This window comes from Haemorhous mexicanus, chromosome 5, assembly GCF_027477595.1.
Source record: "Haemorhous mexicanus isolate bHaeMex1 chromosome 5, bHaeMex1.pri, whole genome shotgun sequence".
NCBI lineage: Eukaryota > Metazoa > Chordata > Aves > Passeriformes > Fringillidae > Haemorhous > Haemorhous mexicanus.
The window spans coordinates 16068484-16175483 of NC_082345.1; the positions used below are offsets into that span (position 1 = coordinate 16068484).

The 107000-nt window shown below is 45.7% G+C and overlaps 5 protein-coding genes across 31 annotated transcripts; 2 read left to right on the forward strand and 3 right to left on the reverse strand.

The window, feature by feature from the left end:
* Nucleotides 1-3700: 3700 nt before the first annotated feature.
* LOC132327183 (NADH-cytochrome b5 reductase 3) lies at nt 3701-27469 on the reverse strand. Of its 2 annotated transcripts, none has more exons than XM_059846087.1 (9): nt 26681-27469; nt 17329-17460; nt 14245-14317; nt 11964-12070; nt 11050-11184; nt 10164-10242; nt 9954-10039; nt 6647-6746; nt 3701-5664 (listed from the first exon to the last, which is right to left on the reverse strand). In XM_059846087.1, the coding sequence occupies exons 2-9, from the start codon at nt 17410-17412 to the stop codon at nt 5492-5494; spliced, it is 837 nt and encodes a 278-aa protein (XP_059702070.1). In that variant the 5' UTR covers nt 17413-17460; nt 26681-27469; the 3' UTR covers nt 3701-5491. The 2 variants fall into 2 exon arrangements, with proteins under 2 accessions (XP_059702070.1, XP_059702069.1); XM_059846086.1 differs by lacking the exon at nt 26681-27469 and adding an exon at nt 20819-20961.
* Nucleotides 24488-34895, forward strand: LOC132327182 (poly(U)-specific endoribonuclease-like). The gene is given in 8 exon segments (XM_059846085.1): nt 24488-24761; nt 29816-29915; nt 31463-31511; nt 31514-31573; nt 33180-33301; nt 33385-33497; nt 33909-34062; nt 34485-34895. Coding segments are annotated over 8 exon segments (933 nt in total). The 5' UTR covers nt 24488-24684; the 3' UTR covers nt 34743-34895.
* A4GALT (alpha 1,4-galactosyltransferase (P blood group)) lies at nt 28197-63474 on the reverse strand. Of its 23 annotated transcripts, none has more exons than XR_009486464.1 (6): nt 63357-63474; nt 63116-63242; nt 53557-53668; nt 42909-43055; nt 35145-39705; nt 28197-30284 (listed from the first exon to the last, which is right to left on the reverse strand). XR_009486464.1 is itself a non-coding variant. In XM_059846083.1 (4 exons), the coding sequence occupies exons 2-4, from the start codon at nt 53623-53625 to the stop codon at nt 38569-38571; spliced, it is 1353 nt and encodes a 450-aa protein (XP_059702066.1). In that variant the 5' UTR covers nt 53626-53668; nt 63116-63300; the 3' UTR covers nt 34896-38568. The 23 variants fall into 23 exon arrangements, 1 of the variants encoding a protein (XP_059702066.1); XR_009486469.1 differs by lacking the exon at nt 63357-63474 and adding an exon at nt 61023-61096 and having other exon boundaries at nt 63116-63301; XR_009486465.1 differs by lacking the exon at nt 63357-63474 and having other exon boundaries at nt 35145-35251; nt 35751-39705; nt 63116-63300.
* Nucleotides 63475-69959: 6485 nt separating this feature from the next.
* On the forward strand, nt 69960-81035 carry LOC132328020 (dynein axonemal intermediate chain 7-like). The gene is given in 7 exon segments (XM_059847809.1): nt 69960-70023; nt 77528-77784; nt 78482-78626; nt 78877-79091; nt 79687-79854; nt 80028-80141; nt 80691-81035. Coding segments are annotated over 7 exon segments (1239 nt in total). The 3' UTR covers nt 80967-81035.
* IRAG2 (inositol 1,4,5-triphosphate receptor associated 2) lies at nt 80975-100050 on the reverse strand. Of its 4 annotated transcripts, none has more exons than XM_059846092.1 (21): nt 99718-99876; nt 97832-97893; nt 96833-96898; nt 95941-96049; nt 94619-94766; nt 93733-93814; nt 89667-89713; nt 89519-89583; nt 87802-87884; nt 87605-87677; nt 86828-86882; nt 86715-86742; nt 86031-86171; nt 85494-85628; nt 84598-84745; nt 83666-83709; nt 82996-83073; nt 82824-82888; nt 82282-82383; nt 82039-82143; nt 80975-81652 (listed from the first exon to the last, which is right to left on the reverse strand). In XM_059846092.1, the coding sequence occupies exons 6-21, from the start codon at nt 93754-93756 to the stop codon at nt 81409-81411; spliced, it is 1437 nt and encodes a 478-aa protein (XP_059702075.1). In that variant the 5' UTR covers nt 93757-93814; nt 94619-94766; nt 95941-96049; nt 96833-96898; nt 97832-97893; nt 99718-99876; the 3' UTR covers nt 80975-81408. The 4 variants fall into 4 exon arrangements, with proteins under 4 accessions (XP_059702075.1, XP_059702074.1, XP_059702071.1 ...); XM_059846091.1 differs by lacking the exon at nt 82996-83073 and adding an exon at nt 89303-89419; XM_059846088.1 differs by lacking the exons at nt 96833-96898; nt 97832-97893 and adding an exon at nt 89303-89419 and having other exon boundaries at nt 95941-96046; nt 99718-100050.
* Between the last annotated feature and the right edge of the window lie 6950 nt (nt 100051-107000).

Consider the following 107000-nt stretch of genomic DNA (forward strand, 5'->3'; position numbering starts at 1 on the left):
GAGAAGTGCCCATGATGAGAAGTTTATCAGAATGAGTAAATACTTGGTTTAAATGCAGCAAAGATGGAGAGAGAGAAAAGATCAAACAATCCATCCCATTTTGCTTTATCCCTAAGGAGCTGAGGGAGCAGCATTCCACACACTCATACAAGTATCTTGCTTGCAGCATGGAATAGAATTGTATTTTAGATTATTTATGCAAGTAATTGTCCTGACTTTCTGCCACCCACTCCCCTCCCCCACTTTTGTTTTGGTGAAAAACTTGTTTCTTGCAGCTGCATCTGGAGTTTCATTCCATTTGATCTTTCTGTTTATCTGCAAGCTCCCACATCATGGGAATGTTTCCCATGGCTATTTACCAAAGCAACTGTAAGAATCCTGTAATAATGACCTTTGATCTCTGACATACACAACACGTGCCTATATATTAGAAACTTCACATTCCTTACCAAACTTGGATACAAAATACAGAAAAATTACCACAGGAGACTCAATACATTGCTTTGTGGTTTTTTTTTTTTAAAGACATTCTAGGAGCAGGCAGTAAATTACTGTAATAAACCACAAGCAAGGCAGCCCTGAAAACTGTTGTGATTCAAAAGGTTCTAAAGCTGGGGGTTCATAAAGGAGCACTGTCATAAAGACCTAAGTGGTCATGAGTAACAGAGAGACAGAAGATAAGAAACAACTCTTTGCTGGCTCCTCCAGCTCCACAAGCAGCAATCCACAAATCAAACAGAAATCTGCAAACTGAACTAGCAGGAGTCCAAAAGAGGACAGGCAGCTCTTCCTGCAACAATTTTCCCAGGAGTCAGCCTGTGTCCATTGCTGCCCCCAGCAAAAGGGGCATCCTGAACACCAGAGGGGCTGGAACACAAATTCCATGGAGAATGAGGTGTGGGCAGCCCAGAGCTGTTCAGAGTGAATCTTTGGAGGCTGATTGGAGCTTGCTGAAACAACACTGAGCTCACCTGGCTTTTTGTTTGATAAGGGATTCATCATCTCTTCAATGATACTAAAAACAGTATCTGATACTGGAACTGCATTTGCAGATTAAAAAAAAAAGTATTCTTTAAATTCTTGAAGACCTGGCAAATCAAATATACATAAAGCCCAAGGGAAGAGGAGGGGCAGACATTGATCTTTCTCTCTGGTGACCAGCGGCAAGACCCAAGGGAATGGAGCTGTGCATATATCTGTAGGGGAAAGGATGAATATTTTGGGGGGAAAATTAGGAACTCTGTAGTGGACAGGTAGTGAAAATTTTGGAGGCAAAACTTGACTCCAAGAGTAGAGAATTAATACTTCCAGGGAAAGATGAGGTGATGAGTAGTGGGGACGTAGGGAAAGTTGTGGGGGCAGACCTTGAGAAAAGCTCCACTAAATAATTACTTTGAAGTAAAAATGAGGGAATCAGTGGTGAAAAAGTAGGAGAATTTTTTCTTTCTAGATTGTGGATAATCAGGGAAAATATTTGGGATAAAGAAATGAAGTGCACGAGGGAAGCTTCATGTTTCCAAGGGAATGCTTTAGGGATGTGCAGTTTCTGAACTGCTCAAGTAAGTCAGGCTCCCACAGAAACCTTCCAAAGATGGAAGGGACAGGGAAGAATATTCCAAGAGTGGTGTGGGAAGTGCTTTCTCCCAGGTCTGGACACCTCTGAGGTTGGAATGACTTGAAAATATTCCTTGTCCCTCTCTTGCTCCCAGCCCAGGACTTAGTTGGTGCTCCCTGAGTGGCTGCAGCTCCCTGGATGTAGAGGGAGGAGGTCTCTGCTGGAGAGTGGGAGAAATGTCCCTGCTGGTTGCTGGGTCCTCAGTGGGCAGAGAACTCTGATCTTGGCAAGATGGGTTTGTGACTATTGAACCAATCCTACCCCCTTTTAAATGAGTTGTTTTAATTAGTCAGCAGCAGGGACCACTTTAAGTCAGCTTTAGTAGAGGTCTTCCCAGATTCCTGAGCCTCATGAGGCAGGAGATTGACCTGGCCTGGGAGCTAAACACTCCTGAGTAATTTTCTGGTAACATCTCCATGTTTGACAGCTGATCCTTGTGCTGAAAGGATCCCTCTTTCTTCCCTTCAGACAATTCCAAGGCTCACTGCTCCCATCTGGGAACAGTCCCCAGTCTGGATCTTCTCATGGAGTATCCCATGGGGTACAAATTTGGCAGTTAATTCTTCTCATCCCTGCCTAGTTTTAATTCCAAAGGATTTGGTGTCTGCCTTACCCAGGTGGAGTCTGGTTCCAGCTCTGTTCTTTCTGCTTCTGCTGCTTTCCATATCCCAGGAATTCCACCAACAGTGACAATGACACCTCCTCCAGGATTCCCTTTGTGGGGTTTGGGAAGAATATAAAAACCTGGGCCCCCAGGGCTTTACTATCAGGAGTTATATCCCTGGATTTGTTCATTTCCTAATATTATCTCTTCCCAACAAAGCACTGGGCACCCAAATAATATAGAAATGGATGTGCTAACCACTGGTTACCCCTTTGGAATGTCAGAGCTTGGAAAAAAGGGCAGCTGGGGCTTTTCCAGGTGGTACCCATGAGGTGTCATTTACCTAAGAGTCCCTTGCCACATCTTCCCCTGTATCCACCAAAAATCCACCTGTTCATTCCCCAGCTGCTTCCTCCCTCTTTTCCTTTATCCAACAGAATTTTAAGAGGTGAATATTCCTCTCTGGAATAGCACCTTTCATTCCAAACCTAATAGCAAACAAATAATTTCCTCTGATCTTCATTATTAGGATTTCACCAAGAGCTGGTGGATGGAAAATGATCCTCTCCTGCTCCCTGCTGGATTCCTGGAGCAGGGATTCTTTCCCCCTTCCCCTGTCCCCTTTCAGGCTTTGTTCCACAGCTTTTGCTCCAATCCTTGGATCCCTTCTTCTCTCCAGGAGCTCCCAGCAGTTCCACACCCTCTTTTCTCCCATCCTGATGATTTCTCCAGGAATAGATCTGTGCATTTCAACTCCCTTTGCTTTCCTCCAACAATTCCCACCAATCCAGACCTAAAGCTGACACAAGGAGTGCTTGGTGCCCACAAATCCAAATCCAGACCTTGCCATCCCTAAACCAGCAACTCCAAACACACAATCCTGGAAAATTTGCATTAATTCAAACCTAACATTTAGGGCACACCAAATACTTCAAAATGCCCTAGAAACATCCTCTTGCCTTCACCTCCCAGGGGTTTCTGCTTTGAACTCCCATGGATTTGGGGATCAAGGGATTTCCCTGCAAAAACCTGTGCAGTGCACACTGGAATGCCTGATCCTGTGAATCCAAGGAGCATTAAAAGCTTAGTCCAACCTGGGCCACCATAAATTTTTGCCAAATATCCCCCAAACCCGTGGGATAACAGAACCCTCTGGTACTGCATTTTTAGTGTGGAAAGCTAGGAATTACCTTATTATCCTACCTCCTTTTTAATGAGATGTATCATGTATGAGTCATCAGCAGGGACCACTTTTAGCCAGTTTTAGTTAAGTTTCACAGATTTCTTGTTGTTTTGATCATGAAGTCACCAAAACCTTAAGTTTGTTAAATCAAACCTGAAAATTTTAAATGAACAAATCCTGAGGGAACTGGGGATTGGCTATCTTGGATCTTATGGCCCTTCAAGGACATGTTAGATTTACCCACTGATTTCAGTGCCAAGGGAAACTCCAAGTTAAGAACAGTCAAAATATGAACCAGTTCTCATGAAACTCAACTTTTCAAAACTTTATTCAGGATAAAAAAGGATGAGAATAACCTTGGCAAATACAATAAAGAAAAAAATCTATGCATATCCCACAGTGATACAGACCAGCAGCAAGACCACTTCTCTCATATTTCTGCTTTTTGCCTTCCAAGAAAGGGACTAAAACTTGAAAAATTGAGTAGTATTTCAACTTTGGAGCATAGTATTAAAGAACAAGTTTCAGAAACACATCAAAAATTCAAGACTTGAGGCAAATGTCAAATTAATAAAATTAATAACAGTATTATCTAGTTGAGGTTCCTTAAATTAACTGCAGTATCTTTGCTTTTTAATTCTTGCTGAAAAATGAACCTTTTAAATACAGAGTACCCACCTGTTGTAGTGGCACAAAAGAAAACACAGTGAGCTATAACCTCTAATCCCTACCCAGTCTTTAAAAATTGCTATTGTACATTGACACCTGTAGCTACCTCAGCACCCACAGTACTTCATACATTACTAAATACCCTTCCAGTCACTCTGATGTCATCACCAGAACAAGATTTTTAGTTTCCTAGGACACCTCTAACCTCAGCAGCATCTCTGCTGGTCAGAAGCAGAAGGCTGGGCACGCAAGATGCCTGCAGTGTCCTAAAAATTAGGTAAAAGGCTGCTGTAAAAAAAGGATATTAAAAAATAAGAATTGAAGCTGTAGGAAACAGTTTTAGACTCTGTGAGACACTTGAATTTGCTGTCAGTTTGGTGATTTAAGGCTGTTCCCATGCATCCTTCCCAAGCAAACCCTGGGGAGCTTTGCCTGATTGAGACATGGAGGTGATGGGGTGCTACTGCACCCATAGCAGGGCTGCCTGCCAAAACCCCCTGGCAATGAAACCTGGGCTCCCTTCAGCCCAAATCCACCTCTGGGAAACAATTAACAAGAAAATCTCATGTAGTTTTCACCCAGCATTTTCTTTCACTGCACAGGACATGCAGAAGAACTGTTTTTGTACTCCTATGCCATCGCCCAGTACTTAGGAGTAAATACAAAATTAAGAATTTTTTTTCAGTATCCCACACATTATCAAGCAAAAAATTCAAAGTACTTGTGGAACAGTACCCAAAGCCACCTTCTGTAGTTTCTTTCATTGCCCAGGGATGAGAACTGTGACCAGATGGAAAAGTGTTTGCATTTAAGAGAGGCTATTCCAAAATACAAAGGAAACCAATTTTTATCACTGCCTACCTCTTTGTTTTGATTACGAGGCAGCTGCAACACCTCCAGCCATAAGTGTTCATTGGCATCCTTCAACTCAACAAGCATCTTTAAACTGATGTTGCAAAGGTTATGGATACAAGGCAAACACTCCTGGCCCTCAGAGCTCTGTAAGGATTACAGTTTGGCATAAGCAAGGTTAATAATCCAACACTTGTCATTGTTTTTATAGTTCATACTGAATAAAATCCTGGGAATGCACAGTGTTAGGAAGTAGGATATTACTGCCACTTTATTACAACACTAAGAAAAAGCATAAGTGAGTGTGTGCTGCCCTGAGCAGCTGCACTGTCCTCCCTGGACATGGAGCACACAACACAGAGCACGAGGCATCACCACCTCTCCACACACTGGTTTAGCACAGTTACGTGTCTTACTTGCTGAGAGTCTGAAAATATGAAGCATTTTTAATGTAAATATATTTTCCCAGCACTGTGCATCAGCCATCTCTGTAACTTTGTCCTGTTCCCCATTAAATGCCTTTTTTTTTCCTTCCCTTCTACACAAGATCCCTGAATAACAGTCGTGTTTAGAAGGAGAACCTCATGTCCTTGGCATAGCCCAGTTTGTCCAGGTTGGGAATGCAAGCATACTGGATCATTGGAGGAGGTCCACACATGAGGATCAGAACATCATTCTGAGGTGGGGGCAGGTGATCTCTGATCATCTCTTGGTTCACAAACCCTTGGCTGTAATCCCAATCTGTTAAAAGAAAATGAAAGTAGGGGAGGGGAATGAGGTAAAAAGGAGGAAAAGAGAGATACAAGTCACTTTAGAAAGGAGAAATCCTGCTGATGAAGTTGTTCCCTGTTGGAACACTTACAGTGAGAGTCAGTTTTACTGGGATTCAGGTTAACCATCACATCCCCAGCCCTGGATAGAGAACAAACTTGTCCTGCTGCTGACCAGTTTTGGTCAGGCTTCACATACGACAGTGAAAGTCTGCAGAACAGTCTTGAGGAGGTCCAAGGAGGAACTTTTATCCCAACTTTTATCCAACTCACGATTTCCCCAAAGAAGGAATGGCAATCAGAAATTCCAGGAGAATACCAATTGCAGTGGATAACACAACAGAAACAGAGCCTTTCCTCAATGTACCAGAGGTGTATTCTTGGTCACAAGGAAGAGGAGGCATATATGGCTTCTCCTTCTCTGCCCCAAACTCCCACTGAATACGAGTGTGAATCTATCCTGACGTGGGTGGGCATGACAAGGAATGGTAAGGAAGGAAAGCACAGGGAATGACTGTTTAGCCTTCTCTTCCTCAAGCCTGTTCAGCAAGCTCGGGCAGGGATCTGTGCCCATGAGCTCCACAGTGCCTCTGGCACTGCAGCTGCCTCAGAGCAGACTCCAAACACAAGGATAACACATTGTATTTATGTCTGTGGGGAAGAAGAAAAGAAGGTCAGCCTCCACAGGAGACAATGGTAAATCTGCAGGTGTAGCCATGGAAGGAACAGTGCACTGCCACTGGCCTGAGGTGAGCTTTGGAAACACTTCTCTGCTTGCACCAGAGCCCCTGTGCATCCCTGCGTGGAGAATGATGCTACTCAGACATTCGCTAAGCAATGAATTCACTAAGAAATGGATCATGAAGCTCAGAACTACACCCATGACATGCATGTCTCCTGTAAAGCACATTAATGCTCCTGAGTTTCACAGGAAGTGGCACTCCAGGTCTTACTTTCAGGCGCCGTGTCCAGCGTGTACCAGCACTTGAAGCGAGCGGGATTCTGCGCCTGGATCTCATCGAGCTCAGAACGTAACAGGATATCCTTCTCAGTCTGCAGGACAGGAAAACAGTGATCACACCCTGCATGTGAGTGCAGCCCTCACATGGCCACAGAGCAGCAGCTACTGCACAGCCCTGAGAGATGGAAGAGATGATTCAACTCCATTTTAAAGGCTGAAGAGGCCAAACCCAAGTTATTCCCATGCCTTGCCAGTGGCAGAGCTAATAGAAGGCTCCTAACTTTCCCAAATCCTGACCATGCAATGCCTTCCCTCTAAAAATAAAGCAGAACCATCAGAGAATCAGAAAAATAAAGCCCCTTTAGCATTATCACATCATAATGCTATCACATCATAAAACTAATCATGACTGCACAGAAATATCTCCCTACCTCTTCATACTCTGCCTTTCAGACAGGGAAATGCCAGGTTTTTTCACCTTTGTCAATTCAAGTATCATCAGCACTGCCATATGGAGACTGCTTGTGGAATGATCAACCAAAAGGGTATCAAGCTCTGGTTGGGACAATAAACATTACTCAGGGTATCACGTTTGGCTCCTACCTGATGCAGCATCACTGAAGGCCAAAAGAAAGCCTTATTTCCCTAAGAGCAGCTGCAGTCTGGGCAGGAAGGAAAAGGGCAGGGACTGAAAGTGCTGCCATCCCCTGCAGCCATAGTAATTTGGCACAGAGGTCACCACTAAGTCCTCAACTGTGGGGATAAGGAGGAATGTGCCGAGCTATTCCAGAGAAGGTGCTATTCCTGGATCTGCAGCTGTGGGTGCTCCAGAAAAGCTCCTACTGGCTCTGGCCAACTTAAAGTGTGCCAGCCAGAAGCACACTAGGAGCCCATGTACATTGTTTTAAACACTTTAAAGTATTTTTAATAACTGCTCCCTATTTGTGGAGTTACTGGTACAAGACTCTTTAAAGCCAGGGACTGATGTTTCCATAGGTAACAGGGAAGGAACTGTTCCCAGGCTCTCCCTCCCAGCTGCAGTGGGCTTCCCACGCTACTAAAGCAGCTCCAGCCCTGTGTTAACCATTCTGAATCATTCCCAGCAAATCCTGGCCCTCCTGCCCTGATACCACTGCACTTTATGCCAAATCCAAGGGCTCCAGCCAGCAGCAGAGAGCACTGGCAGGGCTCCTCAGAACAGGGAATCTCAGCACTTGGATCATAGCTCCTGGGCAGAAGAACCTCAGGCTATAACTCAGGTATCAGAGAACTGCCTGGGTTGGAAGGGACCTTAAAGCCCATCTAACTTCAGCAATACCAGTCAAGCAAAGCCCAAAAAAAGGCTACCAGTCTTCATCAAAAATCCAAAGACAGGACAAATTTTGGGACCCTACCCTCTTGTGACTTGGGGGTGGGGGCTGGCATGCATTTCTACAAATGCAAGTCTTCTATAAGTCCCTGCAAAAACTGTCAAGCCACAGGTACAGCCGATCCAAGTGCACCAGAAGACACGAAAAAAAGAGCAAACAAACAACTGAAGGACAGCTAAAACAAGAGACTGTTTTATAAGTTTGCACTAGTTAAAATTGTTTAAAAAAGTTTTGCACAGAAAAATTCTCTAAGTTATCGTTATTGAGTCAAAAAGCTGTTAACCTACCTCTATGTTCAAATCAAATATAGCCAAAAATTTGAGGCTTGCCTAAGAAATCACTTCACCAAAGTTAAGATGATTAGAACCAAATTTAAAAATTACTGGCATAAATACAAATTGTCAACAAAGGTAAAACTTTTTCAGTTCGTATTACCTTCTCCTCTTTCTTTTTAGATGTATAGAAAGGGTGAGATGTAGGAATGTGCCCTTTGTCCCCTCAAAAAGGAAAGAAGCCCAGAAATTTTTTTCCTCGATTAGGTGAAAAAGGCATCACATAGGCCCAGGAGACTTCACCTCAAACTTAAGGATAGCTAATTGGATAGAAGCCAAAAAGTCCTGCCTAAGCAATTTACTTTAGGAAAAGGAGTGATCTAAGAAACTAATTGCTCCTGTGAGGTGTTTTACTGAGAGCAAAAACGTCTAGCACCTAGCTCGGTTTTTTCCCCTGTTTGTTGTTTTGCCTTTTATAAAACATTTTGTTTCCAACACTGCAACAGAAGCCATCCTGCTGATTTTTATGCCTCCAAAGGTAGCTAAGCTATTTCAGGTGTGCTGTATACCTCTGAGAGCTTATTAGACATAGCTCGAAGAAACTACTCTATCACCCATCCAGTTCCACCCCCCCCCCCAGGCTGCTCATCTGCCTGGCCTTGGACACTGTCAGGGATCCAGGGGCAGCCACAGCTTCTCTGAGCAACCTGTGCCAGGGCCTCACAGGGAACAATTTCTTCCTCATATCCAATCTAAACCTCCTCTCTGTCAGTGTGAAGCCATTGCCCCTTGTCCTGTCACTCCAGGTCCTTGTCAAGAGTCCCTCTCCATCTTTCTTGCAGGCATAAATATGGTACAAATGAATGAGCACACACTGAATATGAGAAGAAAAATAGGAGAGCCTAAGGAAGCTAAAAACCACAAGCATGAAGTGAAGCTCACCACAAATAATTACTCAATCCAAACACAAATATTAATTAGAGGGAGAAATTAAAAAGCAGAAAGAGTCACAGCAGAAGAACATCAGGCCAAGAAGGGGTACTGCCCAGCAGCACACCAACGCATTTGGGTTTTGCTAGAAATCTCTCTTGCAAGGATTCCATGGATGAGAGCTTCCCTCTGGCCAGCATGCAGGATGCCACACCTCAAGGAGCAAGAGAAGCAGTGAAAAACTGACAGAAGGGCTGGAAATAAAAGCAGACAGCCAAGAAGAATCATAGCTCTGTAACTGAGGGAGCTGCTGGAGACCACAGTTAGTTTTAGCCTCACCCAAGATGTCCTCAGAAAGATTCCACAGACAAACACTACTGCAAAGCTGGGGAGTTGAAATTGGAGGAGACGAATGTCCACCCCTTCCATGTTTCCACTAAGAAAGACAGCTCTGAAAGTCTGCCCAAAACATTAACAACTTGCACAAAGGAATGCAGGGCTTTAACATTCATAAACTGGATTAGAAACAGAGCACTGAGTCACAGGAAGGCAAACATTAGCAATCCTTTCTGCAGTAATGCTAAACCTTCGATTCATTACAGTACTTTTATATGGGAGGCTTTCAACACTTCACTTCTCCCCTCAGGGTTTGTATCTCTGATTTCACTTGCTGAGTGGAGTCCTGCTAGCTAAGTAAAACACTGCAAACAGAAAAGGACAGAATTACCTGATTAGCAAACAGCAGCTGGCAAATGGTGGGGTCATCTTTGTCCTTTATGATTGCTCGAATGATCTGCAGCATAGGTGTTATCCCTGGGGGAGAGAAGCAGGTCAGTGATGTGAGGATGAGGAGTAAAAGAAGGGACAAGTGGGAAAATGTAAGCAAATGCATCTAGCAGCTGTCAGAAACCACAGATGAATCCTTACAAATACCTACCAGTCCCCCCTGCAATCATCCCCACGTATTTTACTGTCTTGGTAACTGGTTCAGCTTTCTTTTCTGGCCGAATAGCAAACTTGCCTGGAGAGAGAAAGATGAAAAACACTGAAGCAAGCAGGAAACACCTCCTATTATCCCTTTCCAGCACATTCTGCTAAATTAACTTCATTTCAGCCCTGCCACCCTTCCTTCCCAGTGAACAGAAAAGGTAAAGGTGCCCTGAAAGGTGATTTTAAGACATGAGGCGGTACCATAAGACACTGACATGGGTTATGACTTATCCCTGATCACAGCCTACATACACACCACCTGTATTTCAATTTGCTCACATCCCACACCCCCAGTGACATTCTGGACACAGTTCTACACTAAGGAATTGATCAGAGAGTTTATTTCCCCTGAGCAGATTAATTTAAAGAAAAACATAAAATATGCAGCATGTTTTATTATATTTCTCTTTTTGAGACAAACACAACAGAGAGTCTGAAACTCCCCAAAGTGTTGGGCTGTATTCACAGCTCTCTTCATCCAGAATAACATGAATGCTACATACAAAGCTCTGGAAAATCACGTGTCAGAGTTCTGCTTTACACAAAACTACCAGAAGGTTTTTGTGACACATTTGGGACTGCATTATACTAAGAGAAGATATTTTACATTGACATAAAAGCAATGCCTACTCAAAGTTCATTTTTACTTGAGAAATTAGCAGTGGACAGTGCAAGTACCCAGTGTTTTTGTCAGTGTATAAACTGTGCCTATATAAGTATGGAAAAACCCCAATCCCTCACTTGAGAACAGCATCAATAAAAAGCACTTCTACAATACTAAGACATTTTCCCTGTACTGTTTACTCTGGGTAAATTCTATATTCCAAACCAGCCTTGCCTTTTCCTTTGTACACAAGGAGGCCACTTGGTCCTCTGAAGTCAATGGTGTCCCCTATTTTCAGGCTGTCCAAGTATTGAGACATTTTTCCCCCATCAGGAAACTTGGGATGGACACCTCTGAAGTAGACCTGTTAAAAACAATAACAAAGCAACTCATTCTCACAGCTCAGAGAAGAGTGTTTCTCCTTCAAATTTTTATGTAGAAATACTCCTCATGTGAAGAACACAATTACTCCATAAAGAATTGCAATGTCTGACTGACAAAAGATCAAAAGGCCACTCCTGCCCCAAATTTTGGGCAGAGACCAGTGATTTCTCCACTGTAATTCTGCAACACAGAAAATACTAATAATAATCAAAACAATTTACACCCAAGTTTAAAAGGGGTTAGAAAAATAAAGAAAAAACCCAAAACACTGTGATTCCAAAGAACAAAATTCTAAGAGGAAATCCAGTGCAGATATTAATATTTTGAATTCCTAACAGCTTTAAATGATAGGTATGTAGCTACCAAGAGATAAAACAAAAGTGCATTATCACAAAAGTTAAAATCACATTCTTACCAATTAAATCAATCGATCCCCTGCCTGGATCAGTAATGATAATGATCATCACTCTCAGTGATCATAACGACCAAATTTCATTAGCTTCAGAAGCAGCTAACCTCAGGCAAGGTTAATTCCTTGTTCCAGAAGGATTAAAAAGCATATGAACATCTGCAGGTCTACACAGAGGGTGGAAATGATGCAGCATCTCACGAGACACCCTCACCAAAGAAGTGCCTGCAGAATGTTGACTGTAGGTACTGGCACATTCAAGAGAAGCCAGCACACCAAACTTCACATAAAGGCACTATAAAGGTGGTTCAGAAGTTGCCCAGCCTGGGAACACAGCATGACATTCTCACCTTGACAACAAGATCCACAAAGCCCTTGTCATCATCACTGGAAACTGGAGTATAAGGTCTGACAACCAGAGCTCCATCAATCCGTGCAGACAGGTAGATGTGCTGCCCTGTTGCAGGGAAAAAAAACCCAAAACTAATTTTCTTTCAAAAGATTTTTCTTTCTGTGGTTGTGCTGAAATGCAGCCTCAAAGCTCTAACTACCTTATTTTGGGGCATCACTTCTTCCTTTCCTATTTTCCTGCCACACCTTGCCAGAGTTGTTAGCCATGCACAGACCTACCTGGAAGGACAGACAACTCCACTGCTAATTCTGTGTGTCAATCATACCTTCATGCACTTACATTTACCAAAGCCTGAACTGTACCCCAGATCTTTTAAAAGATGGGATTTGTCTCTCCTGTACAGGCAAATAAAAGGGACACAGGAGGGGAGAACTGCCAAATCACACACATCTTTATTAATGCATTAGCTGTAAACTGCCACAGTTTAGTTAAAACTGAGTTTGTAACTGTTCTTGCTTTGACCACAGATCCCTCACATCCTCCAGGAGCTCTCCAGCTGCCTTTGCTGAGGCTGCCTAGACACAAAGCACTTTTCTAACCCTGCTATTCCTCCAGCTTAATATGTGAATGCAGCAACCACGTTTCCATCTGTCACACATCCTCTGAGCTCTCTACAACAGTTTCTCTTCTCAATATCTACATATTTTTTTCTGAAAAAAGCAAGAAAATAACTTCTACGGAAGGTTTTCCTATAAATTTCCACTATTCTGAAGATACCTAAGTGAAGGTTACCCAGGAGGGGAAGGAGAGGTTTTGAATTTTGGGGTTTTTTTTCATCATTAGGTCAACAGAACAAAGCATCTCCAATGATGGCACAGATCCTCTGCCTGTTATGGGAACACAGCAGAGGGGATTTTACCAAGAACTGGTTTGCAAATTATCATAATGACCATATTACAATAGCCCCAGAAGCAGCTGACCCTTCAGGAATGCTTAATTCCTTACTTCAGAAGGATTACGAAATGCTAGGTGAGGGAAGATGTGCTACCTGGTGACCTGGGGAATGAGCCACCATAACTCACCTGAAACTGTACATGGACATCTTATTCCAGTAACCCTCCCAGCAAAGCCTACAGACATCCTGCTAGGGCACATCTGGAGGGAGCTGCAGCAGGGAGCTCCTGTTCCTTCTCTAGGGCCGAAGTGGCTGCAGGCACAAACCACAGAGCCCTGATGACCCCTGCAGACTGCCAGCCTGGACAGTGGGGCTGCTGCTGGGGCACACCTCACAAGAACTGATACAAAGGAGAAAAGGTGCCCCTCCCAGGGAGAAAATGTGTCTTATGCCCTCACCTGTTAGAGCTTTACTCCACCCTGACAGTGGACAGGGTCTGCATGGGGCCACATACAACCCTCTCCCTCAGAATGAAGCTTTCAGTGGTTTTGGTGATAAAAGGCGAAAGCTGGTTCTGGACCAAACAGCATCAGACACCCAACTGCAGCTCTGCTGCTCCCAGCTGCTTTTCCATCTTCTGCAGCTTTCAGCTCTCTCTGAAAGTCTCACCCTGCAAACCACTCCTCAATGTCCATTTTGGGCAAGCCAGGGAAAGGAGCTTTGCTTTCATGGCTACTAAAAGATCATTTTTAACACCCCAAAGATGGAACTTAACACCTGGAAAAGGTGCTGACAACAACCACAAAGCACAGGAGCCATGGATCACTCCAGCAGCTTGTTAAAGCAGAAGTCCTATTAAACACAAGTCACAATTAAATGCTCTTTATACAAGCAGGAGGAAACAACGGCACTAAGCTGTTGTGGAAGGCACCACACCACGTGGCAGGGCCTTTGGAAACAGCTACCCCTGGGTGATTCACAAGTTCCATGAAATTCAGAAGTGAGTAGATCATCTGGTAAACTACATGTATTAGAGGAGAAGTGGATGAGAGTGGTGCCTCAGGGCACAGAACGGGACTGCAGGGATTCAGCCCCACAGGAATAACACATGCTGGAAAGCTGAGACTGGAAAAGTACAAGTGAAGACCTGTGTTTGTTTCTCCACTCTCCACAGAAACAAGCAGGATGTTCACTCATATACACTGCATTTCAGAGCCTGCAGATTACTCACAGCATGAGGATAATCTTGCAGAGCTCTCAGTAACAGCTCCAGCCACGTGAGCGGTATTCCAAATACAATACATAGGGGAAAGTAAACAAACCACAAAATCTCTAATAATGTAATTAATGCAAGCAACACTTGGATTAATCATAGGAAGCATACCTAGAGGAAGACCCAGGATGTGCTCCATGGAAGGGAGAGCAAATCGAAATCTCCTTGTGTCATGACTAACTTCCTGAAAAAGGAAAATCAGAACAGTCAGCTCTGCTGGGATTTAATGTTTGTGATTTCACTTCTAAAACAAGACAAGTCTGGCAGACCACAGGATTAAGAATTTATGATACTTAATGATACCTGTGTGCAGATTAAGACTGAGTGATAACTTCCCAAATATTATGGACATTTACACTGCCTTCTGTGAGAAGGCCACAAGATATAAATTAATTAGTTCTTCAATTCTCATTTCAAATTTAAATATGCAGGAGTTCAAGGCCAAAGTATTCTGATTTTCATCTCTCAAAATCAGATGAATTAACCATTTCAATGGAAGTAGCAACCTGGTTTCTTTTGCTATGGTAAGGTCCTTAAAGTATTTTCCCAGTAAAAACTGAACTAATTCATAAATGAAATTGAAAAGAGCACTGTGTTTAGATATGAACAACATTATGACAATATATCCAGTCCTGCTGGGATAATTATTCTAGTCTTTACTGAGAAAGTCACACCTTTCATAAAATTTTGGCAATCAGTATCTGAACACTATTTCTTATATTATGTAAATTTTATGTTTCAAAAATCAGGTCCTATTCATAGGAATGAAAAACAGAGCAAAAAAAAAAAAAAGACAGAAACATCATACAGCCTAATGCCTCATCCAGTGACTTTCTGTTTTTAAGGGTTTTGTAACCCTTATTTTGTTTGCTTGGTTTTAAAGTAACCAATAGAGACAAATTTGTTCCTCACAGTTTGTCTCATCTTCCCTTGCTATGGTCATACTGATGAAATTTTCCGCACAGTACCTCATTTTAAGGCAAGTCCTGAAGGAAGAAGGGAATTCATTGGCAGTCTCAAAAGGGCTTCTCTGTACTTATGTCTATTCAGGAGCAGTAACTGCCACTGAAAATTCCTTTAGAAAGACAACTAATGTGGACTTAACACTGCTGCTGTTTCTGTATGCAAATTTCAGCACTGTATGGAAATCACTGGCTTTTGCCAATAATGCTGCATTTTTATTATGCTGTCTTTAACAGTGTACAGAAAGCACAAAACTCTGAATTCCCACTTAATCACCTCACCAATTAAAGTCCAGAAAGTTTAGCTGAAGGTGAATAACACAAGTATTTTGGTGCATCATGAGGCAATTGTGAGAAACTAAGTGGCTCAGGGAATCCCCAACACCAAGATCAGCATGCCCGTGCCTCTCTCTGTAACACAATCAGGACACCGAGCCTGTCACCCTGCAAGGTGTCATCAAGGCTGGCTTACAGACAGCCTTGGATCAGGATGCACTTCCAGCACAAGGTCACTCCCCTAAGCACCTGCAAGCCCTTGGCCACACACTTCTGTCTCAAGCTGCAGTGCCAAGGAGTCTTCTACCCTTGCCAAATGCAAAGCTGAAGAACAGTTTTTGCAGGCTGGTGCTTTGCAGAAGCCACTGAAAGGCAACAAATTAATTATGCACACCATTATAAAACCAACCAGCCAAACTGAAGTTGTTGACTTTTTTAAGGCATGGACTAAATTAGCACACCTAACTATATTATAAAAGATATTTCCTATCCTATGCACCAGGAAGCAGCCTCAAGATTCCCATTTCTCTGTTCAAGAGACAGGTGTGGCAGACTCAATTTGGACACATCACACAATCATAGAAGGATCTGGGTGGAAGGGACATTAAAGATCACCTTGTTTCATTCCCCTGCCATGGGCAGGGACACCTTCCACTATCCCAGGTTGCTTGGAGCCCCATCCAACCTGGTCTTGGACACTGCCAGGGATGGGGCAGCCACAGCTTCTCTGGGCACCCTGTGCCAGGGCTTCACCATCCTCACAGGGAACAATTTCTTCCTTATATTGAATCTAAACCCGCTCTCTGTCAGTGTGAAGCCATTCCCCCCTGTCCTGTCACTCCAGGCCCTTGTCAAGAGTCTCTCTCCATCTTTCCTGTGGGCTCCCTTCATGCACTGGAAAGCCACAATGAGGTCACCCCAAAGCCTTCTCTTCTCCAGGCTGAACAAACCCAATTCCCTCAGCCTTTCCTGACCTCATGAGAAGTAGGGAGTCTATAATAACAGTGTGGTTGCAGCACACCTGGGAAACAAATTCAGCAGTGCAGCCCAGCCCAAGCCACAGGGAAGCTCTCACTTCCCACAAACCTAGGATTCAAAATGACAGGGCTTTTTTTTTTTTTTTGTTTCCTTTGACAGAACCAGTCAAAGCCAAGCTATCAGTGAACCCTCTAAACCCCAAACAAAGCTCTGTTCCAGTCCAAAGTATTCTGATAAATTTCTCAATAGCTCATAGCCTTAAAAAGTCAACACTAAAAATATCCTCAGGTGTGACTTTACACCTGAGAAGCCAAGATATCTCTCATGCTTTTGATAGTGGGTTTATCCAATAGAAACCTAGACTTTTCAACTTTGGTGGCTTTGGCTCACTTCCCACAAGCTTAGTTAACAATTTCTGATGGCAAGACCAACCCCTGAAAGCATCGTGACCTTCCTCTGGTATCCCACTTGAGCAAGCATTTAATTTGGTACCAGGAGGCTTTACTTTTAACAGAGAGTAGAGAAGCTGAGACAGCTTGGGTGCTGTCAGGACTGCATGACTTAAACACCTTTCTTCCTGGAAAACATTACAGTATATCAATCCAGTAACAGGAACCAGCATCAACATAGTTCAGGCAGCTGCTGTTGAATGCCACTGACCATGAAAAAGCTGCCTGCTCTGCCTGACAGTAGGACTTGTGTCCCTTAGCCCAGTCAGTGGTGCACAGTTTGTGAATTTCTGCTGACACACATCACTGTGAGTTTGATCATTTCCAAGCAGCATTCTCCACTCTAAGCTGTTTGGAAACAAGATCCTTGCAGAACTGCAAGTTACACCACACAAAGAGCATTTATAAAGAAGTCCTTCCCACAAGACAAAAGTTTCCACCCTGTTGGGACATCACCCAAGGCTTCAGAAGTTGTAAGCATTTCACAGCACCCACAGAGAGGTCATGCTCAGCACTGCATGTGCACCTACCTCCTTATCAATCAGCCTCAGTGCATACTTCACATCTGGGTCCTTGAGGGTAATTGCAGGCTGGGGATTCCTGAAGAGCCTCATGAAGGTGGTGTAGATCAGCCATATTGGGTATGTCACAACCTGACGCAACTGCAGCAGCACAGAAGCAGCGTTAGACAGGGGTGCAGAATGAGTTATTTGGGTGAGAGGGAATAGGTACTATGCCATGGCACTCCAACCACCAAAAAGAATGTGTTTATTTGAGGAGGAAGAGGAAGTATTAATAAAAAAAAAAATCCCAAACCCACATATTTGCTTTATGAAGACCTAGCATCACTCCTGTGTTGAGGCCTTGCACACCAGCACAGGGCTGCCCCGCTGGCAGCTGGACACAAAGTGAGGCAGTCACAACTCCATATCCCCAGATGCCCTGACAGGGAGGCCAAATCCCCACCTCCAGCAGGCACATAGACACATGTATCACATGTGTCCAAACACACACAAAATATCCTGAGTTGAGAGGGGCCCATCACGATCATCTAGTCCAACCCCACACAGGACACCGCAACAATCCCTGAGAACTCTGTCCAACTGTCCAAATGTTCCTTGCGCTCTGTCAGGCTTGGGGGTGTGACCATTCCTGGGAGAGTTCCAGTGCCCCACCACCCTTTGGGGGAATGACCTTTTCCTAATATCCAGCCTAAACCTGTGGCAGACCACACTGATCAACACAGCCAGACACACACAAACAGCTCCGATGGGCTCATCCTGCTCCCATCCCCACCGATCGGAATGAAGGTCCATGAGTGGGAATTCCATACACACACACCTGTACCATGTGCATGCCCCAGCAGCTGGCTTTGCCCTGGCAGACTGTGCCCACTCTCCAGGGTCCCCAGCTGCTGCCATCTGGACACAGAGACCTGTGAAGGGGTCTGTTGCACAGACCCCTTCACAGGCCACCCCACAATTTGGGGTCTCGCACTTGAGCACAGACCCCCTTCTCTCCCTGGCAGCTGAGCAGGGCTTTGCCAGCCATGCCACGCTGCTGCTGCGTGCTGGCACCATGCACACACCCTCCAGCTCAGAGTTTGGGTGCATTTCCACGACCACAGACCTGTGCATGCAGAGTGGCACCCCTTCCCTAGGAAAGCAGCTAAGCTACAGGACACAGCCAAGGGACAGCCCTTCTTGTGCCTTTCCCCACCTCTAAAGCCCTATAAGACAGGAACAGGTTATGCTCTGACACCACACCACCCTCTTCACTTTGGGGCAGGAGAATAAACTGCACAACTACTTATAAAAATCCTCTGTGACTCAGTAATTTATTATTCAGCACTTCAACAGAAGAGAGGGGAAAAGCATGACTATAGCAAAAACAGAAAAAATGAGCTCAAAGTTCTGCCTGCTCAGCTTTCACTTTCATTTATTTTAAAGGGACCTGAACAATATTTTAGAATGGCATTTGTGCAACTGCGGCAGTCCCTCAGGAGGCTACAAAAACTTCTTACATTATTAATAATAAAACTGTGGGACAGCATAAATTCTTTTTTCTTAAAGTGTGGCTGTGAAGGTTTAAAATGTATCATCACTGTGTACAGCCCGAGGGCACAACATGCCATACACATGCTGCACTTTTCACTTTTATTTGGGAACACTGAAATAGCTCCATACAGGTTGTTTCTGAAAAAGCTGAAGTTTAGAGGAAAATTACTCCTTAACTCTCATAGATCCATCAGATTACTGCAGCTCTGGGAAGAAATTTTGCTATTGAGTCACAAGAAAGGGCAGAGGGAGGGAAGTTGTTCAAGGTGACAGAGCAGCAAGTAATCTGCTTAATGAGAAATTAACATGTGAATGAGGTCTGGAGGCAATAGCAAGCTGACTTTGCAACAGGTGTTTCAAATGAGACATTAGTAAGTTAAAACAATTTCATTTCCAAATGTGGCTATCTCAAATGAACAAAAAACCAGAGCTGCTGTTGTCAGGCAATGAGAAATAATTTTAACACAGCGCTAACATCGTGGAAAGCAATTTGTTATTCATGGTCAATCAGTGCAAAAGTCTCATGAGATTTGGCCTGAAAAGACACAGCACACCCCCTAATTCAGAAAGCTATTTTAGTCCCTATTTATCGCCAGGCCCTATTTATCGCTATTTTTCGCCAGGTGTGCAGAAAAAAGGGGAAGAACTGAAAGCTGCATGATTACAAAAAGCCATGCTTGCTAAGAAAAACATTCTCTGGGTTAAAAGTGGCCTATATACTCTCACCACAGGGCAGACCAAGATATAAATGAAGATAACTGCACAGCATCAGGTCTCCAGCAGCAGAGAGCAACAGGCTGACCACAAGGCCTGGGAATCACTAAATGGGGACCTTGTGACTCATCATTCCCAGCTGCACAAATCTTTGCGAACAGACAAGGCAGAATTAGTAAGAGAGCAGGAATTTTTATTAATGGAAAAAGGGCTCTGTGTGATAACAAAGAGAAAAGCCATGGAGAGTGCAGTGCCGGGGTGTGGTGAGCACAGCACAGTCCAACACACAGGCTTGCAGCTCGACACCCCAGCACTGCCCTGCCCTACAAACACACAAACCAAACCCTGCCTTGGCATGAGACACACTGTACCTTCGGCCTCAAACACTTTGGTTCTAAAGTAATGGCAGCTAAGAGATTTTTCTCATCTGTTTCAGAAATCAACGAGAGGATAACGGGTTTTCTTCACTTCTGCAGCTTTAGCCTCATCTCCCCTGCTCAATGCACCTTATGAGCAGCTGCACCCAAACGAGCACATGCTGAATCCAGCTCCACCCAGCCCTCTCACAAACCCGAAGAAACGGGTGTCTGAGCACCGGAGCAAAGAACTGTAACAGGCAGCTGAGCAAAGAGGGTAGCGATGCGTGCAGAGCTGACAGCGCTGCAGACCCGCTGCTCAGCAAGCACGCTCATAGACAGAATCGGGGATGGTTGTGTTGGGAGCGACCTTAAAGATCATCTCGTTCCAACAGCGTAGGCAGGGACACCTTCCACTATCCCAGACTGCTCAGAGCCCCATCCAGCCTGGCCTTGGACACTGCCAAGGATGGGGCAGCCACAACTCCGGGTAATCAGTGTCAGGGCCTCACCACGCTCACAGGGAAGAATTTCTTCTTCACAGCCACTCGAAACCTATAGTCTGAAATTATCTCGACGGGGAAAACACCACAAGCGTTCAGAGCCCCCAACAATAACAACAGTAACAATAACGAGAACAGATAACCGCAGAGCTGGGAGGGCAAAACGTCCGGCCAGGCAGCCGGCACAGGCACAACACCGCCCGGGGCGCGGCAGCCGCGGGACGGCCCCGGAGCCTCCGCAGCGCCGCGGTGGCACCGCGGGGCTCCCGGCACCGCGCGGTCCCCGGACAGCGGGGACACCCCGGGACACCGCCCCGCCCCGGAGCGCTGCGGGCGGGGCCGGGGCTGCGCAGGAAGGGACCCCGCTCCCGGCCGCCCCTCTGCACTCACCACGCTGAGCTGTGCCCCCATCGCTGCCCCAACACACGGCGGGCACCGCCCCACTCGGCGATGATGCGCGCCAGGCCTACTCCGCCCCGTGACGACATACACAGTGCAGTCCCCGCCCCGCCCCGTGACGTCACACACCGCGATCAACTACGCGTGTCTCGCCCCGCCCCGTGACGTCACACATCGAGTTGGGCTGAGCACCGCCCAGTCCCGTGGCGTCACACCCCGCCCCGCCCCGTCCCGTCATGCCCGCAGGGCTGGGCCGGAGCTGTGGGAGGGTTGCGCGTTCCGAGCGCACGGCTGCGCTTCGTTTCCTTGGCTCACCAATCACAGACTGCCGTGGGTTTGAGGTGTTGCCAATTTCATCCAGTTCCAATCACACCTGCCATTATCCCAGCTTGCTCAGAGCCCCATCTGGTCTTGCACACTTCCAGGGATCCAGGGGCAGCCATAGCTTCTCTGGGCACCTGTGCCAGGGCCTCACCACCCTCACAGGGAACAATTTCTGCCCAATATCCAATCTAAACCTGCTCTCTGTCAGTGTAAAGCCATTGTCCCTTGTCCTGTCACTCCAGGCCCTTGTCAAGAGTCTCTCTCCATCTTTCCTGTGGGCTCCCTTCAGGCACTGCAAGGCCACAATGAGGTCACCCCACAACTTCTCCAGGCTAAACAATCCCAGTTATATTAGCTTTAAGGATTAATTAATGAGAATGTTTATCCAAAAAACACTGGAACTGAGCTGTGCAATAAGATACTGTTTCAACCAGGCTCCTTTAAATTTTGGTTTACACCAATGTGTGAAAATTAGTGACTAATAGCCACATGTATCTTTGTGTCTATGCTAAACAGGAAGCACTTCAAATCTCTTCAATTAATATGTCTTCACATACTATGTTTTCACAATATGCTTCAATGATTCCTAGACAGTTTCTCCTTACAAAATCAAGAAAGGTGTATGCTTGGCAGTCCTAAAAACAAAATAATAAAAAAAAGTCTTTCCTTATCCCCTAGGCTCACACAGAGGTGCAGAGCCCCTCTGTGCCCAAGCAGATATTTTCTTTCATCCTCGTGGTTTGCTGAGTGTGCAGCTGGCTCATCTGGCTGTGAGAACATAAGTCTATCATGATTAACTTATTAAACTTGGGAATTAGCACTGGGAAGTGAAAGAATATTAACAGACCAACCTAATGCTAAGAAGGTTGTGTCTCAATCCAGGTATGCACATTTAGCTGCAGGGGTGGATATTTATTCCTGCTTTTTCTATTACAAGAGCATGCCTGGCTCTTTAATCCTGATAATTTTCTCTTTCAGGATGACAGCTGCTGCACCAGAAATTCTGCAGTAAGTGCAGGGATTGTAACACCACTGGTTACATAAAAGGACTCCAGAACTGAGAGGGTGAGGCTTAGGAAAAGGGAGATAACTGAGACAGGCACAGGGATCCTGGAGTTTGTTGGGAAAAAATCTGGCAGGAGAGACTCCAACTTGAATATTTAAGGAAGAGTGGAGACCTCAGTGTACCCATGCTTTGCTCTGACCTCACTGGCTTCCAACTGACCAGCCCAGGCTGTCTCCACTGCCTTTCTGTGTGGGTCAGCTTGTGGGGACTTGGCAGTAATAGCCAAAGCTCCCACGGGAATGTCCAGCATCGTCAGTGTCTGATAAACTTTCCTCTTTCTGTGCAGAATGTGACCAAAGGTCCGCTCTGCCTTTTCCTGGGAAAGGACTGAGCGTGCTGTAGATCTGCAGGGTGCTTGTTCCAGCTGGCAGCTTTTACTCAGTCTCCTTGAGAGCCTATCCAGCCCAAATGTGCCCTTTGTGCTGATGTGAGCCCTGCCTGCTTTGGTCTGGAAGCCTGTAAAACTCAGTGCTCTCACTCACACCTCTCTAGATTAACCAAAGAGGTTTAAATAACTCTTTCTCTCCCCAGGGAAGTGTGAGAACCAGACTAGAGGTGACAAACCAACACCTATTCATTGGCCACTTTGGCTGAAAAAGTAAAATATTTAGGCCAGAAATGCACAGATGCCTGCATGCTTTAGAAACATGTTTTATTCCCAGGATCTCCTTGATCCTTTATGTTGGCAAAGGTCAGCATCTGATGCTTGAGGCGGTGGTTTTGTCAGGCAGAACTTCTTCTAGAAGTTCTTTGCCCTCCTTTGGAAATGCTGGCTGTGTGGGAGTGAGACAGCACCAAACACTCTCCCCATTCCCTTGGGACAGAAAAAGAGGAACAGAGCACAGAGGCTGCCTTGCCTCAACTCTTGCACAAAACCCATGTCCGCTGTCCTGTGCAATGGCTTTGACAAAGCACTGGCTGGGCTGTGCTGCAGAGGAAGCCAATATAATAACACCCATGTGGATACCAAGGCTGCTCTCTGCACACTCTCTTCTTCTGCATTAGACCTGGGAATGACCCAGATTCTGTACTGATCTAATTTGCCTTTGATCAGTTTAGTTTCTGTCAGCAAACACACTCTTTCATTCTTCTCAAGATCTCTGCAGTTTTCTTATATCAGTGTCCAAATCAAAACCAGAAATTTTCAAAGACATACAAGTATACAGTTGGTTGTGAAATCGCTGGTGATGCTGTTGAGCTGTAATTTTATTAAAGATTTACTTAAACCATTGAGTCCAGTGATGATGCTGCTTGTAAGTGAAAATTTCCTGGGCTCCCATCTGGGCTCTTTCTCCTAATGTGAGTAAAGAAGTTGCATTTTTTTAATAGACAGAATATGCCCACTGGCTTTTGTATTTTAAATGAAAGCACAGAAGAAGAGTTCCTGCATTCAGTTGATAAACTGGTGCAGTTGACAAATCCAGGGCACTGGATTTTTGTCATTTACCATGTTTACCCTGAACTGCAATAAATACTAACCAAGGATGGTAAAGAAAATTTCTGTTGAAATTAAGGATATTCAGTTTTGAGATACTTTAATTTCCCCTACCAGTGTCATAAGGAAGCTTCACTTCTAAGTGTTTTAAGTGGGCCGCATGTCTTGTTCCCGATGCAGTCTTGTGTGTCTTCACCACCAGGGGCTTTATTTGGCCCTAAATTGACTCTTTGAAGGGGTTCATGGACCAGAGGTGCAGAACCACTTCTATGAGTGGTAGCTAGCATCAAGCCATTCTGGCTTCTCTATATACATATACCTAGTTTAGACCTAAAGCTATGCTTTTCAGAAATTAATTATGATGATGAAGAAGATGTCACAAGTACCAACCAAACAACAATAAGCTTTAAACCATCTGAAGGTTGATTAAGACACATCATAAATGCAAGCTTCCCAGGACAGGCATCAGCACCTGCCACCACTTGCTTCCAGTGGCACATGCAAAGTTCTGCAAAGTTCTGTTTCTAAAACATTTCCTGCTTGTATCACCTCCTAATATTCACAAGATCACACATAGCAGTTTCAGCTGTAAATAGAGATGCATTTGTTGGGTTTTTTTCCTTCACCACCTTAGATTTTTTTAAATCTCAGATTAATTATCATCTTCCCTTCTACTGTCAAATAATAACTGGATACAGAATAACAGGACTAGAATGTCCCATCCATTTCAAGGCTTTCAGACTTGCACTGCTTCTTTCTGGGCTAAAACTTATTCCAGAGACATAAAATCCATTTGGCAAATAATCCATGATGCAAGATAAATTGAGGCAGGATCCCGCTACAGGTGCCTCTGACTTCCTGGTGTGAGTGTTCCTGAACTGAGAGCAGTGTGAGTTGTGGTGTTGTCCTCAGACTCTTGTGGGAACTGGCACCTCCTGCCTCTCCTGTGCCTTCCTGCCAGGCTGAGTGACAGTCCTCAGCAAGCAAGAGGAGTGGAAGGGGAGCACAGCTCGAGCCTTGGACTGTGGGAGGATGGCTGAGTTCTGGCTGCCTTCTCCCTGCTCAGAGTATTTCCCAAGAGAAAAACTTCTTCCCAGCATGACAAGTGGGTAAGAGACCATCATACTAATTCTCCTCTAACAGGCAGGGTAGGCGGGGTGGGATATATTTTTCTGTAAAAGGGTGAATATTACATGACATGCAGCACAGCAAGAGCCCTCTTCCTCTTTCTGTTCTGTTTTACTGACTCACTACTGTGTAAAACATTGGTGAGGCTACTGAACCACTAGATTAAAATAATGTTAAATCAGATTAAATATAAAAAACAGCTAAAATATAGCTAAAACCAACTTAAATATAGCTGGTAATTCAGAATCAGTTCTTCAAACATCAGCTGCCTGCCCAGGACCTTGAGAGTTTGTTCCACTCTCATGTTTGCCCCTTGACATTGCCTTTTCCTTTCCACATACAAAAACTGCCTTATGTATCTTTTGATATTTTAAATACCAGCTTTACGGGGGGGGGGGGGGGGGGGGGAATCACTGGACTCAAATAGAAGACGTAGCTATTGGCACAAGATGAAAATCTAGAGAATTGTTTCTATCTTGTTAGCCATAAAAGCTGTTGCATGTATTTCACAATATTTGAACCAAGTTTTTTAAATTATTTGATACTTCTTGTAAATGGCTGCTCATCAGGTGTTCCAAATCCCTTTCTTCTCTATATAAAGGTTAAAGGCTGTATAAAATTGCATATTGTTGAAAGGATCTCTGAAAGTAAATTTACTTTGGAGAAGGTGCTCAATCAGACCTTATTTGCAGGGCTTCATGTGACCCATTTGCAATACCTGTTCTTCTAGCTCTAACACTGTTGACTTGCTCACATTATTTGCCATTGACCTTTAATTCTTTTCATGTCTTGAATAATTTCTGATTTATAGCAATAACATCTTCTTCTTGGAGCATTGTTTTGGGTAGAATGAAGACTAAAATGGAGATGTTAGATTCTTTGGCTCTAAACACACTGCTGGTGCATCGAGCAAAAAGCCTCTCCCGGGTTTTCTCAGCTCTTAAAAGTGCAGACTGAGTGTTGTTTCCTGGGGTGGTGCTTTGCTCATGTAAGCACATCCAAGCAAGGCTCCAGCTGGACAAAATCCAATTGGCTACAATTCTTGCACAGAAAAAATTAATTCTGTGTGCAAGCATAAATCTAGCAGCTCAGAGCTTTCACACAGGGAAAGGACTGAGAACTGATGATAAAAATCTCTGGTTTGAGTCACCCATGCCATTGTGTTGAAAACCAGGGAGAAAATATGCAATACCGTTTTCCAGGACAACCTTACCTACATGCTGGTGTGTCATGGATTTGCATGAAGGTGTTGGGCATCTTCTCATTTAAACTGCCTCACCTTGCATGTGTAAGCTAAGTTTATGGCCCTTTTTAAAGAGATACTGTCCAGAAAGAGTTTTACAAGATGACTGTATAAGTTGCTAGACAAGTTTTTTGCTTTGGCAAGGGTATATGTTTTTAGTCTTCAGCTACAGCATAAACAGGTGCTCTCTCTGTTTGGAAACTAAAGGAGAGGAAAAAGGAGAGGAAAAGTCCATGATGATATTGTGGTAACACCTAGAAGAGATAAAGGACAGTAAAGGCTTTTACCTTGTAAAATTTAGTGATTTCAGTTTTGGGACAAGTCTCCTGAATGGAGAAATACATTTAGGAAAAGTATACTTATTGAACAAGAATGAGGATTAAAATCTGTAGGTACACTCTTATTGCTACCCTCTCCTAAGTAGACTCCTTGAGCTCATGATATTTCATAATATTTCAAAGGAGGAAAGGTCAAACTATGCTTTATAAACACAGGACAAATCTGCTAAGAGCAGACTGAGAGCAAGTGGGTATTAAAGAGATGATAGATCTCTCCTAGATAGGTGACTGTTATCAAAATATACACATACTGAAAGATCTGAGGAACAAAAATATTATAATAAAACCCAAATGACACCCTCCCTAATGTTCCACATACCCTGGATGTTCAGCAGGCAGCAGACTCCTCTTCACCAGCAGTAGTTCCTTCCAAAGTAAAATCTCTATTAAACATAATATGATGGTTCTCAAACAGGATAAACTGATACAGAGGAGCAGACAGCAGGAGGGTCCAGAATGCAGTACAAAAGTGATCCAATAAAATTAGGGCAGTCCAAGGTAAAGGCTTAAAGTTTGAAAAACATCTCCAGTACTGTTCTGTGAGCTCACCAGTCCTGTCCCTGGGCCTTCAGCTGAGCTGCTGAAGTGAGCAATTTTCTGTTTGGTGTTGGTTTGTAGGCTCTTTCAAGAAGGGCTTGCTCTTTGTAAGACTCCAGAAAGAATATGGAAGCATGGCAGGAAATAAATAAAACTGCTGCTGTTGGTGGCTGCTGAGTCAGCTCCCTGGGACATCAAGCAAGGGCCTCATTTGTTGACAATGCCCCACTGACTGCACAAGCAGAGCCTGGGTTTTGGGCAAAGGCTGAATGAAGCTCCTCTGTGACCGCCTCCTTCTTCTCCACTGTGAGATCCATGCAAATACCTGTTCCTAGCACAACTCTTCCTTCACATTCCTGTTTAACCCTGGCAACGAACATGTCCTTTAGCTCCTACACACTAGATTTTTAAATCTTTTTCCTTTCTTCAGGTATTGACACGTGTTCAAGCCCAGTTAAAAATTCAATTGATCTTTTAGATTTCCCATCCACAGCTATCCCAAAGTACCAGAGAACTGGAGGGAAAATGGATTGTGCCTCCAGCGTGGCTCAGGAACGCAGCAACTCAGATCCACAGCTGCAGGCAGGCTGAGGTGTGGCAGCTGCCGTAGTTATGGTTATCTGCCCTGCCCTTGTGCCTTTGCCACGAGCTTTGTTTGCTCTTCCTGCTAGAGAGCACGGAATTTGCCATTAGTGCTGATTAGTGTTATGTCTTCTCCTTCTGTTCTGCCCAGGAAAGCGAGTTATCTCTATCCTGGGCAGAACAGAAGGAGAAGATATAACACTAATCAGAGGTTCAGAGCTGGGCTGTGCCTTTTTTCAGTCTGGGAAAACCAGCTGTTAAAATCACAGCAGGTTGCTCCAAGAGCTTTTTGAAAGAAATACCAATTGTTGACAGATTTCTGTACTTTTCTTCTTTTCTGAAAAACATCTCTTGTGGAAGAGAATTCAAAATTATCAAGCAGTTCTTCCCTTGTCTTTGATGCATGTGTTGGTTTGTAACTGATTGATTCCACTGTCAGTTAATTAAAGATTAATCCAACCTCTCTTTTTCTCCACTCTGTTGTCCTAATCCCCTCTTAGTGTGGACATAAGGTACTTGAAACTGGAGCTACCTCTGGGTGCTTCATCACAATAACAACCTGTCACGGTTTGACATTGGCCAAATACCAGGCACCCACAAGAATCATTCCCTCACCCTCTCCTACCACAACTAGGCAGAGGAGAGAAAAAAAATGAACAAAGGGTTCATGAGTTGAGATAAGGACCATGAGAAAACACTCCAAGGCTAAAACAGGCTCAACTTAAAAGTACAAAGTGAATTTATTACCAACAGAGTCAGAGGAAGATAATGAGAAGCAAAATAAGCCAGTAAAACACATTTTTTCCCCAAGCCCCTCCCTCCTTCCACCAACAGTGCAGGGAGACAGGGCATGGGGGTTTTTGGTTAGTTCATCACCCAAGACCTTCTGCTGCTGCTCAGGAAGAGGAGTCTTTCCCCTGTGAGACTGTGGTGTTCCTTCTCACCAGTTCTCGATGAACTCCTCCAGTGTGGGTCCAAATCTCACAAGCAGCAGTTCTCCCAAAACTGCTGCACAGTGAGTCCCTCCCATGGCAGACAGTCCTCCCAAAACTGCTGCAATGTGGGTCTCTCTTTCCATGGGGTGCAGTCCTCCAAAGACAGACTGTTCCAGCTTAGGATCAAGGGCCCCCTCTTTCCAGCGGGTATTCCACTGGATCATGGCCTCCTCCAGGTGCCTGCTCCAGCATGGCAACCTCCCCCATGGATGTGGATGGATCTCTGCATCCCCTGTGGATCCCTGTGGGCTGCAGGGGCACAGATGCTTCATCATGATCTCACCATGGCCTGCAGAGGAACCTTGGCTCTGGTGCCTGGGTGCATCTCCTCGCCTGCTTCTGCACTGGCCTTGGTGTCACCATCTTGTTTCCCGCACATATTCTCAGTTCCTCCTCTTCTCTGGCTAGGAATAGAACTGTGCCAAATTTGTGCTGATTTTCTTCTTAGATCTGTTATGACAGAGGCCTCACCATCACCTCTAACTGGCCCAGCCTTGGCCAGCAGCATGTCCTTCTTCAGAGCCACTGGGGATTGGCTCTGCTGGACACAGTGGAAGCTCCCAGCAGCTTCTCACAGAAGCCACCTCTGTGCCCCCCCAGCTACCAAAAACCAGGCCATGCAAAAACAATGCACAACCCTACCTAAATTTTGTTGACAGACGAATGGACAGACTTCTGAAAACTGAACACTATTATGCAGGACAAGACTCCATTAAAAATTAGGGAAGGAGAAGCTTGGGTAGGTATGTGCATCACAGATCAGTGCATGAGGGATTTTTATTGTATGCAGACATGGCATTTAAAGCCTTACTTACCCTTTGTCACCACTACCTTTATGCTAGGATAATACCATGGCAAAGGAAAACATTCTGTGAGGAATCTTGATTGAAGGAAGAAGGGAAGAGTTTATAAGATTGCTGTGAGAAAAGCATCATAGGGAGAATTTTTTGCTTCCTGTTCTGTTGGCAGTGTTGCTGCATGGTGGGAACAATCTCCTGCTTGCCTCTGGTTGCACAGAATCCTTGGGAATGAAACACCACCATCTTCTTTTTTGTTTCATTGCATGGAAAACCACAGGAACTTATCAACAAGAACTTTGTTGTCTGACAGTCTAAGGGAAGACTCAAGTTTCCTTACAAGTTACCTGCATTCTTTAAAAAGGAATGTGGACCATAAGTATTGTGGTTTTTACAAGAAGGTGTGGGGAGAAAGAGAAACTTGATGCCAGGCTGATATCCAGAACATGGAGAGGCATTAGAAGACTCTGCAAGTGACTTGCAGAAATAACAGCACGTGCCTTTTTTTGTGCCTTACATGCATTCTTCTGTATTTCTTGGCAGGAAGGCCCCAAATTGTGAACTTTCTAAGCTTTTCAGTGAGATGTGGGATGCAGATGTTCATCGCCTTAGGCCTGGGAAAGACTACACAATTGATGTGCAGGTAACCAATTGCCAAGTCAGGATTAAGGGCAGGTGGTGCTGCAGGAAAAGGTGCCTGCAAAAGGGCCTTTTGCTTAAAAAGTTGCCTATGCTTTGTCATGTCCAGTGGGAAAAGCATCCCTTAGGAGAGGGAATGGTACAAAGAACACAAATGGTTCACACTTACCTGGACCTTGGTTACAAGTGGAGTCTTTCAGATGTTTGTCTTGGGTCCTGTAATATTTCATCTCTCTATCTGTGAGCTGGAGAAGGAACAACTAGTGTGCAACCCTTCCAGTTTTGCAGATGACAGCAAACTGTGGTGATGAAGTTGGTATGCTCAGGTGCGGGGCTTCTCTTCCACTGGACATAGGGAGGCTGGAGGAATATGCTAAGGAAGGAACATCATGAAATTCAACAAAGACAAAGGAACAGGATGCTCAGAGAAGCTGTGAAATCTCCATCTTTGGAGGCTTTCAAGACCCCAAAAGATGACACCCTGAGAAATAGTCTGAATTCAGTGTTAACCACACTTTGAGCAGCACTAGAGATGTTCTGCTCCACCCTGTGTGTTTCAGTGTGTGAATGACAGCTTGTGTGTGTGGTGTGGGTGACTTGCAAGGATGGAGAAAGGGAGATAGGTCCCAAGTCATTCTAGGGGAATAAGGGAGGAATTTGAGAAATTCCTGGGTTTCTCAAATTTCCTGGTATCTTTGTATCTCTGGGAGAGAAGGGAGTAGCAGAGAGGGGTGGGTGAAGATTTCAGGACTGTTGCTTCCAGTCCCGGGTAAATGTGAAGAAGGAGTGAGAGATTTCATAAGCAGCCATTTCACTCCTTACTAGCTCAGTGCAGTGCAAACATGACCGTGTGTTTTGGCCACAAACTGCAACAGGCCAGAATATTCACAATCCAGTTTTGTACTCACACAAGAACTCACTTTATTCTGATGTTACTTAAATACTTCATTCCAATGGTGCTTCATATTATAACAGATAATTTCCTGTTGCTGATAAACTCAAAATAGTGGTACCTACTTCAAGCCAAAATGTGTGTGGGGAAAAATTCTCCTATATGGTTTCTCCATTTGTCAGAATAAGGCTCTAGTACCTCTTGTCTGTGTTAACAAGCTACTACTCATCTTCTATCTTCTTTCCTTGAGAGAGCTCTTTGTGGAATAGAAATTTGAAAATTATCAGGAAAGCCTCCTTAAAATTGCAGACACAGAAGGTACCCAAATCTCCTTTTTACTTATTTGTGGTGGGAGGGAGCCCTTGCTCTACATTACTTCTGTTTCTGATTTATATAGTATAATAGCTGGTTACTGAGCAGAACTGAACTATGGGCCATTACAATCATCTCTGAGGAATCAGAAATTTCAGGCTCTTAGAGATGTCAGAGATTGTCTTTTTTTTATGCTGGCAGTTCTGTAATATTGTCTCTCATTTAATAGGAAGACAATTCATAGCAAAGAATCCTGATGGCATTATGGGGTTTGGTTTGATTATCACAAAGGCACCACTGTCTCCTCTAAGGACATCTTACTCCTTGTTTTCCTCCATTTTTGCTAGGGAAAAGCAGGTCCAGCACAGCAAGGGGACAGTGCTGTCCAGGACAACGCACCAGACATCTGTTTCACAATTTATGCGAAGAACGCCTGAGGAGCATAAAAACTTTTGCAAGTGAGACCTGTTCTTTTTGTTAATGGTAGATGCGATATAAAAAAATCTGTGCTGTATTTAACATGTTTGCCTAAAATATAACATTGTATATAATTTGGGTGGTGGTGAGGATCATCAGACTGCAGGTCATTTGAAGGGAGTTTTTGTAACAGTTGCTTGGAGATTATCTGAACCTGAGCCTCAGGAGGAACATCCTCTTGTGCCCCAGGCAAAATCTGAATTCTCTGGCTCTTCCACTACAAAGTAAAAGGGATGAGACGCTTACCAGCTCGAGAAGTGGCCCAAGGGAATCTCACAGGGTTCAACAATACCAAGTGTTGGTGCTACACCTGGGTCAGAACAGCCCCTGGGATCAATCCAGGCTGGGGCTGAGCACAGGGAGCAGCCCTGGCAGAAGCACTTGGGGGTGCTGTGGGTGAGAGCTGGCCCTGCCCCAACACAGAGCCCCCCTGTGCTGGGCTGCACCGGGAGCCCCAGGGCAGCAGGGCAGGGGGGATTCTGCCCCTCTGCCCCACCTTGCTGAGCCCCCCCTGCAGGGCTGCATCCAGCCCTGGACCCAGCACAGGAAGGGCAGGGAGCTGCTGGAGCCAGGCCAGAGCAGAGACACCAAGGGAATCAGAGGGATGGAGCAGCTCTGCTGGGAGGAAAGGCTGAGGGAATTGGGATTGTTCAGCCTGGAGAGGAGAGGGCTTTGGGGTGACCTCATTGTGGCCTTGCAGTGCCTGCAGGGAGCCCACAGGAAAGATGGAGAGAGACTCTTGACAAGGGCCTGGAGTGACAGGACAAGGGAGAATGGCTTCACACTGACAGAGGGGAGGTTAAGATTAGAATTTAGAAAAAATTCTTTCCTATGAGGGCAGTTGGCACATAATGGTGAGCAGTTTGTCCAGAGCAGCTGTGGTTGCCCCATCCCTGGCAGTGTCCAAGGCTAGGCTGGATGGGGCTCTGAGCAACCTGGGATAGTGGAAGGTGTCCCTGCCCATGGCAGGGGGTTTGAACTGGATGATCTTTAAGATTTCTTCCAACACAATCCATTCTATGATTCTATGCATTCAAAAAGACACCAAATTCATCTTTGCTCCCTTACTCACAACTTTCAAGCCCTTTCAGATAGTAAGAGATCCACAGCTAGGTCTTGCATTTCTGTTGGGGGCTATACCTCAGCCATGTCTATGAATGTTTCCTTCCTTAATTTTTCTCAAGCTCAAGACATCTGATATGGGTTTATGCTCTATTATTCCTCTACTGAAATAATGCCCACAAAACCTTGTGCTAGCATAGCTCAAGGTCCTAAGCTTGTGTCTATAACTGTGGTGGGCAGATGTGGTTTGTTTTGGCAGGTCATTATTACTTCAGCACTTGGCTCCATAACGAAGCTCAGTAGCTGTTTATCTTTGAAAGCATCTATAAAAAGTACAGCAGTGATCTGGCCTTGAGTCACCTTGAGGCCTACACTTAACAGTATACCTGAGAGTAGAATCTGACATATAAAGGAATGGCTTTCTCTAAGGGTTGTCAAGACATATTCTATGGTGACTTTTTATGACGGCACTCTATTGTCTGGATCAGGCATATGAGCAGACTGAAAGTTTCTCTTCTTCTGCAGCCTTTATTTCCTTATCGGACAACTATGAGACATCAACTGGTGTAGCAGAAGTAGTGACTCCAGAAGAAATAGTTGAAAACAACTGTTTCCTTAATGCTATCTTAGCAACAGAAGTCATGAGAGTGAGTAACACAGATCTTTTTTGTCACTGAAAACACTGATTAAAAAGTAAACTGTATATGTATCTTGGTTTTCTACCCTTCAGCTAGCTCATGACTATCTGCTGAAAAAAAACCTAGCAAGGCCAAACCTTGCTGATTTCAAACATCAGCTTTATGAAATCTGGTTCCAGCTCTATGCCAGGAAAGAAGGAGACAGGTATGTTTGATGGGAGTGGGCACTGATAATCTCTGTGCTATTCTGATTTAGGTAAATGTAAGCCCGAGTTCCATCTGCTACACATAGAACTGGAAGACAGCTTCAGAATAGCTTCAGCATGACAGAGAATGGGTTTAGATTGGATATGAGGAAGAAATTCTTCTCTGTGAGGATGGTGAGGCCCTGGCACAGGTTGTCCAGAGAAGCTGTGGTTGCCCCATACCTGGAAGTGTCCAAGGCCAGGCTGGATGGGGCTCTGAGCAACCTGGGATAGTGGAAGGTGTCCCTGCCCATGGCAGGGGGTTGGAATGAGATGGCCTTTAACGTCCCTTCCAAACCAAACCATTCTACATCTCTATGAAACACATAAAATACCTATATATTATTGTGTCTTTTTTTCTTCTTCATTAGACCTGATTCTTGTGGTTTTGAACATGTTTTTGTTGGAGAGACAAGGCATGGTAAAGAGATCTTAGGTTTGCACAACTGGGTGCAATTTTACCTTCAGGAAAAGAGCAACCAGATTGATTAAAAGGGATACGTAGCTCGGAAGAACAAAACCAGGGTAAGAACAAGCCTTTGGGGGCCTTTGCAAGTAAAACAAATGGATTCAGAAATAAAAGTTGTGATGAAACAAGTGTAATAATGCAATCATAGGCTCAGGGTTTTGAACAGCAATAAGTATATACAGTACATAACTGTGTATAAGATTGAACAATGACATGTCTTCCAGCTTCATTTTTTGCAAAATCTATTTTAAAAAGTAGTGCTGGTATTTACAGAATTGCAACACTGCTGAGGCTTAGTTGGGATAAATGGTCATGTATGCTCCAGAGATCAGGGAAAAGATTGTGCCCAGCTATAGCACCCAGGCACACCAAGGATGACTAAATCTTACAAAGCTCTCAAAAATCTGGAATCAGAAATTCTATTTGTCCAGTCACAGCTGTGTTGAACATTATTCTGTTGTTTCATTTATGCTTTCAGCCTGATAGAGATGACCAAGTTTTGAGCATCCAGTTCAGCTGGAAGGGCTCAGTCAAGCCAGTTGGAAGCACCTTTATTGGTGTCAGCCCGGAGTTTGAATTTGCCCTTTACACAGTCATTTTCCTGCTGTCTGAAGAAAGAGTCACACGTGAAACAGTGAAGATAAATGAGTGTGAGCTACAGATGGTTGTCTGGCGCCATGGGCACCACATTGGAACAGCATATCCAGTACTGCTCAGCACCACTAGTGAAGATTAGTGGAGTGAGCAGAAAACTTCCTTTTTTTAAATTGAGGGAAAGGAGGAGTGGTGGAGACAGGAGGAGTGGATGGGGGGTAGACAGGACGAGACAGCAAAGTTAATATGGTATTTTATAAAATTAATTTCAAGTAAAAATTGATGACTCCGTCTCTTTTGGTCTGCAGTGGAATGTTTAATCAGTAGTGTGCTGTGACACTCAGAAACCATGAAACATACTCCTGCTCACATTAAATTTACATCAAAATTACGTCAGTCTTCCCTTTGGCATGATAGCACTGTACTTTTCAGCAAATAATGGCATTTAGGAAAAGGTTCTATTAAAACTGATACACGAATTTCTCTCAGTTTTTAGTCACTGCATATCTAAAAAAGCAATAACTACACATTGCTTACACTTTACCTTCCAGACAGAGGCTTTGATTTGGCACAGGCAGAACTCCAGGATGTTTTAATCTCTTCTCATTCCATAAGAGGTTAATTTCAAGTGCATTATTACAATACAATGACCTGGACACACAGGGAACACATTTAGGTGAGGAGATGTTCATCAGATCCACAGTAGGCCGTAAAATATTCTTTCTTTAACACAATTTTCATATACTCCCTATGTATTCCTGAAACACCTGGATGTCAACTTCATGCTACAGGTACTAAGAGGGCTGACTCAGAAAGATCCCTCCCTCCTTGATTTGTTGCTTGTCAACAGAGAGGATCATATGATCCTCTTGAGTGGAGATAGGTGGCTGTCTTGGCCACAGCGGTGATGAACCCATCGAGTTTAAAATATCTGGTGACAGGAGGAAAAGTGCCAACAAAACTTCAACCCTGGACATGGGAGGAAGCGACTTCAGGCTGCTCAGGGAACCAGTAAGTAAAGTCCCCTGGTGTAGTGGTTTTGGTTCATCAATTTCAGATTTTTGAAATCTTGAATTTGATATTTTGAGAAAAAAATTGAGGGTGTTTTTTTCTCAAAATTTGAGATTTTGAGATTTGAGAACCAACACACCTGGGAAAATGCTTTTGAAAGTCCTGGGGTCCATCAGGGCTGTGGCCACCTTTTAAGCACCAGCTCCTCAGGGCACAGGAACAGGCAATTCCTAGAAATTGGAAATCAAGCAGATGAGGCAGAAGGCCACCTTGGCTGAACAGGAATCTTCTTTTGGAAATAAGGTAAAAAAGGAAGGGGTATGCCCAGTGGAAGCAAAGTCAGGTGATGTGGAAGGAATATGGAGATGCTGCTTACCACTGTAGGGGGAGAACTTGTGTGGCCAAAGCTCCACTGCAGGTGAAGCCATCAGAAATGTGGGGGACAATAGAAAGAGGGTTTAAAAATACATAAATGGCAAAAGGCAGTGCTGAAATGACATCAGCCCATTACAGGATGAGGATGGTCACCTCACAAACAGGGCCATGGAGAAGGTAGAGATGTTTAATGCTTTCTTTGCCTCTGTCTTCAACACTGATGATGGATTAAGGAGGTCCCAGCACCCTGAGCTGGAGGACTGTGACTATGAGAATGATAAACTCTGAGTTAACCCTGAAGGTGTGAGGGATCTGCTGCTCCAGCTGGATCCCTATAGGTCTATGGGGTATGACAGGATTAATGTGAGAATAAAGAGCTGGCTGATATCATCATGAGGCATCTCTTGATAATTTTTGAACAGTCTTGAGAATTTGGAGAGGTCCCAGTATTCAAAGGGCAAGAAGGATGACCCTGGAAGCTACAGGCCTGTCAATCTCACTCCAGTGCCTGCTAAAATTATGGAGATGATGATCATTATTCTGGGAGGTACTGAAAAACACCTGAAGGACAACACAGTCATTGGTCAGAGCCAGCACATCATGAGAGGAAAGTCCTGCTTTCCAAAACTAATTTCTTTTTATGCTAAAGTAACCCACCCAGTTGATAAAAAAACATCAGTAGGTGTAATCTTTTTGGATTTCAGTAAAGCTTTGGATATTATCTATCTCAGCGTGCAGCCCACAGCTAGATAAACACATCGTGTGATGGCTGAGCAACTTGCTTATGGGTCAAGCACAAAGAATGACAGTATCTGGGTGGCAGCAGACTGGCAGCCTATCACTTCTGGGGTTCCACATGGTGCTCTCTTAGGCCCCATTCTCTTAAAAATCCTCATAAAAAGCTTGAATGCAGGACAGAAAGGCATACTAAGTAAGCTTGCAGATGATAGAAAACTGGAAGGAGCTGTTGACTACCTCAAGGGTGAAGAGGCTCTGCAGAGAGCCCTGGACAAATGACAGGGCTGGGCAATCACCAATTGTGTGACGTTAACAAAGGCAAGGGCTGGATTCTGCACCTGGGATATGACAGCCCTGGATGTACAGACAGACTGGGAATGAGAGGCTGGAGAGCAGTGTTGTGGAAAGGGACCTGGGGATTTGTAAAGCTGATCTCTCGGGGTCTTTCGGGTCCAATCTGGCTAGCTTTGGATCCTGGCCCCTCACAGCAATACAAGGACAAAAGTGAAAGACTTGAGGCGCTCTTCTCCTAGGGACCAAAAATCCCACAGCTTTATTGTGGAATTACTCCAGGGGGTCCAAGGGAGGTCAAGATGACCAGAGGAAAAAAGAGACTGACTGTGTGAAAAGGGGGGATTTTAAACCCAGGGGAAGGGGGGCAGAGAAGAGGGAACACAGCCAATGGGATATCAGGGATGGGAGGGTGAGGGGAGGGAGTAACCTGGGAAGAGACCACCAGCAGAGCTTGGGGAGGGAAAGACCATGTGATATAAGAGGGGAATCCCATGATACTATTCAGTGCAAAATACCAACCCAGTGCAAAACAACAACTAAATAAACTATTTAGTGCAATACAATAGGGGTTGATGGCCAGTTGGACATGAGCCAGTAGTGCCCTTGCAGCCAGGAGGGACAGCCCTGTCCTGGGGCACTCGGCCTAGCATCGCTGGCCAGGCTCTGGGCTGGGGCGGCCTCACCTTGAATATTATGTGTGGATTTGGGTGCCACAATAAAAGAAAGATCTAAAGCTGTTTGAGTGTCCAAAGTACGGTTTTGGAGATGGTGAAGGGCTTGGAAGTGAAGCCACACACGGAGCAGCTGAGGGCACTTGGTCTGTTCAGCTGGAGAAGAGCAGACTGAGGTCAGAGCTCACAGCAGCTCTGCAGCTTCCTCAAAAGGGGAAGAGGAAGGGCAGGCCCTGATCGCTGCTCTGCGTGACCAGGGACAGGAACCGAGGGCATGGCTGGAGCTGTGTCAGGGGAGGGTCAGGGTGGATATCAGGAAAAGGTTCTTCCCCCAGACAGTGGCAAGACACTGAACAGGATCCCCAGGGGGGGCTCAGGGCCCCAATGATGACGCTCTCATTCGCAGGACAAGATTGTTGGAGTGTCCTGTCCACAGGCAGGGCCAGGGGTTGGACCCAAGATGGCTGCAGGTCCCTTCCAACAAAGAATATTCTGTGAAAATTTCAAATGCCACAGAGAGCAAGCCAAGGTCCCTACAGCTCTTGAATCATCACAAGGGGCTGCTCAGGCTGGGATTCACAGGAGGAGCCACTGGAGAACACCAAGACAGGACCAGCTGAGGGATGCTGATGAATGGGTTCAGCCTTCCCTGCAGCAACAGGTCTCGTGAAGGACAGCAAGAGAGGCTGAAGTCAGGTTCTGCTGTAAATTTGAAACACAAAGGATCTGAGGCAGAAATGTCAGGAATATCAGGTATAAAACCACCAAGCTGTCACACGGAACACCTGCTCGGGGGTCTAGAAACCAACTCTGGGAAAGGTCAAAGGCACTCGGTTTCCTTCAGCCTGGGGAATATCTCTGCAGCCAAGGGCCCCCAGGTCACACTGCACGCCTTGACAACTCTTCAGAGTCCTGTTTCATCTTTGTGTAGGTGGCAGGGCAGAACTGGGAATAGAGCTGAGCCAGGAGAGCCTGGGAGGGGATCTCTAACTTGGTCTCATGGCTCAGTTTGTTCCATATGTGCACTGCATAGGTGCTCTTAAGGAGCTCCTGAAGCTCCAAGGCAGTGACTGCCTCAAACAACTTCTTCCAGTTCTGCCAGGGAATAGGATAAACAACTTCTCGGGAAAGAGCACTCACACCTTTGCAGCTCATGCTCTTGATAGTCTCAAGGGAGCACCACTTCTTGAAGACGCGAGTTAGGAGCCCTGGGCCCTGGTGCCCCCAGACCCAGCCATTGTAATTCTGCACAAAGTCCTGCATGCAAAGCTCCATGAACTTGTGCTTGGCCTTAAAGGACAGAAAGGCCCCATTCAGTTCACTGTCATCCTGAATGCCGAGGGCATTGGTGAGGTTCTGTAAGTTCTTAAGCACAATGAAGTCTGTATCCAGGTAGATGCCACCAAATTTCCACATGAGGACAATTCGGCAGGCGTCAGAGAGGACATGTAAAAAATGAGGCTCCTGTTGCCGCTGAGGCTGCAGGAACCACTGTGCCAGAGGTGTTCCAGAAAAGAGCTCTGTCAAGTCCAGGGGCTGGATTTCCACATTGGGGAAGCAGCTCAGCAAGGAGAAAGCCCAGTGTTTGGGCAAGGAGGCGTTCCCTTTGGCCAAGCCTTTCATGAGCACCACGACCCGTGACGTGGGGTGTGACCTGGCTGCTGACTCCACAGAGCACAAGAACAGGTAACTTGGGGAAGTTTGCTCCGAGGTCTCCACAAAAAACACGTTTCCTGCGGAAGGAGAGGGCCCACCAGCAGTGATGAGGGGAGAAGGCACATGGTGAGCACAGCCGATCTCAGCAGACAAGCTGTAGGTGGGGCCGTGGCTCTTTGGGTCCTCCTCAATGCCCCAGTACAACTTGATGTAGGCAAAGGATACGAACACAAAGATGAGGATAAACAGGGCACAGGGCTTGTGGCTCAGCACCACCCTGGTCAGCTTTAGGAGGCAGCTGGGCATCCTGAGCATTCTTTCTCCAGCCAGAGCCTGCTCTCCTGAGACAGCCATCATGATCTGAAGGGAAGGAAAGAAGAGGAAAAACCTGACAGATGAGGCAGCTGAGTATGAGCCTTCCTTCACAGGTGTGTCCCACCTTCATAGCAATGCACAACAAACTCTTGGAACACCATTAGAGAACTCATCTGTCACCCTCTAAAACTCCAGGTCACTGTCAACAGGAGACATGAGACACGTACTCAAAGCCTGGCAGGAGGAGATAGCAGTGTTCTTTATGACCATCCCTGGGGCCCTTTCAACAGTCATTGTGTGGAACTGCTGTCCACTGACAGCTGGATATCATGAGGGGAGTTGTTCTCTCCTGATACACAACGTGTCCTTCCCCCAAACCAAACACAAGCCTCAGTCTTCCAGTAGTTGAGCCGGCAGTTGCTGCCTTTCCAAACCAACCACCTGCCTCTGCAGAGAGCCTGGCCCATTGTTCATGGCAGCGTAGCCTGGCAGGACGGATGGAGGGTGGGAAAGGAATGGATGCAGGGGAGCTCAGGAGGCAGATGCAGACAATAAGGTCAAGAACTGCCTTTGTAAAGGGAGTTCCAAGGCTGCTTCCCAACCCTGCACAGGCCACACTGGCTCTGCCCTGCTCAGTTCTCCCAGTGGATCCTGCTTGTGGACAGGCAATCCCTCTGCTCTCCTGCCCTTCATTCCTTGCTTCTTCTGGCAAAAGGGAGGGATGGAGTGGAAGAGATTTTTAACAAGGCAGCAACAAACAGATAAGTCAGTCTAGCTCCATCCTCAGCGTTAGCACCAGCATTGCTGCCCTTACCTCTCCTTAAATCAAGGGGCAGCAGAAGCAGCACCTCCTGTGCCCGCCACTGGGCCCCAAAGGTCAGCGGGCAAGAGCACATGAAGAAGCAGTGAGGAGAAAGATTGTGGCTTTTAGGACCATTGGAAATGGCCTCAAGTCATGTTGTGCCAAGGGAGGTTAGAGTGGACATTACTCAGAATTTTACTCCCTGGAAGAGTTACCAGGCATTGGCACAGGCTGTCCAAGAAAGCAGTGGAGCCACTGTCCCTGGAGGTATTTAACAGATACGTAGCACTGTGGCACTTAGGACCGGGGTTAAGTGGTGGGCTTGGCAGAGTGGGCTTTGGGGTTGGACCCAGGCACTCAAAGGTCTCTTCCAACCTAAAGGATTCCATCATTTCTCCTGCCTCCCTGAGCTCCATCTCCAAATCCCTACCCTCCAGGACAGAAAGGTTCCGGAAACGGGAAAAGCTTTAATCCAGCAGCTGTAACCAAAGTGGCAGAGAACACAACAGAGCACTCAGGTGGCACAGTCCCATTTGTCATTGCTCATTGATCACTGTGCCTGGGTCACATACAGAGCTTCCCCTGTGGCCAGAAACAACTTGTCAGCCATACTGGGAGCCAACCAAATGTCAGAGCATGGAGCCACCACTCTGCACCAGGCACAGGGGGACAGAGGAGAGGCAGCCAATACACAAATGATCAGCTCTGGATCCCCAGAAAGTTTCTCCTCCCACACAGAAATGCCACCATGTGCTGCCAGTGCTACAGGCAGTCCAAGCCAGCCCACCCTGCCATTTAGACCCCCCTTTACATTCCCCACCCTCCACACACCACAGCTGCGTTAATCCTGTAAAAAAGGTTTTGCTTTGCAAGCATAGGAAGAGAAAGCGGTAGAGGCTTGGGTAGAAGTTCCTGTGCAGTAAAGCGGCAGGAAAGCGCCACGTTAACCTAACAACAACCAAGGTTCTAGCTTATCGGCACGTTTTGAGCAAAGGACCGAGGTTAACTACCGTCACATCTCTATAAAGTTAGAAATACATTTCTGCTTTTGGAGCAGACAGGGCAAGGGTTTCAAGACTGCAATAGCCCGTGCAATTCTTTTATAAAACAAATACAGGAAGCCTGGCTCTATCTCTTCCTCGAAAAACACATGGGCCATTGCAAAGAAATTGCAAATTCTACTCACCTGTTGCTGCTTACAAGACACCACAGAATTCACTGCTTAGCTGGAGAAGAGTTTTAAGAGGTTGGTGTCACTGAGAGCGCCTATAAATATATGTTCTGGCACTTCCTCCTTCTGAAAAGAAACGGCAAGAGAAAAAATCTGAATACATGGAAAAACACAATAGATGAAGGATGTGACATCACTCCAGTGAGTAGCTCATAAAAAGGATGTACGTAGCACGGCAAAGAAGCCGTCTAACTATAAGGTAATCATGAAAAAAAAGGAGGAAATTCAGACCTCATTATCACTACACTATAAATTTTAGGCAGTGGCAATAAAACTTTTGGTTTTGTTTTCTCCTCCTTAGCTAAAATTTCCCAGCTCTCAGGCCGCTGCTGGGGCTGCCACGATGACTGAACTGAGCCTTCCATAGAGCCACCTGCTGCCACCCCAAGCCCTAAGTACAGGATGCCCCCTTGCAAACACACTCTTTTAACCAAATACTTAACTCGTTCATTAGGGAGTACTCCTGCATATGCCAGGGACCTCTCAGAAGGACTTTGCCATGCTCAGGTGCCCCTCATTCTGTGACAGTTCCCCCTTGCTTCCACGATCAAGGGTGGCTGACCTTCCTTTGCATGAGACATGCTGGCACATTGATAAAATCCCTCCTTTATCAGTACAGCCCCTAAATACAGGGTTTACTGCAGTTCCTCCTCAGCTGCTTGAAACAAATATTGCTCTGCAGTGTCCCAGGCTGCTCTCCTCTCTCTAAATCCTTCCATGCATGGCAGCACCATGGATGGACTCATGACAACTCTTGTCCCAACACAGGGACTCCACAACCACTCTGGGCTACCTGATCCAGTATTTCACCACCTTTCCTTTCATTCTAACTAGCCACACTTCAAGGTGTGCCCATTGTGTCTCCTACCATCTCTGCATTGAACAGAGGAGAGTCTCACTTGTGTCCTTTACCCACCCACCTTCAGCCTTCACCACACCCTGAACACACAGCCCAGCCTGCTCTAGTCCCAGAAAAGTCGGCAGAGCTCTCCCAGCCTCTTCTCGTGCACCGTGTGCTCCAGTCCCCTTCTCGCCTTAGTGGCTGTTGCCGGATTTCCTCCAGTACGGACACGCCTCCCTCATCCTGGGATTCCAGAACCAGCCCTCCAGGTGTGTCTCACCAGTGCTGAGTGGTGGGCAAGGAATTGCATTAGGGGCAGATGGATGACCCCACATCATCCACTGCCTACAACCTCAGTGACGTCTTCAACTTACCAGGGGTCTGCTGGAATCCCAGCAGCAGGCAAGAGACACTCCAGGAGGTTCCTGGAGCATGTGGAAGAGAACTTGCTGACACGGGTGGCAGGCGAGCCCACCAGGGGAGGTGTCCCAGGGAATCTGCTGCTTGCAAACAGAGGAGCACTGCGGGGAGAGGAGGTTGCCAGAGACCATCTTGGGTACAGTGATCATGACACGATTCGATTTCAGTTCTCGGTGAAGGGAGGGAAGAAGGAGGAAGGAGGTCAGTAAAACCATTACCTTGGATGTGTGGAGAACAGGCTTTGGTCTGTTCAGACCAGAGGTTGAGAGAATCCCTTGGGAGGCAGTCCTGAGGGGCCAGGGAGCCCAGGAAGGTGGAGGTTCCTCAGGAAGGAGGTCATAGAGGTGGAGCAGGAGCCCCTTGCAATGTGCCGGAAGCTGGTTCAGGGAAGGCTAGCCTGGATGAACAGCAAGCTTCCACTGGGACTCAGGGAAGAACAGAGAGCTTAGCAGCTCTAGAAGAAAGGTCAGGCAACTCAGGAAAACTACAAGGATGTCACAAAGTTAATCAGAGAGAAAACTAGAAAGGTAAAAGTCCAGCTAGAAGTCAATCTGGCCACCAGCATAAAAGTTAAGAAAAAATGCTTTTCCAAGCGCATTAATAACAAAAAGAGGCCAAGGAGATTCTCCATCCTTTATTGCATGCTGGGGTGGGAACATGACCTCCAGGGATGAGGGAGAGGCTGTGGTACTCAATGCCTTCTTGACCTCAGCCTTTAACCGAAAGCCCAGTTACCCTCTGCATATCCAGCCCTCTGAGCCAGAAGACAGAAACAGGGAGCAGAACAAAGTCCCCACACTGCAGGAGGAAGTTGTTGGTGAGCTGCTGTGCTGCCCAGACATGCACAAGTCTAGGCAGATGCCATCCTTCTGCTGGGAGCTGGTGAAGCAGCCCACAAAGCTCCACTCTCCATCGTTTATCAGGAGACCTGGTGAACTGGAGAGCTCCTGGGTGACTGGAGCATAGCCAATGTGACACCCCTCTATGAGAAGGCTTGGAAGGACAACTGGGGGAACCAGAGGCCTGTCATACCTCGGAGCCTGGGAAGGGTATGGAACAGATTACCTGGAGTGCAATGACACCATGTATGCTGCACCACTGGGGCATCAGGCCCAGCCAGCACAAATTCAAGCAGGTCCTGCTTGACTGACCCAACCTCCTTCTGTGAACACCCAGTGGATGGGGAAAGGCTGTGGATGTTGTGTACCCAGGCCTTCTAAAGCCTTTGATCACTGCTCCCACAGCACTCTCCTGGAGAGCGTTGTCCTTGCAGCCCACAGATTTAACAGGTTGCCAGTTTGCTGGGAATAAAGTGCCTGCATGGCGGGGCCCAGAGAGTGGTGGTGGAATTAATCCAGCGGGCAGTGGGTCACTGGTGCTGTGTCCCAGGGCCCACTGTCAGAGCCAGTCCCGTTTCATATCCTTGAGGTTGAACAGGATCTCGAGTGCCAGGTACTACCCCTGGGTCACAGCAACCCCCAGCAGCTCCAGGCTGGGGAAGAGTGGCTGGGAAGTGCCCAGCAGGAAAGGGCCGGGGCCTGCCGGTCCATAGTGCATGCCCAGGTGGGCAAGAAGGCCAATGGCTGCTGGGCTGGGTCAGCAGTGGTGTGGCCAGCAGGACCTGGGCAGTGACTGTCCCCCTGCTGTGGGCACTGGGGAGGCCTCGCCCCAAGGGCTGTGTCCAGTTCTGGGCCTGGCACTGCAAGATGGACATGGAGGGGCTGGAGTGTGTCCAGAGGGGGGAACGGAGCTGGGCAAGGGGCTGGAGCACAAGTCTGATGAGGAGTGGCTGAGGGAGCTGGGGGTGTTTAACCTGGAGGAAAAGGAGGCTCAGGGGAGCCCTATTGCTCTCCACACCTCCTTGACAGGAGGGTGCAGCCAGCTGGGGGTCAGGCTCTGCTCCCAGGGAACAAGGCACAGGATGAGGGCAAATCAATAGAATGGTCTGGGTTGGAAGGAACGCTAAAGATTATCTTGTTCCACCCCTCCTGCCATGGACAGGGACACCTTCCACTATCCCAGGCTGCTTGGAGTCCCATCCAACCTGGTCTTGGACACTTCCAGGGACCCAGGGGCAGCCACAGATGCTATGGGTACCCTGTGCCAGAGCCTCACCACCCTCACAGGGAAGAATTTCTCCCTCATATCCAACCTAAAGCTGCTCTCTGTCAGTGTGAAGCCATTCTCCCTTGTCCTGTCACTGCAGGCCCTTGTCAAGAGTCTCTCAGCAATATTCCTTTAAGCTCCCTTCAGGAAGTGAAGGACCACGATCACATCACTCCAAAGCCTCTCTTCTCCAGGCAGAACACACTCCCACTTCCCTCAGCCTTTCCTCCCAGCAAAGCTGCTCCATCCCTTTGATCCCCTTGGTTTCCCAGCTCTGCACTGGCTCCAGCAGCTCCCTGTCCTTCCTGTGCTAGGATCCCAGAGCTGGATGCAGCACTCTGTGCACCATGGTAGGTTCAGCTTGGATACGAGGAAAAATTTCAGAGTGCCTGAGCACTGTGTGCCACAGGCTCCCCAGGGAAGCGGTGGAGTCAGTATCCCTGAAAGTGCAAGTGCTCTAAAAAATGGCACACATGGCACTCTGGGATACAGGCTTGTGCGTATGGTGATACTGAATTGAAGGCTGGACTCCCTGATCTTGGAGGTCTTTTCCAACCTTCATGTGCTTCTGAGTTTTTATTTTTGTCCCTTTCTTTTTATTTTGACACTGCTTGGAGTCCTGCAACCAGTCCTTCTGTTGATGTGGACAGGTCGTCCTCTGGATTTCCACACTGGGCTCAACATTCCAATGAAAGGGATGTAATCCTCCTCACAGCACTGCAGAAACAGGAAATGCAGAGCCCCTTCAGGGTGTGACAATTGCTGCTGAGATGTTGGTCTCCACAAGAACTACTTCAGCTGAGTAAGGATATTCATAATCTCTGCTCCTCAAAGAACTGATTTTGTCTAGTTGTTTTCCTGAGGTGTCCCAGACAAGTCATCCCTCTGCTATGGAATCAGAAACTGTAGGAAGCATCATTTGACCTTTTCTCACTTCAGAAGTTTACAACAACTTCACAGTGAGCCACACAGGGATCCAAACATTTTCCTGCTTCCTAAAGCAAATTTCATATACTCTTCATGTATTTCCCCACATGTTAATAATCTTTGCCAGCCAGGGAATTCTGACCTGAGCCCCAGCAAGCTGTGACTTTTGGCACTGCCTGGCAGTGATTCACAAAATCAGAAATGTTACAGAGAGCAAGCCAAGGGTCCCTACAGCTCTTGAATCATCACAAGGGGCTGCTCAGGCTGGGATTCACAGGAGGAGCCACTGGAGAACACCAAGACAGGACCAGCTGAGGGATGCTGATGAATGGGTTCAGCCTTCCCTGCAGCAACAGGTCTCGTGAAGGACAGCAAGAGAGGCTGAAGTCAGGTTCTGCTGTAAATTTGAAACACAAAGGATCTGAGGCAGAAATGTCAGGAATATCAGGTATAAAACCACCAAGCTGTCACACGGAACACCTGCTCGGGGGTCTAGAAACCAACTCTGGGAAAGGTCAAAGGCACTCGGTTTCCTTCAGCCTGGGGAATATCTCTGCAGCCAAGGGCCCCCAGGTCACACTGCACGCCTTGACAACTCTTCAGAGTCCTGTTTCATCTTTGTGTAGGTGGCAGGGCAGAACTGGGAATAGAGCTGAGCCAGGAGAGCCTGGGAGGGGATCTCTAACTTGGTCTCATGGCTCAGTTTGTTCCATATGTGCACTGCATAGGTGCTCTTAAGGAGCTCCTGAAGCTCCAAGGCAGTGACTGCCTCAAACAACTTCTTCCAGTTCTGCCAGGGAATAGGATAAACAACTTCTCGGGAAAGAGCACTCACACCTTTGCAGCTCATGCTCTTGATAGTCTCAAGGGAGCACCACTTCTTGAAGACGCGAGTTAGGAGCCCTGGGCCCTGGTGCCCCCAGACCCAGCCATTGTAATTCTGCACAAAGTCCTGCATGCAAAGCTCCATGAACTTGTGCTTGGCCTTAAAGGACAGAAAGGCCCCATTCAGTTCACTGTCATCCTGAATGCCGAGGGCATTGGTGAGGTTCTGTAAGTTCTTAAGCACAATGAAGTCTGTATCCAGGTAGATGCCACCAAATTTCCACATGAGGACAATTCGGCAGGCGTCAGAGAGGACAGGTAAAAAATGAGGTTCCCAGTGCCGCAAGGGCCATAAGTACCACCTTTTCAGAGGCGTTCCAGAAAAGAGCTCTGTCAAGTCCAGAGGCTGGATTTCCACATTGGGGAAGCAGCTCAGCAAGGAGAAAGCCCAGTGTTTGGGCAAGGAGGCGTTCCCTTTGGCCAAGCCTTTCATGAGCACCACGACCCGTGACGTGGGGTGTGACCTGGCTGCTGACTCCACAGAGCATGAGAACAGGTAACTTGGGGAAGTTTGCTCTGAGGTCTCCACAAAAAACACGTTTCCTGCGGAAGGAGAGGGCCCACCAGCAGTGATGAGGGGAGAAGGCACATGGTGAGCACAGCCGATCTCAGCAGACAAGCTGTAGGTGGGGCCGTGGCTCTTTGGGTCCTCCTCAATGCCCCAGTACAACTTGATGTAGGCAAAGGATACGAACACAAAGATGAGGATAAACAGGGCACAGGGCTTGTGGCTCAGCACCACCCTGGTCAGCTTTAGGAGGCAGCTGGGCATCCTGAGCATTCTCTCTCTCCAGCCACAGCTTGGTCTCCTGAGACAGCCTGAAGGGAAGGAAAGAAAAAAAACTGACAGATGAGGCAGCAGAGTATGAGTCTTCCTTCGCAAGTGTTTGTGTCCCACCTTCAAAGCAGTGCACAACAAACTCTGGGAATACCATTAGAGAGAGAACTCATCTCTCACGCTTTAGAACTTGCTGTCATTTTGAACGTGAGACAGATATACAAAAAATTCCTGGAGGAGGAAACCAAACAAGCCGCGAACAGTACAGAGAACTCTGCTGGCACAGTCGCATTTGTCATTTCTCTCTTGATCACCGTGCCTGGGTCACATATGGAACTTCTCATGTGCCCAGAAAATGGCTTCTTAGATGCACTGGGTGGTATCCTAATGCAAGGCACAGGGACTTAGGGCACAGAGGAGAGGCAGCCAATACACAAATGATCAGCTCTGGATCCCCAGAAAGTTTCTCCTCCCACACAGAAATGCCACCATGTGCTGCCAGTGCTACAGGCAGTCCAAGCCTGTAGCACTGGCAGCACAGGTGCCATTTAGAGACCCGTTTAGAGACCCCTTTACATTCCCCACCCTCCACACACCACAGCTGGGTTAACCCTATAAATAAGTTTTTAAACTGCAGAAGGCAAAGTGGCACAGACTAGGTGGGACAGATGCAGTGCTGTAGAGAAGGCACAAAACTCACCTGTCCTGCTTTCAAGAGACCACAGAACTCCCTGCTCAGGTGAAAGGATTTTGAAGAAATTAATGTCTGTAAGGATGACTACAACTCTATGGTCAGTCACTTGCTTTTTATGAAAAGGAACATGAAGGAAAAAAAGGCAAGGATGTGACATCATTCATCTGTTATGAGTAGCTGATACAAAGGTCACAAAGATGCACCATGAACAAATAAGTTAGTTAAAAAGTAATATTAAGAAAAGGTGGAAATTGAAACCTCACTGTTTCTACACTTTGAGCTTTAGACTGGTGGGAAAATGGCTTGTTTTGTTTTCTCCTCCTTGGCTAAGAATTCCCAGCTCTCAGGCCGCTGCTGGGGCTGCCACGATGACTGAACTGAGCCTTCCATAGAGCCGCCTGCTGCCACCCCAAGCCCTAAGTACAGGATGCCCCCTTGCAAACACACTCTTTTAACCAAATACTTAACTCGTTCATTAGGGAGTACTCCTGCATATGCCAGGGACCTCTCAGAAGGACTTTGCCATGCTCAGGTGCCCCTCATTCTGTGACAGTTCCCCCTTGCTTCCACGATCAAGGGTGGCTGACCTTCCCTTGCATGAGACATGCTGGCACATTGATAAAATCCCTCCTTTATCAGTACAGCCCCTAAATACAGGGTTTACTGCAGTTCCTCCTCAGCTGCTTGAAACAAATATTGCTCTGCAGTGTCCCAGGCTGCTCTCCTCTCTCTAAATCCTTCCATGCATGGCAGCACCATGGATGGACTCATGACAACTCTTGTCCCAACACAGGGACTCCACAACCACTCTGGGCTACCTGATCCAGTATTTCACCACCTTTCCTTTCATTCTAACTAGCCACACTTCAAGGTGTGCCCATTGTGTCTCCTACCATCTCTGCATTGAACAGAGGAGAGTCTCACTTGTGTCCTTTACCCACCCACCTTCAGCCTTCACCACACCCTGAACACACAGCCCAGCCTGCTCTAGTCCCAGAAAAGTCGGCAGAGCTCTCCCAGCCTCTTCTCGTGCACCGTGTGCTCCAGTCCCCTTCTCGCCTTAGTGGCTGTTGCCGGATTTGCTCCAGTATGGACACGCCTCCCTCATCCTGGGATTCCAGAACCAGCCCTCCAGGTGTGTCTCACCAGTGCTGAGTGGTGGGCAAGGATCACCCCCCATGACCTTGCAGGCCATGCTCCACAGGCTGTGAGGACATCTCCTGGCTCCTTGTCAGCTTGGTAGTCCAGGGGCCCTTTTCTGCCTAGGTTCTTTCCATCAAAATGCTGCCTATAATTTTCATGGCCTTGCTTATTAAATTTAAAAGCCAAGTTAACCAATACAGGGTTTGAAATATGCAAACAAAAACGTGTCCAAAGAAAAACTGCAAAATGCAAAGAGACACTTCACTGCACAATGTAAAACCTAATATAAAAAAAACATCAAGGATTCCTTGTTTGAAGCACAAAAGCGATAAAACAAAGGAACTAGAGACAGGGCTGCCACCACTGATTATCTTGTAACTTCACCATGCAAAGACTGCCACCAGTCTGCTGGTGATGGATCTGCACATGCTCATGCCTCCTTTTAGTCCACCCTGCCCTGAGGAAAGTGATTTCCTGCCCTACATGACTAACAGTGCTTCACTGATATTTCCTTGATAGGAAAATCCCAGACAGCAAAAAAAGGAAACAATCCAAACTAGATGATAATTGAATGACTGATGGTACAACATGCATTGTGCATGAAGCCAGTTTACATGAAGCCAAGAAAGCATCCTGCATTCCTGTAATCCTCAACTTTTCAAATTGTAACAGCAGATATTTAGAAGTCCCTGCAACCCGGCAAATCATTCCTAATAAGAAAAAAAACTTCATTACTGAGTGATATTCTTATAAAACATCATATGATCTACATGACAGTTGAAATAGACAAATTCTTCCATAACAAGAGGAAGAAATTAACTGTAAACATTCTTTAAGGGCATGCATTTGTGATGTCAGAGAACACAATGTTACATTCTCACTTTGCACTGAAAGCAATTAGGATTATTTTTACATAATTACGTTAGAACTGTGTAATTCTCAGAGTATGAGTTCTGCAGTTCTCAAAACCTCCAGGTCTAAATCTTACTATAGCAAGTAAAAAACCAAGTGTTTTAGCCAGACGTGATCAGATGATTACAGGAAAACTACAGTTGTCCATATTGTAGAAGTGCAAGTGTTGTTTCAAAAACAGAATATAAATGGAGAATCTCAATAAGGACTTCACTATTGTTTCCCTTCTAGGATTTAATTGATACAGCTTATACCTAGGTAATTAAGAGATTTAGCCTATGAAGCTGGATAGGCCTGCAAATTAACAGAAAATTACAGGAAAGAGGGTGCAAAGAGATGATCTAACTAGTAGCAAATATATGTGTATCTATAGTTACAATATACTATTAACTAAAATGGATTTGCAGTGTAATTCTTTGTTGTACCTCAGAACATGCAGAGAAACTGGTTAGAGATGGTTTTGCATCTTGGGCAAGATGCTTTGGTTGATCCCAACATTTTCAAGCAATAGCTGGGCCCTCTTGTGGCCAAGTCAACTGTCATTCCTGCAGTTCCGGGCACTAAAAATATCCTTCTGGACTTAGGGAAAGTATTGCTGGGGTAGCAAAACAGGGAGTGGCAGCTCTTGCAGCAAGGGACCCAGCACTGGAGGAGTCTAGCCTGGGGCTGGCTGGAGGATCTGGTAGAGATCAGCCAGAATTTGTCATGAACATCCAGTCTTCATAGGCTAAATGAAAGTACACTGTGGTATAGCTTCACTTCTTTCTTTATTTTATTAATGCTAGTTCTTGTGTATTTTTATCGAGATTTTAACTACTTTATGGCATTAAACTATAAAAGCTATGTTTAAATGTACACCCAGCACAAACACAGCAACAGAGCTTTGATTAGCCTTGGAAAAAGTGTTTGTGCCAGCCCCTGTTGTCTTCAGGGGAATGAAATAAATACCCTTGTGATTAGTAATGTCCTTTCAAGCAAATGTGTAGACATAGGAACTGCAAAACACCTGAGAGGGTGTTTGTAAATTTACTACAAATTTGGTCGCAAAAAGCAGAGAGGAGGGGGAAAAGTGCAGCAAACCTTTGCATACCTGGGTAGCTGCTAAGAGTCTGGAACAATAAATATCATCCATCACGAGCAGCCTGATACAAGTATTTTGGGGACCCACCAGGAAAGAGCTGGAGATCTCAATTTTCTCCATATTTTCATTACTAATGAGAGTAGAAGAGGGGAGATTTGACAATAACAGCATTCAGTAGGTAACTAATCAGGCTGCTAGGCATGGAAACATAGAGTGATGCCAAACAGGGATGCATCCACCAGCAAATTCCCCTAGTACTTAGGGGAATTAGTTTTTAGCATTTTACTGACAGCTTTAGAGCTCCTCCTCCTGAACCCAGAGAGGATGGCAGACCAAGCACCTGTGAATGTTTGAGATAAGAGGAGAGCAAATCTTGTAAATGTAGTATATTAGACCAATAAAATACTGCTGCTGAAGGCAGAGGACATTTAAGGCACCTGTCTCTTAACTGCATCTTCTGTATTTATCATGACTTCAGCTTTTCAGAATGAACCCTGCAATATCAATTCACTTAGAGTGGGTTTAGAACTATGTTTTCTCCTGAAATAAAAGAAAGAAGTGTACACACCCTCTAGTATAGCTATAATGAAGTGCTGGATGGACACTCTGTGGGATAAGATGCCATAAAAGCAAGCCAGAGCAAAGAGTCAGAGAATGAGATTAACAACCTTCTACAAAAAAAGAAAAAACCAACCAGACTGTGGGAAGAAGTGATAGGGCAGTTGTGATAGCTGCTGATTCCCAGATAGATCACTGTACACAAAGCAGCCACAGATATGATGGCATCTCACTGAAGCTGTCCAGAAAAAGTATCTACAGGCTCTGTTATTTGAAACAGAGAGTATCAATGATGTACCTAAGCTAAGGCCACAAACAGAAAATCAGATAGTCAGACATGGCAACATTATTACATTTCATCAGCCTTCCTGAATACAATAAGCAGTAGCCTGAGATGAAGGGAAAATGGTCAGTACTGCTGTTACACTTAGACAATCAGAAATTGGTAGGATCAGGTTTGTTAAGCAGGACCTGCCTCTGATGAATGTGTGCTGGCTGGGCGTGGCCCCTGGGTGGTCACACTCAGTATGATCTGTTCCACAGCCTTCCTTGGTATCGAGGCCAGGCTCATGGGCTTGTGGCTCTCCAGATCCTCCTTTCAGCCTTCTTGTAGATGGGTGTCACATTGGCTAACCTTAAGTCTTCTGGGACTTCCCCAGCTAACCAGGGCTGCCAGTACATGATGGAGAACAGCTCCACAAGCTTCTCCACCAGCTCCCTCAGTCCCCTTGAGTGGATCCCACCTGGCCCCACAGATTGTGCAATTTTAAGTGGAACAGCAGGTCACTGTTTCCTCCTGGATTGCAGGGGTGTTATCCTGTCCCTATCTCCCAGCTCAGGGGGCTGATAATCAGGGCTGACACCCTGATAATAACTGGTCTTCCAGTTAAAGACTGAAGCAAAGAAAGCATCAAGTACCTCAGCCTTTTCCTCATCCTTGGTGGCAATGCAATGAAGGATGGAGAGTTACATGTAATAAAGGATGGAGAGTCTCCTTGGCTCTCTGTTATTAATGTATTTGGATTAAAAAAAAAAAAAGTGCTATCTTTTTTTGGCATATGCCAAATTAAATTCTAGCTGGGCCTTTGGCCTTTCTGACTTTCTCCCTGCATAACCTAATGACACCCTTGTAATCTTCCTGAATCATTTGTCCCTTCTTCCAAGCTGGTAAATATATTTTTTTCCTCTTGAGTTCAATCAAAAGCTCCCTGTTCCATCCAGGCCAGTTTTCTTCCCTGTTGGCTTGTCTTTTGGCACATTGGGCTGGCCTGTTCCTGTGCCTTTCAGATGTTGTTCTTGGAGAATGTCCAGTGTCCCTCAGGACTGCCTCAACCCTGAGCAGGACAAAGTCTGGAAATCCAAGGTAGAAGTTTTGTGACTCCATTCCATACTTCTTCAAGAACTGAAAACTCTCATTTCAAGACTACTATGCCCAAGACAGACTCCAACCACCACACCTCCCACCAGCCCTTCTCTGTTCACAAACAGCAGGGCCCAGCATCCCCAAGTTCCTCTTACCTGTAGCCAGATGCAGAAATTAATTCTGGGTTGTTTCAAAGTGATCTCTGAACTCCCTTCCAATCTCATTCCCTACCAACCTTCAGCCGCTCTAGCAAGCTTCACGTTCCTTCTGCAACAGGAAAAAATAATAATAATATTGGTAGCTTTACTATATTTGGAAATTGTTTTCAAACACTGTTTTCTATAGTCTCACGGTGTTGCCATATTTAACTTGCCAGACTTCATGTGCCTAATTCATTTTCCCTCTGGTGATAGGTGCCATTTTGAAGAGTGCTTTATACTTCTCATACCTCTGCCAGCATACTACAGGATTCTGTTTGGCTTCATCATTATACACAAATTTAAATGTCAAGATCTCAGCTTGGGCTGTAATAGCAAGGTGCAGCTGAGTGACTTCCTTCTACAGTTCTCTCTACTGGACTCTGCCTGTTCATCTGATTTCCAGGAATGGTTATAAAGCAAAAACCAGAGACCATGAGCCAAGTGAACAAGGGAATGGTCACAATCACTTGAGAGAGATAACCCTGAAGTACCTATGAAAGACTAAAGGGGGTGATGTTCATAAATGGCATATCCAAACAGAGCATGGGGAGAGCTTTGCTTCCCCTCTTCTCTCCTGCTGAGGACACACCAGTCCTATGCAGAGCTCAGTCCCCAGCACGTATCACATTAAGACAGGTAACAGCACTTTCCCACAAGAATCTACTTTGCACTGTGGCCTTCCAAGACTGCACATTTTGGGAGGAGGGAGATAAAACAAAGAGGAGAATAAAAAGGGGGAAAAGAGCCCTATGGAGCATTGCTCCTTACTGTGTGTCCTGGATGTCCCCAACACAAGAGCTCCTGGCACAGGAGAGCTCTCAGGCAGCACAGAGAAAATAATCATCCTTCAGTCACTTCCCAGGAAACTGGATCCAGAATTACCTTCCTGATCCTTCCATGCTCCTCTTCTGCTGCACTGGCCAGTTCTGCATCTCCAGCCCCACCCCTGGCTTCCCTCTTGAGGTACAGCACCTGTATACCAGCTAACCTTCATGATCCCAAGGACAGCAGACATGGCATGAAATAAGCTGTATAAACACACGTTTCATTGAAGGGCATCATCATCAGTGTGGCAACGCTTTTCTCAGAAGTGCTTGGCTCTTAATAAAGCTAAAACCCCAGAAATATTTCACAAGGAATATATTCTTTGAAGAAAAATATTAAAAAGTTGTCTGAAAGTTGCAGAACTCTACTTTAATCCCTGTTTGTCTTTTGGTAAAAGTTTGCAAAATTTAAAAGAAATAAAATCAATATAATTATACAGTAAAAACAGAAGTTCTGTCAGACAAACCAGAAATGTGCATAATGTAATAGAGAACTATATTATGCCTCCTAAAGAAAGATATGGGTCAGCTTAATAACAGAATTTTCCATTCTGGATTAATTGCTCTTCAGATGAAAACGAGACAAACACTCTCTGCAGAATTTTTTTTTTTCCTCTCTCATTTTCTTTCCCCCTCTATTGAACAAAAGCCTTATTGTTCTATGACTTTTCCAAGACACCTTCAGCCTCTCAGACTGGCCATTTTGGAATGTTTCTACACTACCTGACACATCACCTGGCCAGCAGCCCAGGGAGCAGCCACCTCCTGGTCAGCTGCCCTTCCCTCCAGACCCTCTGTTTTCCTTGGGACTCTGAAAGGGTAACACACACTTTCTGTCCATACAGCTGCAAGAAAGAGCAAGACCCCACCATCCTGTCCCTAACAGCTTCCACCCTTTCTTAAAAACGTTCAAGCAGAGGCAGAGTGTGCTGCTCTGACCAGCTGTGGTTTTGGCGTGCAATGGGCTGGGTTTGTCTAGTTTGGAGCTTGTTGGAACCAGCTGGAATCATGGCCCCTTTCCACACAGGTGAGCCCTGCAGCCCCTGGCTCCCCAAACCCTGCCAGTTCTGCCTCATACAGAGTACTTTGCAGTGTTCAAATAGAGAGAAGTCCCTAGGGTTTTTTTTTCTTCCTGTAAGGATGAAACTTAGATTTGAATGTTGGATTACCAGCTGGTGAGCTGCTCTTCACTACCTAGTGCAAACAAAACTGGTTAAAAAAGAAATTAGGTGGTCAGGATTACTGACTTACTGAACTACTCATATATTTATTTATTTCCCTTCCCTTTGTGGTAACACAGATTTCCAAAAATTACCCATCCAATTCTTTAGAAATTCTTTAAAGAAGGAAGATGAATGATTCCAAGTGTCATGACATCATTTACCAACTTGAATGCAAAGGACTTGCCAATAATTTATTGATGGCTTCCCATCCCATATTTTATTATTTGCTTAAACCTGTCAAGAGCTTATGCCAGGCAGCTCTTTAGCATGTACCAAAGGGCTCTCTACCAGTTAAACAGGAAGATAGGGACATCCCAGCACTGCCACACACCTGTGAAGACTTCCCAGAAAGCAGAGCTTTGTGTCACAACTAAACCAGCCTAAGGAGAAGTTGCCAACAAAGGGGAGATTACCTCAGTAATCTGAGGCAGAAAACTTTGCCTACAAAATAAATATGAAGCTTTCCTGAGCATTTGGTTTCCACAGAACAGCTTGACTGAAGCACAGCTCTGAGGGAGAGTAGTTAAGAGCACTGCCTCTCCTTCAGCACTTCTTCCTCACAAACAGCAAGGAAATAGCGATGATCTGGTTTGGTTTTTTTAAAAGACTCTCCACAGCTTAACAGGAAAGATAGAAGTATCTTAAGCAGTAAATAGGTGCAGCTGGTTCCAACAGTTTTTTCAGCAAAAGTGGTGAAAGCAGCAGGGAAACCACAGGGTACTTTGGGGCACTGCAAACACCCCTGAACCCAGAGAAAAAGCTCCATTTCTTCCCATCATGTCTGATGAAGCCTCATAAGAAGCTACCCAACAGTTGATGGTGATGCACCCCTAAAGTTCCACTCTGCAGTTTCAGTGGAGGAAATAAAGCAAGCGGAAAGACCTCCAGCCCAGGAATGACTGCCATGCCAATGTAAACACGCAGCTGTGTTTGCCTGAAATTCACTCCTGTTTTTTACCTTAGCGATGCATTGTGACTGCCTAAAAAGTAAAGCAAACATTAATAAATTTCCTGGTCCTGTCAGAAAGAGGTGCTTTAGGACTTAGCTGGGACAACACAGAGATGACTTGGGAACAAAGAGGTATCAGAGCAGCCAGAGACAAGAGTCAGGTCCTCCCTCACTGAAACCAGGCTGTGCTTCCCACGGGCCCAGGGACAGACCTGTTGAGTGCTTTTCCTGTGGCACACAGAGCAAGGAACAAACTTGTTTATTTTTTTATAGTCCTTTTCGTGTGGCACTTGCTGTGCAGGACTGTGTGCCACATCCCAGCAGCAATCCCAACAGGCACAAAGCAGCTCTCACTCTGCCAGAGTCCCATCCTGTTCCAGCCCTAACTGTTGGTTACCCACAGCTGCAGCAATGTGCTGTTGGCTCAGCAAGGCACAGAACATCCACCCCAGAGTTTCCAGAGGCAGATAGGGCTGCAACCCACTCCAGGTGATATAAGACAAGTTTAGAGCATTTCAACACAGGTCAGGTGAAACACTGGGTTTAAATGCTTTGTTAAATATGGTCCTTGATATTGAGTCCAGGATATTTTCCCAGATTAACATTAGAAAAGATCCAGAGTAGTTTTGCTGCTGCTTCATGGAGAAAGTCAAATCCATTATTCCACTCCTACCTGCCAACAGGTTTCGCCCTTGCTTTTGTTTTTCCCAGGAGGCCAAGATTTTTTCTTTTTAAAGCTTTTCCTTTAAAAGCCAATGGAAACATTAAATCACAAGAAAATAAACAAAATCTTAAAAGCTCAAACTAGAATCAAAGCACAATTGTCAAGGTAGACTTTTAAATAACATTTGGTACACCAAAATTAAACATGCTAATCTTGGATCTAGAGCTAAAGCAATTTAGAAATAACCAGTGGGCGTAATCCCCAACAAATACATTTGGTGTTAAGGCACCCTTAAGTGAAATTAAATAAAAAAAAAAAAAGGCTGCTGAAAGTTTACCTAAATCAGCTCCCAGTTACTGTGTTTCAGAGCAGCTAGAGAGAGGCATTTTCTTCCTTTTGAGCACAATGGAAAATTCAAGATTGCAAAGCTTTCATCAAGAACAAATTAGAAAAAACCCTCCTAAAACTACGCAGTGCACAAATTGTCAAAGTAAACCATGTGGGTTCTTTCCTTCCAAAGACCAGACAAAAATGCCCTGCACTGCACCTTCTGCTTCTACCCCTTCCTCTTTCCAGTCCAACATGTTTACCACGAGCAGAAACTCTGAATTGCTGCCCCGGGCTGTGGAGAGCTGTGGTCCAGGCTGTTCTCTAGGAATACTTGGAATGAGGCAGTGTGCAGCAGAGAGATGGGCTCAGGACTCATGCTTGGATCTGTGCTTCTCTGCTCCTGTCCCAGTGCTGCAGACTGCCTGGGAGTAGCTGCAGGTCAGCTTGTGTGAACCCATTGCCACAATCACAGCTTAAGGGGGAATCACAGGGCCTTTCCCAAGGCTGCACCATGCACTGTCCTTACAGTCAGATGCCCTGACTTTTTACACAGCCAGCAGCTAAGATGTAGTTGCCTGCTCATTGAGGAATACCCAAACATATGGAACATGGAATGCCAATATTGATAGCCTGATACCAACACATATGGAACGCCAAGAGCTAATGTAATTGGTTCTGTTCACTACTGCACACTCCAAAAGAATATCCCCTTTGCACTTAGCTCAAACAGGGCATATCAGGATCACTGGTGACCTCCCTGAATGCATCCTTTAAAAATTCCATACTGTTTGTGCTCCACGTGGCACTTACACAGAGAATTCACCTGCCTGATCAAGAGCAGAGGTTTCTAACAATGAAATTGTGACTGCCTGCTCAAATGAACACAGGGCTAAACTACTGGAGGGAACAGCTGGAGCTGTACCAGGGCAGGGTTAGGGTGGATTTTGGGGAAAAGTTCTTCACTCAGAGGGTGCTGTGGCACTGAACAGTCTGCCCAGGGATTTGGTCACAGCACAAGCCTGAGAGAGTTCAAGGAGCATTTGGACAATGCTCTCAACCCAGGGTGGGATTGTTGGGATGTCCAGTCCAGGGCCAGGGGTTGGACTCAATGATCCTTGTGGGCTCCCTCCAACTCAGCTTATTCTGTGATTCTACTAAAACAGAGGGCTGGCAGGGAAGCATCATTTCTGCCCTGCAGCTTTCCCAAAGCCCTCCAGGGAGCTGTGCAGGTATGAGCTGCCCCCCTCCCTGGGGCCAGGCCACCAAGGTGTGGGGCAGCAGGACCCTCTGGTGACATCTGCTCCTCACTATTCAGGGATACCTGGGATTACCCAAAAAGCCCCAGGAAGATTAATTTCCTTAACTTTACAAAATGCTGTTGCTAGTCTTTCTTAAGACCACTTGTTGAAATGCAAGATTCTGCATGTCCTTGCAAGGATCTCATATGATCTTGACTGTTTCTTAAGTGAAGGTTCATAAGCACAAACAAAACACCATGGCTTGATACCTTCCTCAGATTTCTGTGCCTATTTCATGAATGGAGAGGTAAGATTTACTTGTACCAGACAGACACAACAACAGAACAGCAAAGGCCCAGCAGCAGATACTGCATAGCCAGCCAGCCCTCCTTGCTGCAGAACACAACATGCCTGTGATGTGGGACCTGTGACCTGCCTCCCAGCTCAAAAAGGCCTGCAGCAACCTGAAGCCCACCCCTTATTTTCTTTTTTCTGGACCTTCATCCACCCCCTTCAGGATGGGCTGTGGCCCCCTCACTTCCTCATGGCAGTTGCATAATTCCCCAAGACTATTCTGCTCAACACCTTCCTCCCCACGCTGCCACAGTTCTTGAGCCCAGCACAGGAGACAGTGGGGAACAGCAGCTATTGAAGGATGGCTTCAGGAATCAGAGGTGACCACTAACCCACAAACCCTGAGCTCTGAGGCAGGACAGAAGATGGAATTGCACAACAGGGGAGAAAGCTCTGGTATCTTACTTTCTACCCAAAGAACACAGGAGAATAATTCTCAGCACCCTGTCAAGAAAAGTTTCCCAACACCTTTTTTTGTAGACCATTTTTTGGGTCTTCTTTAACTGAAAGGAGCAGCTTTGTACCTCACAGCTTTTAGTTTTCAGAAAGCAACTACATAAACCCCTCATCAATACTTAAAATGAAAGGGATGGTAGAATTTGGCTGTGTAAAGCTGCTGGAAAGTGCAAAGAGACAAAAGGACAGATGCGAGCAGTGGGCGAGCTGGGAAACTGATACAGCTCCATGACACCAACAGCTTCAAAACAGTAGTTTCCTGTTACTGTGTTTCTGTAGGAAGCCATGCAGGCTCTTGTGAGCTGGGGTATAAAATTTATGACTAAACACTGTCTTAACCCTCACAGCTCAAGAGACTACTGGCACATGGCTGGAAAATGAGCTGCCCTTTGGTGGCACATCTGAGGAGACCATACGAACACAGAAGCCGGAACTCCACCTGATCAGGAAGTGAGAAAATTCTGTTAATTCAGTGTCACCGTTAACTGCAAGGAAAGATGGTCTAACAGCAGACTACACATGGATTTAGGGGACCTCTGTTTATTTTGCTGCTCTGGAACAGATTTCTTACAGACCAAGGAGCAGGTCACTTAGAACTGAAGCAGGAAGTGTCACCTCTGATATGAAATTATACTGAAGTCAATGTCTACATTTCGTTCAAAATCTCAGGGGCTGTTTTTTTGTCTCACAACTTACCTCCTGTGAGTATTGAGGAAGTATTTTCCTATCTGACAGCACAATTGCAAGGCTGAACTTATTAAAGATTGGGAGACATTAACCTTGCATAGACAGGAGGTGCTATGCAATTGTACAAAAAAAGGGTGTGAACATTTTCCTTTCTAGAAGAAAAATCTAAATAAACATGACTTAATCCTTCGCTGACAGGGGAGTGGTTGGTTCACAATACCATAATCTGAAATTTCTCTAGACCTCATTTAAACTGTTGGGTGGAGTTTCCAACCCCAGTTTAAGATTAATAATTAAAGTCAGTGAACACAGGAAAAAATTAGTTACAAGAAGTGAGTTGGTAGGGTATCACCTGTTTCCCAGTGAAAACACCACTCAAAAGAAGATCCTGTGAATCAGTTCCGGAACCTGAACAACCCAGCAACTTGAGGTGTTTTAGTGTTAATTTGATCAGGAGTAAAACACAGCCCAGTGATGAGAGCAGAGAAAGGAACCACAAAACCAGAAGACACGGTCCAAGTTTTTGACAAACCTGAATAATAGCACTGCTTTGTGATTTAGTGGGGGGCTGCCAGTGGAGACAAGAGGGGTGACCCAGTCTCTCCGGCCATCACATACTGTAACTTGGTCCAAACCACCAGGGCACTGACAGCAAGGCACATCCAGCACATGGGTACCCTGCTCCTCTGGTCTCACCTCTACACAGGGAACAGGCACACCTGCATGGCTCCTCATGGTGACTGTGACTGGCACAAAGGCTTCTCTCTATACTAGAGACCAAACAAAATGAAAGCAAGATGGAAGAATTACTCATAAGCACCTTGTGCCAAAATATCTGCTGATGACAAAGCCAAGGTAGGGCTGATTGCTGCTAAAGGAAGTGGCCACACTCCCTCCCTCCTCAAGCTCTTCCTTGGTGCTCCTCTGAACCTGCTGTGACCAGCCTTGCTAAAGCTAAAGCAGCAAAGGCTGCTTCTGCTGAAGGTTTGAATGCTCTCCCTTGTGGCACAGACACAAATATTGGTACAAAAAGATTCTATGGCCATCCAGGAGGCTGCATCCTTCTGGTATCACTAAACTTCAGTGCATGGTAAATTGGCAAAATGATGCCCCTGAACAGGAAAAACTTCATTAAAGCCACATTAAAAAAAAAAAAACAAAAAACTTCATTAGAGCCATAGAGCTTGGATAGAGAGAGCAAATGCCTCCAGAGTCAGCAGAAATCCCATTGGAAGGAAACCTTGGGGCACAGAGAGAGCTGCTCCCTGAACTGCACACCCAAAGCTAAACCTGGCAGGCAGACTGCTTCTCACTCAACTCCACACACTCCTGCCTTCAAGGGTAATGGCCATTCGTGTCTTGCCAAACAGGGCACATGAACAAGAGAAGGGCATTCACATGTGCCTCACCAGTCAGTGTTTCCTCCTACAAAACCACTGACTCGAGATGCTGCTGGGATTGCTACAAAACCCAAACAGAGGGATATTTGAGTTTCTTGAGATTTCCTCCTCTAGCTTCTGTTGCAACAAACCCCGTGGATAACAGTGCAAAACCACCGGTTTCTTCAGAGTTAAGAAACATCCAGTCTATTCTGAGAAACCTCTCACGCATTAGAAGGCAACATGTTCATTTAACCAGGATGGTTCATTTTTAGCCAAAGCTTCTAAACTTGTCTTCTTTCAGCGGCATTAATAGTTTTAGGTTACTACAGTTACAAGAGTTCTGTATATTTTTTTTACGCCTCTTTAGTAAGTGCTCTCTTCTCCCTCTCCTACAGTACTATTGTGAATCTCCATCTTTCTTAGTCAGACCTTACCCGTGTCCAGACTCCGACGTTTTCCAGAGCACGTCGGGAGCACGGCAGCCAACTGCACCCTCCCGCTCACCAGTTCTGATGTCTTTCCACCCTCTCAGCCAAGCCAGACCTCTTAGTCACCGCTGGCAGAGCGGAATTCCGCTTTTCTTCCGCCCGGCTGACCCCTTCCTCTTCGTCCTCCCAGACCTTCCAGCGTCCCGCCAGTGCTCCTGGGGCAGGATGGAGCCCCTGCAGCACAGGCGGGCACGGCGTGCGAGCTGCCGGCCTCACTCCCCCCTTCGCCACTGCCCCCGACAGCGCTGCCCGCGCCACACGAACCTCACAGAGGTGTCGGAAACCCGAGAGGGGCTGCCCTGAACACCGCACGGCCGAAACGCCGCCGTCCCTCCGGGAGGGAGGGCTGAGAGCTGCCCCGCAGAGCCCCGGCGGCCGCACGGAGGCGGCCCGGCACTGCCGGGGTCCCAGTGCCCCTCCGGCAGCGCGGCCGCTCCGATCCGCGCTTCCCCCGTGCAAAACCGCCCCCTTCCCTGAGCGGGACACGAGGGACGAGCCGCCCAGGCCCGGTCCAGCCGAGCCTCGCAACCCCGGGCTCACCTCGCCGAGAGCACGGCTCCGTCCCGCAGCCCCGCCGCCAGCGCCGCCCCCGCCGCCGGACGGGACCGAGATGTCCCTCCCGGGGCCGCCCCTCACTTAGGGTCGGGTCGGGTCAGGTCAGGTCGGGTCGGGGAGACCCCTCGGGAGGGACCCATCCCCTCCCCGAGCGCCGGAGCGGCGGCGGCGCCCCGCGGAAGGGCTCCACCCCTGGCGCTGCCGCTTTCGGCCGGGGGCTCTGGGACTTTTAATTCCCACTGTACTACTTAAAATTGTCCTAAGGATTTTTTTCCTCCCCACCTCTCTCTCTCCTTTCTCACTTCCAGGAGTTTGTGCTCTACCCCGCAGCCGGGTAACCCGAGCCGTCCCAGCGCAGTTGTACCTGTGTTGTCTCGCTCGAGTGGCGATGCGTGGCAGGGTGACCCGCCCTGGCAAGAGACATCCCGACATCAGAAGACGCTAATTACGGACTGGAGGAGGAGCAGGGGACAGGCGGAAGCTTCCCACACCTGTTGATGCCAAGGGAGATCATCGACAAAGAGGACGCGAGTCACTAAAGATGGGAAACTGAAAATTGTAGTTAAAAAAAAAAAAAAAAAAAAAAAAAAAAGCGTAGCCCGTACCTGAGCTGCTGACGTGTTGCAAAGCAAGTTTCAAACGTACCCTCAAGCAGGAGGAACTTTTCTGTTAAATTCCTGCCAATGATTGCTTAACAAGTTCTTAATGAGCGTGAACAAAGAATGGAAACTTCGGCTTTCATTTAGAAGAGTACCGTTGACTGCTAGGCTGCTGTAGGGTGGAGCAAATTGCATTGGAAGGTCACGAGATTTTGTGAAGCAGGTTAGGTGATATAATCATGAATGGTTTAGACAGAGATATTCCTACCTGGAGCAAGAGTTGAGCACGAGTTCTTTAGAGATGCCTTCCAGCCCCGTGTTTGATTCCCACGATATTTACGTGTTATTAAGGTGTTACAAGTGTTGTACCTGCGACAAACCCTTCCACCACAGAAATACTCACATTGCTGCAAACAAAACCGCTTTATCCGCAATCAAGTAATCTGAAATTGCATCTTCCCACCAATAATGCGTTATTTATTTTATCAGAACAGGTATTAATCACATTTTAAGTTAAAAGAGTTTTCAAGACATTTTTGTGCAACTGAACAGAATTTAAATTAATGAGAGAGTTGCTGCTACTGAAGGGGTCAGTGCTCACTCTCCTTGGAGCATCCTGCTTGGATGCCATTCCTTGCCTGGTCCCTGGGTGAGAGCAGCCCTCGGATGCAGAGGGAGGCAGGATGGGGTTTGTGAAGCCCATGGGAGCATTCAGGAGCCGGCAGCTGGATTGTGGGGGGCTCGTAGGGCAAGCAGAGTGTCTGCAGCACTACCACACGCAGACACCCCGTGGGAAGCTGACAAAGTCGGGAAGGAGGGTCTGGTGGCTAGACCTCTCTCCATAAGAGTTCCAGATCCAGCATTTATGTCCCCTGGGGCCACTACAGCAGGGATGGTAAAATCTAGTTTCTGGACATGGAGATGTATCCAATAGCAGTATTCAGATCACCCGTGTGCCTCCGGGCTGTTTTACCATCAGTTCCTGAAGCTTGAAGCGGGGGCAGTACTCCAAGGATGCCATCCACACCACTCACAGGTCTGGGCTGGGATATGTGGAGTCTCAGGGAGCCCCACGTAGGGGCGTGGGAAGCAAATAATCTACCCCAAGTCCCCGTGGAGAGCATAACAAGGTGTAAATCACTCTCCCAAAGCACCCGGCAGAGCAGTAGCATCATCACCTCTGAGCTAGTTCTACAGCTGCAAATCGCCTGAATAAAAGTTTTCAAGCTTTTGGTCCGGTTTTGGTCTGATGAGCAGTTTCCTATTGTCACCTGTCAGGCGGTGAGGCGACTCCCGTGTGACCTGGGAGGGGAAAGCCGCTGGGGAGGGGTTGCTGCGACAATACAGACGGCTCGTCCTCGTCCCTGCCTCAAATAAGCCAGTGAGCTGCTGGCCAGGGCTGAGCCCTGCCGCTGGAGAGAGCTCCCACCGGATTCACTCCTGTGAAAGCAGCGGAGTCACGGCACGGCTCTCCCAGGCCGGCACAAGTGAAGGCTCGGGGAAGGTGGGAAGGGAGAAGGGCACGGCGTGGTCGGCATCCAGCGATCCTGCCGCAGGAGAGAGGGGCACGGCAGGGCGGGGGGGGACATGCCAAGGGCTGCCTGCATACCGCTCAGGGGGATGGAAGGAAGGCAGGCAGGCAGCAGGATCCCCCACATATTACACGCGCTTGAGCCCTCGCAGGATCAGTCTCCCAGATGTTTTACGTACCATTTCCTTAGAGGACAGGTTAGCCCAGACGGTCACAGAGCTGCACATTTACCAGTGTGGTGAATGGGTATAACCAAGGGCACGATCTTGCCCTTGGGGCTGTTTGTTCCTGCCTGGGGGCAGTCTCCTGCAGGCACAGGGTTCTGGTGCAGCACTGCTGCTGCCTCTCCATCCGCAGCTCCTTACGGTGTCATGTCAGGGACCAGCTCGTCCTGGGGTGCTGCAGGTGATGACTGTGTCTGAGCTGAAGGACACTCACACCTCCTCTCCTCCCTCACGCTTTTCTGCCTCAGCTGCTGTCTTGCGGTCTCTTGAGACTTTGCTTTTAGCCAAACAAAAATTTTCCCTCCCTTTGGAAAAGCAGATCAAACCCTCTTGTGACGCTGCCAGCAGCCCTTGTCTGGTGTTCTCCTGCCATGAGCCAGATTGCAGACTGAGACCCTTAAAACACCTACAGTTTTTGTGCTCTGGTATTCCCAATCAGCCTCAATGGGATTGACACTGGAGTGTGTTCCCATTCCCATTTTTTTTTGATCAAGTTTCTATGAGAGGAAAGAAGAATAAAACCAGTGAATGGCTTTGCTCACAGACACTCACACCTTGGAATGAAGTTCCTGAGCCTCTAATAAGAGCTTTTTTTTAAAAAAAAATGAAGTTGGCAGAAACAGAGAAATCCTTTTAGAGTCATTAGGACATTATAATATTTATTGATCAGTATGCACCAACCCTGGTTTATGCACTCTGATACATTTTGCCAGTCAAGTCAAGCGTGATAATAAACATCATGTCCAGCAAGTGGATTAATAATGGAGATGTGATGTGAGAGACATTGGAGCACTGAGGGAAATTAGAACAGCGTGGTACCTTCAGAGAGAAGGCAGGATGGCTGTTACATAATTTAAACCCAAAGTGAGGTGTTCTACCACAGACAAAAGGCCAGCAGCCCCCTGCTCTGCACAATAATGGCCTAGCAGGTCTCTGCTTCAGCTTTCTCCCCATTCCAAGAATCCCTAAGGGCAGGTCCCCTGTAACGACACCTGGCAGCAGGGAGACCTGGAAATATTTGAGTACATGGAAATGAAGTACTTGTTGGTCCCTTTCTGTAGGAGCAAAAGCTTTCCCTGGCCCAAGCCCAAAGTTAGAGAGTACTGAATTAATCATCACCACCAAATTGGTTGGATCATATTGTAAAGTGTCATGCTGATTGTATAAAATAATTTTAATTTCTATCACATTTAAATACATTTAACCATATTCAAAATTCAAATGCCATTTCAAAAGGAGTATTTGTTTTGAGTTGGAGGGAAAATGTTTGCATAGAAAATGTCAATTTTGTAAAATTTTTATGTATTTTTAATTCACCCCACTATATTTCCTTTTAGTTTCAATACTCATTAAAAGTCACTTCTTCCTGCCAGAACCCCAGTTTGAAAGATACCAGAAAGCCCTGAATCACTGGAAAAATCCTAAAGTAACTCCACCAATTACATCAATGGACAAATTTCATAGCTTCTAATAAGAACTCCGACCTGTAACGCTGTGGTAAGAGCCGCCAGTTCCCATCAATCCGGTGGTTCTGATTCGGGTGCCGAGATCAAGTTGCAAACGCCCAGCGTTTGACTGCCCCCACCCCTCTGCTTACATTTACTTGTGAACATTTGTTTCTTGTCAGACTGATATTACCATTCACAGCTATAAAGTGAAGTTTTCCTGAAGGAAGGGAAGTAACTGCAGCATTTCCCAGATCTGGTGCAGCATGGGACAAAATGGTCTGTGCTTCACACTTAACCCACCGTGGGGTGTGGAGGTAAATAAGGCAGCAAGGACACCCTAAACCCAACTGGCCACTGTGTTCTGCATAAATAAAGGTCATTTAAACCCTTTTTTTTCTCCTTTGGTCCTTAAGGATATTTACCATATTACAGCAGTTCATGACTCTTCAGATGTGAATCACTCTTTACTCAGAGGCCATTTGGAAGTAAAATACATTTAGGACTATAAACAGATGTGAAAGTCCATTTTCAGAAAACATTCCTGGCTCATTATTGACGCAGGGCTGCTCTTTCAAGGTGCTAATGCAAGAAAGAAGATGGTCTACTCTGAGTGCTGGAGTTTTGCGGAGTTGGACATTTTCATTTAAATGTTTCCTCTTGAAGAAGGTGAAGTATTTTGATATGAAACCTGTACCAGTTTGAAAGCAAAGTGAGTGTCGGAGATTGAAAGGCAATGTGTGTATTCTATTGCCATCTGTTAGAGGTGTGGCAGTTATCTTCTGTTAATTGGGCAGTTTTCTTTATCTCTTCCACAAACGAATCCTCTCTCCAGGAGATCTTCTGTTAATGGGCCGTTGAGTGTCGTATCATAACTGATAAAATTACACCATCCCATTGGGAGATGCTCCGCCCAAAGAGAAGAGCCAAGCTTTCCTAACTGGATATAATCTAGATTTTGGGACATCAGGACAGCCTTTCCCACTGGATTCGCAGGGGAAGACCAGGCCCATCTACACCACCACTGGATCTTCAGAGGAAGACTACACCCTTCTACAGCATCACTGCTCCAACAGAACCACACCTGTCACTGCAGGAGCACTGCAGCCACCATTTAATGGGGCTGCTACCAACATCCTGACCAACAGGATGTCAGGTTGTATTCTGATCCTGTCAGTGTTGTTTTGTATGGCTGCATTATTTATTTTATTTTATTTTCTTCTCTATTAAAGAATTGTTATCCCTGCTCCCATATCTTTGCCTGAGAGCCCCCTTAATTTCAAAATTATAACAATTCAGAGGGAGGGGGTTTACCTAGCATTCACCTGTCTTTTCAAACCAAGACAGTGTGGCTGTCTGAGATTTCTGAGCCACTAAAACTGGCTTGTGAACAAGCAAAAATCCTCAGGTAGAGGAATAGGCATGGGTACTCGTATTGAGTGCTCGTCAGCCGGATCACAGCAATCATTTAACCAAGGTTTTTTCTGACTTTGTCTTGCAAGGGCTTTCGTGTTTGTCTGGCTGAATTCCAGCAGACCTGTCTGGTTTTCCTGTTGGTGGCATCCCTCCTTAGTCCCGCTTAGGTCAGCGCTGGTCTGGCTGGGCAGAGCTCCAGCCTCTGGAGCCAGAGGCCAGAGCCCAAATCTCAAGGATTAGCAAATGCTTAAGCACTGACCTTGCCAGGTGCTGGAGGTGCTTTATGAGCCAAAACTCCCACAACACTTATGCAAAGCAAAAACTACTCATCCCCAGGGAAATTTATTGCGCTGTGGGATGGGGCATGAGAGCAGGATCAACAAATCCACCAAAACACCAGGGGAAAACAGGTCCATGGAAGATTTTTCACTCCCCCTGAGACAACCAATGCCAGCACACAGCACTTACCGAGTTTAGAGTGAGTATTTAACTGGTGAAATAGAGTCCTTTTGTTCACACTCAGAACTGCCGATGTTTACTGAGGTTTTCCGAGTTTCCACCAGGCTGTGGGTGGCTGAGTTAATTACGGAACATTTTCAGCAGTTCATCCTCTCCTTAAAGCTTAATGGTCTTTCAATAGCCCCACGTCCTTGCCGGGCATTGTGTCAGGTTAAATGTTGCTTGATTTCCATGTGAAAAGCAGAATTGGTAGCACGGGTGTAATATTTGCCTGTTACCTCTAATCATTCATCCTTAGCCACCCCTGGACTGATAAGGAAGGAGGAGCGGGCAGGAAAACCGGAGCGGTTTTCCTTAGTAGCCATGGAGTCGGTAAACACGGCTCTCAGGCCTGACCAGTGTGTAAGGCACCGGTGTGTTCACCTGCCAGCAGGCAGGGCTGCCTTAAGCCCACAGGAGGAGGGAAAACACCTTTGCCTACAGCAGCAGGGTAGATTTGGGATTAATCCCACTGCTGTGACTGGGAGGTGCAGACAGCGAAGACAGGTGCTTCGTTTTCCCGGCTGAAGAGCCTGGAGCAGGTGCAGCCTTCGGGCTGGTGGAGGAGACTCCTGCTGAGGGGACCCGTGGCTGTGCCCTGCCCTGTGACACTGCAGTGACCATATTTTCCCTGAAGATGCTCAGAGCTTGCCCACTGCTCCTCCGAGAGCTGCAACAGTCGGTAGCCTCCATCAGAGCTGCACAGTTTTGCTTTCCCTGGCTCCAGAGAGAAAATAACAGCCAATCTGGAGGAGGTGAACCAAAATAAAATGAAGCTAAAATTAAGTGAAGCTAAAGGTAGCAGAGCTGTGCACTGTGGTAGTGGTGTTTTGCGGGTGGTCAGCGGGACAGGCCGCTCTCGTGAGTGTCATGCGCAGGTGAAGTCCAGAGGATATTCCCCAAGCTGTGGTTTCCATTTCCAGGGGAAGCACAGAAACTCACACCCTCTCCAGGTTTCCATCAAAAGACTCTAAGGTGGCAAATCCCAGGATGAGCAGGGGCCACAGCTCCGATTTTGTCTCTGGTGCAGCACCTGGCCCTGGGAGCAGCGACAGTGGGGCTGTCCCTGCAGTGTATCAGTACTGACAGCCCGGATCTCCTGCCTGGAGCCATCCCTTGCTGAGGGCAGAGTCCCTGAGCCAGCCTCTTTCCAGCCCTTGTACTCCCTGAGTAAAGGCACCTAAAAAAGGCAGCTTCAGCTCCTTCCAGAGTGGCTGAGCTGGGAATACTCCCGGTGTGGATAGCAGGTAGCTGCAGTGTGGCCAGGCTGGTCTCTCTCAATGCATCCTCCCTGTCCTCCCTGCCCCCTAAACATTTCCAGGGCCGCTCTTCTCCAACCACAAATACCACTGGCATGTTCAAAGCCTCTCCTGTGTTTTACAGCCCTTCTGCTCTGTTCAGCTCCAGGGCCAGTGCTGTGGCCAGGCACTGCTTGCTGCCCAGGGCTGGTGCTCCTGCCCAGAGCATGGCCACCCCACAGCTCCCACAGCTGGAAATGGCCCTGCCAGCACCCCTGGGGAGGAAGAACCATCCAAAAACCACGGTGCTGCTACGGCACGGTAACCACGAGAGCACTGGGATAAAAAATGGCACAGAGACCTGCAGGGGAGCGAGGCTTTGCCGAGGGCAGGGCGCAGGGTCTGGAAGCAGCTGCTCTCACACACAGGTTACCTGCTGCCAGCCTCTTCTGTTTGCCCTGCAGGGAGCTGCAGAACCCTGGGAAGCAGCTCCCAAAAGAGCAGGGAATTAAAGCAAACAGGAGCTGACCTGGGGCAGCCTCTCAACGTACAAGGCTGTGAACCATGACAGCTCCAAAGGAGCTTCCCAGTGGTCTCCCTGGAGTGGCTGCCGGCATGTCAGGAGCAGGAGCCAGTGCTCTCAGCTGTCACGGTCACTAAGCCCAGAGGTGCCCTTACATGCTCCACTAATCTGTAAAAATAACAGTGAAGACCCCTCCTGCCCTCCTGGAGTCTTGAGGATACCTGAGACATTTCAGGCACAGGGGCATCTTTAGTTCCCAGCTGTTAGCTTCCAAATTTTGGACATTAAGGATTTCTCTCAGGCTCCAATGGCTCCATGCTGGATGCAGGTTTGTGTCCCAGCTGGAGGTCTAGAGGTGTGATCTCAGCCACCCAGAGGCATTTACTTGTTTCCCCCTATTGGCTCACCTTCTGTTTTTTTTCCCCAATAAATCAATCAATAGGATTATTACAGTACAAAAGAATATATGTTTGGATTTGCAAGACGTATTTGGATAATCTGGCCAGGGTTTGGCCTGTGTGCCCTGAGTCCCTGTGGTTAGCACAAAGCTGCTGCACACCTGTACAGTGCACCTGGCTAACTCTGCTTGTTCTTTTTCACTCCAGAACCCAGCACTCCTCCCTGCTCCAACAGGATTCTGTGGGGTAACACCACCCACAGGAGTCTGCACAGGGAGTTGATCCAGTTGCTCTGTACCTGCTGACTCCTGCAAGAGCATCTCCTCAGCATCCCTGTGTGTCCAGAGGGTATCCCAGGTGCAGGGACAGGACATCTCACTGCACACATCTTGGTCCTGCACAGGACACTGCCCCTCAGCCCTTCCTAGAGCTCCCAGCTCTGCAGCTGCAGCTGTCTCCTCTGTACTACCCTGCAGGAATGTCACAGGGCTCCTGGGGAATGAAGCCTAGGAATTCCATGGCACGCCCCAGGTGATCCTGCCTGTCCTTCCACAGGAGGGAGATCACTTCAGCTGCACAACTTAATGGCAGCTAATCATGGCATGGTCCACTGGCTGCCTGGTCAGGCTGCCCCTTCCAAAGGCCTTGGAAAAATACAGGGTGTTTGGAACAGCAGTGGTGACTTCAAATGCCTACCTTGCACAGCTCTTTGTGGCAAAACAAGTATGAAAAATTAAAAAAAAACAAAAATAACCCTAACATAATAAGGAACAGCAGCAAAGTTTTCAACTTCTTAATCCTCAAATCCCTCCCCCACTTAAAAGAAAAAGCATTTATTGTGAAGAAAAATTAAGGAAAGGCTGAGGGGCAAAAAAGTAGAAAAGCAAAGCCACTGATTCCAGTGTGCCCGAGAGTTTTTTTTGCAGGATGTGGATTTTAAAGGGGTGCTGTGTTTCAACCTGAGAATCACAACAAAATGCAGGGAATTTACTCTTGCTGCTTTTTCCTGAGAGCCCGGAGAGACAGGGAATTATTTTGAGGTCACTTGCACAATGATGTGTGGGTCTGCAGATCCCATTTTCTTCCCTGTCCAAATGATGCCAGGGGATCACCTCACCCAGGACTATGAGACCATCTGGAAAATATCATCTAGTGCATTATTCCCTGTGCCAAAGGGATATTTATAGATAAAGTAAATAATGTTGTCACAATCCAAACAAATAAGGAGAGGCTGCAAGGCAGTGGAGTGTCTCCTCCCCCACCTCTGTGCATGGCTTTGTCCCAGGAGGGGCCAGCTGGGATCTTTTAAGTCCCTTCCAACCCAAATCATTCCATGATTCCATGATCCTTCCAAATTCAGCCAGTTTTGGAAAGCAGGTGGGAGCCGTTGAACCAGTCCTTCACAGGACCAGGCTCCCTCTAAGTCCTTTGTCCAAATCTGCTCCATAAAACCATGTAATTGCTCAAAAGGCTGTATATTTTTGACACAAAATAGGGTCATTTCAAAGGAGTTTTTCACAAGAAGTGAAATTCTTTTCCTCAGCTGAGCAGTTCAGGTTATTATTCACTGTTTGGATCTAACCCACTGAACAAAATACTGCCGTTGCCTTTAGAAAGAAAAATCCATTGAGCAAGTTCAGGCCAGCTCTCATTACAGGCTTCCTATATTTATTAATGGAAAATTAAATATTCTCTTTAGATAGGCAGTTAGGTGCATATTTGTGTCTCCAAAGTGGTTTCAGGTTCTCAGTTGTTAAACTAATGGATATAATTCCCTTTGCAGCACTACCTAGTGTGGCTCCATGTTATTATGGTCACGGAAATGAAATGAAGAGCACATGTCTGACCTTTCCCAGCTCAGGTCTGTCTTCCCAAAGGAAGTGTGTAGAATACCAACCATCTGGTTTATCTTGTATTTCCTTCCCATTGGAGGTTTATCTCATCATTCCCAGGAGTGTAGGAAATCCTGTTTCAACACAGCCTCTTCTTGTCCACTGGACCTGTGCTGGAATCACAGAACAGAATATTCCCAGCTGGAAGGGACCCATATGGATCAACAAGTCCTGTTGAGGGAGGGAAGTATTGGGTTTGGGGCCCTTGGGATGTGGCCCTTTGCAAATGATAGAGAAACAGTGATGAATGCCATGCTGGGGAACATAAAGCAGGTAGCAGAGAGGAGAGGTGGGAGAAATGCTCCCTGACAGTTTTGAAGTTTAAGCAGGCATCAGAGTTCTGTAATATGGATGACCTCATGTTTGTGTTTTAGTTTGGGGTATTCTGTGCCCTGTATTTTGTACTGCTCTTCTAGAGTAGAGCTGTGGCATTCACATTCCCTGAACATGATTCCTTAGCCCAGGATTTTTCTCCTGGGGAGCTGAAAGGCAGCGAGAAGCCTCAGAAAAAAGAAAAACAATTCATATTTCATTTGCTTCTCCTGTGTTCTGCTCATGTGAAATGTGTTTAGAGATTGTTTACCCAAAAGTGATTGCCTGATTAGACTTTGTGTGAGTTGTTTTAACTCATTGGCCAGTTAGGGCCAGGCTGTGTCAGAAATCTGGAAAGAGTAATGAGTTTTCATTATTATCTTTTTAGCATTCAGTAAGTATCTTTTCTATATTTAGTAGAGCATAGCATAGCATAGCATAGCATAGCATAGCATAGCATAGCATAGCGTAGCATAGCATAGCATAGCATTCTTTAATATAATAAAGTATAATAAAGTAATAAATTAGCCTTCTGATAAGATAGAGTCAAATGCATCATTCTCTCTCCTCATCAGGATTGCCTGCTTCTACAATATAGTAAAAGTACCTTCACCTGGAGAATTAACAAAATAGCTGTTATTACCTCATCTTCTAAAACCAGGCCTGCATCTTTCATGTGCTTTGGGCTGGCTGTTCAGATGCAGCAGTTTGTGGACTGAAAGTAGGAGGATGTTGGAATTGAGAAGAAAGGATTTACCCCTTGGTGTTCAGTTGACTGCAGTTAGGGAGAGGAGAAGCGGTTTTGAGCGATTCCAGTGCCTGACCAGCGCACAAAGCCAGCCCATATCCCTGGGATCCACATTCCATTCTGCTGTAGTTAGGTGTCAGATTCAAGGAGCTGGAGTCTTTCTTCTGTTTGGCAAACACTGGACTTTCCATAGGAACATCCAGCACCTTGTAGTTCTGCTGGGTGACTAAATGACAGAAGATTCTTTCTGCAGGTTCTTGTATGAAGTTCCATCTTCTCCTTCTCTGCAAATGAACTTGGTCCAGGCTCAATGTATGGATGCAGGAGGATGCAGGGGAGCAGGGAAGAGCTGTTGCTGAGTGTGTTCAGTGCTTGTCCTGATGTTGTCTCCTTCAAAAGAGAGCCTCAAATCAGATTCCACCACTTCCAGGATGTGCTTGGCACAAATTCAAGCATTTTGCTGTCTGCTCAGAATGCAGAAGTTTTTTCTCTTCTCTGTCTTGCAGTCCTGAAATGGAGTGCCTTCCCTACAGCCAGCATGGAACACACATGTAGGTCCAGTCATCATTCTCCTAGGGAACCAGGGTGTGGTCAAGGCATTTGTGTGCTGCGGTCTCGCAGCCTTGCCAGCTTTTGGGCCCTGGAGTCTCTTTCCACATTCTCCAAATGGATGGAAAAGTGAAAACTCATGTATTTTGATGATGATTAAGCACAGCTTTCTGATGCTACGTAAATAATTTTGATACTTCATCTATGAGTTACAGGCATTTGTAAAAACTTCAGCCTTTGTTTCCAGCAATCCTATCCATCTGAAAGCATGTGCATTTCTAAACAGGTCTTCTGTATGGAAGCTACATTAAAAATTAAAAGTAGTGCATTCTGCCTTATCTAGTCTGTTTTTTCCCTACAAGTTCTTCAAAACAGGTAACAAAAATGGTTTAGTTCTATTCAGTCAAGTTTAGTCCGATTTTTAAAATCCTATTGCAGAGCTTCAATGTTTCAGGCTGCATGTATGGGATCAAGAAATACTTTATTAGACAGGAGTGCTTTTTGGAACTTCAGTCATTGGAATGTTCTTCTCAGTCCTAGCTTTTAACAGCTTGTTTCTATGAAACGTAAACTTCTACCACTGGGATTTAGCATGCTTAGTTTGTTCAGCATAAGAACCATAGGTACCAGCTCAGTCAATAAACAACTCTTTTTCACTGTAACTTTTTCCACCTTCTTGAATCTTACTGCATTTTACTCTTTAATTCCAGGTAATTCTTCTTTTTAAACAAGCAAGCAAACAAACACAAAACAGGCAAAACTGCATTTCCTTGTGGGGCACATTTGGAATGTATCCATGTTATCAGAGTTGTAGGAGTGACTCAGTTTCTGCAGAAGAAAAGATGCAGCTTTTGCCTCAAGATCACATGGATTTACTTGAATGGTGCAGAGTAGATTTTCTTTCTGAATCCCTCTAAAAAAAAAAATCACATGCTGTCTTGTGAAGCTGGATTAGCCCAGACTGAGACACCAGGCTGCAGTTCACAGGATGGCCATAATACACAGGAATCACCAGGGTGTGTTTCACAGCTGGAGCAGTCTTTATCTTTCCTTCTTCCTTCTTCTCTCCTTTTTCCTTTGTCCTGCACCATGATGGTATTTCTTTGTCCATATCACTGTCCTTTTGTCTGTACCTGTCTGCATCTGCTGCTCAGTCCTTCTCCCTCACTGTACTCTTCTCTTTATAACCCTCTGTCCTGCTGCCCATCCCTCTCTTTCTCCATTCCTCTGCTGCACCTTCCCCCCATACCCACCTGCCGTGGTCATTTTCTCTCTCTGTCCTTGCTTCCCTCTGTCTCTGTATCTCTCTGTCCTTCCTGCGTGTTTACCACTCTGTCTTTTTATTTGTCCTTCTCGTGTTCCTTTTTATTCCCTTGTTAGGAAAATTAATCCACAAAACCAGAGATTTATGTCCAAAAAGGAGACAGAGGAGTCCTTTTTTGGCTTTATTTGAATAAAGGGAGAGGCCATGGGGCATTCCCCTGGGATCTCTCAAATTTTTGGAGGATGCAGCCTCCTTTTTATCCTAATTTCCCGGCCACGTTTTCCCTTCTCTCTTTCCCCACTGGCTGAGGTACTTGAGAGGTACAGACTTCCCAAAACACCTGGTACTGAATATTTCCCCTGATATGGAATTTAAGGGTTTTTCTTCCTCATTGTTTCTTTCATCTTTCAATGACTAATTTCATTTATCAGCAAACCTAAAGTTTATTTGTAAAAGCAAATATCTTTTTCCATTCATCAATCAGTGGAATCCTTCCCATTGTTTATTTTATCTCCCAGTGCTAGTTTTATCTACCGCAGACCCACAGCTTGTTTGTAAAGACAAATCCGCTATTCCTCTCACCCTGTTGCTCTGTCCTGCTCCCTGTGCCATTGTTTTTCAATGGATCCTTCTGTCCTGTTCCCTGTCCCTATTCTTTTTTAACCCCTCTCCATCGTGCTGCCCATCCCAGTAGTTTGTATTTCATCTCCATTCCACACCCTGTTCTTCCTTTTCTTCCTGTGTCCTGCCTGCTCCCACTCCCGGTTTGTCTGTCCCTGGTGCTCCCATCGCGCTGCTGGATGGGTCTGTGAGGGCAGGTGGGGATCCCGGGGTTCCAGCCCGGCGGGGGCAGCAGCAGCAGGGACGGGAGGAGGCAGCTCCAGCAGCTCCAGCTGCTACCCGAGAGTGGGAAGGGAGTGGGATTGACGGCTGCAGCCTGGGCACGCTGCCCTGGGCCGGCCACCAGCCTGGGACAGTGACACTGTGCTCCAAGGTCCCCTCCAACCCAGGCCACTCCATGATCCATGGAAACGCTGCAATATCTCCATGTGAATGGAGCAAAGTTGATAAATATAGGGATGTTTTGATAACACTTGGGTTTTGTTGACATTTCTATTAATGATTGTTGAATCATGTGGGGAGATAACAGGACAGATAGGAAAATGCAGTTTGTCCCCACACTTATTTTTATTTATTATTTATGCTTGTGGGCATGTTTATCATGTTTCTATAGCTATGTGTACTATTAAACATATGTTAATGGGTGAGACACACAGTCTTTATGAATCTGCCTGGCTCTGGGGAGATTTACTTCCTCAGAAAATGATGATTCCAATGCATATCATGGTAGGCATTGGTGTAGTGTGGGGTGGTGCTGAGTATTACCTGAATAAGTGCTTAAAGTGAGATACCTGGTCTTGCACCTTGTTAAAAGGGGGCCTAATTCTAGGAAATACAACTGTTTGTCTGTCCCACATAAGTTGCAAATTTCTCCAGTGTTGTGGTGTCATTCTTTGGTTTAAAAGGAGCAAGTTTTCTTGTAGTACTGACTTGAACAAAACAACTGCAATATACTGACATGATTTGGCTCCACTTTACAGCATTTTAGAGTTGCCATTTTTTGATTTGGTCTCACTCTCTCAGAGCAAATTTCCTAACAATTACAGTAGATGTTTTTACAGTATTGAACACTTTTTTCTTGAATCCTGTCAACAGTAACTTCTCTCCTCCTGTACCATCCCTTGTGATGATTTATGGGCCAGTTTGGCTTTTCTAGAGAAAATATTTATAGCCATTTTTGTACACAGTTTTTCTGCCTTTTACTAACATTTTCCAATTAATTAAACCTTAAATTTATTATTTTATATGATATACATGTATTTCTTTTTTTTCTATGCATAATTATCTGAAATTTGTATTTCATGTTAAATCCCTCTTGCTTCTCATAATTATGGTATGTTTTTCAGCTTCAGCCCATGACCTTTTGGTGCCTTACTTTTATTTATTTTGACATATTATGTTATTTGCCTCATTTCTTTTCCTATCAATACAATCTTACTAAACCTGCCCAGAATCTACTGCATTATTGTCCTTGTGAAATTCTTCTGTGGGTAACGATGGACTCATTTTGTCAGTAAGACCTTATTCCCACTTCCAGCGCAGGGAAAACCTCGGCACAGGGCAATGTCGGGGAGTTTGGGCACCCACTGAACTCCTGCTGTCTGCTGAACTTTCCAGAAGAGGAGGCCCTGCTGCAGGAGGAGCCAGGAGGCAGAGAAGAGGCACCACAAGTTGTGGATTTGGAGCAGCTGGTGCCCGTGGGGGGTGTGTACCACATCTCTGCCTTGCAGCTGCCACCCCAGGCCCAGGACGTCGGGAACTGGACCATGGTGGAGGTGAGGGAGGACAGGGATCAGTCCTGGTGCCCCTGAGGAGCTGCTCCTGAGCTTTGTCACTGCTGTCACATGCACTGCACACGAATTCCTGACAGCAAACTAACCAGGCAAGGTTTGCAAATCATTTTTTCACGTGTGAAAGGTGGAGGCACAGTGGTACCAAAAACCACTGCTGGTTCAGCTCCAGGCTCTTCAGGCTGGCTGAGGGTTGTGGGCACTGGGTTCTGGTTTCCTCTAGCACTGACCGACCCCACAGATGGCACTGTGAGGCTGGAAACCTTTAATAAGCAAAACTCCCAAAAAGCCAAACCCAGAGGGCAGGACTGTGGGCAGGGGAAGAGGCCCAGGATGTTCATTCCCAGCCCCTGCGACCTCTCCTTCCCTCTGGCACTGTGGGGACGGTGGAATTACAGCTGCTTTTGCCTCCCCTGCTCCTGCTGTCTGAGGCTGGGGATCCGTGAGGAATGGCTGTGGCCCTGCTGTGCCCTGCCCTGAGGGTGCCTTCAGCAGCACAGGAAGGGCCCAAGGCCTCGTGGTAGCTGCTCTTCCACTGCCTCCAAAGCTGGACTTGGAAATGTGCAGTATTGGCAAGCCATTTTAAATGGGGGTTAAAAAGCAGTGGTTAGATGAACTCAAAGGAAAAAACCCTGCATTTTCTGATAAACCCTTTATCTGTCCTTTTCCTCTCTTGCCAAAGCTGCTGGATGTTGGATTAGAGGTGTATCCATATTCCCCAGGACAGGCTGAAGATGGCACACGGGAAGCAGTGTAGATAACCCTGGGGCTCCCTGATAATGTGATTTATTTTAAAGTGCCTGTGGTAGCCCGATGGGATCCTGCAGGTATGAACTTAAGACATAAATTTGTTTCAAATTTGAATAGTGGAATTTATACCTGAGTTGGACTGTTGTTACAATCCAGCTGTAAAGATAAGGGCGAGTGTGGAGCCCAGAAATAGTTTGGGGGTGGCAATATTAATAAAAAAAAAACAACTAAAAATCCCCAAATCAATTATTACTTTTTTGGTTTTGTTTTACTTCAACATTACTGCTAGAAGCATTCCATGTACATCTTTCCATCCTCTTTTTTTAGGCCAGTGGTGGAGAACTGATGGCATCAGCAAGATAACCTATGAAGCAGAAGAAAAGAGCATCACCTTTAGTATGGGTGACTTTCATACAGTAGCCCTTCTTCAGGATGCTCACCTGAACCTGCCCTATCAGGCCTGGGAATTGCATCCTGCTGGTGTGGATGAAGGACTCTTCACAGTTACTGCAGTCTTTGCAACCATTCAGACACAAATTAAGGTACTGTCAATTTTTAAATCAAACATTTGCAGTTAAAAACCCCCATAATTATTACAGTGTCCCTGATTAAGAATTTGGGATGCTTCTACAAGAGCAATTTGAATCTCTCTTCCTTTCCAAGAACTGCACTGGCTATTTAATTTCAGTTGTTTACTATAAGAAATAGTACATTTCACATAGCAGAAATGTGCATTTGCTCTGTAAAGTTTCAGTCAGTCCTTGCTGCTGGTTTTGCCTTGCTGTATTCAATCTTGTTCCACCTGTTAGAGAGCTGAAAAGTGTTTCTCTCTCCTCCCAGCTCTAACAAGAGAAATACAGGGAGTTCCAGCAGCCTACTACTAACGCTCCTTGTTATCAAAGTTCAAGCTACTCATGATTACCCATCTGTTCATTGGTGTATAAATCAGTACACCAGTGTCATTTCTGATTCCTACACTAGGCTGGCTTTCTTCAGCATCTATAAATGAAAGGTCACAGCCCAGAGTAGCAGATGATGTGGGTAATGCCCAGCATAGCAAAAATATCAATATTTGAAGCCTAAACCAGAAAGGAGCTTCCATGACCAGTAAGTTACTTTCACTGGTTTGTACAACAGGATAATCAGTGTATGTTGTCTTCAGTAGTGGTGGAAGAGGAGGAGGTGCTTTCCCACATCACAGGAAAATGGATGAGTCCTTTTGCCCTCAGAGCAGCTTTGAAAAGAGCTGGAGTGAACATTTTCCCAGCAGAGTACTCTCCCAAGTATGTCCCTGTGCCCAGGAAGGTGAGTGCCAGAGAGGTTCCTGGTGGTTTTTCCCTGTTTTTCACTCAGGTCACCCTTTCCTGCACTGGGAGCTGCTGTGCTGCCAGCTGAGGCAGGGACTGAGTAAAGCAGGCTCTGGCACTGCTGTGACACAGGGAACAGAGATTTGTCTGATTTGTACTTGTGCACTGCAGGCTGCCCTGGCAGAAGTGAAGGCCTATGAACAGATGGCTCTGCTTGCAGCTGCTTTTGCTTTTGCTCACAGCAAGTGGAATGGAGAAGCAGGGCCAGAGCAAGTTGTGTTCAAGGTTTGTGGAGTCCCAGACTTCCAGGGCAGACCAGCACTGACTCCTTCCCCAGTCAGAAACAATTAACTCACCCGTGGTGGCTTCAGCCCCCACCTCAGTTCAGTGTCATAGACTGGGGGACACGAGTCCCAGCAACAGGGACTCTAAGGAAAAGTCACCAAGGGAGGCTTTAGCCAGAGCTGGGGTGACAGAGCTTCATGCTCTTCAGAGGCCCCTTGAAAATCAGCTATCTGCTGTGCCAGCTTTTTAGAAAACAGCTGGGACTTTCTTCCTGCCTGTAGGGTTTTCTTTTGCTCCCTGTTGCAAAAGAGGGAATGAGCCACCTCTCTGCTGGTTTGTCTCCACCTGTGAGCTAATACATGGTTAAAACTTCTCCCAGCCAGACAAACACTCCCACGTGTGGCTGAAGAAAGGTAGCACACCCCACTGTGAAAGCTGCAGTGGCTTTCCCACTCTCAGGTTAAGTAAGTTCATGTGACACACAAATATTGGAATTTGTACTCTGACAATAGCACAGGCTTCACCTCAGTGCATTTCTTCCTGCAATAGGTGAGTGAACATCTCACTGCAGGTTCTGCCAAAGGCAACCACTGGTATCTTCTGATGTTCAATGGTGAGAAAGTGCAACACCTCAAGCTCACTGAAACCAGTGAAGCTTTTTCAGAAAAGCTGGAAGATGAGTCTGAATTTCACTCCACACTCTACCATATGGTCAAGGATTCTGCCAGCAACAAAGCCATGGATAAAGTGGAAAGAGCTGGCTTCCTGTTCATTGATTCTGTGTATCAGCTGCTCCTTGCTACCAGAGTCTTAGCATACTCTTAGACACTGCATGCTTTCCTTCAAAACTTTATTATCAAAAGCTTTCAATAAAGTTACATTTCAAGTCTTAAATCCTTTTCTATTCAAAACATTGAAACAGGTTCTAAAATGCAAACATTTTATCTTTGTTCAAGCAAAATAAATTCTTTATTCAATTGTGGCTAGACCACCTAGACACGTTTATTGTTAGCTACCTTCAAAATTGCTGTTCTTTTGTGAACCTCAGTAGAGCTGAGACCCTTTTAGCTACTTTTAAAGATGACTTTTGTCAGAATGGGAAAAATTTTTTTTTTTTTCAAGTCATGCTTTAAAGAAAAAACTTCATCTCCTCCCCCAAAATACCCACAACCCCACAAAACAAATCCAGACAAGTAACCTTAAATAAGGCCAGCTTCAGCTCCTGTCCTGCACAGCGTGGCAGGGAGCCCTGGCAGTAGAGCCAGGGTTATACTGGGGGAGGGCCGTGGTGCTGCAGTCCTGTGTAGGGCCACAGCAGCTGCTGCAGCAACCTCCAGGAGTCCCCAGTGCCCACAGGGGCTGCATCTGCTGGCCTCTGCAGGGACAGCCCCATCAGGAAACTGGTGAGAGCAGCCAGCAGGACCAGGATAGACACGGACACCCAGAGGGTTTTGTTGGCGTTGCAAAAAGAAGCCTTCAAGTGGGACGCCCACGCTGATATCGAATTGTACCTGGGCAGGGTAGGAAAGCACAGAGCCCTTCAGGGTTTCCCCAAAATGTGCAACTCTTCCCACCCCACCCCAAAAACCCTTGCAGCAAACCAGATCCCACAAACATCAAGAGTGACAGGTTGTTACTGTTTTGGGAGCTGTGCAGGGGGAGCTTCTGTTCTGAGTTTAAAATACAGTCAAGGAAGCAAATCCTTGATAAGCTGGCCCAGTTCACCCATCCACCCAGGCTCTCTCACACCAGTTCTGAAGAGGATTCACAAAAGCTGCCTTGCAAGAGAAGCAAGAAATCTTGCTCATAGAAAGCACTGAAAGTCCTAGCCTTTTGTTTGAACCCTCTTCCCATGTGCACCTCCCAAACACAGCTTTAACTTGTGAAAGAAACTTACATTGACTCCAGGGTCCGTTTGGATTGGTATTTTCCTTTTTCAGAGACACTTTCCTTCCTAGTTGGTTGTTCCTGTACTTCAGCAGGTGATTCCAACTGCTCATTCCTGTAAACAAGAATCAGCAGCTCCAAAGCTTTGCCAAATTCACAACAGCCTGGCTTTATAGCCCTGACCAGGTGGTGAATTACAAGCTCATTAAAAACTAAACCAGCACACCTGGGAGGAGGCTGCTGCTGAACTTACTTGGTTTCAAAAGGCTCCTCTTCATACTCTGCCCAGGAATAGGTGCTGAGGAACCTTTGCAGCGAAGGACGCTTCTCATTCTGCTTCACCCCTAGCCTGCCCCTGCCATGTGTTAAACACATTTGTCTGATTTTCCTCAGCAGATAGAGAGCAGAAAATCAGAAATTTAGCAACAGCTTACTCATTTGGTTAACCACAGACAATTAACTTACAAATTTAATTGCTTGAAATTAGGACCATTCAAAAAAACCCCAAATGAAATCAAACAAAACTACAGATCCATCCACTGTAGATATTTAGATTTCACATTTTAGTTCTAAAGCAAGAAAGTTGTGGGAATTTTCTTTAGAGCTTTCAATGCTCAATAAATAAAGAGGGTGTGCTCATAAAGCTAACTTACCTATTATAGCACATAAAACTAATGTGAAAGGTACAGCCTAAACATTAGGGTACCCTAAGACGCTCCATAAACTGCTTACTGCAGGCACAGTTAGAGTTGAAAAATATTTTCCCCATTCAAAGACAAGCCCAGGTGACTTTACCAACTGCTTGATCTCCTGCTGAATCTGTCACTCCGTTCATCCCCATCAGGTTCATGGAACTGGGCCTGGAGGAGCAATTGCCACATTTACTGCACTGGCATTCTGATGCTTCATCCCAGCCAGTTTTGGGGAGGTGAAGCACCTCTGCATCCCTCCAGCAGCCCCTACTTACCAGTGGCACCCCAATCCCTGCATTCCCAACACTCCTGGGCACTGTTGCAATGCTAACTCTCCTCAGGGCTGACGAGGGCTACACAAATAAGAGGCATTACTGGCTCTTAGCAAGGCACAACTGGGTTACCCACTGAGCACACAAAATACCATCTGGTTTGTACAGGCTATATTCAAAAAAGAGGTGCTGACACTTAGTGTGAAGTGACACACAAACAATCCAATCTCAAGGGCAGATCAAATCAGATCTTTCAAGCAGCATCTTTCCACAGTAAGTTCTTTCTGCCCACCTGAGTGAGGCTGGCTGCACAGCTTCCAGCTAAATACCAACATTGAAGGTAACTAAATTCTCCTAACCTTGTTCACAGGAATTCCTACACTCAGTTTGAACTGCTCCCAAATTTTTGTGCTAAACCCTCCTTTAATTCCAAGAGAACACGCATGAACAATATTTCTTAACCAGTGAGTGAGAGCCCAACCATTTTATTTTCATCTTCTAAGGGGAACCACTTAGAAGGTTGGTGGGGTGCCTGAAAAGTAGATCCTCATGTTTGAGGACACCAGCCCATATTTGTGACAGAAAAGCATCAAGTCAAGCATGTAGCAGAGCACCAGCACATAAAGCAAAGAAAAACACAAACACACTTAAAATTTGTTGTAAGGACCATTACCTTAAAGTTAAAAGGACCTGGCAGCTTCTTATTTATAGATTCATCTGTGAAGAGATCAGACATCAGAGCTTTACAGGAGGAGCTTGCTGCTTACGGGAGTGCAGCAAGTTTAATTTGCAGCTTAAGGTCTGACTTTCTGGAGTGTTTTTTTTTTTAAGCAAAGCACTGTGAGAAGGCAGAAATGAGGTCTCCGGACAAAGCTTCGTATTCCATTAAATAAGTTCATAACATTCACACATTACCCATCCTCTGCAAGCATCAACTTCTGTCACTATTATCAAATATATTCTATTATTGAGGTAGTGTCCTGTTACAGGACTGTCTTTCACAGTCAGGACTGTAATACAAAAGGCTCCTGCAAGGATTTTATGGTGTGGAACACTTCCCTTTTGATGTTTAAAAAACACATCCTATTTTTCAGAAGAATTAATACTTCCGTGGTAAAGCTACAAGTGAACAGCACTGGCTGCAAACCTGGTTGCTTGGAAGGGGAAATTGAGGCCCCCTGCACTTAAGGGGTTTGTAATTCCGGTGTAGAAAAGGACAAGGTGCACGCTGTAGAGAGGAGCCAAAGCTCAGCTACCTAGAAATAGCTACTGTGAACAAGCTCCTAAACTTACTGCTCACAAGGAATAAGATTATCACCAGCACATGCCATGCACTTTGCTGAAAGCCAGGACATCCCCGTGTAGTTGCAGTGGTCCCACACACACCCTGAGATCCATGATAGTTTAGGTACAAGTTTAATTTCAGAGAGCTGCTTTTAATAGTCCTAATAAATGGCTAAAAATAGTCCCCATTTTTAGAAGGGGAGGGCAAAACACCCATATAATTCTGTCACCTAAGATGTGAAGGGATTATATTACTAATCTGCAGCTGTAAGGGTTTGTCTGGCAGGTGCTAGCAAGGGGAAAGAGGCTTTTCCTGGTTACCTCTCTCTCCAAGGGAGCTGAAGGACCTCTCGTTCTGGAGCAGGACCTGCTTGAGCTCCTCGAGCTCGGCGTGCTCTTTGGCGTACATGCGCTTCAGATTCTCCACGTGCTGGATCATCACCTCCACAGCCTTGCTCACCCGGCTCTCCTGAGGGAGCAGGGAAAGCAGCAGCTTTCAGGAATTGCCTCATGTTTGGAGATTTCCCCCTCCAGCATCTGCTCTCCTCTGCTATCTCACTTTTATCATCCCTTTCAAAGCTTCATTACAACCCCTGTCCTGGCACATGGTACACAGGTTTCATTTCTCTGGGCATCACTCTTGTTGTAAAATAAATCAGTCCATCTTCAGTTTTCCAAGCTCTTACAACTCATCATCATCACTTCCTCTGACCTACAGTCTCAGCTGCCACCATGCATTTGCTGGTATTGCCAAGTCAAATTTTCGTGCTGCTCTGGGGTATTATACACAACTACACCTAACATTTGAGCAGGACTTTGTAATTTTCCATAGATTTGGCTGATTAGCTGCCCTTTTCATAAGGCACAGAACCACTTTGCAGCATCATTTGCCATTGTTACCACATTGCAGCAGTGAGATGTACAAAATACCAAGCAAAGTCTTTATTGTTTGGGTTTTTTCCAACCAGAACCTTATTTCTGCTGTGGTATTTTGCACATCTAGTGCAGCATAGCTGCTCTCAGTGCCTGGGATTCCTTATAAGAACACAGAAAAAAGAGAAGGCCAGGACTAAGCTGTCCTGACCAGTCTACGCTACACACATCAGATTCCCAAATGCAATCCTGTAACCGTAAGCCCAGCAAGAAGATGTGGCTATCCCCTTTGCAGCCAGAAGCTTTTAACTTTGTACAAAGTACTTTTAGGTGGAAAGCATTACCTGATTAATAGCTCCCAACATCTCTGCTCTGCTGGCAACTCGAGCTGCATATTGGCTAAGGAACTGCAGGCTTTTCTGCAGCTTCTTAATGATCTCCTGTGCCTGGTTATCTTCTTCACACAAAGGAACTAATGCCTAAGAGCACACATTGGTAAGAAAACTGGTGTGAATTATTTAACAGAGAACAAAGGGTTGAGCTGACAACACTGAGGAGCTGCATTCAGGCCCACATCAACATCCTTAATCAGTGCAACTTGGATAGAGAGCTACAGTGGGCAGAGACCAGAGCATAAAAGCAGCTGAAGCAGGGGGCAGATGTTTGTGCAACAGAAAAATTCCCTGCTGCCTGAGCACACGATGCACTTGGATCAAGGTTACCCTTCATAATCTCTCCTATTTCAACTGCATTGTTCCAGAACTTCATTCATATTTGCTCATCATGTATCCTGTGCACCACCCCGCCTTAAAAAAAGCTGTTTTAAGAGACACTCACACATGCTTATCCCATCCACCCTACCAGACCTGGCCAATACTGACCTCTAACATATTCACAGCATTTGTGATCTCCTTTTTCAAGTTTTCTTCAGCCAGGTCTCGGGACCTCTCTTCAAGCTTCACTCTTTTGTCCAAGGTAAACAAGTCACACTTAAAACCTAAAGACAGCCTCAGAAATTCAGCCTGTTGCGGGAGAAAAGATTTCAGAGGAATCCAAGTGATGCAGAAGTTTAAGTAGATTTGGACACTGATATGACATTTGGGGCTATACCCTGTGACCAAAGTTTAGGCAAGATACAGAAAAATAAGTGAACATGACCCATTTCCTTAAAGCAGGTCTTCCCATCTGTAGTGATGGTGGAAACGTTCTGCAGCCAGAAGAGGTGACATCCTGGCAGCACACTGTGCCATCTGTGCCTTTTGACAAAACTCTCTTAAATCAGCACATTCTGCCTGGGAGGAGGTCACAGCTATGTTCCTTCAAGCTTGCAAACAAATGTCACAGTAGTGACAAGTCTTTGTTCAATTTTACAGATTTCCACCTTTCTCCATTCCATCTCTTGCAAAAATTTCCATTAGGCTTGGAAAGAGATTTCAGAAGTTAGCCTACAGAAATACATCCAGTTAAACTGGATCACTCTTTTACATTGGAGGAGATATTAATCAGAGTTTATCTACAAGATCTGATATCTGAAATACTTCAGGATACAAGCAGCTGAGACTTACCTCTACTTCCTTCTCATTTGGAGAGTCACTGTAGGAGAAGAAAAAGAACCATGGAACAGACTGTGGCTTTAAATTCATACCTGCAGGAGATCTCTGAAAGTCAAAACACTTACGGCTCATTTTGCTTGGTTTTATCTCCTTTAATGCCACCTGCAGTGGGTGAACTCCCTGAGAAGAGAAAAACCCCCATTTTCAGACCAAAGTGAAAAAATAGCCTCCCCAAACCAACCTGCAAGAGACTTTTAAGCTTCCACAGAAGCCCCAGTTCAAGATCTCCAGTGTTAAGCTCTCACCACTGAAAAGAACTTGTGGTTCTATTCATTGTGAGGCACCACAGCACTGCCACCTGTACAAAGCCCCAAAAGTCAGTTGTTCAGGGCACTTCAGCTGGCATCTTATTAGCACAGAAATGGTTAATTGAAGGTTGTTGCTTCAGGATGTTATGCAATTTACTACCTCACCAGCTTTTAGTGATCTCCAAAGGCAAAAGAGGAGGTGATTTGAAAAGTAGGTATGTCTAAGGAAAAACAACATCCTGCTCCTCTATATCATGGATAGCACAGAAATGCTTCTTTTACAAATCTTTGAGGAGAGCAGGAGTGCCAAAAGTGTTTCAAACATCCCAACTCCTTTGCAGCTAAGAATTCTCCTCCTGTCTAGGGGAATGTGGAGCTGGTTAGATCAGTATCTGCAGAAATCAGAGCAGCAGATTTTGCAAGACACCACTGTTCTCCTCTTCATTTTGATCTCCAACTGCAGGTACCAGGCCCTCAAACAAAAGCCTCTGATCACTCTTGGTGTGGGACAAGCAGCTCCCTGCACCTGTCTACACAGCTCTGGACTCAGCTTGTGCTCCAGTAGCATGAAGGTGTTCAGCAAAACCCCCTTACCTTTCCTGCTGGGAACCACAGCTGGAGCTTCCTCACTCCGCTCTTTATTATTTTTCTTTTCCTGGTCCACTTCCTAAGGGCACATCAGAGCAGTTAGAGCAAGGGAGCAACCACACCACCCCTGGAGGGGCCTCTCCCCTCCTTTGTCACTGCTCAGCCAACCCAGCTGGGCTTTTCACTGTCACCAGCACTCTTACCTGGTCTTGTTTCAAAACATTTTGAAACACAGGCTTGTGTTCTTCCATGTCCAGGGAGGATTCCCTCTTGATCTGACTTGATCCTATGGAAAACATTCCCAAATCTAAAGGTAGCAATTAATAAAACACACCCAGCTTCTAACACCCACCATTTTAGCCATGGGCCAAATCGAGCCAAAAACCTGCATCAAATGCCATGAAAGACCACTGAGAAAAAGAGGAGGCAGCAAAGAATGCCATAAAGACACATAGGAAGTAGTATGATAACTATGATTGGAAAAAAATCCCCATAAGAAGTGTTATATGTCTACAGCTGAGAATATAATGTACTTCCTGTAGTTAAAGATGCAGGAGTTACAGTAATATTCCCTTGGATAAATAAAATTTATTATTTCACTACCAGTATGGAGATTTTTTTGTTTGGTAGGTTTGCTGTTTAGGAGGCAGCTTTTTATTAATATTTATACCTTGAAAAGCATCTAGAATATTTTTTTTCTCCTCTGTTTATGCAGTACACACAGCTGTGAGCCAAAGAAATGGCACAGGAAAAAAGAAAAAAAAAGAAAAGAAAAATTCAGCTTCAGGTTTGAAGGCTGCAAGGGGAGATTTATCAGTTCTAATAATAGGAACACTTTCTTTTCAGAGATGTGCAACAGATAGCTGAATTCTCAGACTTAAAAGCTATTGGGACTTCTTTAAATTTGTTCTGCATATCTGCTTCCTCTTAGCTAAAGGCACCTGGATCACATATGAAAATAACAGTAGAGGGAAATTAGTAGAAAGAAAATACTTTTAAATGAAGGGACAGAATTAGATTTCAGGAAGATAGTACTGAGGAAACAAACAAAACCAAACAAGAAACTGTAGTCTTATATTGAGGTAAAGATTAAAAAAATATTGCAAACAAGCATGCACAGGTATTCTGTGCTGCTTATTCAGATCAGCTTCACAAAAGCAGCTTAAATACAGTGTGTACAGATGCCCCAGTTTTGGTTTGGTTTTATAGTTTTTCAGTGGAAGAAAACCATCCGAGCTGGTAAGAATCTGGTGGGTGTTTATGGCTCTAGCAAAGACAGAACAATACTCAAATACCTCTACCCTCATCTCTCCTCTCGACCCATCCCAGCTTCTTGTGCAACAGCCTTGAAAGAGAGGAAAGTGGCACTGTTGAACTAACTGTTTAAACCCATAAAAGCATGTTTTCTCTTGTCAAAATGATCTGGGATTTTGTACCCACTCACTGTTTTGCCAGCTGAGCAAGCCCCAAGGTCTCACCAAGTTGTTTCATGCTCCCTTGCCTGCAGTGCTGTAGTAAGAGGGGTAAAAAACTTTATTCCTACTCAGCTTCACAGATGTTTGAGAGGACTGGCAGGTGAAAACACTTGCAAAAATAGAAATTCTCATGCTGTTGCTCTTACTCAGCTTCCTCACTTCAAAGATGTGCTGGAAGCAAACCATTTCCTTAGTGGGTGAGCAGCAGGCAGTGCAGCAGCCACTGTACCTGCCACAGGAGCAGCTGGCTCCTTATTGCTGTGTGTCTCCATTGCCATGGATGTTGGCACATCTTCCCCTCTCTCATGTAAGCCCTTGGATGATCTTTCCTCCATAACAAGGCAGTCTGCAACACCAGACAGCAGAAAGCACAGCTTTCTTTGTTCAGTAAGCACACAGACTTGGGCACATCCAGGACTCCCAGTGCCCCAGCTTGAGGACTCACCCAGTAGCGGTGCTGTGCCTTCCACTGAGGATGCAAGAGCTTCTTGGGCTGATGTTAAGTGATCACTGCCAAAACAAAACCCTTTCAGATACTTATCCACAGGACACAGATCTTAATAAAGGCTTTTAAATCCTGCACAAGACCTGACCTGGATGTGATCAGCGTGGCTGGTGGTGTTGTCTCCTCATGGTCGATCTTCAGAGAGAGAGAGAGAAAAGAGTGAGTATCAGAAGGTTAATGCCAGTATAAAACTTTCATGTCAAAACTTTATCTTCTCCAGCTGTGCCTAAACTATTCCAGCAGTGTAAAAATATGAAGCCACAGGGGCTAGCTTCTTAGCCGGTCCCCATAGGGTCAGAGCACCCCAGGCATGTAGTCTTAAGGCCGGATACCTCAGCCCTTCGGGGGTTGAGTTTCTGAGCCCGAACTACTGCACAGCCGCAGCCATCTTAGCAAGCTCAGTGATTGTCAGCTCTTAGTGATATCGGCTCTTTTATGGTTTCAGCTCTATAGCTTGCCAGGGGCTTTGGCTGGTCATGGCTTTCAGGAAAGCAGACGAGAGAAAGACGGAAGGCTGGCATCAGAGTGTTCCACGATGGTTTATTCTGAGGGTTTTGCTAAGGGTCCGAATGCAGCTCTTCTAACAAAACGGGCCAAGACAGCCCCTTTTATAGGGTTAGGTGGGCTTGGAAAGTGACCAATTGTAAGGGTTAGGGAAACTAGCCTATGGGGTCACAGAGAGATAAGCAGGCCTGGAGTTCCAGAGTGAAGACTTCTGGTTCAATTCCTATGACTCAGCATATTCTTATCTCTAAGTATTCCTGCATGGGGCCGTAGCTGGCCCTCTGCCTGCTACACAGCAGTAAAGAACTAGCTGTTAAGTTCACAGATTTGCCCACTAGTCTAAAGCCATCTCAGGAAAGTCATACTCAGATGTGTTTTGGTTCCTGACTCTGTGGTTGGCTCCTAACTTGCATCTTCAATGACCAACAAAGGTGTTGGTGCACCACCACTGCTCCATCTTAATTCTGTGCATCAGGAGAGATCCATTTTCAGGGTCTGGTACCCAAAACCTACAAATGAGGTGCACAGAGCTTCACTTGGCTGTAGAGATCAGGCTCATTAGGTAAATAAAATTGCCAATAGTCACAGCATGAGCAAGCAGATGGTTCAGAACACTGTGTGCTGTGTTGTACATCAGCATTATATGTAACAATTACCCAGCCCCTTCAGAGGCCTCAAGCCTCCCTGGTGTGCAAGCAGCAGAGGAACAAAGCAATTAAAAGCTGGCAGTTTTGCTCATGTTCCTCTAGTTGCCACAGTGTGGCTTTGGATCTGAGCCCTATCGCATCACAGACAAAACCAATATCCTCTTGAGGCTTTGAATTTCGAGGGAGGTGCTATTTGTGCAATATCCCTCTTCTGCATTTCACCCTGGAAAGCTCCAGCTCACTCATTCAGTTGTTGGGTTGTTCTCTCTTTATGGGTGAAAAATACAGGGGGGGAACTGATGAGGTTTAAAGGGTTAAGCTGGTAATGACTTGTACTGAATTACACCCACCGTTGAAGAAAAGTGCTGAACAGAAAACAAAACCAGCCCAAACCCACTCCTCTCTCCAAGAAGAGAAGGAAGAAGGATGAACAGCTCCCTGCACAGCAAGCACCCAAGAGCACTACTGAAGTGTGTGTGGAGAAACAACAGAAAAACCACATCAGCAAGTGATTGCCTGTGTTCTGGTATCCTTCCTACCCCCCTCAAATGCCCTCAGAGGACACAGGAAACCCAGCAAATGAGAACAGAAGGTATCCAGGGGCCCTGGTCACTCCTAAGAGTGACCAACTGCTCCCAGCATTAGGAAGTGCCTTTTCCCTCCTCCCTGCCCTGTCAGAGCTGGGCTGCTCTTGCACAGCCCTGGCCCTGCCAGGTGGATGCTTCCCCTAATGCAAATTCAGGCTATTTTTATTATTAGTATTTGAATTCTCTCATAAGTTGAGGAAGTGCAGCAATACATTTGCCTTGTTCAGGCCATTGGCTGCAGAAGTACTGGGGAGGGAGAATACCATCATGTTAGAAAGAAAATAAATCTAAAGGGCTTTTAAAACTAACAGCTCCCAAGCAAACAGAAAAGCCCTTGCATCACCTAGAACTGAAATTACACGTTATGCTACATTATCTATACCTGCCCAGATGGGCACATGGTCAGCGATTTATGTTTGCAATGAAGGAAAACCCTCAATTCAGTTTTTTTAAAACCCTAAGCTAGCTGCCAGGACTGTACACTCCCATGGATTCCACAAAGGAGAAAAAAAAATCCCAATTAAAAAGAAACACCACATTCTAGATTTCTTAATAAAATAGAATCACACAATGGTTTGGGCTGGAAGGGACTTTAAAAGATCAAAGTTCCAACCACTGATGTCCAAGGGACATCTTCCAGTATCCCAGGTTGCTCAGACCAACATCCAATCTAGCCTTGGGCGCTTCCAGGGGTGAGACAGCCACAGCTTCTCAGGGCACCCTGTGCCAGGGCCTCACCACCCTCACCATAAAATCTGTTGGCACAGAATGTTGGAGAATGGCACAGTCTTTTAATGAGGAAGAACAGCCAAAGAAGATCCTGAAGCCCATCCCTAATAATTTTTCCCACCCCCATCCCTCTGATTAACATAATAATCCAAGGTTTCTCTAGCTCAGCCCATGAATTCTGGCCACACTCTTATACAACTCCTCCCAAACAATAATTAACATTTGGAGGACCTGTCTGGTTTTCAGGCTGTGATATGACTTCCATATTTATAAAGACGAACAAGAACAAAAAGCCCAAGTTTCTCTTGGCTTTCAAGTGCTCCTTTATTAAGTAGCCCCTGAACTTCTATGGTAACAATGATTTGATACAAATAATTTGAGTTAGTTACAAGCTGATCTGCTCAAGTACATCTGCAGCTTCAGAGTAATAAAACTCCAAAGAAAACTAGAGAGGATTTTGTACTTAACAAGGATAAGCAACATTTCCTACATGCCAGTGTTTAGAACAGAACCTGGGCACAGCCCATTTACCTTTTCTCTGGGGCAAATTTTAACATTTTCATTTTCCCCCTTCAGAACATTCATGTGCAAAGCTTAGACTAAAAAGTGATAGCAATGACAGAAAAAGACATTTGTGAGCCCAGCTGGAATTACAGAAAGCCCACAGCAACAAAGCACAGATGTTTCACACACCTTTGCAGAGCTGTGACTTTCCAGAAGGACTGGAACCCTTGAGAGAATCCTCTTTAAGGGCACTTAGTAGCAGCACAAACTGGGAGTTCTTCACCTGCTCCACCCCAGTGTGCTGAAACCAGAGTCCCCAGCACTCTTACTTTCTACCCACACTGCTCTTTCTGCTTTGATTTAGCACTACAACCAGACCATCCTGTACTCACAGGTACCACACACCAGGCAGGATCACCCTGAGGCTAGCTGCTCTTTGGTCCCAAAAGGTTATTTCCAGGTTCACAGAAACCACTGATCAATATTCTTCCACCATCCCCACCAATACAGGAGTTTGTGAAGCTCATTGGGAGCCCTGTGTGGTGGAGCTGAGGTCTAGACTTCAATAGTGAGGACTGAGGAACAGCTTAGGTATGCTGAGCTGCAGTTTCTCTTGCTGCTGCCACAAGGAAGCTGCAGCTCAAGCTGTGGATGCAGGATTCAGGGCAGCAGTGAAGGCATAGCTGAGTACACCAGCTGAAGGAAAGCTCCCTTACAGCAAAGATGGCATTTTTCATCTGTTACATGGTGCCTGTGGGAGGAAGTGCAAAGAAAGGCAGTACTCCCAACTGAAGCATCCTGTGGCTCCTTGCAGGTGGAGAAAAGGAGCGAAAACACTCAGTTCTTCCCTGGCAGAACCAATTGTTATTGCAGAACCAGCACCGTCTCCAGCCTTGAAACCACATTTAAAACACTCTACAGCTAAAAGTATGACCCAGTTTTTGGGTCTTGATGTTTAAGACCCAAAGCATCAAGACATTTAGTTTTATAACCAAGGCATTACAGAAACATGTCCAAACAGAAGGGAACACCCCCCCACAGCACCCTGCTGACTGGTGCCAGCTCCGTCCACTGTGGAGCAGTGCTGATTTATGGCTGAGCCATCTGCACCTGGGCCTGAGCAAGGCACAAAATGCTCGAGCCTGTTCAAAACCACATCTTGGGCATCAGAGCCAGCACTCACCTCAGCAAGTGAAGAGTCCATCATTGTAATGGAAACAGGAAGGTCTGCATCAGTGTAGTCATCAGCAGAGCATATTTTCCACCTGGCAACACAGGCTTTATTTGCATATTGCCCAAACAACAGAGATAGAGTGCCCATTTTCCTTAAGCACATAACAACTGAACTCTCCACTCTGTGCAGTCAGTCAGCTGGTCTCTTAGGGAAGGAAAAATTCATCACCAACATCAATCCCTACTCCCCCAAACAGCAAGAACCACCACCAATCCTTTTCCCAACCTCCTCCACACTGCACTATTCTACAGAAAACCAGTAGCAAAAGCTTTGAGAGCTGCTGAGTCTCTTGCTGCAGACTGCCTGCTTCTGCACCTTCAGGAACATCCTCATCTTTTAAAATATTCACTGCAATTCACTTCAGCTTTCATAATCTCAAGCAGTTCAATCTCTATTTTAAAGACCTTAGGAGGCAGCTTGATAGGCAAGGATCTCAGAATTCCTGCTCTAAGCTCTGCAAAAGAAGAAAAGTGACTCCTCAAAGCCAATAGGATTGTGGCACCTAATGGGAACACCAATTGTTAAATTGGTGTTAATTGTTAAATCAGAGTTAAACATGGAAGATAGACAAGAATGCCTAAATCATGTCTCAATTCTCCAGCATGAAACAGAAACCCCATCAGGGTATTTGGCTGGTTACCAGCAGTTCCAGTAAAGAATTCTGGTAGCCGTGAATAGAAGCACAGTGCTGCCCTGGATCCCCATGGGCTGATCACCAGGTGTCCGGTATTCCCTCTAAGGGATCGCCCTGCAGCTGAACCCAGAACATGGAATCTGCTAGACCCTGTTGACTCTTCCCCCCCTTTACCCCCAAAAGGTTATAACATCACCTTACCTGCAGTCTGCTGATGTCACATCTGAGCTGGACACGTGTCCCACATCATACCTCTCCAAGGTGCAGCTGCCAGAGCTCTGCCTGCAAGGTTGGTCCCAGCTGTGCCCAGGAGGGTTATTTGGGCAGGAGGTCTCCAAGCTCAGAGCATCTGGTAAGAAGGACAAGCATGAAGAGAGATGGTCCTTGGCAAAGTTGGACTTAGTTACAAGTCAATTTTTTTGGCTAACTCTAAAATAATCGAGAAGTAGACCAACCAAGCAGAGATTTTTAATAAGGCAGCTTCTGTCTTGGTAAGAAGGGCTTTGGTTGTGTGGCCTCAACTTGTTCTGTAGATGGGGAGTTTGATAAACTGAAGCAACCCTCTCAGAGTAACAGAATGCTCTGATTGAGAGCACATGTAGCAAAGAAAGATTTGTTTCCATTCCAATCAATAATGCCTGGAATTTCACTTGAACATGTATAGTCTGTGTGAGAAGAGCCTCTGTGTGGTACCAGCTCACTGCTGAGAGAAATGCTTGTGTGTGAAATCCCAAAGGCAGCACCCTGCAACTCTGCAGCCCTGCAATGCATGACTGTCAGTGGCTGCTTTTAATCCTCGTAAGGCTTGAGAGTTGCAGGGAAGTTCAAACAACTCAGGAGTGCAGAAAAAAAGCAACAAGTACAATCTGCTGGCAAAGGTGGGGTGGTTCAGCCTGGAGAAGAGAAGGCTGAGTGGACACTGACACAGGCTGCCCCAAGCAGCTGTGGCTGCTCCATCCCTGGAAGTGTCCAAGGCCAGGCTGGATGGGGCTCTGAGCAGCCTGGGCTAGTGGAAGATGTCCCTGCCCATGGCAGGGGGATGGAATTAGCTGATCTTTAAAGTCCCTCCCCAAACCATTCTCTCACGCTATGATTTTATTCTCAGTAGCTCTGTTACTGCTCAGGTTGCTAAACCAGGACTGCCCTCAGCTCAGCAGCCAAGGAGCAGGACATCCCAGGATGTGGCTGTCAGAGGGAATGGGAAGAACAGAACTCACACCCTCTGGGTCCAGATTGGCAAGCATCCTTGTCAGGAATATACTTGGATGTATGATTTATATCAATAGTTCCTGAAGATTTTGGGAACAGTCTGTCAGGTTGACAGACAGCCACCTCTTCAAGCCTTTCACTGCAAGCACTGTAATCATAGTTCAGATTCCTGGATTACATGCAGAAATAGGTTAAAGCCCACAACAGATTTTCCACACTCCAGCAGCACATTCAGCACTACTGAGACTGTTCTGTCAATTCTTTCTATATTTCAGGTGAAAGACAGAGAAATGCCCAACACTACCAGGTCTTACCTAGAAGAGGGGAGTTGTGCCAGTGTAAAGCACCCGAGGGCAGTGCCCAGGGAAAGTCAGAGCATGAGGTGGGTCCTTCATTCCATGGTCTTTTGGAGCAATGGATCTGCTAATTGAAAAAATAAGAAGTGCTGCTGTTCCACCACACTGAATACATTAATGCCACCAACTCCCCCCACACAGGCATCTGCATAATGTAACACCAACAGTTACACAAATACATCTTCTGTGGCTTTTTTGTCTAGAAAAGCAGAAGAGCTCATATTTTTAATGGGCACAACAGTTACAGGAAGAGGCAGGAAGGCAGGATAATGAAACTTTACACTTGCAACAAAATATGTTGGTTCAAGCTAGGTCTGGAAATAAATCCTACAAAACCAGGCAAGATGATCCTGAGAGAAGAACCAAAGTAGCCACTCAAATCCTGTGAAGGGAGTAAAAAGAAAATAATCCAAAACACACTATTTCAGCCAAACCAAGAAGTGTCATTTAAAGATGGCGTCTGAGAAAACTTCTGAAACAACAGGTGCAGAGCTGTTTTGGACCTAATGCTGCTTCAACAATGAAAACCAGAAAAGAAATTTGAAGAAGTGCCATCTTTAGACTCTGATCCTTCTCAAAAAGCAATTTATCACATTGTGTGCTGTGCTTCAGAGGCAGTGGGAACCCAGCCTTGCAATAAAGTTTGAAATATGTTTTTCTACACATGTAAACACCTGCATGCACTACACAGATATTGATCACAAATAATTTTTAATAAATGCTTAACTCAAAGTTTCTCACAAGGAACGTTATTTATTTTTCTGAGGTGATGAAGGGAAATCCCCCCCACCAAATAAACCCAGCATCCCATTTTAAGAGGCTCAGCAATGATCACAGCAAGCACACTTACCTTCCCTTTTACATGTTCAGCTAATGTGGGCAGCAGAGCGTAGTCAGAATCTAACTCTGCACAGCACTGTTGTAATAGAGAGAGAGTTTAAGCCAGGCAGGCAAGGGAGAAAAGAAACCCAACCAAAAAAAAAAAAAAAAAAAGAGAAGGAGCACGACACCACTGATTCTGAGCAAAACGCAACTTTATCTTTCCAACTAAACTACTTGCCGCTACCAGTTGCAAAACTGCAACTGCAAAATGCTGCAGCTGTTTCCCCTTGCTACTTTCAGCCTTTAATTCTGCAGACCCTTACGTACAAGTATAAGTTTTATTCATGTGCAGATGGCCCAGCTTTGACTCTGCTCCTCTGATGCCCCTGTCACAGCCTAGGGGACATTTCAGGACCTTCTGTTTGCTGTTAACTACCTTGTTGGTCTGTGCTGAATCCAGAGGGCTTAGGTCCTGAGCTATAGCATTCCTTACTAGAGCCAGTTGGGAAAAGTCTCTCCACAATGTTTCCCCCTCCATCCCCTCCCAAAGTTGAAGCAAGTAATTTTATTCAAAGCAAAGCACTCCAGAGTTATGTAATTTCCAATGTATTTCTCCACAGAGGGCCACAAAGTTAAAAACTGTTTCACTGCCTATTCCAGTGTCTGGATACTGAAAAGAACCTTACATTATGAGATTTTAAACATTTGTTTTCAAGCCTGTCTGCAGAGTGGGACAAAAATCACACCAGTGCATCAGGGATGGCTTCCCTCAGCCCCTTTTGACACAATCACAACAACTGCTCACAGTGAAGACCAACACCACACCTGTAAGTCCTGACACATTTCTCCCAGAAGGCTGATAAGGAAAATAATGTGCAGATTTGTACATACAGCTTATGTACATATTAGGAAAGAAGATACCAGGTGCTGCCTAATTGTTTGCAGCTGGTCTCAGCTGTGTTGTCCTTCCACCAGAGCCCTTCATGTGCAAGCCCACCTTTCCTGCTCCCAGCAAAGGGCACCATACCTGGCACAGCAATTCACAGAGACGCCTCTGAAGCAGTTCCCATCTCAGGGCATTAGCAGTTGCTATGAAGAGACATTTACAAGTCTAACAGGGCTCCTAACAACTTGATAACAAGTAATCCAATGTTACAGCAGCTCTAACTACTCCTTAACAGAATTTATTGTAGTTTGCATTAGTCTGGTTAAGCCTGCAACAGCTTTTTCTCAGGAAAGAGAAAACACTGGACATCTTCACCTGCAAATCAAGGGCAATGCTTCCCCACATCATTACTGCTAGGATGCCACAGTTCCCTGTGCAAACAGATCCTTCACTTACAGCTTGGGGGAAGAGAAATATTTGTCCTTTCCACCTGACATCCTGTACAGAAGTTGTAAAGTCCATGGGCTTTGCATTTAGAAGCATTTTCCCCCTTACCATACAGATGGGAGGAAGTAGGGGGTTGAAATGGGTAGGTGGGGGAGGAGACCATAGCCCAGCCCTTCAGTCAGAAGAGGCACCAGACCTGTCTGCCTTTCTAAAGGAACCAATATAAAGTATTTTTATTCTTTTCTTCAGTGCCAGCCTTGTTTGTCAGCCCTGTTCTTCATTATGCTTTGCAAAGTCTTGACACCCCTGCCTGTTTATTTATCTACAAAAAGACTTCTGTAAAGTAACTGGAGTAATTTAAAGCTAAGATCCTAGCCATTTTCAGGGTGGTGGTGGTTCTTTGGGGATTGACTTTTTTTTTGGGGTGGGGGTGTGTTGGTTTAGTCACAGTGGCACCAGTTTTACATATCTGGGTTTCTCTCTTGATCTGCTCAAGCTCACTTTGCAGGAGAGCTTCATCTATTCAGAGATGGAAAATGACAAACTATTTCCACTGTCATGCCTCTTGCTAAGGGCAAAATAAAGCAGCTGCATGGTTTGTGGGAAGCACGAAAACAACATAAGAACCCATACACACAAACAGCACCCAACACCAAAACACTGGTCAGAGGCAGGCAAGCACAGTTTGGGGCTGTTTCTGCCACATCAGTGCAAACTTGTGCCTTAGAGCTAAAGCAAAGGGTCCCAGGGAGGTTTTCTGGTGAGACAAACAGTGGTTTACATGGAGTTGTTTGCAATGCACACATATTTGTTGAGCATATATGGTAACTGTGTGCCTGAGGGCAAAACATTCAAAGGGCTTAAATCAGTCAAATCCCTTTTCTCTAAGAAAGTGATCAGACTGCAAGGTTAGGAAAGAAAAAGGCCATGTGTTCTGGATTCAGACCTCTGCATTATTTAATTGCCCAGGTTATTGAGGTGCTGATGTCAGGAAGTGAGTAAGAAAGAGGCAATAGGAAGTTTCCATGGCACTGTGGCAGAAGTTGCACGTGTACAAGGCAATGACAGGATTGCTTTCCACTGAAGAGAGCAGCCTAACACCACGCAGCTAGTCAAAAACACAGAGCAAGCACAGCCAGCACACAGAGCACAGAACGTACAAAAACGTCTGTCTGGTTCAGGAAGCTTAAGAAAGAGGGATGGCTTTGTTAGGTATAAAGTGGGGAACAGCACTTTTGGTAAAGGAGTACCTGTGCCATCTGTGGAATTACTAATCCCCCCCTCCTAGGACTGGGGCTTTTGTTGGGAGCTTCTGAAGCTTTGGTGGATCCCAACACCCACTCCTTAGGATCCCACCTGCTTCTCAGCTCAGATGGCGGCAGATCTCTTCAAGGAGAAGGAAAAGTAGAAAAAAAAAGGGGGGGGGGGGGGGGGTGAAATCCAAAACAACAAGCAAGACTCCACAGAGCATTTTACTGGATGACCTGCAGATCAGTCCTATTTTCCCTTGATGTAGCTAAACCCTGAAGTACTTGCCCATGCAAAAAGTGAATGCTGGCACATTGCCAGAAGTTACTCACTTTTGTGGTCTTCCACCTTCTCCTGAAGCAATTGGCAAGTGCTTGCTAAAGCAGCATTCACATCCCTGAGCTTCTGCTTCTCAGAAATGGCTTCCTCCAACTTGCTCTTCAAGGATGCTGCTTCTTCACAAGCAGAGTGAAATGCTTCAACTTGATCCTTCGCCTAAGCACAAAACAATATTTAGGGAAAAAAGAAAAGAATAAAAAAATATAAAATAAAGCAGCCTGGCTAGCTCAAGAAGGCTCTACAGTTCATGTAAATGAAACCAAACTGCATCTGTTCTTTCTCAGGAAGTGATAAAGCTCCCTCTGAACTTCTGCATTTTTACGTTGGGGTGGACTGTGTATGGAAGCTATTTTTGGGTGCTTTTTTTTCCCCCTCTTTTCTCTTTTTTTTTAAGCCACCACAAATATGCAATGCTGCCTCTTTCATCAGCAAACTGTTGTCACCACCCCCTCAAATTTTACTTCCTCTGCTGGTTCCACTTTTGCAGGGAGGCACACCATTCGAACACACAATTCCCTTCCCCAGGGCAGCCACGCATTGGCAGCGGCCCTTGACATCTCTTGCTGCCCCACCAAGGGGGAATTGGGCTGCCCCTTACATGCTTGCTGGCATCCTCCAGCTGCTTGGTGGTTTTTCGCAGCTCTAAACACAGGGCTTCTGCCTGGCCAGCAATTTCTTCTCGTAGCTGTTTGGCAGTTTCTATCTCGTGCTGGCTGCGGAGCGAGAGAGAGCACAAACCACAACCCATTAATGACATTTCAGAGCAGGCTGCCCTGGGAGGTGACACACACTGGCTGCTGGGACAGGCACCTAAAGTCAGCTGTTACACACTGCAGCTCCCTGGGATCCAGCACCAGGGAATCAGACACTTATTTTTCTAATAGCAGGAAGGGGATGAAGGCTTTCTGTAACATTTCTGGGTACCACAGGGGAATCACCAGAGAACTGTCAAGAAGCAAGATCTCAGTGGGGCAAGCTTTTGCACTTTGGATAACAGAATGTGTTTCCTCAGGGTTTGGGAGAAATAGTGATTACATATAGAGGCAGTCATTCTAGAAAAAGATACCCAGGAGCTATTACTGCTTCATTGGATTGATTTCTTCACGTTTGAGAGAGAACTTCATTTGACAGCAAGCAGATGCCATCAGAACTGGTGCTAAAGAGGATGGCTTTCAATAAAACCCTTCTTTTCCACTGCAGAAACCCTTGCCCATTTCCTCTCTAACTCACCTCAGGGTTTTGTGGGTGGTTTTTTTTTTTGGTTGTTGTTGATGCTTTCATCGCAATTTTGATACAGAGACAGCTTTAAGAAACGAAGCCATCAGTATTCTTATCAGCTCTTTTCCAGATGGAGGGAGGGCATGTAATAGGTGGTTCAGTGGAAGGTAAGTCAGGCAAAAGTATGGTACAACTGCTCTGCATCAGCTCTCAGGGCTGCCAAGGCCTAGGAATATCCCAAATCCAGGGATGGGGCTTGGAGCAACCTGGGATAGTGGAAGGGGACCCTGCCCATGGCAGGGGCTTGGAACTGGATGATCTTTAAGGTCCTTTCCAGCCTAGGCCATTTTATGATCCTATTTCTCAGATCACAACCCATAGGAGGAGTCATATGCAAAAAAAGTTACATTTTCATATTTAATGACAATTTATTGAAGCTACACCCTTGGGAAATTGAGATATTGTCTTCCCTGAGCCTAGCAACTGTATCCCAAAGCAAAAATACCTTCAGACAGATATTTAACAGCTCTCCTGCTTCACACAAACCCAGAGGGTTTTTTGAGGGCTGCACCTGCTCAATAGGCAGTGCTCTTGTGCTTTAACTTCTCAGTCTGTGGTCTCCCTGGTGTTCTCAAAGACACCTTCAAGGCTGTACATCAGTTCACTCACAAACCTTAACTCCCACACAGTGTAGACCTTGTGCTAAAACCAGATCCACTCTCTAAAACAGAAGACCATTTCCTCTGCAAAAAAAGAAATCTTGAGAATTCAGTAGACTTTGTTCCACTAAAAAACCCACCCCAAAATAAGATACTAAACAGCTAAGCAACCAGAAAAAAACCCCAAAACCAAATCAAACCAAAAAAACCCACCAACCCAAAACCCAGCCTCCCCCCTCAAAAAAGACACAGATTCTTTGAAGGAGTACCTAGCAGAGAGCTCTTTCCTTAGGTGAAGTTGTTCTGTCTTGGTTCTCCTCAGGTTGCCTGCCACTCGAATAAAATCCTTGTCTAAGGACTCATTGCATTTTTCCAAAAGCTGGAGTTTCTGGGTCCAAAGATGTCTTTTTTCTCCTAGTTCTTGCTTGAGGGCCTGTGGAATTTTGAAGTTGCCATGTGGTTAGAGGAGGAGCAGAGCCAGAGCCTTAATTTACATGGTGAGAATTGAGTTCCCTGCTCCACCAATTAATATCATCACCTACATCCCACACTATCAGAGTAAAGATAAAACTCCACCAGCAAGGTGCCCAGATACAGCAACAAAACCCATAGCTCTTAAGAGGAAGTGTTAATAAAGATCATCTTGCAGGAAGCTCTGAATTTGATAATTTAGGCTCCTGCAGCCCTTTCCTCAAAGTACAGCTGAGTCCATTGGTACCAAATTGAGTTGATATTGCAGCAAAATTAATGAAATAACCAACAACCAATAAAACCTGTTTGCCATACATGCTTAGCAGGTGAGCTGTGCCAGAGATGACCCCCACCATGAAGGCTTTTAGATTTACCTCTGGTTTTTAGGAGGGAAAAGGGTAAAAATTAGATGTTAGGTAAGACTGAACTCTATTTCTCTGAACAGTGACTTGCAGTATAAAGTCCTGAGAAGAATAATTCAGTGCTCTCTCTGACCTTTCTCAACTGAACACGTGAAAGAGTATCCTCAGCTTTTAAAGAATGCTTAATGAGAGTCAAACAGAGGTCAGGAAAGAATGAAGTTTAAATTCCTGGGATTTTGCAGCAATTCCAAGGGGAAAACATCAATCTTACAAATACAGGCCACATTAACTGCTTGCAAGTTGGAGTCTGATGCTCAAGAGCTTCAAATAAAAAAAAAACAAAACACATCAAGTATTATGCTTTAAAAAAAAAAAAAAAAAAAAAAGGTGGTTTTTGCTGATAGGGCACCTAGGATGACATGGGATGTGACCATGTGCAACTGCCCACATCCTGAGGGTCTGTACCACAGCCAAGGCAGGCAGCTCTCACTCGTACAAATACCATGATTGACACTTAAGGGGTATAGGCTTATCATAGCACATGTACCAGCCTTATCTCCCAGTAGAAGGGTGAAAAAGATTGTGCTGTCACTATAGATGGTTAGATATATGTAATATGCACACTTCAAGTTGGCTTTATGTCTAATATCCTTTAAAATGTTTTTGAAAACATTAAACCCCAGCAAAACATGTCCATAACAGATTTCACAGGATATGGTGGGCAAGGCTTCTAGTGAGAGCTTTTGTTAACCAGCTAATTAAATCTTGGACCATGCACTTTCCCTGAGGCTGGAAGCAGCTACTTTGAATCTCTCTCCCTTTTTTTTTTTTTTTTTTTGGATCTACCAGTGTTCAGTTGCATGCACAAAATTTCACACATACCTGGCTTGTTCATTCTAGGTAAAGATAATTTTTGACATGAAGTCACTTCTCATCCCCTGTGGGACCCTAAAGGATGAGACCTTTTATTTTTAAAGTATTTTTTTCTTTCTTGATCCTCTGTTAACTCAGTTTCCAAATACATCACTCTTTAGGAGTCAGAATAGGATTCATTGGCCACAATCAACTCCAACCCCCACACCAAAAGTTTTTTAGCTTCACATGTTTAACAGGAATATGATCCCAATGGGAATGTAACTTGAGAAGCATTTTTCAGCTCTGACAGCTTTGCAGGAGGAGGTTTCCAGTCAAGATCAAAAAGCTATAGCAATTCATGAGCCAGCAGAGTTTACCCAAAGTCACATCTGGGTGAAGAGAGTGAGACGATTGCACCTCCTCTAAGGAGAAGAAGGTTTCAGGATTTAGATGAAGAAAACTGATAAAAAACCTGGCTCCAGGACTGGATGGCCCCCAGTGATTGCTCCAGCCCTGCCCAGGAAGGCAGAAGAGGCCCAGCTACATCATTCTGTAGCACTAGAAGAAAAAAGAAGAACAGCTTTCTCCCCAAAGAAGCAACAACCTCATGCAGCATATCCCGTGGTGGCACCTGCTGTCACCCAAGGGAGAGGAACTGTGGGGTTTGACATCCAGTAGGGAGCTGGAAAACAGCATTTATGTACAGCTTGGGGTTGTTGGGGCATTCCTAACAACAGACCAGCAGAAAGGAGCAGGTTAGAGAAAAAGTCACATCCAATAAGATGCATGGAAATTTCAGAAATTGTGCTGTTGCAGGGGAGAGGAGGAGGGAACAAAGTGCCTGTTTTGTCCACAGGCACTTGGCACTACATAGGGAAGATATTTTTCCCAGTACCTTGAGCAAAAGTCTGTGCTTGCAAGCCTCACCAGAGGTATGAGGAGTAGGAGAAATACATTATACAAGATTAAGTTGTAAAACAAGGTTTTGTTGAAATTTTTCCTGTGGCATATACCCAGTAAAAACAGAACTCTTCACCTTTTACAACAAAATAAGCCCAATGGATGTTTTGATTTGGAAATTTGGTTATAAAGCCTCCTTTGCTTTTTGACTTGGTTCATCTTCCCTTTCTTTCAAGCAGAATTTTAACTAAGGGAGCTCTTGCACAAAACAAGCCAGGAAGAGCATAGCACATAAGTGAACAGCAATCATCCTATTCCTCCTCAAAAAAACCCAGTAAAGAAGATATTTTTCTCCATGCAGCCACCTTTGAGTCAGAGATGGACTCTGATCTCCAGTAATAAACACACACAGCATGCAAGATACCCACCTGAAGTTTTTGCACAGCCCCACTGTTTCAAAGTGCTAAATGCCTAAATGCTTCAGAGAAGCAGTTACTCACCACAAGTTTTCTTTCCCAGGTCTTTTGCATGTCTTCATCAGGATCTTTCATCCATTCTAATGAAGCCATGACAAGCTCCTCTGCTTCAGAGGCTTCCTCTTGCTGAAAAAGAAAATAAACCCCAAAACAACCTCCCCAAACTCCATAATTTTTAGTGCTTATCTACAACTCTGCCCAGAATTACCCAGTATAAAAAAAAAAAGAAGTGTTAGGGTAGGTGCCAAGTGATCTTGTTAAGCTATGACCCCCTCCAGTCTCAAACTATTCTTATTTTTCCAAAAGGAGCAAACAATCTGATTATCAATGCCTGGAGAACTCCTAATTACATTGCTGATCAAAGGCAGCACCCTTATCCACATAAGCTTTGCTACTGACCAGGTTTTTCATGATGGTCTTGAACTTTTCTCCTGCATATTCAGACCCCTGAAGCAAAAGCAGCACTTCACGGTCCAGTGTTTCATCCAGGGACGCCCGTTCAGTCCTGATAATCTTTGAAGAGATGGAAGAGCCAGCTAGTTTGTTTTGACATACCCTTATTGCAAACCAGCAGCAGTGACATTTAGACTTTCCTGAAATACCCCTGTTCTGTATTTACCAGAAGGTCTGAGCTACCAAAACTTGAGGCTTGGAAAAACTTTTTCAAAACCATCACATCGATGAGGATTTAAAAAAATAGAAAGAAAGCAAGCCAGCTAAGCTGCTGAGTGATCCAGTGTAAATGTCCATGCCAGGGTAGGCAAGAGGAAATCAGTAATTAGTTATCTTTATTCAGAGGAGCCGTTACCAAGTGATGAGTAAGCAGAGCCCTTCATTACAGGTGACTCTGGGAATCGTGTCTCTCTGCAACATTTGAAGGGCAAACACAGTGACTCACTGGGGCTCTGGGGAGCTGCAATATAGGATGATACCTAACTCTTCAAAGCTGACTAGCAAAGCCTGCCTCTCCTTTCTGGGCCTGAAGTTTGCATCTATTTGTACATTTTTGTTGTTGTTGCTATATGTGCTATATAACTCTTCACAAGTGCACCTTGTACAAAAGTAAGCAGAAATCTCTCAGCAGCATCTCTCTGCTGTCAGCTGTGCTGCACATAGGGAAGGATGGGACTCCATGGATTGTCTAAGGAAATGGGAACAGAATAGCTCACCTTAATATCAGAACCAAAGCCATAATTGTAGCAGGATGCTCCACCTAAAGTGGTGTAAAACAGCTTCAGCCATATCCTACTTGCAAAAATTATCAGTGGTGGATCATGCTGCTGTTGGTGTTGGAGAGTACAAAGACCAGCCTGATTACTTGATCCCAAAATTAAAAATTCTGAGGATGTCAAGAACAATGTTTCCTGACAAAAACTGGCACCAGTGAGGAAGTGGCAGGAGAGGCTCCTGACAAAGGACACAGCTGAGCAGGCACAGCCGGCCTGGAGAGCTCTGACAGTCAATCACTCTATACCATAAAAACCCAGCCCCACTTTTTTAAAGTCAGGGCTTCTGACACCCCCCTTCTAGCAGGGTGTGTGTAGAGATCCCTCTCTCAAGTGGGGACACCCCCTCAAAGTTACTTCTCAAAGCTGAACAAAAGCTTTGTCCATGATCACCAACACGGGTCAGTAATAACCAACTCTAACAATCATTAGCTTGGAAATTATTGGTTTAATAGCTAGTGCACTGTACAAGTAGTCATAATTAAATAATTCTGATTAAAGTATTTTAGTCTAATCATCTTCTCTTTACATAAATAACTTATTTTATTCATTTATATTTGGTTTGCCATTAGAGATGCTTATCAGAGTTTCTTAACAGTACATTAGATTAGGACTCAACTTTATCAAGATGCTCACTCTAATGCTGAATTTCCTTTCTCACTACAGTGAACTTCAAAGAAAAAGAAGTCTCCTCTTTCACAACTGAAAAAGAATCATTGTTCATGTCTGGTGTAGGCAGCACAAGAAGCAGACTGTCAGTTACTTTCTGAAGCATAAAAACCTTTATATATTGGAAAACTGATATCTTCTCCCATCCATCTGTTCTTCTGCCAGCTAAATGCATGACCCAAGTTCCTCCAGATTTACTGGGTAGAGCAGAGGGGGGTTGGAACTGGATGATCTTTAAGGTTCCTTCCAACCCAGGCCATTCTAGGATACTATCAGCAAATATTTTATATCTACAAGTGTTTTGTTTGCTCTTCTTTGGACTTTCTCCAAGGTGCTTGGAACAATATTGCAACCTTCTCATTCTGTGTTTACATGCTAGGATTTATGGCTTCAAATTCCAGAGTTATCAAATCATATACAGGCAATGAGCTTTGTTCTGC

Bases quoted from the DNA above. Each gene is read 5' to 3' on its own strand.
- IRAG2 (XM_059846088.1), bottom strand. From the start codon at position 93,756: ATGATGGACTCTTCACTTGCTGAG. The intron at 89,420-89,518 runs GTGAGTCCTCAA...CTGGTGTTGCAG, and splicing joins AGGCACAGCACCGCTACTGG to ACTGCCTTGTTATGGAGGAA. The intron at 86,743-86,827 runs GTAAGTGTTTTG...CTTCTCCTACAG, and splicing joins AAAACCAAGCAAAATGAGCC to TGACTCTCCAAATGAGAAGG.
- A4GALT (XM_059846083.1), bottom strand. From the start codon at position 53,625: ATGAGATTGGAAGGGAGTTCAGAGATCACTTTGAAACAACCCAGAATT. The intron at 43,056-53,556 runs GTAAGAGGAACT...CTCTCCCCGCAG, and splicing joins ATTTCTGCATCTGGCTACAG to TGCTCCTCTGTTTGCAAGCA. The intron at 39,706-42,908 runs GTAAGTTGAAGA...CCTTCCCTTCAG, and splicing joins GGGATTCCAGCAGACCCCTG to ATCATGATGGCTGTCTCAGG.
- LOC132327183 (XM_059846086.1), bottom strand. From the start codon at position 20,839: ATGGGGGCACAGCTCAGCGTG. The intron at 10,040-10,163 runs GTAGGTATTTGT...TCTCTCCCCCAG, and splicing joins GATGATTGCAGGGGGGACTG to GGATAACACCTATGCTGCAG. The intron at 5,665-6,646 runs GTAAGACCTGGA...TTCTTTTAACAG, and splicing joins GCTGGACACGGCGCCTGAAA to ATTGGGATTACAGCCAAGGG.